We start from the raw sequence: 143825 nt of genomic DNA on the forward strand, positions 1-143825 counted from the left end.
TACAGTAGAGCTCACTTCTATACAAACACTTGCGTTAAGTGAGATGATTTTTATGTGTTTTCAAAAAAAACATTTAGGAGTCATTTGAATTTAAAATCCAACTCATCTCATCTTATCATTATAATTATTTCAAATTCTTATATAAAATATAATAAATAATTTAACTTTTTCAAATTTTAAAACAATTTTCTCAAATTTTTACATAAAATATAATAAATAATTCAATTTTTATTTTACTATTCACAAACTATCTAAACTAATATTTGAATCTAAACTACTAAGGCCATCCTCAGATGACTTTTGCTTTTAGAACATTTTCAGAAGCCCAAACCACTCTCCTCAAATTTTGATAATATATAAGGCGAAAAATTTTATTTTACTGTAGGTGTTGTGATAGATTACTTTTTTTTTTCAAATCTATACGCAAATTTCTTTTAATAAATTATTGCTTGATATGTAATTTTTATAATAATAAAAATATAAAATAAAGTGATTTTATAAATATTCCATAGTTATTTAAGAATGTTGTAAATAAAATATATTTTTATTTGATATTTTTTTTTTATAGAATTTGATTTTATAAAAATATTGCCATCTTATAATATGATTATGAATTACATTATAAAAAAAATGGATATTTAATTTAAAAATTTATTATTACTTATTTATAAATAAAAAAAATCATTACAAATACAATATAATCATTTGTGAGACTCACATCTATTCCCTCTCTAATAATTTAAGATTATTTCATCTCACTTTCAATTCAAACGCACCAAATTTTTAAAAATTATCTCAACTCATAACTCACAAATCTCATTATTTTTTATAAACTATCACAATTCATTTAATATCATCTCTCAATCTCAAAGAGCCTAAATACGTTATTGGGCTCGTTTAAATCCCAATGAGCCATATCATGAGGCCGAGTAAGTTCAACTTGCAAATAAATAGTTCTCGGCTTTTAAATAATTTATTTGGCTTAAATACTATTAAGGCTTGTTTGGAAACATAAACTATATCACCTCATTTAAAAAATTTTCATAATTTATGTTTCAAACATTATTTCAAAGTAACAAATGTAAACATTTTTAAATTTTAAATCTTTAATTTTTCATCTAATCATTATAATTTTTTTAAACTTAAAAAAAAACATAAAAAATAGAGAAACACTTTGCAACAACCAATTTCTATTGGATGAAAAACAACCCACCAACGAACTGGCTACACTAAAATAAAGGTTTTGTAAAACAATAGAATAAAAAGTAGCTGATTAATTTCTCTAATAGTAGAATAAAATACTGTTAAAATATTATTTTTTAATATTATTATTGTTTAAAATTTTAAAAAATTATATTGTTTATTATATTTTGTATATGAATGATGAGATGAATTGATATGAGTTTTGAATTTAAACCACCCTTGATCTTTTTCTATAAAACATGTGCGTGACATGTGCATGATATTAGTAAAAATTTGAATTTTAAAGTTTTGAAAGATGATTGATCATCTTTCTTTCACATGTGTATATTTTATTTAAAAATTTTGAAAAATAATTGATATTCCTTTTGACATATGCAAAAGATAGATGATTTTATTTAAAAAATTAAAAGTAAATAATGCTCATTTTGTCATATGCAAAAAGTAAAATATTAGGTTTGAAAAATTTTAAAAATGAATGATGTCGTCTTTGACAATTTAAAAAAAAAAAATTTATTTGAAAATTTTGAAAAGTGAGTGGAGCTTTTTTTTTACATGTAAATCAAAGTTAAAAATAAAGTCTACAAAGCCTGATTCATGGATGAGTGGGGAGTTTGGGTAAGGGATGAGATCTAGTATAGGCAAGTGCATAGTTAGTCACATAACATGCTGATGTGGCAGAATGAAATTGGAGGGCTGGTTATGGCCGGAGACCAGACTGTTTGGTCTCCAAGTTTTCTCCAAAAATAATATAATTTTTTTAAATTTCATAACAAAAAATTATATTATAAGAATATTTTAATTTTATAATATATTAGATGAGATGAGATGAGATGATATAATATATTTTGTTGAAAGTTAAATAAAATATTATTATAACATAATTTTTTACTATTATTTTTATTTTAAAATTAAAAAAAATTAAATTATTTATTATATTTTATGTGAGAGTTTGTAAAAATTATAATAATTATATGAGATGAGATAATTTAATTTTATGTAACCAAACTAATCCTAAATTCAATAACTATTCGCAAACTATTTTATTATTATTTACCCTCGTCTAATTTCATTGACCAAAGATCCCAATATGAACTCATTTTCTCACAAAAGATGCTGGCATAACAAGATGCCTATTAATTTTGGGTTCATGAAATATGACAGATGTTCCCGTGTTTTATTTCACTGCGGAGAAGAACCAGTGCTTCCTAATTAAAGATCCAATACCCGGCTCTTCTCGTCCTTATTCTTCATCGGCTACTGCTCAAAAATCAGCCCAAACGTCCACACGGGTATGACTAGTTTTGGGTATCATGGAGTTGTCGGTGTTGTTACTTCTTGTATCCATGGCAGGGTACTTGTTTAATGGGTTATGCTACGAAAGTCTTGCATGTCTACGATTGTGTTTGATTTTCCAAATTTTGTTCGATTAGCACTTGTTAAAATCTTGAATAGCATTGATGCTGTAAGCTCGGTTGGGGTGGTTCGGCTACAGTTTGATAAATGGTAAAGGCATCCATGCATGCATTGAGGGAGGCTGTATTTTGAATCGTTTTGCTCGTTGAGAAAATTAGACTTATTAAATTGTTTGTTAGAATATTGAGCCATATATACATTTTTTTGTCTATGTTACTTACAAAAAAAAAAAAACATTTTTTTGTTTATGTTTTGATCGGTGAAAAATGAAAAATTGTGAGAAAAAGATGGCGCAATTTGGATTGGTATTGATTCCGGATGGAAAGATCCTAGACTTTTTATTAGAATCTAGAGTAGGGATATCACGCAAGGTTGAGATGCTTTAACTTGTCAGGGTACAGTTTACGTTGAGTTGATTGGTCCCATGTAATACGAAGTTATAAAACTCTCAGTGGAACCTAACGGAAACTCGTTGAAGTTTCGAGAGTCATAAACTCAACAAAGGATTCATGATTATGAATCACTTGATTGTGGGTTAGGCGGTAATAGTTACTATTGAAACTGTTTGACAAGTTCTAGGAACAAAATTCTGGCTACATAACTGAAAGCATCTAGGTGAACGTGGATGCTATTTGAGAAGGGATTGCAACTAATAAAACTGAAGCATAATGTAGTGCATAAGAAGATTAGATTACATCATGCTAGAAGTAGAAATGATCTAGAATATGACTTTTGTTGTGAACATAAATAATGGTCTCTATTGGTTTGTATTCACTACGATAATCATTTGATGGCATCCTTCGAGGGTAAATCGGGGGGCTTCTGAAGGGATATTATATAATATATATTGACATAAGGAGCTCTATGATGGAGTTCTTCATTCTAACTAACATGGGGGAAACGTGGTAGAGAAACAAGGGAATTTAAGAAGGAAATTATTTTGTATTTAGTGCTTCTCTTTTCATAGATCCATGTTTTAGTTTCTATTTATCTGATATATTTTATTTTGATATTTACTAGCTCAATTTTAGAAATTGTAACATGTATAATTCTATGAGAAGTTAGATAAATGAATCTTATGTTGATCATGATTGTAGTCGGACAATGGTCTAGAGAGAGATATATCCAAGTCTGATAATCCAAGATAAGTTTAAAATTGAATTTCACGTTGGTTGTTAAGTTTGAGCTTTAAAGTGAGATTTTTAGACAGCCAGTATCATAAATAAGTATAAGATCAAAGGGAAAAGTTGTAGTTTTATCATGATTGTGAAGGAGGTAAAAGAGGAGGAACAAAAAAGTTCAAAAGCAAGTAATTATTACCTTGATTCATTTAGCGAATCCTCTCTCCTTATCTAGGATTTGCTACACGGGGTGTTGTCACTATTTATAAAAGGAATTTACTATGTATCATATCCATTATTGATATCCTTTAATTTTACCAGTGTAGGCCATCTGAATTGAGAAAAAAAAGATAAAAAGAATTACAAAGCAAGCACTGTGATCTTTAAACATGAGATAATAAGACATGTATTATTGTATCATAAAGTGTTCCAAAACATTACTAATTTAAACAAGTTTTTTGAGCCCCTAATTTCATATTTTCTTGGTGATCTGAGTATGTATAACATAAATTTATCATAAAAAGCTGACTTCAATCTGAACGTAGCTATGTCCTTGTCATGCATTGCCGGGTCTGGCCTTGGTATTAAGGTGATGGTTTGAGTAGTATTTTTTGTCAAGAAAAGGTGTGGACCCACGACAAACTAGTTTCTAGAGGGAACATTTCTCCTGAAAACTTATATTGCCTTTGTAATGAGGTAGTGCATCATGATTCATATGAAAGCATGAGACAACCATGAACTTTTCTTGTAAACTAAACAGTTGAGTAACTAATCTTTCATTGACCACCAAAATGGAGTATCACTAAAGGGTTTGTGAAGTTGTAGATCGATCAAAATTAGTATGCGGATTACAAAGATTTATGGTGGCAAACAACCCTGTACCCCCCCATGCCAATGAATCCTGCTTATATGATGTGGGTTCTAACTTCAAGGGAAAGAAATGATGCGTGCAGTTAATTATTCGAACTTACTGCATCAACTATATCTCTACCTCTAATCATTGGCACAAAGGTCTAAGACCTTTCCTTTTAGTGAATATTTTATTTGATTCTTTTATTTTTATGTTTATGAATAATAATGCTTGCTTTTGAATGTGGATTCATGACAATTGTTTTGTATTCTCTTGCCAGAAATTGAACTTGCATCCAGATGTCCAAATTCAAAGCAGCCTCTGCTCTGCTTTATTTTTTTTTTCTACATGCTCTTAGTAATAGTTATTTGTTCAATATTACTGAAAATTTCCTGCACTTGGTCCGACTAATTTTATCACAGGAAATGGACTTATGTTGGGAAACTTGTGTAAGAGCTTCAAAGCTGCTTCAGGTTAGGGAGTTATATGGTAATGTTATTCCATTCAAAAAAAGAAAGCGCAACTTCAAGGAGGAATTCCGAAAGATACAAGTATCACAACCTGTGGTATGTTCTTTGATGATAGGCTTGTATTTTTGAATGTATTGCTTTTCCAGTTCTTATTCTCCATGTTTAATTTTTTATTCTCACTTTGAAATCTTTTTTTCTGAGTTTTCTTCACTCGGTAACAAGTGGTACTTATCTATGTTTTTTCATGGACTAATTTGTGATGGTTAAAAGTATATCAAAGAAGAAGGCCTTGAGGTCTTTTTTACTGTTCCTTGTGACGTCTTCGAAACTTAAGCTATTGCTTTCTGTTCATATGCACAATGTCAAACAGAGTCAGTCATCTTCCACAATGTCACAACCTGTGGTATGTGACATTGTGGTATGTTCTTTGATGATAGGCTTGTATTTTTGAATGTATTGCTTTTCCAGTTTTTATTCTCCATGTTTAATTTTTATTCTCACTTTGAAATCCTTTTTTCTGAGTTTTCTTCGCTCGGTAACAAGTGGTACTTATCTATGTTTTGTCATGGACTAATTTATGATGGCTAAAAGTAATCAAAAAAGGCCTTGAGGTCTTTTTTAGTGTTCCTTGTGACGTCTTCGAAACTTAAGCTATTGCTTTCCGTCCATATGCACAACGTCAAACAGAGTCGGTCATCTTCCACAATGTCTTTAAAAGAATCATAAACATTGTCTTTTAAGTTTAGGACTCTTAAAAGAACCTTCTTTGTACTAGATGACAAGAGTTCCATTTTGTCCGGTCAACACCAAAGGATATGAGGTAACGTGATATGATTTTTTTACTTCCCTTGTGAACCCACTTTTGAGGTGACAATTTGTACATGATGTGGTGATCGTTGCAGTCCTTCATGGCCTTAGTGAAGTTGGAATCGTTAGGTCGTCTTAGCAACGATTATGTATTATGAGTTGTGGCTATCCTCTTCTTCTTAACTAGGTGTCTTCTCTTGTATGCATCATGTATATTTGGGCATTGCCTATATTTCTATTTATAAAATTTTTACTTATATATATATATATATTTATAAAGTTATTACTTGTGTGTGTGTGTGCACGCGCGCGCTAGTAATAGGGTAACGTCCAAGGGACGTTTACCTAATGTAGTTTTAATGTTTTAAAAATATTTAACAAAATTTCATCATTTATTTAATGATGAAATAGTAGTATTTTATAAATTAAATTTGATAGTTTATTTATGATATGATATTTATATTTTAATTATCTATTTTAAATTAGTTTAAATCAGTGTTTAAATTTCTACCATTGGATCAAATTTAAAGACTTATGATGAAGGGTTGGATTTAAATCCCCAAAACTTTCCTTTTCCCCTCACTTTCCCTTTCTCCCTCTCTCTCCTTCCGCTTCAACAGCCATGTCTTCCCTCTCTCTCACCCGATCTCCTCCCTCAAGCAGTCGTGCGCCACCGACCACGTCATTGGCTTCCTCTCACGCTGGTGACCAAACCCCACCGTCGAAGCCCCTTGGCAACTCCTCCCTTAGCTGCACTCGAGCAACCCGAAATGGGTCTCAACGCACGGATTCTCCACCCTTGAGCCACTGCGGCTCAACTCCAGCTCCACCAAGCACCACCACTGAGTTCCCCTCACGTTGTGGACCACTTCCATGGAACTTACCACCCCTAACTCCTCCCTAGCCCCACCATGCAGTGCCTCTACACGCACAGGTTTCTTCCCGTAGCGCCGCCATTAGCCAAACCCATGCCACCGCACCACCACGACGGCCTAGATCCGCCGCCTACAACCCATGACACCACCACCAGCCTTCCACAGCACCTCCCTTGCTCCTCCATGCCCAGCTGAGCCTCTACCTCTCCCATTTTGTGATTTTATAAATTTGTACATTTTGTGATTTTGTAGAATTAGGATGATTTATGGTGAGTTTGTGATCATCCTACGGTGATTTTGAGATGATTTACGGTGAGTTTGGTCTGTGTTTGTTGTATTTGCTGTGATTTTGTAATCTGTTGTGGTGATTTTGTGAAGAATATTGCTGTGAGGATGTAGCGAGGGACGAAGAAGAAAAACGTAAAATAAGAGTACTGTTCATTACTGTTCGTTGGGCGATAGACGCTTTTAAGAATAAGGATATATATATATATATATATATATATATAAAGAGTTGTGAGTCTTGTGACAAATGGCCTTAGTGACAATTTGCTCTAGAAGTTGGAAGATAAACATGGAAACCTTTTTAGGATGATATATAATGAGTTGTTTCTCATGAAGACGTCATCGCTACCTAATAAACTGAAAATAGACTATGCGATAAAAAAGTTTAGATTAGATGAGACATTGGTGTTAGATTTTTGGGTTAAGTATATAATCGGTCCCTGGATTTTAAACCTTATCTTTTTACTCCTTTGGTTTTCAGTTTTACCATTTCAATCCTAGAATTTGTAATTTTTTTTTAAATAAGAACCTTCTGCCAAATTCCCGTTAGAAAATCTGACATCTAGTGTGGCACACCATGTTGTTAAAAAATAATTAAAAACGAAATAATAATTTTAAAAAGCTAAAACTATTATAAAAACACGAAATCATTTAAAAATATAAAATTAAAAACAAATGAAAACCTGAAAAAGAAAATCTAGAAACCTGAAACAAATTAAAAATAAAACCACAAGTCATACAGTAGTTGTAAAAACTGAAAAAAATTAAAACAAAAAAAGATTCATACTATATTTTTAAGAAGAAAAACTTAAAAAAGAAAAAAAAAATTCAACTACAATTTTTTTTAAAAACCCAAGAATAAAAAATTATAATAATTAAAATTAAAAATGAAAAAGGAATTATAACTTTTGAAAAACAGAGAAATATTAAAATAAAAAATGAAAGCAAAGGGGTGACCGCATGGCCACCCTTGCTGAATGTAGGTGCACTGAGTTGGTCTACCTAGGCATGTGCCCGAGTTACCTTAATCCGGGCGCCACCTGAGTTGGCCAACCCAGGCAGCACGACCTAGGGAAACCCAGGAACTTATGTACTTAACTTGAAAAATTTTGTGCGATTCCTGGAGTTGTAATTAATGAGTTGTGTTAAAAACTTTACCATGTTTTAATCATTATTATCTTTTAAACATTGCAGGTTTGGAAGTATAGTGAAACAGATAAGATTGCCGATGGTGCTTTGGAAAAGATACATGTTGATGTACAAACACCTGAAGGCCTAACTGAAACAGATGCTTTATTAACGGGTGGTGCAAATGGATCCTTGAGGTATAATGAAAATGCAATGTGGTGCACTTATGCCTGTATGCCCTGACAATTATGCAATATTTATAGGACATTCCTTAACACTTGAGGTTCTGCAGTGAGCTATGGCCACTTGAATTAATAACTGGTCTTCTGGATTCTATGGTGCTATGATAGGAATACTTCTCAAAAGATTCTAGGAAGAGTATTAAGTCACACAAAAATTGAAAACCCATGCACTGTTTTTGTTTATGGAGCATTGGAAAATGAAACATGCTTTTTTAAGCAAATGAATATCATGACTTATGTGAGGCATGCGACGTGTGGTTGAGGTAACTTACTTATTTTTCTAGGCGGGAGAAAAAATGAAGTGTCTTTCTCCGGGCTGATATCGGTCCGGTCCGGTCCGGTCTTGGGCCATAATGTGGACCAGACCGGACCTATTCGGTCTACATTTTCTCCACCCTGGACCGGACCGACTCACATATAGGTCCGGTCCGGTCCGGTCCATTTCGGTCCGGTCCGGTCCAGGGTCGGTCCAGTCGGTCTGGACATGCCTAAAATGGGCTATTCAGCCCATCTAAATGTGATTTTTTTTTTGTTCAATTTCAATTATTTTCGGCCCATTTCAAATTTGGTATATTTTTTTAACTAAAACTATTTAAAAAACTTGATTTTGAAAAATACAATGATAAAAAAAAAGTTAAAAGTTAAAACTAATCTATATAAAATAAAAAAAACCAAAAAAAAAAAAAATAATAATACAGATTTTGCCAAGGATTGCTACCCACTGATTTTGTATGTTAATATATATGGAGTATCAACAAAAAATAATAATAATACAGATTTTGCCAAGGATTACTATACTAATACTATATATTATATAATAATACATTAGTAATTTAGTACTAGACTATTAGTATATTTTTTTCTAATACCATATTAGAGTCTATTACTATACTAATAGTATATATTATATAATAATACATTAGTAATTTAGTACTAGAAGTAGACTATTAGTATATTTTTTTCTAATACCATATTAGAGTCTATTACTATACTAATACTATATATTATATAATAATACATTAGTAATTTAGTACTAGACTATTAGTATATTTTTTTCTAATACCATATTAGAGTCTATTACTATACTAATACTATTATACTATATATTATATAATAATACATTAGTAATTTAGTACTAGACTATTAGTATATTTTTTTCTAATACCATATTAGAGTCTATTACTATACTAATACTATATATTATATAATAATACATTAATACTATAAACTTATAGTGATTAGTTATTATCAATCATGATCAATATAAGTTATAACTTATAACTATATAATAGATTAATAGTATTAGTATTGGACTATTAGTAATATAGTATAGGCTATAGCTATATGTTAGTAATATACTAATATTAGTTATAGTGATTTAGTATAAGTTATAACTATATTACTATAACTATAAGTCTATAAGTCTATAACTATTAACTATTGTCTTAGACTCTTACTCTATGTTAGACTATTACTAATTTACTAATATACTATTAGTATATATTTTTATTAATACCATATTAGACTTTAGAGTCTAGAAGTAGACTCTAGACTATTAATATAATACTTGTATTAGTATAAATATTAATAATTTAGTATTACTATAAAATTATAAATATTACTATTAGTATAAACTTATAAATGTGTATTAGTTAATAATTACTTAATGATGAATTAGTGATAGGATTAGGTTAATTAGTCAAATGAAAATTATATACTTAATATATATAAATTATTAAATTATATATATATATTTAATTCGGTCCGGTCCGGTCCGAAAACCAGCCGGACCGTGGACCGGACCGAATTAATTCGGTCCTCTTATTTTTGGACCGGACCGGACCGGAACAACTCTCGGTCCGGTCCGGTCCGGACCGAATTGGCCGGTCCGGTCGGTTTTCTCGGTCCGGACCGCCCGATTATCACCCCTAGTCTTTCTTGTTGGGAGTATTTCATATTAATGGAATAATGCATCTGTCTATTGCCTATTTTTTCTTCCATGTTAGGCTAGTAATATATTGTCCAAAGAGATAGAGTGACCTATTGGATACAATTTAAAGAAATTCAGATGCTAAATGCAGCCTATGATCTATTATCATGTATAGTATACGATTTTTTTTTTTTTTTGGCAAGTAATAAGATTTCATTAAAAGGCTCGAAAGGCACACTTTAGGTACACAGGAAGTATACAAGAACTGCACCTATCTAGAAGGGGAAAAAGTAACAAGAAAATCTTGAAAGTTAAGCCGTTAAGGTCTATCAAGGCTGTCCAAAGGAAGAGATTGTTGAAGAAGAGGGTTTTGAGCTACTCTAGCATTTGTTCGCGGTCTCTGAAGCCTCATTCCTTCCCTCTAGATACACCATGTGAAAGAAATATGAGGGTTGCCGCTAGCCTTCTCCAAGAGTAAAATAGGTGCACTAATCCTGAAAGCACAACCCGAGCCATTCCAACCCAACTGAAAAAGTCACTCCACAGTTCATAGCAATCTCACAATGAAATAAAAGATGATCCATGGACTCCTTGCTCCTCTTACACGTAGCACCAATTAACCACCACAATGTGTCTTCTCCTTAAGTTGTCAATGGTGAGTAGGCCTGCTACCTGCCCTCGGCCGGTGGACAGCCCACCACCCTGCCCCCTGAACTTGCATGGGTAGGCTGAGTTTGGTCCCAGTCCCCGTCCCGCATGGGTTGGTGACCCCACCTAGATGCCGGGTGGGCGGATTGGCCTAAGCACTGTCCACCTAACGTTATAGTGGTATGGGAGGGAGGGAGGGAGGGCAAGATGGAGAGCCCGAGAGACTGAGCGGCAATGACGAGAGAGGATGAGAGGAAAGAGAGAGGTGTGTGATGTCCCCCGGCGGGGGGGGGGGAGGTTATATGTAATGTAATATAATATATATAAACCAGGGCGGGTGGGTAACACTTGGGCGAGGCCAGTGCCCCACTCGGCACTTGCCCTTTGTTTTCCCAGGGGGCTAGCGCCAACCCACTGGATGTGGGAGGACTGTCCCGCCTACCTCAGGTTGGTCAAGCAAGAAATGCAACCTGTGGAGGGGCCTTAGTCCTCCAAATGCTTTTCCATGGAAAGGGATGGCGATTGTTATCATGAGAAGTAAGGACATTACAGGAGAGCAGACAAAGAACATCCCTCTCTTGTTAGGAGTCAATTAAAACTTGTCTACATCTCCCTGTCTTAAACTAGTAGAATATAGTAGATTAAAGAATGCATCTCTCTCCCAATCATAAGCCGCTCTGACAAAGTTGACATTCCACATAATAGAATCACTAGATATCTTTGTATAATCCATCACAAAAGTATCCTTAGCTCGTGCAATGCTGAACACCTACCTTAGGAAAAGCTTCCTTGAGAGCCCTATCAACGTACCACAAATTTTGCCAGAAACTAGTGCTAATGCCATCTCCAACCATCAATCTACTATGATAAGAAAACTTCCCCCATCCCTTGTGAATTTCTATGCTCCCAACTCCATGACACCCTCCTACCTCGTAAGAGCACCAATTGTTTTATAACTCAATGTAGAAGCGTGTGCTTAATCGCAAAGTACCCAGGCTGACGCACTTTGCATAGCGCTTCACTTTTGTTAGTGCTTCACTTACAAAAGTGAAGTGCTTTGGTTACCAAAAACAAATGATGTTTACATAAGTGTGCTTTTAGCTCTTTTTATGCGAGCTTAAAGAGTAGAAAATCACGCTCTTGTCTCCATTGGTTGATTGTAATTGATTTTAATGCATGACCTTTCCTGAATTTATTGTATCACTAAACTAGCATGCATAGGAATATGTCCCATATAATTGGGCTCTTGCCTATTCTTATGATCAATACAATTTTGTTTACCTATAAAAAAAAAGGTAAAACTCGCTTTTGTAATTTTTAGAACTATATATAAATTACTTAAGTCCCAAAAAATAATATTGAGAAATATTCTCAAGTATTTAGTTTATATTGAAGATCATTTACATATCATGGTGCCACATGTCATGTGATGTGTATATGCTTTGAGTTAATTGGCTAAATATGTTACCACCTTGCTTTTGAAACCTTTTTTTTATTGTGTTTGATGGATATATTATTATACGTCATCTTTAATAAGGTGTGATGTACTTCTATTAGGCACGCGCTTGTGCTTTATGCCTAGGCTTTAGATGATGTTTGCACTCAAGTGTGCCTAGCACTTTCACCAACACTGACTTAACTTCCACCATAGAACACCATAGGGCTTCCCTTTTCATGTAAAAACGCCATAGCCATTTTCCCAAAAGAGCACAGTTAAACGCTGACAAGTTCCTTGACTCCCAACCCTCTCGAGGGGACCAGGGTGCAAATCTTGGGGCAGCTGAAAAGATGAATCTTGGCTGCATCCTCCATAGCACTCTACAAGAAATCCCTTCGAAGCTTCTTTAAGCATTTTGCAGTGCTCACTGGGATAAGAAACAAAGATGAGTAATCTATTATCATGTATAGGGTAAGATTTTTAAGCATGTTGTTTACCAGCATCCTGTGTACTAGGGACCTTATGAATACTGAGTATTGGTTTGGGACCTTAAGCATACACATCCAGTAGAATTGGATTTCTCATGATGGTTCGATTGTCAGTTGTTGCAGATAATATCCCTTGATATAAGAAGTTGTAGGAACTTTATTTCTTATAAAAAAATAGTTGAAGGAATTTTGTTTTTCTTAATCCGGTCCCCTCCAAGCTTAGGTGCAAAAGCTATATCTGTGCTATCGATTAGTGCTTTGGAGATTCTTGTGGTATCATTTAGTGTTTGGAATAAATTTATTTGCAAGCCTCTTTATTGCTTTGGAGATTCCACTCTTTTGATGTGGAAGTCTATGACATCAACTTATATGAAAAAGGTATTAATAGTTTGACTCATTTTTATGAATATAAAGGGTCCTGTAGTAAGTAGTGTGCTACACTCCAGACTTTTAAATAGCATACTCTAGTGTTTAACTTATAGTGTATTAAGTGTGCCATATTTCTTTGAAGTTTGGGGAACCATCGTAAATCGTGGTAAAAGAAGTGTGAAATAATTACCCATCAAGATGTGTACTTAGGCTCTACCTTTTTGTCTCTTCTCTAAGGTACTTGAGTTGCGCCTCTTGCGCTTATCAATAAAGATTTATTACTTACAGAAGAAAAGAGTCTCTTCTCCAAGGTTCTCTTTGTATAAAGAAGTTTTCCATCAATGGCCTTATGGTACTCTAGTCCTGCAAATTGGTGTCTGATGCATGTTTTTTCTGCCAAAGTTTCAAGTTTTCATGGGTTTTTATCATCTTTATGTGAAATTTATACATAAAAAGTCCATTACATGTTATTGCACATGAAGTTTGGTACTCTTGCAGTTTTGTTGAAGTTGGAAAAGTTAGACCACATTTTGATTACGAGGTAAAATGCATGCCAGATCGTGCATGGCCTTTTATCAAAGAAAACCAAGCAGAGTATGGTACAATTCCTGGGCCAATTCGCAGATCTGCAAGAGGGTCACTTCGAATGGGATCAGATGTGTCTTGCATAAAATTGTTTGGAAAGCAATCTACCACAATAGAAAATGATTCAAGCATCCGGGATGCACTGTATCCTTCCATTGCTTTAGGCTTTGATAAGCTCTAATTATGTTGCTTCTTGTGTTGCTATCTTAGTGCAGCTTGTTTATTCCACTATCTATTAGGCCTCGTTTGGTTACATGGATGAGATAAGATAAGAAATCTGTGAATAGTAGTAAGATAATTTGTGAATAGTAGTGAAATAATTTGAGTTAAGATTTTATGGGGTTTTGGGAAAGGAGAGATAAAAAGTTGAAGAAAAAAATTATGAAGTTAGAATATAATTTTATAATATTATTTTTGTTTTGAGATTTGAAAAAGTTGATTTTTTTGTGTATTTTGTTTGGAAGTTTGTAAAAATTGTAATGATTGGGTAATGATTAGATAAAAAAGTTAAAAATTTGAAATTGAAAAATGATTGTGTTTGAATGGTTGTTTGGATGTTGAGATAGGATGAGATGATTTCAAAGGTTTGTGAAACCAAACTAGGCCTTAGTTTCTTGAAATTTGCTGTATTTGATAAACTCTTATTATGCTGTTGCTTATGTTGCTGTCTAGCTTGTTTATTCCAGATGTCAATCTTTTCAGTTTGATCCAAAATTTTTGTCAAATTTGATATCTATTGGGGGTGATGCTGCCACCCTTGGATTCAGAAATCTATTTCTGCACTTGTAGTTCCTTGACATAGGAAAACAGAGTAAGTAATTTGGGTTCAGAGACATCACGTGGATCTCTTTCTATTGTTAAACTCATTGAACCGTTAGATCTCGATTGGAGTTTTCCTGCCACACATCGAAGAATGCGTGATGTTGCTTCTTTCAATTGTACCATCTGGACTGCAGATTGCAATTTTAATTGGAGTCGAGCAGTAATTGGCAAGTGTTTTTTGTTCTCTCTCTGTGATCTCTCTCTCATATGGGATAATATTTTTTTAAATTTAACTTCATGTTTCTACTTTCCATTGTGCTTGTAGCATAAGTGTAATCAGTTAGTTTTTTATTCTTCACATAATTATATATACTTCATTTTATAATCTTCTATGAGGTAACAATTGCATCAACTTGCAATGTAAATTTTTCGTGTCCTGAAATGCGAACTGGAGGTGAAGGAAATTTAGTGAGGAAATGGAAAAGGTAATTTTTCACTAGCATTTTCTTTGTATAAGTGCTTAAAGTTTATTTATCTTGGTTGTCACAGGTACTAATCTAGGGGCTGCCTTGGTGGATTTGGAAACTGGAGATGCATCATGGGTGTGTCGAAGTAAAAGTGATGTTTTTGCACTACAATTTATTCACTCGGTAATTTGTGTCATTTGAGGTTCACAAGTATGCATTTGATTTACCTTATGATATACAATTTTACTTCAATGGATTAAGCCTTTGGATCATGCTGGTTTTATATTTCATTGTACTATGTGCAAATGTGAGAAATTGAATGGACACGATATTGTATATAAAGCTTTCACCATTTTCATAATAGTAGCACGTATGTCTAAGGAGGATATTTTGGCTTCTGTGATGATGTAATTTGGAAAGGTTCTTACAAGAACTGAACCAATGAAATAACTGGTGAATAGAGGGGGTCAAAGTTTTAACAGGGCTTCGACTTTGATTGTATGACAGATAATAAAATATGTTTTTGGTTATAAATACTGCTTAATTGGTAAAGTGAAAAATTTGATATTTGGAATGATGATTAAGTAGAATATTTTCTTTTGTCCATGTGCGATTATTATATTTTTAAATTTCTTGCAGGGAAATGCTCTCTTATGTGGACTCAGGGATGGAGCAATTGTGACAGTGGATGTTCGTGAAAAACGGGAAGGGAGTTCTGCTGCACTTATTAGTCATATACCTTACTCATCTTCGGATAAAACTCTTGGAAGTTCTAGTCGACAAGTGTTTGAGGTATCAAGGATTTTTATGGGTTGCTGAACTAATTGCATTGCCACACTAGTATATTCTTATTTGATCATTTTGAGAATCAAAATTTCTGTTACAAAAATTGTTTTTGAGTGTGAACATTTTGTGTGAAAAAATTGTGGATTTTAATTAGGTCTCTTTCCTATTACTAGGCTGCATTTGGATGTTGAGGCGATCTCAGATGATTTGAGTTGAAATGTGAATAGTAATATTTTGTGGGTCCCATTGAGATGTGTTTGAATGTTAATAGGTTGAGATATGTGTTTGAATGTATGAAGTAGGTTGAGAAGGACTTAACTTTTTTTTAGAAGTTGAAAAAGTAGTGGGTCCCATCAATGATTGGTTTGAGATGGATTGAGTTGATTTCAACAACCAAACATAGCCTTACTGTGTCTTGGAGTACGCATGAAGTTTTCTATAAGAAGTATTTCCTTCCTCGAGCACTCTCATTGGATTAGCTAAAGTTAAAGTACATTTTTGATGAATGTAAGATGAATTTAACATTTAACTATTACATTCAAATAAGTTTTTATATTGGAATAGTCATTTTTTTATTATATGACAATAAAATAATATAAGATGAATTTAACTGACTTCACATCAAATCTTCATATTGGATTATCCATTTATTCATTATATAGTAATGAGTAATTAATAATTTTAATAAAATTTTATTTTTTTTAATTATGAATTTATTTTATTTTATCATATTTTACTATTCATAATATTATATATTAATTAGTAATTATATTTTAATTATATTTTTTCAATTGTCATTTAAAATGGAAAGATAAATAATTGATATTAAGGGGAGAGAGAAAAAAAGAATATAAAATAGATTTGATGAATGAATAGTTCATTTCAAATTTGGAAATAATTTTAGATATTACTGTAGCTATATTCCAAATATTTAGAATATAGCTATTTCAATGTGAGCTATTTTATGACTTAATAGTTAAATTCTCATTGGATTTAGCTTTTAGCTAATCCAATAAGAATGCTCTTACTCTGAATTGAGTCCACTTTTTCCCTTCCCCAGTTTCTAGTTTAGTTTAATCTTTATTGTTCAAGTTTGAGAGGTCACTGGCAAAACTTTTGGGTGCTGCAGTGATTCTGTTTTCTGTGGCTGTTTACCTAGGTCTCCGTATATTTAATGAACTATCATCATGATGAGATTTCAGATATAATAGAATTGATATCTTGTTTTGCAGCTCTTTGGAAACATATATCCATCATATACCGTAAAAATGCCTTCATCTATTTCTTGGTTAGTGGGCTAAACACCTAATGGACATTTTTTCCCTTTCAGTTTATCTATTTGATTGTGATTGTGACTGTATTTAGTTTTGGAATAGTTTGGTATCACTTCAGTTCGATGACCATTACTTCTTGGCAAGCTCCATGGATGGATCGGTTAGTATTTGGTTTCCATTGTAATTACTTTTTAGGGTATGTATGCTTAACAAATTTCTGCTCGGAGCTTGCAACAAATATTGAATTGTTCTCGTATTACTCGAGTGCTTGCATTTAAGCATTTAATGCGTGTAGATCATATTGTCTGTTAATCAGTGTGTGAATATACAAAGTGAGACTACTGCTAATCTATAACTACAATTCCAAGTAAACTTAATTAAGCCTTGAACCCATCTAATTGTCTCAGCAGTATGAATCCTATCTCAGCTAGTTGGTTAAGCCATTTTTATTCCCTTCACTGTTATGTAAGGTCGAAAGCTCTAGTCTCCCAGCTTTTAAAAAGGAACTACGTTTGACAAAGAACATAAATTAAATGGAGAAAGGGAAAGAGGTTGATTGAAGGTTTAAATGTGTTTGACTATTCAAATAACGAACTAACAGACGGAAGGACTCATTTTCAATAACGAAAGGATGGATATATTTTCTTAGCCTCTATTTATATCCTCTTTCATTTTTGTGCTGTACTGTATTTGTTCCTCTGGTCACATGGACCATGATTTTGGTTATTCTGTGAAAAGATCATCATTTACCCATAACATTGTCAATGCTGTTGTCTAAGATAAACCTTTTCATACTTGCAACAGCCTTTAAAGATACATATATATATATTATAAGTATAGGCTTTCTGACAAGTTTTTTTTTTTTTTCCTTGAATCTCTTTTCATGTAAGTTGGATTATGTTTCTTGCATTGCTCTCTCTCATGTCTGATGACGAAGCAGTTATTGTGGCTGGTCTAAAATAATGTTGATCTTTTAGTTCAAACTGATTTCAATGTTCAGTCTAGAACTCTTGTTATGGTTGGTCATCAGAAAAGAGAGGGAGGGAGAAAGGGAGAGATTTTCATTCATAGGTTTCCATTCTTTTCCAGGTGAAATTATATGATCATCGGCTAATACAGAGAGGGGCTGTGCAATCTTATGAAGGTCATGTTAACTCCCGTACTCGTATACAGCTTGCAGTTGACCCATCCGATAAATTTGTTATGTCAGGTATTGGAGTGCTAGCTATTTAACTGGTGAGGGTCTTAGAAATACGAGCTTGTCTTACATTATATTCATTTTAGGTGGGGAGGACTGCAAATTACGGATCTGGAGTATCAAGACTGGAGAATTGCTCTTTGAGGATAAATTCTCCAATTCAGTCCCTTCAACCGTGTGCTGGCATAGAGCTGAAAGTATGTGGATTTCTTCTTTGTTTCTCATTCTATTAATTTTATCATTTTTAGATCCTTATCGTGGGTAATAGATATTTTGTAGGGGTAAAGGCTCGTTTGCTGTGACTTATCTAGACTTTCCAATTTATAAACTAATTGTATTAAACTCCTGTGCAGGATTGCTGGGTGTGCAAGATGAAACGCAATGGTATAAAGAGTGTATACATCAGCAGGGCTATGGTTTAAAAGCTTGGCTTGGATCTCATAAAGGACTGTTTTACATGGACTGGTCTGGAATTTATAGTGACGCACTAATGTAGTTTTTAAGTGTCTAACAGATAGATTCTGGTTCTGAAAAGCAGTTCCCCTCAAACATGCAAATCACCAATTGCCGGTGGATGGGCACAATAATGACAATACCAGCAGCAAAGGGGGCTGCTTTTTTTTTTAAATGTCGGGAACCTCTTCAAGGCAGGGCCCTTCGGACCCACCCTTGCAGAGTAAATCCCGGTCCCATGCACTGCACCCTTGAAAGTTTTTCTACATAGAACTGGTTAAATCGCTGGTTTTTCACCAGGAGGTGTGACTCCAAATAATTATTTGCACTCAAGAGGTGTTGAACCTTGGACATCGAAAGAAGTGATGTCTCAAGACCAATGCCTTCATCAAGAGGGCATCTTTGAGCAAAATCGCCAGGCAATGTTTTGGTGCCAAGAGAGAGCTATGAATGTAAGCAAGGGTGAAAGAGTAATGACTTGGCCCAATTCAACTGAGTTGTTCACTTAGGGTCTGGATTGTATTAACAGATAGCAATGGTTATAAATGGCTAAAAGTATCTTTCTAATCTCCAAATTTCCCACTTCTTTTCTTTTTTATATAAGAACAACTATACGATATCTTTCTTTTTAGGTGTTTGTTTGCTTTTTTGTGCTACTTCTGTGATATGTTTTCTTTAATTAAAGAGTTGCTTTGCCTTTTTCACCTAGCATATGATCTCATTAATTGGGCCCAATTTAAGTACGTCACAAATTTTGACCTGAATTTGATCAGATTTTACCCCAACCTTACAGTCCAAACATACTGTGAGCCTCGCAGACTGTGATGGTAATCACTAGTCACAAGTTTTTCGCTTTTAGTACAGAAAAGCTAAGGCGACCCTTTAATCACTTTTACCAGGAAGGGAGCTAGGCAGACAGTTCTTTTCATCTCTTTCCTGATGATTTTAGACTGCTGGTGTTTTCTAGGAGAGTTATTTATTTATTTATTATCTTAAATCTTAAGGCTATGTTTGAATGTTAAGATGATTTCAATTTATCTCAAATTAATTATTGATAGAATTTGTTTTTTGAATTTTTTATAAAAAGTTAAACTCATCTTAAACTATTTTATATATTCAAACACATATTTTAATCTATTTATATTTTAGTACATCTCAATGGAATATACAAAACACTACTATTTACAGATCAACTCAAATTATCTGAGATCACCTCAGTATTCAAATGCAGTGATCTAAGCCTACAGCTAACAGCAGTATCTCTCTCAAGTGGCAGGTCAAGTCATACACTGCTGTAGGATCGGTTGAGTGTTTGTTACAAAAGTTTCTTTTGTGTTAAGAACTGACTCAAAATCAAAAGTTAAGACAGAATGATGCTTTGATTAATGCCAAAAGCAAACCACCACCTTACCCTCCTCTTCTAGACATCTAAAACCGAGAAAGAGCGATGGAAAAAAGGCAAAGACTATCAAATTTTAGGTGTCTCTGTCTTGACTTAAAACATGCTTTTGGGAACGTTTTCAATAAGATGGAACTGGGTGGATCGAACATAATCTTGTCATTTGAAACTTTTTTCTTTTGCTTTTAGGCAATCCGCGGGGATGACGTATATAATTTGAGGAGTGCTTATGTAAAATTGAACTTACATAATATATAATTACGTAGTTTTTTTTTTCTTTTCTAAGCAAGCTTTAATCATTGAAGGAAACCAAATTACACGAGTACTTTAGTTATGGGCATACAAAACCAGCAAATTAAACTAATTGCACTAAACAGATCAGAGCCTACGTAGATCTTTTCCACTATGGAAATCCAGGAGACAAGGGGGTAGTTTAATAAGGGGTATCTACCAAACTCATTGTTTGATGCGGTCCATTGCGCTAAATTATGCGCCATCAGTTTTGATGTCGATAAATTTTCTATGATGTCTATTTTTGAAAGCCTTTAGCAATCTGAAATTATATTGAAGATGGACCATTCAGAGGAAGAAAAGGGGTTGTTGAGAGCTTCGGCCACCACTTGGCAGTCTCCTTCTATAACTATTTTATGAAGTCTGTTGTGAAGCGCCTCTTTTATGGCCAGCTTGGCAGCCATGGCCTCCCCAAACATTGGATTGGTGGAATTTATAAGCTGGTGGCAGTAAAGATCAGTTCTCTAGAGAAAGACCTACAGATTGCAGAGGCAGTGGAGGACTAGTTCCTGACTACTATGTCATATGATATGGAGAAATGATTAGGTGGAGGGGGAGTCCATTCGGGGAGTAAGATCTTTTCCTGTCTCTTAGTGCGCCTCTTCTTGTCATATAATTTCGTAATTTGATGTGTTATGTTATATATATTTTATAATTTAAATTATTTTACAATTTAACGTGTCACATCAATAAATGTTAGTTTGTAAGTTTGTTTTTATAAAATTTCTGTACAAATCAAGCATTTCTAATAGACAAAGAGGAAAGCTCATGTTGCCTTGTATCATCTATTCTCATTGTAATGATTATAAACTTGTTAATTTGTGTAATTTTTTAAAAATTGATTATTGAATTTCAATAACTTACAATTCGGTACTTTTTTAGTCTTTGGTTAAAAAATTAACAGAAGAATATGTGTCAATCAATTAAAGATTGACACGTGGCATCAATATGCCACATCACCCAATCAAAGGCTGATACATGTTGTAGTACTGATATCACATAAGAATTTTATTCCTATGGCTCTGTTTGGATTCGAAAAGTATTTTATCTTATCTCATCATTATAATTTTTTCAAATTTTTACACAAAAGATAGTAAACAATTCAAAATTTTCAAATCTTAAAACAATAATAATATTAAAAAATAATATTCTAACAATATTTTTTTAAACTTTCATCTAAAATTATATCATTTTATCTCTGAATTTGAACCAGTCATAATTTTCAAATTGGAGATTGACGAATTAGGTTCTTAATTAATTGAAAATTTCTTAAAATTCAAGTATCAATTTTATAAAAATTAAAAGTCGACATCTCGAGTACTTATAAAAATACAAAGAATTCAAGCAGTGAATTAACCCTTTTTTTTTTATAATTGAAAGTACACTACATAATTATAGGTGTAACAGGTGAAATAAAATTTGCACGAGGTTTAATTAGTACTTAATTCGTACAAAAATCATGTAAAGGAGCATGACTACGGCACGTACACCAAAAATCAAAGACACGTATCTTAGTACTTAAATTCTTTTTTTTTTTTTTGGCTTTCATTATGAATCGAAGTTGTAATATTCAATAAGTAATAATAGTTTTATCAGGGAATATTAATTGTATATTATAAATTGCGTTTGTATCAATATTAATTCAATTCCATAAATCCCCCAAAATGTACAACTAATTATTAATTCCTTTGATCATATATCTTACTATATATATGATTTTGGATGTGTAAATAATCTATATAACCCCATATATGCATTTAGAAACTCAAATTTCAGGCCCTTTATTTTATTTGCTTTGTCTTCTTTCTTGGCTTTCCTCCGATGATCTATATCCAAATTTTAAGAATATTCATGTAGTACCGATCAATACATTTGGCCGGATATATATATATATATAGATGAATTTATATAGAAAAAATATCATCTTCATCTTCCCTAAACAACAAAGGCCAAGTTGGATTGCTTGAGAAGGTAATTGGGACTTGGCAGTAGCTGCCAAAAGGGAAAAAAAATTAAAAAATAATAACACATAGCAAAGTGTGGGGTGTAGCATGCAATTTATTTTAAAGAGTAATATTATATATAATTGTGAATTGTTTAAGTATCATGTAATTATTTTTAAAAAAAATATAAATTTATTATTAAAAAATTAATTTTTTTATATAAATTTTATATTTATTTATTTTTTTAAAAATAATTATATAGCTTTTAAGCAGTCAATTTCTAGATTAATGGGAATGAAAATTAATAAGGTGGAAAATGAGAAAAGGATCAAAGAGACGCGACTTTCCTTTGCATGGATGCCAGCTCCGTCCGTATATATTGCTTTACACGCAAAACAATGCATCATGTGGTTCTCTTCCCCCAGCTTTCATAATTGCATGCAGTCTCGTCCTAAACAAAAAAGCTTAATGCCCACACATTTTCGAATCATTATGTCCCCCCGTTTTTTTTTTTTACTAGATTTCTCTCGATCCTTCAAACGAACACTATTTTTAAGTCTTATTTATATTTGTAATCTATTTCAATTCATTATAACTTATCTTATATTATTATTATAATTTTTTTTAATTTTTACATAAAATATAATAAATAATTTAACTTTTTTTAAATTTTAAAATAATTTTTTTAAATTTCTATATAAAATATAATAAATAATTTAATTTTTATTCTATTATTCACAAACTATCTCAATTTATTTCTAAATCTAAACTACTCCTTAATGGTTTTGCTAGCTAGTGAAAAATTAATGGTAATTTAAAAGCTTTTAAGTGTCATTTTTTATATATGTACTGAAATTAATTAATAATAGTTATTCATTAATCTCTGTTTAATTTCCACCTATTTTTCTTATTAAAAAAAGTATCTTGTTATAATTTGCATGTTATTGACATTCATCTAATTTTATCCTAGCTTGCCCGATCAATATCAGGCCGTACGTCATCGATATATCGATACTTGAATGGATTCAAGTCCACAATACGAAGTAAAATATATATTTGAAATATTAATGTAAAAGTATATATATATAGAACTCTTTAAAAAAAATACCCCAAAAGTGGTATAAAGAATCTTTGAGCATCAAACTCTTTATATCACTATAATATAATTGTTTTAACGACGATTGAGAAATTGTGACCGTCTTCAAACTGTCACTAATAAGTCTTTTTTTGTGACGGTTTTTGGAAATTGTCACTAAAGACAGATGATATTTTTTTTTAATTCCAACATATGAGAAATTTACGTTCGAACGTCACGTATACGTTTGAACATTGTGGCTATTTACGTGCGAATGTGAAATATTTTGGCGCCAACATTCGAACGTAAAATGTTTTGCTCCAACATTCGAACGTTAGTTGTAAATTTAAATTAAATATGACTCTAATTTAAAAATTATGTGATTTTTATTGTGTATAATTTGTGAACAAAAGTAAAAAATTGACTTGTATATATTTATATATACACAATTTATAATATATAAATATATATTTATGTTTATATATATTTGAATTGCAATGATTTAGTATTAAAGATGAAAAATATAACATTAAAGAAGATTGAGAATTGAAATTAAAAAATCATAGAAATATTAAATAATATTTTTCTTTACATATAATAAAAGTAAAATACAAAATATGATCAAATTTCTTAAACAACACTCAGATGATAGCGTTGTTCGTGAAATTTGAACTCCGTACCTCCTCAGTCAAAGTATCAACCTTGTTGTTGAGGTTACCTACACGATGCGCGATCTTGGAGACAGATGCCTTTATAGCCGCAAGCGATCGATCGATCTTACGATCGATATGCTCAGTCAGCTATGAGATCACTGCATCAACCCAAGCAGGCCGCGCATCTCCTGCAGATGTACTCGACTGCTGTTGACTACTACTCCCCACATGACTTGGCTCAGGCAGCGTAGGAGGAACTAGATCCTCTACAAGGGGGTCGTTGATGTCCCCTCGCTTGTCCAATGCTACGTTGATGCTTGGTCATGTCAAGGGGGCTCATCTGATCTTTGACCAGCTCCTCTGATTGGGTTGGCACTCCCCATGTAAGTAATAGCCGGCTGATCAGGATACCGTATGAGAGATTATTCGTGGAGATGATGCTTGCCTTGTAATGGATCCTCTTAAAGATGTGCAATGACAAATCTATGGAATCTTCACGTGCCACTTGTATTAAAAACTGTGCCCGAAGCTGACTAAATGTGGTCATTATCTCGAGCGTTGAGGCCAGTATCCTCGGCCTCTGACCGATTTGCATTTCTGGCTGATACTGCCCTAAATGGGCAGCTAGTAAATGATGCAGAAGTGCCTACATCCTCACAGGGTGTAGCGTGTGCAGATGTCTCAACTCCTCGACGAATCCCGATGTGCTTGGCCATAGGGGTGTAAACCGGTCGGTCCGGTCCAGTGATGGACCGAAAATAACCGGACCGGACCGAACACTCCATAGGACCAGACCGGACCGGTAGTTATCGGTCCGGTCTGGTCCAGTCGGTCCATTCGGTCCGGCATATTTTTTTTTTAAAATCAATTAATAAAAAAAAAATATTTAAAATACTAAATTAAATTAAGTGATTTATTAATATGGATTAGGTAACAAACTCAGTAAAAAAATATTTTATATGGTCAATGATAATAAATTAAATGAAAATTACATTATTAATTTATATAATTACTATATAATTAACTAATTGATATTATATATTAGTTAATTCATAGAATATTAACAAGTGTTAATAACATATTTAAAATTTTATATTATTAATAGTAAGAGGTTAGATTAAGATATATATAAAATATTGTTAATTTATAGAATATTAACAAGTATTAATAATATATTTAAAATTTTATATTGTTAATTGTATAATTATTATATAAATAATATATATATATTTTTTATTATTCGGTCGGTCCGGTCCGGTCCAAGAAATCTCCACCCCGGGACCGGACCGAAGACCGAAACTTTCAAATTCAATGGACCGAAACCGACCATGCATTTGGTCGGTCCGGTCCGGTCCGGACCGAACTGGTCGGTCAGGTCGGTTTCTCCGGTCCGGACCGACCGGTTTACACCCCTACTTGGCCATGACATCTGATGAAATCTCAATGGAAACACTGCGTACAGTCACGGTGTGAGAGGATGCGTCCTGAGGCATGTCACACATCCCCATATAGAACTCTTGAACCATTGAGGGGTATACCTTCCCCCTCAATGTGCAGATATTTTCCTAACCTCTACTGACGAAAACATCTCTCAGGTTCATCTGCTCCCATATGAGTTCGTCGAACTCATTAATCAGGACCTCTCGCTCTACCATAACAGTAAGAGCCCCGATACGAGCAGTGTCTTGAGTGACTCCTTCCCTCCCTCATTTAGAGACGCGTTTGCAGGACCAACAGAGAGATTAGGAGAAAAGAATACGCAGTGAAGTCCAATAGCAAATGCAACGAGAGATGATGGTGCAAATGGAGCGTGTTATGTCGTTGCAACAGAATCACGGTGGGCGAGAAAAAAAGAAGAAATAAATTTTATTAGTAGTAGTGGCTAGTTTTAATATCTAATTTTAAAATTTTATAAGACATTGTTATTTGTTAATTGATGATATTTAATATGATACAATTAGTATGTTTTTAAATTTTATGAAATTAGTATTTCTGATCTGTACGTTCGAATGTAAAGTAAAAATGTTCGAAAGTTGGTTCACATTGAACCAACGTTCGAACGTGAATACATAAAATTGTATAGTAACATTCGAACGTAGGCCTCTACGTTCGAACGTACTGACCCTCAAATGAACAAAACGTTCAAATGATTAAACGATTAACGTCCGAACAAACCTCTGAACGTACCACTTGCATTCGAACGCTCATTCGTTTACATTCGAAATAACGTCCGAACGTTAAACCTGTTACGTTTGAACATTGGTCCATTAACATTTGAACGAAAATTTAAACATTTATTATAATTAACGTTTGGACGCATAAACGTTCGAACGTAAATATGATAAGTTCGAACTATAATCAACAAACGTCAACTTCTCTCATTCGAATGCCAATCGGTTGGGTTGCCATTAGAACGTTCAATTGGACGTCCGAACATTACTTTCTGTGACAGTTCTCAACAGTCACAAAAAAAATGAAACGTTCGAACGTTCAACCAAACGGAACATCTCGAACCTTCACTAAAAATATTTTTTGTGACGGTTCAACAGTAAATCATCACTAATTATTTTTTGTGATGCACATTAGGTGTCAGTCGTGGTGACGGTTTCAAACCGTCACCAAATATCTTTAGTGACATTTTGACAATTTTTAGTAACAATTTTTTCTGTCATAAAAGATAAATTCTGTTGTAGTGTATATATATTTAGAAGAACACACCACCTGCACATACATGTACATATAATCTTGTTTGTTCGGCGGACACATTTTCAACATTCTAACTTGTCTAAACTTTGCTTGTGCATGCATGATTCCAAAGTTATTGATCAGAACCGATAGGTTAATTTGCACGTTTATGATCTTACACACAAAAAAAATCATAAACACAAAAAATCTCTACCTAGAGAACCAAAGTTCCACATACCTCAAAAAAGGAAGACTAGAGTGATGCCTGTCATGGAATCGTGACATGATGATCAGTACGTACGTACATGATTTGCCAAGATCATTAAAGTACAAAGAAAAGAAACTCTCAATATCATTATTCTATAGTCATGACCAGCTAGTCATGAGTTTCAAATCTCTCTTTTTGGGGTTTTGCCCTAATTGCCAGTTTATTTTTAATTTAATTTTGCATGTCTTTTCCTTTTGTACTAGTAAAGAACACCTGTCTTTTCTTCTTTCGGTCATCACGAAGTCGTAGACGAACGTATATAAATATATATATATATATATATATATATATATATATAAAAAGTAATGGAAACAGACCTTAATTGTCTTGTCGGCTAGCAGTCAAACAAGTGTTTCTCACAATCATATAATACTCAAAATCAAACAGTCCCAGAAATCAAGAAATACCATATACACATAATATTGCATATTATAATCATAAGTAGTAGTATATATAAATCCATTTCATATGCGACAGAGAGAAGGACAAGGAAACACATGATGGCCGAAGGAGGGCGGCGAGGCATAATGATGACTATTGCACAAATGAAGAAACCAAGGATCAATACTAGAATCTGATATACATATCCTCATGTTTAAATGATTGGTAGGTAGGTTCTGTTTGGAAAACAATAATAAAAATATACTGTAGAGATATTTCACTATTGTAGTAGCAAGCCTAGCTAAATGTATATAAACTGTAAAAACACGAACCACGAAGATGGAGGAAACCATTTTTTCTGTCTTTTTTTTTTTCTCTTTTTGGCTCTCTGTATCGATCGCTCTCTCTTCTTCTTTTACTTTGTTTTGCTTGCTTACCTATTCGAAATGGGATTTGGACCACTTGGAACTTCATGTTCACCGGCATAGAAGGTCTTTTCTTGCCACGGCAATGGCGATCTGCTAGCTTGGAATTGGAACCTACCCCTCCTTGGACCCGATGAACGGACATCATGGATGGCTGTCGATACACTTTCGCATGTCGAATCGGTCTTTGACTTGCCAACGCCATGTTTTCTTGAAGAAAATCCCATGGTGTTTCTCTTCATGGCTCCATCTCTAAAGGAGGTAAGAGGTGGGAAGCTATGTTTCATGTCAGCCACAGTGGTATCAGAGATAAGTAACAGAATGAAGAAGAGGCCGGCGAGAAAGTTAAGATAGGGAGAGACATTAATGTTATCAGTAGCCATGCAAAATGAAATCTATATATAAAATCATCCAAGAGGTTTTAAGTGATCAGCATCTAGCAAGGTATATATAACATGGGTTGGTTATGTGAAATCTCAGAGCTCAAGATGGCAAATATACCTCATCTCATCTTGAGACTAACGCCTTGTTCAGCTTATTATAAGCATTCAAATGAGAGAGAGAAGAGAGTTTCAAAAGTAAAAAGTGGAAAGCAAGGGGTGGTGAACTGCTTTAACAATACTTTTGAGGTGATGAGACGACATATTGCTTTATTATTAACTACATGAGAGAGACGACATATCGCTTTAACAATACTAGGGTGTAGTTTGGGTGGTGGAGTAGTATATTCTATTATTATTTATTATTTATTATTTTATTATTATCTTTTATCTACTAAATTTTATTACTATTAATTATTATTTAATATTTTATCAATACTTTTTTACTATTATTCACAAAATATTTAAGATCACTTCACCGTTCAAAAGCAATTTTAGTGACTCTGTGGAGGAACCAGGTGACTGAGGAAAAAAAAGTTTTGAGCGAGAGAGAGAGAGAGAGAGAGAGAGAGTTGATCTTTAGTTGACATTTCTGACAGAGAGCGCACCCTTGGAAGCAGCCCATATATAGTCCCCCAGGAGGAGGACCAAGTAGAGCCCACATTTATACAGAAAGGGTCCGTTTCTGCAGACACACATATGGAGTCCTATAAAATCAGCTTGTACCAGTCACACAGAGAGAGAGAGAGAGAGAGAGGAAAACAATTATCATGTTAATCTTAGGGATCATGTGTTCAAATGCTCAAGCATTTTAATATCAAAATTAGAAACCAGTGACAGCTTCTTGCTCAAGCTTTACATATAATTTGTCTATGGAATCTCAGGTAAAAAATAAAAAATCTACTCGATCGCCAATTCGTGATTTACATGTAGGATTGTATGTGTATACTGTCTAGGGTGCATATTAGAATAATAACTATAGAGATTGGGCATTAGGGGGTGAGATGAGATACAAAATTCCTATATCATCTCATCTTATCATTATACATTTTTTAAATCCTCATACAAAATATAATATACAATTCAACTTTTTCAAATTTCAACACAATAATAATATTAAAATATAATATTTTAAACTTTCAAACAAAACATAAAATTCTCATCTCACCCCCCAAACCTGTCATAGTTTATTCTCTTAAGACTTATGAAGAACAAATGATAATTTAACAATATTAGTCATGTTTTGACTAGTTTTAGATATAGTTTATATAGTTTTTCTTTTCAAGAAATGCTACAGCCACAAAAAATTTTTATAAAAATAAATTCATAAATTGACGTAGTTTTATATAATACGTTAGATATATTTTATAATAAAATTAGTTTTATAATCTTGCATAGCATAATATGGTGCGTACTTTTATAAAACATAAATGCTATGGACAACCGCCTATGTCTTCGTTTCGGCATCACGTCCTACGTGGGTAAAATGGAAACGACAACATTTCGTTTTGCTACATCTCAAAGATAGAAGGGCCTGTGTCTCCCTCCCCATTTCACCCCACATTTTCTCTTCCTCTTCTCCATCCCCACACCTCTTTTCATCTTCTACATGTTCATCGCTCTGTCTCACAAAAACAGACACAAACATCGCCGAATCCACAATGGTCTCTTCTCTTTGTTTCACACCTCATCCTTCTACCACTACTTGTGATCTTTTTCTTAGATGATACTTCGAAATCTGCCGATATAGTTTCCTCTGGTTTCGTGACTTCTTTTCCTTAAAGGATGGTTTGGAGCTTTGACATGAGGAGGACCGAATCTGGAGACAAAGAACCATCATCGAAGCTTTCTATGGAAACGCCCCCTTATGAAAACACGCATACACAGAGCAAGTCAAAGTTATAAACTGTTTGAGAAAAATCATGAATCTCTTTTCATTTACTTCTATATATTTTCTCTGCAACCAAAAAGATAATCACACAAAATTAGAGCTCAAATTGAGACCTGAAGTTATAAATTTTATTTCGCATTTATTTTCCTCTATTTTTCTCAACAACCAAACACCCAGAGAGAGAGAGAAATTGTGACGAGAGTCCATGGAGCCCGATGGAACTTGCGAGTGTGAGCAGGGGATAGGATGAAGAGAAGAGACCCAAAACCATCGTGGGTTCGACTGTGACGTGGAGAAGACGAAGAGAGGTCTACGAAAGGTAATCGTGGGGATGGAGAAGAAGAAGATGGAGAAAATAGAAAGAGAAAATGAGGGCAAAATGAAGACGAAGTGAGGTCTATAGCTTTCTTGAATTCAAAACGTAATCATGGGGATGGAGGAAGAAGAAGATGGAGAAAATGTAGATTGGAAATGGGGATGGAGACCAAAGCATCTTCTATCTTCGAAACGATGAGGGAAATTGAAATGGGGATGCGAAATGAGGATGGAGACCAGAGCCCTTTCTATTTTCAAATTTTGCAAAACGTTGCCGTTTCCATTTAAACTACGTTGAACGCGATGCCGCGACGATGATACATGCCGGTTGTCCATAGCATTTCTGATTATAAGATTTCTGTCTAGTTAAAATATTTCTCTTTCTCAATAATTAAGGAAAGCAAACCTAAAAGCCCAGAAGGGATTAATGGCTTCCTCAAGCCCAAGACCATTTTATGCCCAAAATGAAAAGTCCCTAAGAGGGTCCTTTTTCTACTCCTTAAAGAAAGCGTTCTCGTACAGATTGCTATCCTAGTTAAGACGTATATACCAGTTGTGGGGAAACACAAAGTCCTCAAGGGTAACTAGTAGTATTAGACAATTTCAGTAGTCAATTATACTTGTCTCAATTTTGGCTTGTACCTTGTCATGGAGTAAGGTCTCATACCAAAACTCATGCACATAGCAGCAACAAACAAGGTGCTCGATTAAGCAACAATTTGCATTTCTCAACTTAAAGACTCCAAAAAAAAAGAAGATGTTATCATTGAAAGCAATACGGCCAAGTGTATAGTTATTATTCTACAACATTTTGAAAATGATGCCTCTGAATCAATAGATTCTTATGTGACAATCCCACGCAGAGCATCAATAGCAATACAATCATGTAAAAGAACCAAGTTAACAAAAACAAAGCTTGATCATGATCTGCAGGCAGAAAAGAGATTATTGACGCGAGTTGACAAAACTGCACTTGGTTCGAATCTCGCCTTCATGTGGGCCTGTGAGGACTTGGACATTCCCAAGCTTGGCCATGGAAACCCCAAACTGGTAGAAGAAAAGAGAGGGTTGATCAGCCAATGCGCTAACAAGTGGTGCAGTCCTTGAATCAATATACAGCTTTGCATCTGTTGATAAGAGTCCCATATTCTTTGGAAGATTAGAATAGTACTGAACATCAAAGGTCCTTGGGGTTGTAGCATCGAGGTCAACGTACTCTGATGCCCATCTGCATTTTCTTTTTAAGAAGTTCAAATACCGCGCATTAATGGATGGATCTGGTTTTCCAGTCCCGCTGTAGTTAAAGATCCTGTTTTGTATTGAACCGCATGAAGCCCTTCCAATGGTGTGTGCCCCTGAAGACAAGCATGATTTTGTAAGTGATATATAATAATTTTCAATTGGAAAAAGAGAAATGATCAATCTGTTTATCTTTTATCAGTTTTATATGGGAGATCAGTTGGTTCACCTGAAAGAATAGCCAAATCAACAACATTGAGACCCTTGCACTGGAAAAACTCGATGAGAGAAGTAATGCTTTCGTGACCCATTGGAACCTCTTCAGCTTCTTTGGCAAGAGAAGCCAGCCCATCTTTCCTCCCGTATTGGACCATCCAATACGGGCCTCCAGCCAAAACAGTGGCATCCCTAGCAGCTGCTGTCAGAATATCAGCGCAAGACACTGTTTGTGGGCACTTCTTTTCTATCTCCGCTTTGATATCATCGATCACTTCGAATCCTCTTAATGTCTTGCTGACTTCGGCCCACCTTTCACTTCCCTCATGGTCTAGAAGTATGGAAGCGTCGCAACCCTACGTACGTAAGTTGCATATATGACAAAGAAAAATGAATGAATATTGCAGATCACATAGTATATACAGACATGATTAACTAGACACAAATATTCAACATAATTTTATAATATGCATATCTAACAAATTAAGATGAAGCATTAATATTCTCTCACCCTAACAGAGCAGTCATGAAAGTGCAGCCTAATGAGACTGGCAGCGAGGGAGGGATCCTTAGAAATCCATTCTTTTAATTTAGCATTGATAATGGCTTCAAGATCTGGACATTTCTGACGATAATAACCAAAGGAAAGGCAGTCGTCGGAAGGCAAGCTGGTCTCTGGCAACTTATGAATCTTCAATAAATAATCACGATGATCACCATCGTCGAGCTGGGCAGAGGACGATGAAAACAAGTACTGAAGACAAATTAGGAGGCCGAGTAAGACAAATGAAACTAATGAGGAATTCATGATATTCGTCGACGTTCACTACTACTTCAGGCCGTACTAATTAGCCCCAGGCCAGGAAGGAGATGATCAAGAGTACTGTACTAATTAATTATGTATGATCTAAGCAAATAAGTATATATAGCATATTTAAGGTAAAAGAAACATGTGCATGGGATTTGTGTATAATTTATATCAATCATTCAGTAGTAGATCAACGACGTGAGACGCACATATGCAGCTCGATCCCTTAAACAAACATGACATGCTAGCATGTACCTACGTAGCTAGGTTTGACAATATTAATTCCATTATTAACTAACGTTTGTTAACAAAATGACATTGACGTCGCATTTCTTTATGTCTTTATGTCGCATTTAAGAAATAAGATTAATGAGGCCGATGACCCTTTTTTTTTTGGTTCGTGGAATAATAGGCTAAAAAGGGATAAACTATTAATGTTTTATAAATGTCTGGCGTCTGCAGATCGAACTAATTTCTTTGTCACAATACATAACATGATATGTATTATGAGAAATGCAATTCGGGACCCAAAAAATGTCCCGAATGGGATTTTGTTTTTTTTTTTGTTTTTACCAAATGATTAAAAAAATATTTTTTAATGATGTTATGAATTTTTTATTTTTTTTAAAAATGTTTATGATGATAAAAAAAAAGAAGAAAAAAATTATACTATTCGGGACATTTTTTGGGTTCTGAATTCAGAACCCGTAGCAGTACTCATATATTATATATATGATCAGAGTGAGTTGGAAAGGAATAATTAATTAATTAAAAAAATAAGTGCATTAATTAATAGTATTCAAAATTTCAAATTATAAGGTTAAAGCTGGGCTGCATATATATATATATATATATATATACACACTAGTGCTCTATATATACACACTAGTGCAGAGCAACGTGCTAAGCACGTTTGCTTAGTTTAGTTAAATGAATATTTTTAAGAAATAATGTGGTTGTTATAGAAAAACAATATAGATTTCAATCAATAATTTAATGCATATATAAAAAATATAAGTTCTAACAAATATTTTTGTGTAATAATTGTTAAGTATTGGATAATAATTGCATGCCTGCATAGATTATAAGATTAAAACATTAGTTTAATCAATAACATAGTCCCATAGATAGTTATGATATTAATAATTTTAGTAAAGTTGTTTGTGATAAGTTTAATACAATTTCAACAAAAACATTAATTTAAACCGAACGATTGCCTTTACGATGAGTTCTATAAATGATTTTAAGAGTTTTTTGTTAAAACAAAACTCAACGGACTTAATGAAAAAATAAGAAAAGTTAACGGGAGAAAAAAATTATTATTTACAGTTAAATAGTTATTTATTATAATAGAGTAGATATATACGAAGCGAAAGAATATTTAAAAAGTAAGTAAACTTGAATTTTTGTTCTTCGACTCTTTTGCCAATTAAACTTCATTGATAATAAGTATTGGAGAGCTATATTCTGCATCAGTACAATTTGGAACTACTATTTTATCGGTTTGACTAATTATATTAACATTAAGGCTAGGATTGCACTTAATTGGTCGAATTGCATGGCAAGATGCCAATTAAAAACCCTGCCAACGTCATGTCATGGGAGAATAATCAGTGGTCAGCAATTAATGACACTTAATTATGGCAAATTGGGAATAATGTCAATTTTGGACGAACGACGTTAACTTAATTAACGGAAAAATAATAAAAATCGTTAAAATAAAATTTTTTTGTTAGATAGTCACTTTATATATATAAAAAGAAAAATATATATTTCTTTATATATATAAAGTGGTTATCTAACAAAAAATCTTGTTTTAACGATTTTTATTATTTTTCTGTTAAAGTTAACGCCGTTCGTCTAAATCTGTCCTTGTACTATAAATGTAACGAGCGTATGAAAGTTATTATGGATTGACCATCATATTTGATTAAATTTCATTAAATACAACATTTTGACCATCATATTTGATTAAATTTCATTAAATACAACATTTTGATTGATAATTTCAAAACAATAATTTATTGGCTGTTTTATGCCTATTTAAAAATAATTCATTGATTGTTAATTTTAAATGACAACATTTGTATTGATAACTTAAATTGTCCTCTAAATTTGAAAACAATAATTTATTGCCTTATTTATCAAAGAATTTTCACTCATTCAAATTATGAGAAATGAGAAAAATCCATTGAAATTGTTAATTCTAAATGACGCAATGTTGATGCCCTATTTTTATGACTCATGAAATAGTTGTATTTTCACTCATTGAAATTATCAGTTCACGGATTTATCTTTAATTCAAGTCGTATATATTCGATTTTAACAATAACCAAAACCAAGTATTTAAGTCCATCATACCTTTTATCTGTTATCAATTCCTGCCGATACATTTGCATGCACATGCATTCTGTCATTCATTGTATTTACTCTATTAGAAATTAATCTCGTCTAATTAATGTTACAATTCTCCAACTAACAATTACATATTAAAAAAACAAATACAAATAAATAAAATTTAAAGAATAACTCACACAAATGCATCAAGTACACCTTCACAAAAGAAGTAATCCTCTCTATTTTTTCTTGAGTTTGTATTCATGTTTGTGCTGTTGGAAGATACTAGGGGTTTACTCTGGTTGAAAATATTGATCTATATTAATTAGCATTTTTTAGTTCTTCAAATATATGGTTTATGTTTATCTTCTCTTCTAAATCCCAAAATCAAAATTCTCCTCTATTTTGATTTTAGATTGTATTGATCTTTTTGATGTTGGAAGATATTCAAATTTTGTTGGGTTTAACGTAATCATCCGTATCTTTATTAATTTATTTTATGTTAATCTATTTTATTAAATTATACACACAGAAATACAAGTATGTATGCATAGATAACAGATATGATTCAGCACTCATTATTATGTGTGGGCTGCATATTAGTTTTTTTTCGTAGTACTTAAATTATTTTCCTTTTATTTGAATATATATATATATATATATCTTCTTCTTCTTCTTCTTGCCACTTCCTTGTAGCTTGTAACAGCGGGTCAAAATTGTAACGTAGGTCACAATGCTCAACCATGTTAAAATTAATGGGACGTTAATGTCTATTTTACTTTATGCATATTAATTAGTTGGTGTGGCGATGGATGCGTCATCTAGTCTTGAAACTGATCATGTGGGACATGATGAAATCGGTAAAAATCTCCGAAGTCAATACTGATCTATCATGATCTATTTGCTGATCTTAGGAAGTTTCGTTGGTTTACTTTTCAACAAGAAGAAAGATGAGCCAGTCCTAGCCCTATCCGGGAACAGTACCCACCCCCAACCGATCCCAGGTCATATCATCATGTGAATGATGAGCATGGGAGTTTGAAGCAGATCGAGCTAGCCTAGTACTATTATTGCTAAAGCTGACAGCTTAATTGGACATTTTTGACTCTGGCAAACTGCATGCATATATGTATCTATATGTCACTTGATTCTCTGTGAGGGAATGCATCAAATCCAAACTTAGTACAAGTTGAATAGAGCCGGTTGTTGTTTCTACGGCCAGTTGGAAGTCTGGTCTGGTTTAAAATGGCGAATCCGTGGGGCTAGAGACTGAGAGTTTTCTTGTTTAGGCCTTTTGTTTTCTTGTCAAGGCCTTTTGAGTGTAAGTTCTTTAAAAATTTGTAACCTTAATTCTTTTATTAAAATCTATTTCTCAAAGATATTTCATACAACTTGAGTCCGGCCTAAACCTTAATACTGCTAATATATCTAGAAAATATTTCCATGATGTTTTCTCTTTCTACAAGTGTTTTCTCTTTCCCAAAACCGTAATCTGCAAGTGTAAATCATGATCATACAAGTGTTTCTTCTTTACCTAAAACACTTGGATATTAAAAGTGGTGTTATGAAACTTGTAGATTTAGCCTCTAAGACCCACCAAAGAAAGAGAAAACACTCGGAAGTTGGAAGAGATGAAATAAGATATTGCAAAAGAGAGAGGAGAAAGGAGAATAGAAAAAGGGAAGGGGATTTGAGTCATTGACTTCAAAGTGGTCGGGGGCAGTTTTGGCCCTTTTGGGTATTGGCCGGTAGGAAACTTTTTGGGAAGAAAGACAATTTTTTTTTTTTCAATAATTATGGTTTGCATTAAAATGAAACTAGAGGTAGAAGAGGAAGTAGTGAACCGCTCCAAATAAAAAACTCATTGCAGTATATGAGTAATGTTAGATATAATTGTGGAGTCTGTAAGTACTGTACAATTCTTTTGTAAAAGAGTGAGATATATTATTAAAAAATTAATTTTTTTTTCCTTCATGTGGATCGCATATTTACTCACTTTTTTCAAAGGAATTGTGCGGCATTTACACATTTTACGACTGTAAATATAATTTCTCATAGCATATATACGTTGTAGTTCTATAAAATAAAATAAAAAAAGCAAAAAACCAAAGGTTTAAGCTTTTTTCCATGAAAAAAATCAAGGAGAGAACTATATATAGAAAAAGGCAATTTGTTATGGTTCGATGGGTGGACTATGAAGGTTTTGATTGGAAGCTAGCCACAATCGATAAGAGGCATGTTAAGGATGTGTTTCGCACCCTTGCCGATGAACTCAATCAACCAACAATACAAGAAAAATGAGGGTTCGGTGATTAGGTGACATTTCTGATGCCTAAGTTAGTCTATCTCTTGGAGAAAGCTTTTATTTTATTTTTTTATGAACACTTGAGTATGATTTATACCTATATTTAGGCTGTTATATCCCCCTCTTCAGGTTGGGCTGATGTTTTCCTTGTGCCTAGAGTTTCTTCCGATTGTTCTGGGTGCATTTAATTAGACGGGTTCTGTCAGGTAATGCTGCCCACAGTAGGCGGTGAGGCACTGCCCTTCTTTGGGCGCCCTGTCAGGGACAAGATTTTTTGCGGGAATCACCTTCTTGTCATGACTCATATTGGGTCATTTAATGTGGCGTGATTCTCCATGAATTAGCTGGACAGTAACGTCATGTGTCTGTATGAATGTTGTCCCATCTTTCTACGCCAATCTGGGCGGCCTCCTCCTTCGTCATTTGCTGGCCGGCTAGTAATACTTGGTCTTTGGGCCTTTCAACGAGGTGGACCAGGCCCAGCCCGGTGGTGGATGATGAACATGCCCCTCGAGGGCATTACAATCGATTATTTTGGCACTTTCATGAACGAGTTTTACTTTCAATATAACTATGAATAATTGTTCCATCGGAGAAAGTGAGAACATATATAGAATAACTTAGTAAGATAGACGTACAGAATCAGATCACATTACAGATTTTCGATGGCTTCCTTGCCGCGTCTCTCGTGACTATCCCATTAATACACATATCACATGTGTAGATCATCACGAATATGTAGTATTACAGAAAATAAATCATAGAAAATGTAGGCTTGATTGGCATGCATGTAGCCTCAAGCTGGGTCCAGATCATCAGGATTTCAAACCGGAGAAACGGGGAAAGAAAAAGACAATACCGATTTCTTTGCCATAAAGGTTGATGATCACATGCATGCGCTAATTTACATGATCAAAACATGAAGCACATCTAGCAGTACCCGATCGAAGTATATATATATATAGTTATACTTTGACTATTTTGGAAGGAATGTGGCAAGTTCACGTGAGCTAGCTATATATATATATATACACATCATGAAAACCAGCCTGCATGCATATATATATATATATATATGCCAGTATCGTTAAAGAACAAAAACATTAATAATGCTTAAAAAATAATTAATAGGTAATATATTTTTCTTATCATCATTTCTGATAAGTTTTGTTAGAGCCAAATATATATTAAGATTTCCATAAAATAAGTATTCAGAATCGATTTTATTTACGGCCTGAGTACTGTTGCAACATTTTTCTTAATTATTAGCTTAGAAGACCCAAATCATTCTGATGAAGGTTTGACAACAACATTCCCTCACAAAGCTTGATCGCACCTAAATGATGATCAGCTTGATTTTCAATGCGCGCTATCACATCGATCATCGGCGCGCAGAAGGCTGCCGATACGAGAGAAGGTCAGGAATTTGTGCAGCACAGGTATAGTCAGATAAGACAATGGGGTGATGTATACGATTGGAAAAAGCCATAGCACTGGTCCCAGATAAGAGAAAATGGAGATTATCCATAAGGAAAGCTGTTTTCGCATCAATTATATATAAAAAATAAATAAAAATTGATATATATGATCTTATACGTACGTATTAATTTATAACTAATGTGACTTTATTAGAAATTTGGATGAAAAAGAATATTATCTTCTAATTGAGAATTTTTGTTGGTTGTATATATTGAGTTTCTTTTCGTAATTCGACAAAGCAAAATGAATTAACTTGATCGGCCGGGGACTATTAATTATTAATACTTCATGTCCCTCTTGTGCAAATCACTCTTATCTAATTGGAGTCATTCACTTAATCTCATATCAATCAATATCTGTCTAATTCCTGTGAAGGAATTTTTTGAGTTGATTGAGGGTTCAAAGTCTTTTAAATATCGTCATGATCTTTGTCTCATTCTCTTGGACAAAGCATCATCAATTCAAAGTTTAATATATAACTAATACCAATTAAGCCAAAGCAATAATTCCTCCAATTGCCCCAATATCTCATAAGATTCGATCCACTTCATTATTATTACATGCGAGCTAGCATATATACTTGTTTATATATGGATTAAATTAATTCTTCATGGGAATCTTGGTTGCTAGCAGCTGCTTGTTATATATTATCAATTAGATGAAATTATATGTATGTATATTGAACATTAATCTTTGGAAAAGAAACCTGCTACAGGAAATTAATTTTTGTTGCAATATCTTTAAAGTGTCACGGCAGAACTTTTTAATTTTACCATAATATGAACAGAAATTAATAGGGTCTTGATCAGATAAAAATGCTTTGTCATGATTTTGTCACTATATATATATAATCATGAAGCCAAGCCCAATGTGAACCTATTCTCATAGGTTGTGGCTAAGGAATCTCCAAGCAGACAATATTAGTCGATATATAGTGACAGAAGAGTGAAGTAAAATTTGAGTATTATTTCTCATAATTTCAGAATATAAAATGATATATACTAACTTAAGCCTTACTTCAAGACTGTATAGTACTTACTATGTGTTTATATGCCGAGAAATTATATTTATATTTATGAATGTATAAATATCACGTAGTTATTTTAAAAAAAATAAATAAATATAAGATTTATATAAAAAAATTAATTTTTTAATAATAAATCTTATTATTTTTTAAAATAATTATACGATATTTATATATTTTACGATTGTATATAATATTATTTTTATATTTTATTTTTATTTTATTGTATTAATTTAATATCCTAGCTATGAATAGGGGTTAGCTGTCAAATCGAATGCGGTACTTAATTGCATGTGGATTATTTTAGGTGGAAGGAGATAAGGGATGGGAACAGAGAAAGATGGTATATAGGAGTCAGACAAAGAAGGTCAGTAATTGTTGGCAAATTGGTATTTGTCAGCTTAATTGAGTCATCATTAGTTCTTAATTAAGCCGTAAATCCCAGGAATTAATGAATGGGCTGAGCACCCTTTTAAAAGGACGTTGGAAGGACAACAAATGACAGCTATACTTTATAATTAACGTACGTCTCAAGCAAGAAAATGTAAAAAACTAGGAAATAAAATTGAAAAATATTATTTTTGCCATTAGCCAAACACAGTACTCTTGATCATATATTAAAAAATGAGAAATATTCTAACCGTATGATAATTATATAAAATTAATCTTATAAATTTAGTTTGATGTAGTTTATCAGATTATAAAATTATTTTTATTATAAAACATATATAACAAATCATATCAAATTATGTTAATTTATGAGATTATTTTGATATAATTTATTTGTGACTGTAGCACTTATATTTTGAAAATATATGAGATGAGTACCATTCATGGCTAATAATTTTTCAATGAAACACTCGATCGACTGAGTTATCCTCGTCATTATCTGTTGAAGTAGGTTGGATTTGCTTGCACAAAGCAAGGAAAGAGTATAAGAAACATTAAGAACTTATTATTTATAAATAGCAGAGAAGTCGATAATTGAGTGGGCAAAACAGAAAGCTATTGCAATTTTGGAGTAGGCAATAGGGTTACATGCAACCAATCAAACAGTTTTAATGGCCACAAAACAACACCAGGATTTGGTAGCTTAACTTAACCCAATACTATACCCAAAAGACTGTACCTACAAAAAAGCTTGAAACAGCACTATTTAAAAGAGTAAGTTGGGAGTTTGGATGGTTTTGTGCATACGTGGGGAATGACAAAGGGTTTGTGGGGGACTCCATTGACTTTGTAAGAGCTCCATGCAAACTACAATATTTTCTAAACTGCAAAATGGAAACTCAACGGCTCACTTTTTCTTCCTTTCTTATCAAAGGGGGAGGGGGTCTCTGTTATTTTTGAGCAAACACACTATTCCAAGCAAACCCACAAATATCAACCCCTTGTCGGTCACCCAACCACTGTATCTTCCACAACGTAACCCCTATATCACCATTACTTCATTATCTAATGTGAAGGCTCTGATCTGTTTTCTCTCAGTTGTAGATATCTGATCATCTCGTTCATTGAAGATGTTATCATTTATTTTTATGTTCCATTTTGACCTTCACATATTTAAGTCTCTCTCTCTCTCTCTCTAAATAGCACAGGAGAAGTTGTGCGCTCATTAATGTCGATTGCTGCTGTTGACAGACAGACTTGTGCTCTCATTCATAGCTATGCTCTTCTTATCTCTTGTTATTTCACCCATTTTAAGGCCACTTAAAATACCCTGAGAATACCGCTTTCCACCGCATGCAGCTAGCCATCAATATACCTGTGTCCACAGTTCAAGAAACATAGAAATAGCCCCCATGCAGTCCCAGCTCACAACTCTCGATCCCTTCTTTTCAACGCGTCCTCTCTCTCAACCCAAGAACTACAATCCAATCCTGTTGCTCGTCTTTAATGGCTGGCAGACCAAATTAATTGAGCATTCCGGCCCACTCATGCAATAAGCCAACTTCAAACAAATAGGATCCAGCTTTCTTTATATATAGTCGTAAGCTATTTTCTTCTCCTTCAAAGCTCTTTGTTCTGAGCTTCTTTACTCCTCCAGACGGTTGATAGCTTGATATTCTCATTGAAATGGCTACGTTAGGACGATATTTGTCGGTTATTTTTGTTAATCTTTTCATGTGTTTTACATCTGGTTGGGTTGTCTTGTGCATGGAGAAGCTTGATAGCAGCTCAACTTTGGCGGTTCTTTTGGAGGTGAAGAAATCATTTGTGGAAGACCCAGATATAGTTTTGCATGATTGGGCTGAAAGCAACCCAAATTTTTGTACATGGAGAGGGGTTTCTTGTGGCTTGGACTCGGTGGATGGCTCAGTTCAAGTTGTGGGTCTAAACCTTACTAGTTCGTCACTCGCCGGTTCAATATCACCCTCCATCGGTCGTTTGCAAAACCTGCTCCAACTTGATCTTTCCTCTAACCGCCTCTCGGGTCCCATTCCACCTAATCTGTCTGACCTTACTTTCTTGGAACTTTTGCTTCTTTTCTCCAACCAGCTCACTGGCCCCATCCCAACTCAGCTCGGCTCACTGACGAGTCTCCGAGTCATTCGTCTCGGGGACAATGGACTCACTGGCCCGATTCCCTCCTCATTTGGCAAACTTGTCGATTTAGTCACTCTTGGCTTGGCTTCATGTGCTCTCTCGGGTCCAATACCCACAGAACTCGGACAACTCGGCCGAGTTGAGAATCTGATTCTCCAACAGAACCAACTCGAGGGTCCGATCCCTGCCGAGCTGGGAAACTGCTCGAGCCTCACGATCTTTACTGCTGCTCTCAACAGTCTCAATGGGTCAATTCCAAATGATTTGGGTCGTCTCAAGAATCTTCAGCTTCTTAACCTGGCCAACAATAGTCTCTCGGGTGAGATACCGAGCGAACTCGGTGAACTGGGCCAACTCGACTACATGAATCTCATGGGGAACAAGCTTGAGGGTCCAATTCCAAAGTCTCTAGTTCAGTTAGGCAATCTACGAACTCTCGACTTCTCAATGAACAAGCTCAGTGGAGGCATTCCGGAAGAATTAGGAAACATGGGTATGCTAACAAGCTTGGTTTTGTCAAATAACAATCTGTCTGGCTCGATACCAAGAAATATATGTTCCAACACAACCAATCTGGAGCTCTTGATGCTAGCAGAGACTCAAATTTTCGGTGAAATCCCATTGGAATTGAGCCAGTGTCCATCCCTTAAACAACTAGATTTGTCCAGCAACGCGCTCAATGGCACAATCCCAGATCAACTTTACGGTCTGCTTAGTCTAACTGATCTCTTGCTCCACAACAACAGCTTGGTGGGTTCAATTTCTCCATTCGTTGGGAATCTCAGTAACCTGGAGACACTGGCACTGTATCATAACAACTTGCATGGAGCTCTGCCTAAAGAGGTTGGTATGCTTGGGAAGCTTGAAATCTTGTATCTTTACGACAATCAGTTGTCTGGGGAGATACCTTTGGAGATTGGGAATTGTTCAAGCTTGCAAATGATTGATTTTTACGGAAACCGTTTCCGTGGAGAGATTCCCATCACTATTGGGAGGCTAAAGCAGCTGAATTTTCTTCATCTAAGGGAGAACGAACTTGTGGGTGAAATTCCCGCCACCTTGGGTAACTGTCATCAACTGACTATTTTGGACTTGGCAGACAACAATCTCACCGGTGGCATTCCTGTGACGTTTGGATTCCTTCGAGCACTTGAACAGCTCATGCTTTACAACAACTCACTTGAAGGTAATCTCCCTGTTACACTGATTAATGTAGCAAATCTGACCAGAGTGAATCTGTCGAAAAACAGATTGAATGGTAGCCTTGCTGCATTGTGTAGTTCACGTTCTTTTCTTTCTCTTGATGTCGCACATAATGAGTTCGACCATGAGATTCCTCCCCAACTGGGAAATTCACCCTTCCTTCAGAGGCTCGTACTAAGGAACAACCAGTTTACTGGGAAGATCCCACGGACGTTGGGAAAAATCCTCGAGCTCTCATTGTTAGACTTCTCTGGAAACTCACTAACTGCAGCAATACCAGCTGAGCTTTCGTTGTGCAAGAAGCTTGCATATATTGATATGAACAATAACCTTCTTTCTGGACCGATACCGCCATGGCTTGGAAGTTTGCCTCTGTTGGAGAAGCTGATCCTCTCTTCCAATTTATTTCTTGGGCCTCTTCCTCGAGAAGTTTTCAACTGCTCTAAACTGCTAGTTCTTTATCTGAATGGCAATTCGCTCAATGGAACTCTCCCTTCTGAAATTGGGAACCTGGAATCACTTACTAACTTCGACCTCGACGGGAACCAGTTTTCTGGGCCAATACCTCCGGCAATAGGTATGCTAGGCAAGCTGTATGAACTTCGGCTTTCACGCAACAGCTTTAGTGGTGAAATTCCAATTGAGCTTGCTCAGCTCCAGAATCTTCAAACCATTCTAAACCTCAGTTACAATAATCTCACTGGCCATATCCCACCTTCAATTGCAACACTTTCAAAACTCGAAGCACTCGATCTTTCTCACAATCAACTTGCTGGAGAAGTCCCTTCCAAAGTCGGGGACATGAGCAGCTTGGGAAAGCTCAATCTCTCTTATAACAATCTCCAGGGAAAATTGGACAAGCGATTCTCACACTGGCCAGCCGAGGTATTCCAAGGAAATGTACAACTTTGTGGAAGCCCTCTTGGTGTCTGCAGTGGTGATGTTAGCAACCCGCAGTCAGGCTTAAGTGAAGCATCAGTGGTGGTCATTTCTGCAATATCGACTCTGTCGGCAATTGGCCTATTGCTACTTGGGGTCTCCCTCTTTCTGAAACACAAACGAGAATTCAAAAAATCCAATGAAGTGAAATGTACATATTCATCAAGTTCTTCCCAAGTACAGCGAAGACTACTTCTCTTCCAAAATGGTGGAGGAAGGCGAGATTTCAGATGGGATGAAATCATGGAAGCCACAAACAATCTAAGCGAAGAGTTCGTCATCGGGTCTGGAGGTTCTGGAAAGATTTACAAAGCCGAATTGTCCTCGGGAGAAACAGTAGCAGTAAAGAAGATACTGAGGAAAGATGATCTTCTACTAAATAAAAGTTTCACAAGAGAGTTGAAGACGCTTGGGAGGATAAGGCACAGGCATCTAGTGAAGTTGATGGGTTGCTGCAGCAACGAAGGAGCAGGTTTGAATCTGCTGATATACGAGTACATGGCTAATGGAAGTGTATGGGATTGGCTGCATGGACAACCGCTGAATAGCAAGAAGAAAACTATCCTTGATTGGGAGGGAAGATTAAGGATTGCTGTGGGATTAGCTCAAGGGGTGGAATATCTTCACCATGATTGTGTACCAAAGATTATTCACAGGGACATCAAACCAAGCAATATCTTGCTAGATTCCAACATGGAGGCACATTTGGGCGACTTTGGGCTTGCGAAAGCACTAGTCGAGGATTATGATTCTAACACAGAATCAAATACATGGTTTGCTGGGTCCTTCGGCTACATAGCACCAGGTATATATATATATATATAAGAGAGTTCATGCTTTGAGTTAATGTTATATGATTCTGATTTTAACATTACTTGGTGATGATCCTAAAAAGAAACATTTGCTGTGTATTTCAGAGTATGCATATTCATTGAAGGCAACAGAAAAGAGTGACGTTTATAGCATGGGTATTGCGCTCATGGAGCTTGTCAGTGGAAAGATGCCTACAGATGGTGCTTTTGGTGTGGATATGGACATGGTGAGATGGGTGGAGACACAGATTGAGATGCTAGATTCTGCTCGTGAGGAATTGATCGATCCTGCATTGAAACCACTCCTGCCTGGTGAAGAATGTGCAGCCTTCCAAGTGCTTGAAATAGCCCTTCAGTGCACAAAAACTACCCCACAAGAAAGGCCATCTTCCCGGCAAGCATGCGATCTCCTTCTACATGTGTTCAACAATAGGATGGTCGACTTTGGAAAGAAGAATACAGATCCTTACATATAATTTTATTAGTGGATTGAGGAAATTAAACCAGCTTGTGCATGTACATTGCCTACATGAATATCAATTTAGCACTCTTTAAGATTGGTGGATCGAGAAAATTGGAAATATAAATGTAGAGGTCCAACATTCTTTATTGGCTTAACATAATTTCGTGACAATACATCCACTTTTAAGTAGTTGGTTGACATGGCAGACTTCCGCATGACTCATGAGTATGTCAATATACATTATTGCAAATATATTTTTTCTTTTAAAATTATTGCATCACATATTTGTCAAAGAAAAGCATCACAACCACAAAAAAATCCAGCAAAAATAAATCTACAAACTAACATGACTTTATATGATACATTAGATCTAATTTACAATAAAAGTAATTTTTACAATCTAATGTACCACATCAAATCACGCTAGTTTGTGGCTAAAGCAGTTCTCTTTGACAAATGCTATATAAAAATTATGAGTTCCACTCTGCCATATATATCTGAGAAGTGGTCAAACTGTTGCTAACATGAAAGAGTGTTGAGAACTCCATCTAATGTTCCGTTGGCAATGGTGAAACTAACCATTAGAGAAGAATCCTAATAGGTGAGCACCGTCCATTCGGCTCAGCGTCAAAACCAAAATTAGTGAATTGATAAATCAGAACAAAAAACAGATGATGCACTTTAGCTCTTGCTATCCGAACCATGCATGCAAGAAAAATCCATTCAACTTTCACTACCAATGTCCCCAGCTCATTGCGTCTCCCTAATTTAACAAGAGTTCATAAACTATCGCACTGCAATCACAAAAGCTTCATCATTGACTAGTAGATGCCTGGCATATGGCAACCCTGATGTATAACAATTTTATAAGAACTTCATAAAATCCCCAAAACTAATCATTCTTCACTCGCACTCTATGCCTGAGATTTTTAAATTCGAACTTTTCCATTGAAATCTTGAGCTTCAAAAATTATCTATAGTATGACCTCTCTTAAGTGGCATCACAAGACTTGGTTTACAAAACAGTTTTCCTTGAAAAAGTATAGCTTAAGTGTTGCCATTATTGATGAAGATTTTGCATTAGCCAGTCTGCAAGCATCTCAAAAGATTTTGCATAGCAAAAAGTAAATTGACTTGGAAGAGTTCTCTCAGCCTTAAAACAGACCACCATTGGAAAGTAAACAAACATCTACAACTTGAAGACCCTCAATTTCTGTGAACAAGAATGCCTTGTCTGAAGACACCACATCCATGGAAAGGCAAGCTAATCATCATCTTCATCTGAAATTGACAGCAAAAATACAAGATAAATAAAGAAGTTACAAAAGACAGAGAGGGGGAAGGGGTGCTACAGATTTACAAATACGCACTTTCATCTTTGTTTTCTGAACTAAAACATTTTATAAATCAAATTGTTGGACCATAAAATGTCCAGAATCCACACTATAGTAGGCGTACCCAACGAAACAGACAATAATTGAACTTCCAAGTAATTGAAACAGTTAGGTTTTATAGGGTGGACAGTAATTTCCAGAGGTATTTCAAGCTTCCAGAAGACGGCCTATTTTAGGCAATTAAGAGATGAAAGCATTTAAATGGTAGGACATAAAAGCAGTTATGAGTTTACACTCTGCTGCGATATCTCTCGTACTTGCCATGTTCTATTGGAATACACAAAAACAAGAAAACATCTAGGGCCTCTGTATGTTTACTAGGAAAACTTACCAGATGTAGGTTTGAGATCATGGGTTAGCACAATACATTCAAGACCTTTTGGCATCATATTGATTTACAAGTCTAAAATGAAAATCAAAACTACAAATTGTTTTAAGGCCACGGAAGAGTGTCAAAGGCAAAATGCATAATAATTATGGAGTATAATACGGGAAATTGAATACATAAGAATGTTGTGAGTTACCAGAAGAGCGCCAAAAGTAATATGCATTTCACTTTAAGAGTATAGTGTTAGACATGAATGCCATAACCTCACCCTCCACCTCTCACTCAAGGAGCAGGTGACACCATTTGGTCCAAGGACCACTGAAGCAGGTATAAACATCAATTGTATCTTTAGTCTTAATAATAAAAAATAAAAAATAAAAAAATAAAAACACAGCACACTCTAGTGATCGACATAAAGTATGTATAACTTTTAAAGAAACTCAGAAGTACCATCACCACTAACACCAGAAGAGATTCTGGAGTTGCTAAAAAACGTATATGATTTTGAAGATTACTTCAAAATACTTGAGAGCAGAACAAGAGTGAATTGTAACTTTCAAACACAGGTCTTCATTAACCTTCTATTAGCACAATGAATCAAAGACTGGTAGACACTAGTCCATTGGAAAGAATCTGAAACACGACCAAAATTTTATCAGCTAGAACAAACCATATCTACCTAAAAACTAATATTGATTTGAACTTGAGAACAAGCAAACAGCACCGGTAGTTGCTGAAACATAGGCATTCTATATAAAACTAGAACACCACTGAAACATAGGCATTCTATATAAAACTAGAACACCACCGAATCATAGTTATAACATTTCTCACGGTAGGGAATCAAAGTAGGACTAATTGGAATGCTGAAACTTGCAGCTATTATGACGGCATGATTCCCCCTATAAAACTCTTTTTTTTTTTTGCCAAATTCAAACACCATCTGAGCATGTTAAACGTGACAGAAACATTATCAGAGAACCCAGTAATAAAAAGGCGCTTTAGACGGTGGGGCTTCTAGCAAGACACTATGATGTGAGAACATATGACGGCAATTCAATTCTGTGATGTAAGAATATGCAGCATCGGGTTTAACCCATAGGAAATTAATTGAAAAGAAAATCTAAAATAGCAATAAAAAAAAGAAATTACCGAAGTAGCGGCGCTCGTTGGCGGCCTTGGCTTTGGCGAGCATCTTGTCGAGGTCCTCCTGTAGTTGAGCGTCCCATTTAACGAGCTGGTTCACGAACACGGCCCCAAGTCCCATACCCACCACGTGTTCCCATGGATCTAAAACACAAACATCAACGTTATCATCAGCCCCGGGATTACCGATAGAAACTGAAACAAACGGGGGAGAGAGAGAGAGAGAGAGAGAGAGAGAGGATGGCTAGCGGGAATCGGAGACTCACGGCGCATGTAAGGAAGTTTACGGAGAGCGTTGGAGTACATCTGGGTGCCCAGTCCCAGAAGCGCTCCGACCATCGTCGCACTCCAAGCCATTTCTCTCTCTTTCCTTTTCTTTTTCTCTCTCAGCAAACACTACGGGCTTCGTCTCCGCTCACCGCACCAGGCACCACACCCACTGCACGCCACTTGACTGGCCTCTATGTCCGCACCAGATCTGGACTTGGACTCGGATCCTCACCCGAGTCCGGGCCAATCAATCTATTTTTTGTTATAGAAAACAGAACTGTATTTACAATATAATTTGTACTTATAATTGTAAGTACATAACAATTGTATGCTAGCGTGTTAACGATTAAAATGGTAAATATTTAAAATTTAAATTAAAAAATAAAAAAAATGATAAAATGATCACTTAATATGTATAACATGTATAATATTGTAGGTAAATTTGGGCATATATGTAGCACTACTAATAATGTAACAACCCAATTCAATAATATTTCTCAAAAATATTTTACTGAGTCAATAATTGATTTTAAAATTCTAAAAATATTTATTGGATGAATTGGGCATATATCAAACACAAGACAAACTCGTTATAATTACTAAGGCCTTATTTGTCTTTAGAGATGAGATAAAAATTTTTAATATACGTGTAAATAATATTGAGATATGTTAAGTATAGATAAGATAAGATGATATATATTTATTTATAGAGATGAGGTGAGATTAATTTGACTTTTTTGTGAAGTATTTATGATTGTCTGATCCACCAGTACAAATGTTTTCAGAGTTACATTTCGGCGTTTTCCTGTGAGTTGTGCGGGGTTTTGCCTCTTTTTTTTTTTTTTTATTGTTTCCTGCATCTTTTTTAACATTGGTGGGACCCACTTTTAATTATATTATTTTGTTATAATAAAATATAAACAAAATGGTGGAAGGCCGTGCATGAACAGTAACACCAAATGAAAACCAGTTTCTGGCATTTTCCTGGACATTTCCGTATAAACTAACCGTATAAAACAGTAAACCAAGTCAAACAGCAGATCAGCTTTTTTGTACAAAATAGTAACTTCAAGTCAGTTTTTTTCCAGTACAGTACAGTTCATAAACAGTAAATAAATTGATGAAAGATGAAATGAAATAAAAAAAATAGATGTTTATTTTCAGAGATAGTCTATCCGTACAAAACTTAGAAAAGTTTTCAGAATTTTGTGTTTCATCCTTGTAAGCAAACGAGACCTAAATTGTTGGCCCATGAAATGAACTCAAACCCGTTAGGCCCAATGCCTTTTTCCACTTTCTACTAAGATTCATTCTCCAATAGAATTCTCTCACAAAACTGTTACAACTTTACGAGTCATCTTTACATTAAATTTCTTAAACCAACTCCTTATACATATACTCAGCCTCATGCATGGTATGTGTAATAATGTGTCAATACATTTATCTGTTGCCTTTCATTTTTGTCTAATATGTTTCTCTTACATGAATGAATGGATGAGAGACAAGTGGAAAAATCAGGACCCTTGAAGTTAATAAGGTTGAAGCTGCTTTCACATGAGATGCTCGTGCTTGAAGCTGTTGTATTAAGAATTTGATGCCACTGGATCAGTACACGTGTTGCCATCTGTTTTATCCTATATATTTATAACTATCGTGTTGTAAACCCTAGCTCATTTCTCATTTTTGGGCATTCTGTTGTTTTGAGAGGCTTCGATAGAGAGAGGGAGAACAGAGAGGGGGGAATCTAGGGTTTGTTAGGGTTTTCACTTGGAGGGAAAAATCACTGTGATTTTCTAAGAGGGAGTGAGGGCTTTGTATATACATGTGATTCTGAGGCTTCTCTGTGAAGGATATTGATCATCAATAAAGATCTGAGGCCATTCCTGTTGTGGATGTAGACCATTAGGGTTGAACCACGTAAATCAATTGTGTTGATTCTTTATTTCTTTTATTTTTTATTTCTTTGATTACTGTTCTCGTTATTGCTCTATTTCTTGATGTTTTTGGTTATGTAAATGGGGTTCTGTATTTGTTGGATCTTGTTTGGTTTTGTGTGAATATTTGTTATCATATTTCTTTATTTGAGTTCTATATAAAAGAACTCTTGAATAAATCTTTACAATATGTGCATCTTATACTTTTTCAAGCCCTAGTTTTAGTCCTCTATTTACCTTTAGCACACAACAGCCTCCAAGGGACCACATTTCATGCATATGTTATCTCCCTTAGCTAAGGTTGCTGCAGTGTATTTATATGGTGGGAAATGCTAGGGAGCCCAAATCGGGCTCCCGTTTCTAATTTTCCGTCTGACGTGGGAAGGCCAGTTGGCCTTTCCCACTTTAATTTTTTTTTTCTCCTCACGTACTTTGATTACCAACAACACCGAAACTCATAAAAGTAACCAAAACAAAGTCGAAACTATTTGAGAACCTCTCACTCACAGATGAAATAAAATTAACCGAAAAAAATCCACGAACTCAACAGCGCTGAAATTGAGATGAGATAAAATTTCAAAACTCAACAAAACACAAAACTAATATTTAAAAAAAAAAGCCCAACAATGGGTCTCAAATTGGTACAACAATTCCATCATCACTACTGGCATTATTGTAATAATTCATTCATATTCGGAATCACTATCTATGCTACTTCTTACATCATTGATTATTGTCTCTTCATTGTCTTCAACGCCTACTTACAAACCCGTCCAAAACCCTCACTGTCACTTAAACCATTGATTTATCCTAAATCCTCCATTTGCAAATCCAAACTCCAGAGACAACCAGCTCGCTTTACTCTTTGTCTTTAGAGATGTATCTATATGCTACTCGATTCGTCTCCATGGAACTTCTGGCTCTAAGTGTCCCAAATGTTGGTTTCACTCTTGTCACATTGTATTTATCTGTTGAGAAAAAAGTTGATGAAAAAGATTCGCAGTGCTTCAAGTGCAACCATTTCACAAGACTATTCGTTTTCTTCATTATTTGTGCAGGTTTGGAGCTCTTCTGGTTCATTTAGGTGGGTAGTCAAAGTACGTGCTGGACTCGGTTTGAGTTGGTACAACCAAAGCCAGAAAACAAAAAACAAAACTAAAGCATCTGAAATAAAATTTAAAAAAAAAAAAAAAAATCGGAGAGTAATCGGCATCTTACCTTGGAGAAGAACTAGGCAGTGACCGGAGATGGAGATGGAGATGGAGACGCGAGGGGGAGATGGAGACAGAGACGCGGTCTGTGATCTGGGTGAGGGAGAATGGGAGGGGAGACGCGAGTGAGAGAGGTGAGGGAGAATGGAAAGGAGGGATACGTGGGGCAGGAGAGAAGAGAATCACGTGAAAAGAAGAAGTAAAAAAAAAAATGTAAAGTGGGAAAGGCCAACTGGCCTTCCCACGTCAGACGGGAAATTAGAAACGGGAGCCCAAATCGGGCTCCCTAGCATTTTCCTTATATGGTCGTTCATCCTCACATTAATGCCACACATTTTCTGCACAAAAGGACCCGCACTCATTCACCATCAACCATGCCCAAGTGCAATCACAACACCACAAAAAAAAAACAAAAAAACCAACCATCACCTTCAACGTAGGACTGCTGTTGTCTCCACCAAAGCCCACATCGAGCCTCTCAACAACTACCATCAACCTCTGTTATTCAAGCCACACGTTGCACACCCAAACTGTAAGCCACTTTAATTTTCACCGAGAGCCAAAGCAGCCACTAAACCTGCTCACGCAATGCAGCTACACCGAAAGTCAACCACACTGAAAACCACCCTACCCCGTATGCGTGCAACCCTTCACCGAGATCCACCAAGCTTTGCACCGTCCAAAACTCAGCCCTTGTCCTCCACACATAACCGATGCAACCCATGTACGAACGCCCCCTGTTTTACAATACAAAAACAAAGCAACATTTCCCAAATCGAGAAAAGCCGATTGCACATCTCCCCCTACGCAAAAAGTGCTGACCACCGTGTGGGTGGCCTCCGTGTCTCAACAAGATGCTGTTGCACCATGGTTGCATTGAAGGATTAAACGACGCTACCACCTGCTTCTAAGACCCATGCCGTGAAGCCGAAAACGAGTTGCCCCGCCAGCCATGACACCCAACTCCACGGGCCACCAGTCATAGCACCTCCTTGCTGGAAGAACACGACCACAACTCCACCCATAGTCATGGCCAACCCTTCTCTCGGTGAACCTCTACACCTCCCTCCCTCTCTCTCTTGCTCTCTTTCTCTCTGTAACTCTGTCAGCATCGTAGCAGGCCTTGAACACCAAGACATCCTATCACTCTCTCTCTCCACCGTGAGTACAGTCGGACTCTGTACCACAACACCATTCACAGTAAGCCCAAATTTTGATTTTTACGTCATCTGCCACCTTACTACTCTCAGATTTTATTTTTTGTGTATTTTCAATATCACAGAACACCCTGAAGCGCTAATAGACAACGTAGTTACACCAACGAACCTCACCGATTACCGCTCCGAGAGTTGGTAAGGTACTCTCGAACTGTGGCCTCATTACCCTCATTAAATTCGTAGCTATTGTAATTGTGCTCATTGGAAGTTTGGGTTGCCCGTTGTATGTGTTTGATGTTGGGACTGGTAGTTGAATAATTCCATGATTTATTGGCATTTGGAGATTCCTGAATTATGATGGTTGTGGTTGGAGGAGGGAATGAATGTGTATTGTGACATGCGTTGGGTTGAAATTTTAACAATTTGAGGTTGTGCGAATTTATTTGTGGAGTAGTGCAATGGATGTTGTGATTGGGCCATAACAAAACCAAGGCACCATGATGGACTATTTTGGTTTTTGGTTGTTTACTAGGCTCGTATTGGACTATAGTATGGACATTAGGATTTTATTAGTAATATGGCTCTATGTTAAATTCAAATACTTATATATTAGTGATTTTGGATTAGGTCAGGACACGGATTATGTTCGAGTTCAAAGCTTAGACAGTATATTGCAGAAGTCAGGTAAGTGATGTTTCTATGCTAGACTTTGTCAAAAGCTGATTGAGGTCAATTTTGTGAAAACCTACGTATTTTTTTATAAAAACAGCCTCAGTTATTTTCTGCACTAGCCTATTCTAAACTTTGACATTTGACATTTGACATTTTATTATGACTAGTGTAAACATGTGTATATTTGTGCATTCTATTTCTCTACTACATAAATTGTGAATATGAAATCTAACATAGTTATCCGATTATATTATATTATCTTATCAGTATATTATTCCTATTATTGCATTGCATATGATATTATATGATGTTTGACCTTGTCACGGGAGTAAAATGGTGGCCTTCGATGTCTGACCTTGCCACGGGTGTAAAATTTGTGGCCTTTGATTTCCGAGTGCAATTATTTTGCTAGCTTAGTGATTTATGTTTTATTTGATTATCCACAAAATGCAAAACCCTACCATGCGGGTAAACATGGCCTTTGCGCTATCTCTGATGTTGTTCAGTATACTTGCACCGAATGTCTCTACCACATATATATGTATAATGATTATTGAAATAAGATGTTTTTGGAAATATCTCAAGTATTTTGATAATTGTCTGTCTTATACATTTTATAAATGGCTTATGTTTACACACTAGTACAGGCTCACTGCTTACTGAGTTGTTGATAATTCACCCAATTATCTTCATTATTTTTCAAATGATTTAGATGTTTCAGCCGAGAACCAAGATTAGAAATCATGAATGAAATTAGTTGAGCGTAATGGAATAAGTGACAAAGGTTACAAGAGTTTATAAATGGATTTTATTAAAGAAACTAGTCATTTTCTTTTGAGTGTTATTTCGGGATATTGATATTGTTACTGAAACTTGGTGGTGTTCCTAGTTAATTAGGTTTGAGTAGTTCATTAATGTTCTTGTAGAGGATCGTATATGTTGGATTGAATCAATTAGTGATACGTGTTATTGAGACTTTAAATCAGTTAATAACAATATTGTGAAAGGTAATCTTAAGTGACAGGAAGTAACTCCCTAATCTCAAGGTATTGGATGTTACAAATAATCTTTTTTGAGAAATTATTAATGCAATCCTAGAGTGTATGAGTCCCACTTATTCCTTTTAAAAAATTAGAAAAAATTTGGAACTCACATGAAAAAAATCAACTTTTTCATAATGGATCCCACTTTTTAAAAGAAAATGCTAGAGTATTACACACATTATGATTGTATCTAGTATTACTATACTTTTTTTATGTTACTTTCTCAAATTAAAAATTTCATCCCTCCCTATTTTACCCCTAACTCCAGCCTCCACAAAAATATTTATTTGTTTATCGTTTATTTATTTAAGTACATCTGTTTCGCCCTTGCATGCTAAATTATTTCTCGAGATTTTGCGTCTAGCTCTAACCATGCTGTCAAGTTTTCAACGCCCAGAAGACACAAGACATGCAAAATTAAAGTATTTAACTGTAGGAGTTGGAGCATTTCAAAGAGGGCGGCCTTTTGTTTTTTGTTTCTTTGTCTTTTTTAGCAAGAACGATTATATAAATGATCACGAGGGAAAATGAATTTAATTTATATTACATTATATTAAGATAATTTATCATGATCTAACTAATTTTTTGTTCTGTGTTGTTTAATTTAGTTGGGAGATAAAATTGAGATGATTTTGGTACGATCACACCGATGCTACAAAAGATCAAATTAATTTGATCAGATAGTACATCGATGTACTATATCATATCAAAAGATAACTTTTTCTACGAAGATATGTCATGGATAAAAAGTTTTTGGCACAACTACTTTTCATGAAAAATGATGTTATTTTTCACTATATTATACCAAATGAGACCTTATTTGTCACGAAGAAAAAAAATTTTAACCGTCACAAATGTCGTGGAAAAAAAAAAGTTTTTCCCATTGAACTTATGGTCTGGTGGAAAAATATTCTTTTTCCACCTATTATATGCCACGAGTCTCTCAAAGAACAAATTGGTGGGAATTTTTTTTTTTCACGAAGGATTTATTTTTTTTCACTACTCTCACTCTTAAAAAAAATAGTATTTATTGTAGTGATTCATGTCGTAATTTTTTTTTTTTTTTTTACCATCGTGTTAATTTATCTAATACGGATCATCTCCATTTCACTTAAACTCCGCCAATTATAATTAGTTGACATTGTTTTATATGTTTTTGGCCTAAAATTCTGCTTATTTGTATGCAACTTGGGATGATTTCCTGTAGTTTACTCTCAAAGATACATCTTCTTTTAGTGTTAATTGGATGTTATTGAGTTGGCCGATGGCACTGTGTGGAAGTTTGCAAAGCGGAGAAAACTAGCATTGAAATTTTGGAGATGGACTAAGGGGGAGGCTCTGCTTTGGACAAAATTCAAAAAACTATGGTACTAGATTCATGCATGGGAATCACGCGTGTTCCACACTGACCCTCTCGCGTCATTCGGCAGGAGTCTGCATGAAACTCGTAACGGATTGATTTGAATTGTGAGATGAGATTAAATAAAATTAAAAGATTTTAGATGAATTGAATAAAATATTATTAGAATATTATAATTTTTTAATATTATTATTGTTTTAAGATTTAAAAAATTAAATTTTTTATTATATATATTTTATGTAAAAATTTTAAAAAATTATAATTATAAAATAAATTGAGAGTGTTTCTATATCCAAACATGTCCTCGAGACTCTATCATAATTCATAAAAAGACCTTACAATTTATAACAAATAATGATGTCTTCTCGCATTTAATAAAAGTATAACTATTAATCTTTCTTAACGTGTAGAATTATATTAAGATATTGGAATTTAATGGAGAATATTATGATAATAACCCTTTATCCTTTTCCTTTTTCTGACATTAAAAAATCGAACTTTTCAGTTTAGAAAAGTTAAAATCCTTTTTTTTTATTGACACCTTTAGCTCATTCTTTCGTCCGTATTTGTTTGGGAAAATGAAAGACATGTTTTTTTATAATGTCGTGTGCTGTATTTAAAAAATTAAAAAGTAAAACTAAAATACAATATACATCAAATTAACTTTTTTTTAACAAAGCAAAATTTAAAAACGAAGAAGAAAAAGGATTGAAAACCATTTACTACCACGTCCTACCCCAAACAGCCCACGACACAATGGGATCCATCCTCACGTACTATGGAGCCCCTCCCATATAATGAGAATGTTTTCGGGTTCATGTTGAAAGGTTACTAACCTAGAATGAGAAAGATAGCTATATGGAGTGATTATATATTATTCATTAGTAATGCTAATTTTATGTGTTCATCTCTCACTCATTTTAGGCATAAATTTAGATAATAATATTCTCGTTTATTTTCATAATTATTCACATTTTGTCTCATCTAATCTTTATAATTTTTCTATATTCACACACGAGATAAATTAAATAAATAATTTAATTTTTTTAAATTTCAAAACAAAAATAATATTAAAAATATATATTTTAACGATATTTTATTCAATTTTTAACTTTTATCTCAGTTCATCTTATCTCATCTGTAAAAATAAACGAGGTCAAATCTAAACTTAGCCTTCCTAATTTGCTAAGAGAACATATACTCGCATATTAGACATGAAATAATTAGGATCAAGTCTAGAGTTAGACAAGCGGATATATTTGCCTAAATATATGAAAATATTTGTTAGTATAAGATCCTTTATAGTTTTCTGTCCAAACTCTCCTTTAAGTTTCAAAACAAGGTAGACACAATACGTGGACCTTACATCATCCCTAATATTGTCGATCAAGTAGAAAACTTTAGATGATTTCCATTTTCATCATTCTAAATTGTGCTTCTCCTTTTTCATCAAGTAGTTTAAACTTAAAGCGGTATATGTCAAAATTAATAGTTTGTTAGTGGTTGTAAATTAGATGGTATTTTGAGGAGAGTTTTTGTGGTTTTTCCCTATTTTCCTCCATAGGCTTGATGGTTGAAGTGTGATTAGGAGCCTTAATAAGGTCTGGTTTGGATAGTAAGGGCCTTTCGACTCATCTCAATATTCAAACACTATAAATATAAATATTTTTTAATTTTAAATTTTCAACTTTTTTATCTAATGATCATTACCTATCATTATAGCTTGAGTTTTGCTACTCATCATCCACACACACCAAACACTACATTTATTTTTAAATTTATTTATTTTATTCTTCTTAAACTAATTAATTTATTTTGCTCATCATCCATACCCCACACATTTAATAAGAAAAAAAATAAAAAAATTATGTATAGTGTGTGGTGTAAAGATGGTGAGTAGAGTTTTTCTTACAGATTTATCAAACTTTCAAACAAAATACAAAAAATAGTTGTAAATTAGATGATATTTTGAGAATAAGTTTTGTAGTTTTTCCCTATTTTCCTCCATAGGCTTGATGGTTGAAGTGTGATTAGGAGCCTTATTAGGCCTGGTTTGGATAGTAAGAACATTCTATCTCATCTCATCTCATTTTAATATTTAAATACTACAAACATAAACATTTTTCAATTTCAAATCTTCAAATTTTTCATCTAATCTTACCTAATCATTACAAATTTCTCAAACTTTCAAACAAATACAAAAGACAATTCAATTTTTTCAAATCTCAAAATAAAAATAATATTATAAAATTATATTCTAATAATATTTTAACTTTATAATTTTTTTATTCAACTTTTTCTTTCTCCTTTTCCAAAATACCATAAAACATCTCAACTCAAATAATTTAACTACTATTCATAAATTATTTCACTATTATTCACAGATTATTTCATCTTATCTCACTATCCAAATCAGGCCTCCATCACAAGTCATTCTTTAACAAACTAAGATCCATTATTCCTTAAATTTATATTGGAAAAGAAACCTACCATTGTAGTTTGCTCATGTGAATATAAGTGCAAATACAGAAGAGGTTGAGAGCAAAAAAAGGGGGATGGATAAGAATGAAAATGGGTTAGAAATATGGAAACCGCTTGGAATTATCCCTAAGGTGATATAATCACTATCTAATTAAACAAAAGAACATATGCAATTGAGTGTGTGCATATAGACTACTTTTTTTTTTTTTTTTGAAATGATATTTGCAATGTTAGTTGTGCAAATTTAGTACATTTCTTTTAAAAAAATGAATAAATTTAAGATTTATATGAAAATATATATATATAGATATATATTTAATGATATTAATTTTTGAAAAAAATCTGTAAAACTTGCATAATTTGAGGCTACATCTAGCGTTACGCTTTTCTTTTTGGCATTTTCTTGCATTTTTAGTTTTCTGCTACAAACTATGGATTGTGCCTGTGACCCCACATTCCCAACCGCTCATACCCAACGTCTCTCCCCAAAACTCTTTCACTACTTCATTAACAAGACCTTCTCCGTTTTTGCCCACTCCAATAGATCCACGTGTACAGCGACAATTTCTCGAGGCTGATAATTTGGTTTATTTCGTTGAAACAAACCGTCAAACTCCAATTTAGGCCTCAATCCTTGCAACGATCTCTCTCTCTCTCTCTCTCTCTCTCTCTCTCTCTGTGGGGGGGTTTGTTTCTCTCTCTACTCGTTTGCATGGAGTTCTAAATATAGGTATATGCAATTGAGTATGAGCTATTCTTAAGTGGTTTATATTTATATTTGCCTTGGACAGCTCCTCTGTTTTTGTGCAAGAGCGATTGGTTCTCCACTTCTCCTGCTCATTTCTGCTTTCTCTCTGTCTATCCATCTCTCTGTGCTTCTTTGGGATTTTCCAATTCTGAAAAGAGTGATCTTGCGGTAGCGTGAGCCTGAGTTTGTTTCCAATCTGCCCATTCATTCTCTTATGTCTTCTTTTGGATTTATATGTGCTAAAAAGGATTTTCTTGATTTTGAGAATCTGGATTCCAAGGAAAATGGCGTCCTCGCAAGTCGACGTTTCTTCCTCTCCTCCATTTGGTTGTGTTCTAAAGGATCACAATAGGCATGACAGACGTAGAGAAAGCAATGCCCATGCGACTTTCCAAAAAAGCCTCAAGAGCTTGGTTAGAGGTCACCTCCATTCCTGCATATCAATCACTTCTGGTTGCTCTGAGTTCGACGAGAACTTGAGGAATCAAAACAATCATATTGATTCTTGGGTCGGCAATGGAGATAGCAAGAATCACCAAAGCCTTCGATTCATGAGTAATAATCTTAAGAACAATGATAGTCTGAGGAGTTCGCGAATTCTTGATCGATGGGCTGCCCAAAAAGCACGAGAAATGGTATCGACAATTGAAAAACAAAGCGAGGAGGCTGAGCTCTTGTCACCATCGAATTCACCCACTGCTAGATCATCAAGCACATCAAGTTCTAGGAGGGACGATTCTCCAGCTCCATCGGATAGTTCTGTAGGATCCTTGAATCTTGGCGCATCTTCCCTCGTTCGGATATGGGAGAAGAGGCTAAACCAATCCAACAGGACAAAATCTGGTTCTTCAGCCTCATCTACAGGGTCGAATTCTGGTTTCATCTCTAATGACAATGGTTCTTCTATAGATGATGAAAGATATGATGTTCCACGTAATCAAGAATCGTTTGCAGATTGGGAGTCGGATAGAACAACTCCTAGTGACCCATCTTCTTCAACACAAGGCCAAAACTCAGATGTAGGAGAGAGTGAGGGGGTCAAAGTTGCGGATATAATTCAGAAATTGATATCTTCAAATCAAACACAGATTTCATTACATTCTTCTTGGAGCAGCGGAGAATATGATCACGGGCTTTCTAGCTTGCATGGATCGCCGCATTCAGAGCATGAGCGTCTTCCATTATGGGATAAAGTGGAGCATAGAGTTCTCCATAAGGTTATGATTTCACCTCGGATCAGAGGACGACAAGCATTCAAGGATTTGCTCATGCAATTACAGCGCGACAGGCATAGGGAACTAGACACATTGGTTGAGCGTCGAGCAGTTTCAGGATTCACACAAAGAGGCCGCATTCAAGTAATATATCCATACAAAACTTCATTGTGATAAACATAATCTAGTAATAATTTCTTGCTTACCCTTTGGAAACACATTTCTTCTGCTTAATATAATGCTTGTTTGCAGTCATTGATTCGGCTTAGAGTACTGCAACGCCAAGCGGCAATTCAAGATAAACGTTCCTCGCCTCCAGCATCATCTGAAATCAACAGGCTACCACAAGGATCTTCCATCATTCAACTAAGGTATGCTGCTTTTCCATTGTTGGATTAACATATGCAACTGATGAAAGTTTTTTGAGAAACATTGCTCAGTATTGATTAAGGATGGTAATATCTATTTGTTTGAGGGTTTGAAGCATATTTTCTATGGTATGTTGAAAACAATAAGAATGTTGTTTGCTATTTCATTGAAAATTATTACTTTAAAGAAGGTGGGGCAGCTCATTCAATTGCTTAAGATTGGATAGAATTGGATAAATTTGATAATATTCAAAGTACGTTAATGGAATAAAATTACTTTGGTTGGCTTATGATGACATGGAACCCAAATCAAATGTAGGGACAGATTTAGAACAGAAGCAGCGCAGCTTGCAACAACCCAAGTAACTAATACAAAAAGTCCTCGTCAGGAGATAGTGAACAACGCTGCTGATTTGGACATTTCTTTGACCCCTACTCAGCCTAGTGACCACACTAATAATCAGGAAGTTAGTATCACTGAGGAGCACAATATTCCACTCGAGATACAAAACTCATTGCCACACACAAGGGAAGATGTCCATGAAGAATCGAGTCGAGATTCAAATGAGACATCTCAAGGAACAAGCTCAGAGGCTAGAAACATTGACTTGGAAGAAAGTGCAGATCCAACTACTCCCTTGAGTTTTTGGGATGAGAATGAGATAGCAGAAGACCTAGAGGGCAGCAGCCACGAGTATGTAGAAACCAATTATGACTGGATTGGTGACATCTCTCGGCCACAAAGCTACTGGGAAAGCTGTAGAAAAGCACGGTACCAGGAGGTGCTTAGCACAGACAATGGAGATATGCGTCAGCTACTTGAAAGGTATACAAGCTTGTTTGTTTTCCTTCTTTATGTTTTCATCCACTGCTTTATCTTGAAAGGAAAATGGTAAATATGCATGTTAGGTACCATTAATCAAGACCTATAGGGATGTCTTTGTGATTAAGAAAACCCTTTTTCTCTGCGTTTAGAAAGTTCAACTTATAGACTACATTTTCATGTTTCACAAATTTTAATTTTGAATTTTAACTATGCAGAAGAACAGTATCAAATTTTCTTGCTAGCGACTTAAGAGAGAGAATTGACAAATTGATGGTAGCTCGTATAGAAATACAAACTCACGCAGAGGAAGAAGATGAGGATGGCAGCCAAGAGAGAATGGAACAATTAATGTCCTTCTTACAACGACACACATATCCATCCAACAGTCATCGAGAAGAAGACGGAGAAGAAGAAGAAGAAGAAGAAGAAGAAGAAGAAATAGACGAAGAAGAAGATCAAGATGATGAAGAAGAAGAGGGTGGAGAAGAGGAGGAGGTGGCGGAGGAAGACAGAGATGAGACAGAGGAAGAAGAGGAGGAAAGTGTCATTAGTAGAGATCATTATCGTGAAGGCGGCGGTTATTTTGATCAATCCTCATCATCGCTTCAAGAGCCTTCGCCATCTCCACAATGGGCATGGACTTATCGGGATAATGAAGTTGGTGATAATTTTGAACGCATTACAACAATATCTCCATCCGAACATTTGTCATCTCAAACTCACTCTCAGAATACTCAGCAAAACCCATCCTCCATAGATCGTAATTCAACAGTGAGTTATACTATATTTTCCTATGAGTTATCTAAAGTTATTCCTTTTAGAGCAATAAAGTAATACTCATGATGAACTTATTACAGGAAATGGACCTCATATACAATTTGAGAGGCCATATGGAACAACTCTATCAAGAGATGTCTGAGCTAAGAAAATCAATAAAGAGTTGCATGGACATGCAAATGATAATGCAAAAATCCATGAAGCAGGAGGTTCATTCAGGTTTGTGCTCAATATTCCTCTAAAAATATACAAGTTTTGGATAAATCCCTCGTTTTCCTCGTGATGTAAGAGCAAAAAAAACAATGATGATAGTCTATGAAATTGTTGTGACAGTTCGAGGGGAGGGAGCACCAAAGACAGGCAATTGTTGTATTTGCTATGAAATGCAAGTCGACTCACTGCTGTATAGGTATATCATATCCTTTTCGTTTAGGATTTTGTCAATCATGTTAGTAATATTCATCATCTAATATTCTATATATATATATATATATATATATATATCTTGCAGATGCGGACACATGTGTACCTGTCTCAAGTGTGCTCATGAACTGCAATGGAGTAATGGAAAATGTCCAATATGTCGAGCTCCAATAATGGATGTCGTTAGGGCATACGTGGGTTCGTAGAGTACTTCTGGTAAACCATTTTTTGCTCCATAGGACCTTCCTTAGTCCTACAATTCAACTTAGTAAAGCAAGAATTGGGAAGTCGAAATTCTTTTGTTTTATTTGATTTCGCTTTTTCAGTAGGTTATCTCATTCCAACATTATATTCAAGGTTTCTCTTTTTCAAAATGTACTGTGTATGTTTTTTTTTTTTTAAGGGAAATCAGATTTGTGAGTCTTTGTAATGTACAAATTACAGGATTATATATACGTTTCTTCCTATATTGTTATGAAAAATAAATGTCACTAGTCACTACCTCCATTCGTGCTTCTTTCTTTCTCCCTAATAAGACTGAGCAAAAATTCAAAAATCTAATTCTGACTCCGAGTCAATAAGTTGGAGATGGAGTCAGAGTTTTTTTCTCCCAAAAAGTCGAAGTCAGAGGTGGATTCCGACCGACTCTGACTTTGCTCCGATCTGACTCCGACTTCGACTCCAACTCCGACTCCGACTTTGTTCTCCGACTCCGACTCCGACTCCGATATTATATATATTTTATAAAACTATGTATTTTTTTTATATATTAATCATATATTTTATATAACTATAACTTATATAGTTAGTTAAATTCAATAATGTACTAGTATGAGTTAATTATTATAAATTAATATACTTTTACTATAATATAAATAGACTATATTGACTAATAATATTTTAGTATATATAAACACCATACTATTCCTACCATGTAACACTAATATATAATAACATATAATACTAATGTATAATAACATGTAATACTAATGCATAATAAGTAAAGTATAATAACATGTAATAGTAATGTATAATAATAAATATATAATAACATGTAATATTAATGTTTAATAACACGTGTACTTATGTATAATAGCACTAGTATAATAATATTTAGAGAGAGACTCCAGGCCGGTCGGGTCCTCCCCATCACTCGTTGATCTCTCTCTCTCCATGCTATCTCTTTCACTAAAATACTCTCTCACTAAAAAGCAGAATACAATTAAGGACCTTCTTGATGGATAAGATATTGCCAAGAAAGTTGAGAGGAAAAAGTGAGAAAGACGCCAACTGCAGGGAGAGATTTCTGCTCTTTAAGACTACTTTTTCTATTTCTTTTTTAATTCTCTCTCTCACCCTCTGAAAGGAGTAGCTGTACTCTTTATGTACTCTTTATGTGACTATGAAGGAATAATCATCTTTAGATTATTGTGGTTTGCTTCTCCCTTTTTTTTTTTTATCCGATTTCTTTCTTTTTTCTGGTTCTATTTTTACATTTATAATTCCGAATTTAATGTTTTTTGTAATTTGTGTTCTCTTTCTTAATTTTACTTTTTAATGGAGAATGCTATCTGAGTTTTATAGATCATACCCAGATCTAAATTCTAATCAAAATTTATATTTGGATGCTGAGAAAATATATTTTTGTTTGGATGATAAGAAAATGTAATGTTGTTTGGATGCTGAGAAAATGTGGGATCTATTTCTCTTTGGCTACTAAGAAAAGATCTTGAGTTTGATTTTTGCTTTCTTATTTCCACCAGCCCTTATATTCGACAATTGCCACTCTAATTTATCAACTGTCGAGAGATGTTGATGAGAAACTGGGTTCAAGGGAGGGCTTTGGGGGGAAGAGGAAAGAGAGAAGGGAGAATAAAAAAGGAAAAAGAGAGATGGGAGAATGGATGTGCACCTACCGTAACTTCAATAAGTCCACCACGTGTTGTATTTTTATTGCTTGCTGTAAAAGAGAAAGGAACACCCGACCTGTTTTAAGTTTTTCTCTAACATTTAATACTAAGTCTAGCTAGTATATAATTAAATTAGAAATAAGTTAGAAACCAATATAATAACTTGTAATTAAACTCTATAGTATAAGTTTATAATAGAAATAAGCTAAAAATTAGTATAAAATATTATAAAGTGTTAATATTTAATAACATGTAATATTAATTTATGATATAATAACATGTAATTAGACACTAGTTAAAAAGTAATTGTTAATAATCAATACAAACATTTAAATTTAGTGATAAAAAGATTATAAAAACCATAAATTAAAAAATTTATAACTAAAACAAAGATTAAAATTGGTTTAGGATTTGATTTAGGGTTTAGGAAAAAAAAGTTCAAATGGGTTTAGGAGCCCAATAGGGCCAATACACTGTAGCGGTGCAGCCCAACCCACCCAAAATGGCCAAAACGATATGCTTGTACATTTCATAACTGTATATAGCAATATTACTCTTCTTGTTATAATGACGATACACAGAAGAAGAAAATAATTATTATTATATCATATTTTAATTTAGTTTATGACTAATTGATTATGTAAACTTGTTTTAACACGGTCATAGTCAATTATTACTATAGTGATATATATATATATATATATATATGAAGAAAACGAAATATTATAGATGAAAGAAGACGACAGTAGTTACAAATAAAACAATAATTAATAAGCGTTTTCAACTTTTAAAATTCTATAACCTTTCAAACTATTTCAATTTATAGTCATTTAATACATGAATAGATGACGTGATTCAATCGAAAACTCCATGCCCTTTAGAATTATTTAAATTCATGATCAGTTATTTTAAAAAATAGAAAATGAAGAGTATTTTGAGAATATAATAGTCATTTAATCAAATAATAGGAATTAAAGAGTTTTTTATATATTAAAAGGTCATTCAAATATCAGTTAAATGAAAAATAAAAAATGCTGGCAAGAAATTAAAACTATTTGAATAATTATAATAAAATTAATAAGAACCATGTTGATATGAAACGATAGAAACTAAAGATATTGCTTTGAGAATTATACAGGAAATATATATATAGAGAGAGAGAGAGAGAGAGAGAGAGAATGCGTGTGTGAGTGAGACATATAGAATAGAAAAATTCTAGTTATAACTATAGAGAGAATCGCGGCATCCCACGTGAACAAAAAATGAAAACGGTGTGTTTCAATTTCCCTTGTTATAATAGCAACTCCTCTGTTGTGAAGATTTTGCCATATTATTTAGAATTATTCAACTGGAATATTTGGAGAAACTTGTATCTAAAAATGAGTATAAATTCGAATGCAAATATCCAGATCTGAGTATAGATCAAGATGCATATATATGGATCCACGTATGTTTTCACATCCAAGTAAATATGCGGGTATTTACTTGGCTGTCTTGAATTTTTTATGCTTTTTTTTTTAAAAAAAAAAATTGGATTTTCAAAACTTGCAAAAAAAAAACAAAAAAAAAAAAAGTAAAAATAGAATTTAAGCTTAAAACTAAAACAAGAACAGAAAAAAGCCACCCATGAGGTGTGGCCGTTGTGGTGGCCACCTCGTTGGACGGCCTGATCCAAGGAGTAGCCTCCGTCGACCACTCGAGAGTCGAGATGGCCCTATGCAGGCTGCCCATGGGGTGGCCAACTTTGGCCACCACGCGTGGCTAGACTAGGCCCTAAGGGGTGGCCGATGGTGCCATTCAACTGGATGGCCACCGTCGGCCAGCCTTTTTTTTTTCTTTAATAAGATTTAAAATATATATTTTTTATATTTTATTTATTTCTTTAAATTTTTATAGGAAAAAAAAAGGCGGGTCATATACTTGCTTTCCGGTTCACCAATCCACTATATATCTGCCCAAAAGTAGATTGGGCTAGGTATCCATCCGGATTTTGGGTATGGACCTGGTAAATTCAGCCCCCGTGCATGGGCTTCATATTAATGGTAGAGAAGATTTTGAGATCCTCCATGGTATTGAATCTTGATGGAAAAACATTTTTGGGATTGCAAACGAAAAAGAATCGATTGGTGAATCTGGAAGAGATTATTTGTTACATGTACTGCACATGGTAGAGGTAGCACCAAGCAGCATAAACAAACCATAAAATGAGGAGTATTATTATAATATATCATATAAAAGTAACATCATTTTATAAAAATATCCTCATTTTATATCATATATTGTGAAAAGTGTTGTGCGTATCATTTCTCTTTGCTAACATTCCCACTCTAAAAAGGAAAAAAATGGTACAAAAGGCCTTGGCCATAAAAAAAAATTACAATAAAAAAAAAAAAAGTTGTAATTTTTTTAATCTCACTATAAAAGCATTAATGGGTTTTCAATTCTAAGCTGGACCTTGTATACTTATTGTGGGCCTTTTATGTAGTCACTAGAAAGACATTCCTAAGCTGGATATACCCTTGCTATCTATGTGGTGACTCAGTAACTGCTTAAGTTAGGATTACCATTTCCATGGGGGTAAAAAACACTTTGAATGGATGTATCGGTGGTACAGATTGCTAGCTGTAATGGATGCCAGCAGCGAGGTCCACTTGTTAGGGACAATAAGCTCAATACATAGAGACAGTGACAAGGGTAGCACGCCCCTTTTTCTTTTCAATGTCATTAAGAATGCCCCCTTGCTAACAGCTCACAGTGAAGGTCCAGCAATATTAATACCAATTTATTATATGAGAGATACCAATATATATATAATTATGTTGATTAAGTGAAAACTTTAGCTGCTTTTATTGCAATTAATCACCTCAAAATTAGCAGGAGAGCTTAATTCGGAAGTTCCAAACTCCAGCAAATGTAATGGCACTTGCTGACAATGATTTAATGCCTAAAAATTCAGTAGAGTAACCAAGGTTTTGGATCTGCAACTCATAATTGAGGCATTATCCAGGCAAGCTCTGTGGATTGTAGCATGAAAATGAATGAATCAACTAGCTTGTCCCATCACAGATGGGGTAGCTTACTTAGCTTGTGCGACCAAAAGGTGTTTCATCATTTTGGGTTTCTCGTGACTGCCTGTTTGAACATTAATTTTGATTATTTTTTGTAAATAATACAAGAGAAGTTCAGCATTTTGTACGTACAATGATGCATTTCTTTGAGAGGCTCCTTTGTGTAGAAGATGTCAAGGAGAAGTGGCCATCAGTAGCTAAAATAACAAGATCATGTCCCTAGCTCATGTTTATACACTGTATGGTTTATATGAATAACTCATGTACAACGACGACCTATTTGTTATTGGAGAGAAATGATTTGTATAAGTTTTAAATAAATAAGCCTCATATAAATCTTTGTAAAAAAATAGATTTCATCTTAAAAAAATATAAAAAAAAAAAAATTTTATTAATGGAATTCACTTTTTTACAAATGACTAGGGGTGATAATCGGGCGGTCCGGACCGGGAAAACCGACCGGACCGGCCAATTCGGTCCGAACCGGACCGGACCGAGAGTTGTTCCGGTCCGGTCCGGTCCAAAAATAAGAGGACCGAATTAATTCGGTCCGGTCCACGGTCCGGCTGGTTTTCGGACCGGACCGGACCGAATTAAATATATATATAATTTAATAATTTATATATATTAAGTATATAATTTTCATTTGACTAATTAACCTAATCCTATCACTAATTCATCATTAAGTAATTATTAACTAATACACATTTATAAGTTTATACTAATAGTAATATTTATAATTTTATAGTAATACTAAATTATTAATATTTATACTAATACAAGTATTATATTAATAGTCTAGAGTCTACTTCTAGACTCTAAAGTCTAATATGGTATTAATAAAAATATATACTAATAGTATATTAGTAAATTAGTAATAGTCTAAGAGCACTCTCATTGGAATAGCTAAATTAAAGTATATTTTTGATGAATGTAAGATGAATTTAACTTTTAGCTATTCCATTTATATAAATCTCCACATTGGAATAGTCATTTTTTCATTATATGACAATAAAATAATATAAGATGAATTTAATTTTGACTATTCACATCAAATCTCCAAATTGAATTATCTATTTATTCATTATATAGTAATGAGTAATTAATAATTTTGAAAATTTTTAAATTTTTTTAATTATGAATTTATTTTATTTTATCATATTTTACTATTTATAATATTATATATTAATTTGTAATTGTATTCTAATTATATTTTTTCAATTGTCATTTAAAATGGAGAGAGAAATAATTAATATTAAAAGGAGAGAGAAAGAAATAATATAAAAAGGATTTGATGAATGAATAGTGTGTTCCAAATTTAAAAATTAGTTTGAATATTACTGTAGCTATATTCTAAATATTTGGAATATAGCTAATTCAATGTGAGCAATTTATTGACCTAATAGCTAAATTCTCATTAAATTTAATTTTTAGCTAATTCAATGAGAATGCTCTAACATAGAGTAAGAGTCTAAGACAATAGTTAATAGTTATAGACTTATAGACTTATAGTTATAGTAATATAGTTATAACTTATACTAAATCACTATAACTAATATTAGTATATTACTAACATATAGCTATAGCCTATACTATATTACTAATAGTCCAATACTAATACTATTAATCTATTATATAGTTATAAGTTATAACTTATATTGATCATGATTGATAATAACTAATCACTATAAGTTTATAGTATTAATGTATTATTATATAATATATAGTATTAGTATAGTAATAGACTCTAATATGGTATTAGAAAAAAATATACTAATAGTCTAGTACTAAATTACTAATGTATTATTATATAATATATAGTATTAGTATAGTAATAGACTCTAATATGGTATTAGAAAAAAATATACTAATAGTCTACTTCTAGTACTAAATTACTAATGTATTATTATATAATATATACTATTAGTATAGTAATAGACTCTAATATGGTATTAGAAAAAAATATACTAATAGTCTAGTACTAAATTACTAATGTATTATTATATAATATATAGTATTAGTATAGTAATCCTTGGCAAAATCTGTATTATTATTATTTTTTGTTGATACTCCATATATATTAACATACAAAATCAGTGGGTAGCAATCCTTGGCAAAATCTGTATTATTATTTTTTTTTTTTTGGGTTTTTTTTATTTTATATAGATTAGTTTTAACTTTTAACTTTTTTTTTATCATTGTATTTTTCAAAATCAAGTTTTTTAAATAGTTTTAGTTAAAAAAATATACCAAATTTGAAATGGGCCGAAAATAATTGAAATTGGACAAAAAAAAATCACATTTAGATGGGCTGAATGGCCCATTTTAGGCATGTCCAGACCGACTGGACCGACCCTGGACCGGACCGGACCGAAATGGACCGGACCGGACCTATATGTGAGTCGGTCCGGTCCAGGGTGGAGAAAATGTAGACCGAATAGGTCCGGTCCGGTCCACATTATGGCCCAAGACCGGACCGGACCGGACCGATATCAGCCCTACAAATGACCCGTTATTGTAAGTGTATCCATAGTACCATTCTTTACTATTGCTTTAAAGTAAGCATGTGAAGTGTAACGTCAAATGTCATAAAAGATTTGAGTTTTTCTTCTCTAATACCAATTAATTTTAGGTAAAAGTCATAGCCCACGAATAGATAAGTGGTATCAAAATTAGAGATGATCATTGGATACATGCAATATACACAAGTTCGAACATCGTCAATTTTACTCATTGAGTAGTTTATCGGGAGATGGAGTTCAACAGGATGACATGACCTTTTTTTTTTCTCTCTATCAAATCAAATGAATAGGAAACTTGAGTTATCACTCCCAAACATCTCATTAATTTGCTCAAGTTTGTCTTAGAAATGACTCTCATAATTGACGCAAAAATGTTGGAGAAACACATGGTTTGCTTTTCGTGGAATCAAGATTCTAGCTAGGATGGCGTCTGGAGTTGGCATGGATGGACTAATTCGCCGTTGGACATTGAGATGTCATTGTCACCTCTAATTTCTTGCTACTACTATTATTATAATATGCTCATCCACGTGTGCATGTCTATTATTATTATAAGTAATTCTATATACAATCGTAAAGTGCGTAAACGTCACGTAATCTTTTTGAAAAAAAGTGGGATTCACTATTAAAAAATTAATTTTTTTTTATGTGGGTATCATATTTTATTTACTTTTTTCAAAATAATTACGCGACGGTTGCACAATTCATAGTTGTAAATATCTTTTTTCTATTATTATATTACTTTTTGTACTGTTTAGAGCACATGAATTTGCTTGAACTATATCCTTCTTATGAATTGTCTTCTTCTAGTGTTAGAAGTCTTAAAAAATGATGCATGTCGACGATATAGGTTAATTAGCTGATTAGAGGCCTTAACGATAGAATAATAGGTCATACCAAACAGACCATGTTTCATCTTGACATTTAGATTTGATATGTTTTGGGGTTATCTCTCATGATCAACTATAGATGACATGCATATTTAGAGCCTTCTTCTATACTTTATCAACAAAATCAGCTGTAGATGACTTAAAATATATGTTTCTTATTGTCAACATTAATCCTAACTGTATCATTATTCCATCCATGTATATGTTTGATTGCAAATTGATTGAGCCTTGCCAAGCAAGATGGTTTGTGAACATAAAATAAATGGATAGGCATGACTGCATAGTTCATTGCAATTTAAGGGACCCAAAACAGTGTGGATCCACAATCTTGTGCAACTTCCTCAGGTCCTGATGTTTCTTATTTTTGGTACAGTTACGAGGGATTGTCTTTGTCTACCAGTTGTGCATGTTGCCTCTGGCAAATCATGCTGGGGGCTCCGGATACCCCTTTTTCATTTATATTCTTTCCCATTAATGTTGGCCACTGGAGATTTTCATAATCCAATTCCCTTTTACCCAAATACTTTCAAACAGCAACGTTTGGCTACCAAATTTATCTCAACTTATCATTACAATTTTTTTAAATTTCAATACAAAATATAATAAACAATTCAACTTTTTCAAATCTCAAAATAATAATAATATTAAAAAATAATACTCTAATAATATTTTATCATCTCAACTCAACATCCAAACGCAGCGTTACTGTTGAATTTATTTTGGAGCTTTCAGTTTGAGATTAGAATTAGGTAAAATAAAATGTTTCTGTGAGTGCTTTCTCTGTCAGGGAATAAACACCAAAGATTTCTCACATCTCATGCTAAGGTACTGAAGAGATTACCCCGTTTAGATTCTAAACTCACCTCAATTCATCTCATCTCATCATTACAACTTTTCTAAATTCTCACACAAAATTTAATAAACAATTCAACTTTTTTTAATCTTAAAACAATAATAATATTAAAAATAATATTCTAACAATATATTATTCAACTCATCTAAAATCTCAACTCATCTCTGAATCCAAACGGAGTACATCAACATTATTATTTGGATGGCCCTTTTCATGATAATATTTGGGAAACCAATTTCAGGGGTGCAAGAGGTGTGATACAGCTCAATTAAGCTCTGTGTATCCCTAGTAAAATTGAGAATAATTTGACATCAGTAGGCTTACAAATATATGTTAGTTCATAGAGTTTACAGATTAAATAAGATCAGATTTTCTTACCTAATAAATTGACCCATTTAGAAAAAGAACAGAAAAGAAAATAGAGGTATGTGCTCTGATTGAATAGGTGTCAATAGAGTCTCCAATCTCCATAAAGGCCTTTGGAGACTTTAAACACTATTATGTGATTAGTTCAACAACTTATAAACTGGAGCTAATACCTAGCAAACAACTTAGGTTGGCATGATCTTGAGATTTTCATTGAGCTGTAAAGAGAAGCAATGATTGGTATCTGTCCTTGTCCCCTGTCCAGCTTGGGATTAGAGAGGATCATGGACACTTGGGCAGTAAATACACAAAAGATAGTGAAAGAAGGGTCCATGAGAGGGCTGGCAATGGCACCACCACCATCCCTACACTTTGTTTTTGCTTCACAAAAAAGTGATAAATTCTATCTATCTTGACCTAGTTTGGAGGGATGGTGTCCTTGTCATCCATGCCCCTCACATTAGATAAAAAGCAATAGCCCCTCATGAGAGGGGTGTATGGCAGACCTCAACCCCCCCATGTTACAAACTTCCCCAACCCTTGTCCCCTGTCCCCACTTTCCAACTTTATAAAACCCCACATCATTCCTCAAATCCTCATTAAGTCCAACTTCACCACCTTCATTGGCTCCTCATGCCTTGCTTTCAAACACATCCTTTCTTCTCTCGTTTCTCCCAATAATTTGTTTCGCCCCAAATCATTCATTTCTTCCAATACCCAAAAAAAAAAAAGGAGCAAATAAGATGTGTTCCTCTAATAAGTTGAAATTGCACCGGGGGACTAATGTTACCCCAACTATAGCTCAAATCAATGGCCGTCCTGTCCTTCAGCCAACTTGCAACCAGGTTTTTAGCTTAGAAAGACGCAATTCGGTTAAGAAGAGTTCCCCCACAAATGCTCCTTCTCCAAAATCTACACCTTCAACCCCGCCAACTGACACCGCTAATGCTAGAGCGAAGCCTTCATTGTCACCACCAATCTCTCCCAAGTTAAAATCGCCAAGACTGCCAGCGCTTAAGAGAATCAACGGTCCTAATGGGCTGAATTCTAGAGCTGACATCGTCTTGGCACCACCATGCTCAACCAAACCGGCGACTCCAATAAAAAGGCCTAAAAAAGCTGGTGGTGCTGGAGCTGCACCTCCTGTTGACACCTTCACATTGAAATATCGTTCCTCTATGATAGTTGAGGCCCCAGGAAGCATAGCAGCTGCGAGGAGGGAACAAATGGCAATGATGCAAGAACAACGAAAGATACGAACTGCCCATTATGGAAGAACAACCTTTGCCAAGTATGAAGGGAAGGTAGCTCCTCTTGATTCATCGAGTGGTCAGGAGGAAAAAAGATGTACTTTTATCACACCAAACTCAGGTATGGAAGCTTTTACCTTTCCTGCACACGTTTGATGTGAATTAGTTACAAAACTTCATGATTTTTTGTTTATTATGAGTGCAGATCCCATCTATGTTGCTTACCATGATGAAGAATGGGGAGTTCCAGTCCACGATGATAAGTGAGCTCTCTCTCTCTCTCTCTCTCTCTCTCTCTCTCTCTCTCTCTCTCTCTCTCTGTGACACACTCTCTCGAACAGAGTTTCAAAATTAACTTCTCTGAATTATCTATGCAGGCTGTTGTTGGAATTGCTAGTGTTGACTGCCGCACAAGTTGGATCAGATTGGACTTCAATCTTGAAGAAACGGCAATTGTTTAGGTTGGTGTGATTTAGAAGCCAATGATTTTCCCTTCTTTGATTTTAGAAGTAAATGAAGTTACTAAGCTGATCATGCTTTCCAGTTATTCTGCTTTTCACCGATCAAGTGTAATTGAATGGTCCTGGGAATTTCTTTTTCAGGGATGCCTTTTCCGGGTTTGATGCAGAAATCATCTCCAGATTAACTGAAAAGAAGATAATGTCGATCAGTGCCGATTATGGAATAAACTTGAGCCAAGTTCGAGGAGTTGTGGACAACTCTAACTGTATTCTTGAGGTAATAAAACAAACTGTAATATGGACTGAGCCCACTATGAAAACTCACAACCTATCTTTTTTTATGTCAGACTTATCATAAGCTGCAAACTGTAATATTTTCTTATCATTGTTTGCAGATTAAGAGAGAATTTGGATCCTTTGAAAAGTATTTGTGGGGATTTGTGAATCACAAGCCAATTTCCACACAATACAAATCATGCCACAAGATCCCTGTGAAGACCTCCAAATCAGAAACCATAAGCAAAGACATGGTGAAGAGGGGTTTTAGGTTTGTTGGCCCCACTGTCATTCACTCATTTATGCAAGCCGCTGGCCTGACCAATGACCACCTCATCACTTGTCAGCGACACCTGCAATGCATGGCCTTGGCAACCCATCTTCCAACAGCAGCTCCAGCTTTATGGAATCACATGGCAAAAAATGACTAAATCAATAATAAACCATATGCAGTATTATATGTGTCTCAACAAGAAAAAATAGTTTAGGTGATATCAAACTATAGGTTTGGCTTTGTAATATAGTTGTATAGTGATCAGGATATGCAGTAAGAGCTTTGATGGCACAGATGGGATATTGAGTTCATTAGAGAGATGATGAATAATGGCAAGTTTGAAAGGAGCATCAGAGGAGCAGACAGCATGTGCAGAAGGGCAGACAATTGCATGTGCAGAAGGGCAGGCAATTGCATGTGTGGGGGGTGGTGTCAAATTGTCAATGGCTATCATTATTTATGACCACCACCACACCCACACCTTTATTTGTTTCCCTTATCTTCTCCTTTTCCTTGGACTGAACTATTCTTATCCGAGGTTAGACTACTTCCACATTTCTATATACACAGATGACAGAACTCCCATCCTTTTGAGACCAAGAGGGTAGCATGCCACCATTTCTACTCGATTTCACCAAGGCTCCAGGCCAACAAGTTCTGAGTCATGATACCCTTTTCTTGTTTTTAATTAATTTCTAACCTGTGGGGATAAACAAAGTTTGTTGTATTAACTTATTTCCAGTTTGAATGTTCTTTCCCTTTCCTTATACTAAATAAATGATATCAGCGTTTGCAAAGCTTATTCTACTTGCATTTTTTTTTTCATTTTGAGAAAATCCCCCTTCACCTTTTATTAAGATATAAAATAAATAATAAAATTTACCTATTCCCATCAGTTTCAACTTTCGGGACAAGAGTATGGTGATTTTACAAAATATCAGAGCAGAAGTCTTGAAGTCGAATCCTAATTCTACATTTCATCCCTATTAATCAAGTATTCCACGTTCTGGATCCACTCATTGAAGAGGAGTTTGACCTACATGAAAAAAAGTGTTAAGATATAAAATAAACAAGAGTTTAACACCCTCTCAAACTCTCATTTTATTATTTGATCACCAAACCAAAAAAGTTTCACAAATTCACTTCTTTTTTAAGATCAAACCGTTAAAGAAAGATTCTATCGCAGCATCCCCTCCTTTCAGTTTCTTCTCAACGATGAGATTTTAAGAAGAAAGTAAATTACAACTCATGTTTCAACTTTTGGTAGTTTGGTGTTCGAATATATACAATAAAATCTCGATCATTCTTTTACGCGCTTACATGTTAGTTGTCAAGCATATTCTGCATGTGCTAAAAAGGGATTTCTTTACCACATATATATCCCTTTTCTCTTTCTATTTCCAAGTAGATGTATGATGACAGTTAAATCTTGCCTTTAGCTCCATGTAAAGTGACCTTGGGGAGGGGATTCTTAGCCATGGGGCTGAGGAAACTTAACTAGATGACCTTCCCAAGGCTTGTTATCGTATAAACCAGCAATAATATCACTGGATTTCCACAATATTCCCTGTGAATGCAATCATACGGGTCAGCTCTGTTCTTTTGCTTTAGGTGGGGCATAGGCAAGAGGTTTGCTTGCTGGCATTGAAATAACATTTTTATTTCATAGTGGGGAAAATTCTTAAGCCTTTGTTGAACAAAGAATCGATGGAAATATTAATCCAATTCATGATATCCCAAGCACAAGAATTAGGCCATTTTTAAAAAAAAATCAAAGATGTATTAAATAAAGATTAATGCTAGATACAATTCTAAGAGTGTGCAAATCTCTAACACTCTCTTTGAAAAAAAGTAGAATCCACCATTAAAAAAATAATTTTTTATTTGAGTTCTAGATTTATTCAATTTTTTCAAAATAAGTGTATTGAACTTGTACATTCTAAAATTGTAAATATTATTTTATCATAATAATAGTATAAGGGGAGGGAGCGGGGACTGCTTTTTATAGGCGATTAGTGAATCTTAGATGGTAACAATTCTTGGCCTAGCGTTTGTGGTGGTGAGTGGCTTAAAAATAGGAGTGGCAATATGTGACACGATTCGTGAATTAAACACGAATACGACACGAAATTAGTGAGTCTAAATTTGATATAAATGGATTTGGGTCAAAATTATAATTTTGAAATTAAATTTAAACGGATTATTGTGGATTGACCTATTGCCCATTATCAAAGAAATCTACCTTGTCATTAAATCTCACCTTCCTTAAGACAGCTTCCAAGTAAGCCCACTCCACTTGATAATAGGCTTTAGACATATCTAACTTAAGTCATGCTGCAAGTTCTTCCTTTTTCTCTAGCCTTCATTGTGTGGATAGGCCACCATTACGTTGTCAGTAATAAGCCTTCTAGGGATGAAGACACTTTGATTTAATGAGATTATAGCATCAAGCAGTCCCTTAAGCCTGCTTGCAAGCACTTTTGAAACAATTTTATACAAGACATTATATAAGCTAATTGATCTAAGTTCACTAAGGCCTCATTTGTTTCTAGAGAACATCTCATCTCATCTCATCTAATCTAACCATTACAATTTTTTCAACTTCCAATACAAAATAAAATAAACAATTCAACTTTTTCAAATTTCAAAACAAAAATAATATTAAAAAATATATTCTAACAATACTGTATTCAACTTTTTAACTTTAATTTCAATTCATCTCATCTGCGAAAACAAACGAGCCCTAACATGCTCAGGGGTTTGAACTTTTGGAATTAAAGCAATGTAAGTGTGATTCAAAGAATGAGGGAGAATATCACCATTTAAGACACTCAAAGAAGCTTGATAGACCTCTTCTCCCACAATGCTCCAATGACTGGTAAAAACATGCCCCATATCCATCTGGGCTAGGTGACTTTAGTGGAGCCATCTGATTAAGTGTTGCCTCTACTTTTGATCTTGTGAAGGGTTTTGAGATCATATCATTCATTTTTGCAGTGGTTTTATCTACGTCTCAAACACTTTTCTATATCTTCTTTGGAAGGTTTTGTTGAAGTGAATAGCTCTTCAAAAAAAGCCTTAAAAGTTTCCTCTATCTCCTCTAGCCTTGTTTTGTTAAGATTCTGCTATGGGAGTCACTAATCTATTGAATGGTGTTTTTCCTCCTCCTCTGGTTGACACATGCATGAAAATTTCTATTTCCATGTTGTACCAATTCTTCTTTGTCTTCTGTCTCTATTTTAAATCTTCATTTTGCAATAGTTGGCCCAACTCCCCTTGGATCCTTCCAATCTCCTCAATGTTATGGCACCCTTATTCTATTTGCAACTTATGGATACTTGTTGTTTTATATTTGATTTCTTTTTCCCTATCCATTTCAAACTTTCTGCTCCACCTAGTCAAGGCACCACTGCAATAGATTAGAAGATCTTGCACTTTAGAGATTAGATCCAACATAACTGAACTTCTGCTCAATTTTTCTCCAATTAATCTTTCACACTCATCTTCAAGTGCCCGACTTGCATCATATTTGAAACCTTTCTTCCCATGTATTACTCTTTGCTCGAACATACTCAAATATAACATAATAGGATTGTGGTAAGAACTTCTAGCAGTCAAAACGTCCAGACTTATATCTTTGTATATATCAGACTATTGTGTATTAGCCATTACCCTATCCAGGCGTTCTTTAGTGAAACTTTCATCACCATGTTTGTTGCTCCAAGTGAATTTATCCCTACTTCATCCAATATCATGTAAGTCACCTTCCTCCAAAGCTTCTCTGAAATTTGACATCAGATTTTCCCTTCTCAGCCTCCCCCCTTCGTTTCATCATTTGAGACTATCTTATTAAAATCTATCATTACACACCAGCCATGAAGAATGGTAGGTTTGAAAGAGGACAACAAACACCAAGCCTCCTTCCTTTTATTAACATCTGGTTGTCCATAGAAACATGTTAACAACCATCTAATATAAAGTTTCACCTTCAACTCCTATTTCCATAAAAGTGCTAAGCCTCCCCCTTCCTATTGGATCCACCACAAAAGAAATTTCATATCACATCCTTCTGTTCAAGTAATCAAATCTTCCAACTTGAATTTAGACTCCATGATAAAGACTAAATTGGACATCTTATCATTCACTAAAGAGCAAAGATCTTAAACTATCTCAGGATTTCCAAGACCTTGGCAGTTCCAGCTTAAGATTTTTATTGTGATTGGTGGAGCTAATTAACAACCACCGCCAATTCTTTGTCCAGATTTTCATAGTCTCTACTATTGCCTGATTTGGCTTTTTCCACCTCCACCATCTTTGAATCATCATTATCTTCATTAGAGAGCTTACCTTTTCCCTAACTATTCTCTTCCATGTCCCAATTCTTTAATCATTCCTCTTGAATTCTCTTCATTCTTTTTAAGTTGCCTTCTAAGCAGGCCATATTGGAATCATGAGAGCCCAGCCCACTACCTTTTCTAATTTAACCTCAATTTTTATCTCTGCACTTCTGAGCCCAACCTAACTTCTCTTTGTTCCTTGGCTATCCTTCTAGTCTCCTTATCCACAAAATTCTCCTCATAAATTTTCTCCCCCATCAATTAGATGTGTCTGGTGTCAGCTAATTCAGACTTGTTGATTACCTAAATTTTCATTAACTACATCATAGTTTAGGGTTTCCTTTCCTTCTCCTCCCATCCCTTTATCCTTTTATTTTTATCCCTCCCCCACATGAGTCACCTTCCACATTTATAACTTGCATTGAATCTAAACTAGTATCAAACAGACCTTCCCCTTCTCTACTAACCTCATTGCCCTCCTTTGTTGAGTCACAAAATATATTTGCTTCCTTATACTTAGTTCTTGTTCCTCCCACCCTTCTCAAATTGGTATTTGCACAAAGCCAAGATCCAAATTGATTATTATCGTTGGATTGTCCTCCATTTGTTTTCCACTACCTGTACAACCTTGAGGTCCATGGATGAATCTACCACATGTAAAACAGATACATGGCAACTTTTCATACTTTAGAGGAATCTATTGTCGATGTCCTTGCAGCATAATTGTTCTACCTCTCGCAATTGTCCTTGTCAAATTAAGGACAATCTAAACCCCAAGGAAATTTCCCCGGCCACATCCATCCTCTTGAACATCCACATTTGTCACCCTTCCAATGGAGTAACCAATCTGTTCCCCACAATCTCGCATCATACAAGCCAATGGTAAGTTGTACATTTGAACCCAAAAGATCTCCAACTTAAAATTCAGCTTTTGTAGTTGAGTAAAACCATCAAATAGGTTAAGGAAAAATAAACTACTATAAAACAACTTTGGTTTCCTGTCTCATACTCTTTGTTTATCGGCTTGGTTTGCAAAGGTAATCACAACTATATTTCATCTCACCTCCTGACATGATGTTGGCTCGCTTACTCTCTATACCTTTGTCATAGTAGATTCAATAATCTCCATTTCAATTTTCCTCTCAGTTAGCATCTTCCATACCAGGCTCCTATCACCCTTATGTTTCACCTCATTCGAAATGCCTTCATCCACCTGGATGATCGAATATTGCTCTTCTACCATCAATTATAAATTGTCCCACTTATCTTCTAGTTCCTCTAACCTGCCACCACGATCAGCTGTAATGATTGATGACGGCAACTCTCCTTCACCCAAATGGAATAAGGAATAACCATTTTACTCCATCTCTACCTTCTCTAAAGAGACAATAGAGAGAAGACTTTGCAGTGGTAAAAAGTTTGTTTTCACTTTCGAACGTTATTATTGCTGGATTGTAATATTAGTAATTCTCAATATGATTGTTTTTATTGTTAGGATTGCAATTCTAGACATATGATTATATTTATGATCTAGTAGTTCATTCTAGACATATGCTTATAGTATGTTTACGTTATGATGTGTTTCTTATTGAGTCATCGACTCATTTTAATTTATTTTTATGTTTTTAAGCCACCTTAAGTCTGAATATTTATGAAAGTAGAGTTGTAAAACGAGACTTAGTCCAAGGATTCGTGATAGTGACCTAGATCATGTACATAAATTTTAACTATGGCACGAATTTTGATAAATTTTAATAAATGCTTCCGCGTACTCTCTCATTTATGATTTTAGTATTTTAATACAAAAATAATTTTATTTATTATAAAGAATATTTGTACTAGGCGCTTCTATAAGAAAATTAAATATTTTTTTAAGTTAGGTTCAGTAATAGCACTAGGGGTGAAAACCGACCCCTTCGGTTCGGTTTTTGGGCAAAACCGACGCCGACCGACAGGTAATTTGCGGGGAGAAACACCGGCCGAAACCGATCGACGGGGAGGAGAAACACCGGCCGAAACCGTTGCTTCCTTTCTCTATCGGTTCCCGGACCGAGCTTCCTCTGAGAGAGTAGAGAGAGAGATTGTTGCAGAGGAGAGAGAGAGAGAGAGAGAGAGAGAGAGAGAGAGAGAGAGAGAGAGAGAGAGAGAGAGAGAGAGAGAGGATGAGAGCTGGTAAGAACGCGAGGAAGAGGACGCGAGGAAGAAGATGAAGCTATTTTGAAACGACGCCGTTTGGTTTAAGCGAAACGGCGTCGTTCTACTTAATTTTTTTTTTAAATCGTTATAAATTAAACGAAGCTGTTTGGTTTAATACCAAACGGCGTCGTTCTACTTGTGTTTAAAACACAACTAAGGCTTAAAACGACGCCGTTCCACTTAAACTTAAGTAGAACGGCGTCGTTTTAAGTTTAAAATATATATAAAAGGAAATAGTTTATTTAGTCGGCCGGTTCAGCGGTTTTAATCTGGTTCGAACCGACTCCGAACCGGCCGATATCGGTTTTCTCTATTTTCTGCCGCACGCCGACCGGTTCTCCACCGGTTTCGACCGGTTCTGAGCTCCGGCGGCCGGTCTGAGTCGGTCTAGGTCGGTTTTTCAGTTTTTTGTACAGCCCTAAATAGCACTATGGCTTTCCCAAGAATTTCTAAAAGTGCCTTTATTATTAACCGTAGAGAGTGGGGTATTACAGTTGGTATAAAAGATCAGTCGAAAGATTCTGTAGACTTTTCAAAATTGAAGAAAGGAAAAGATTTTACAAAAAAAATAAATAAATAAAGAAACTTTTTGTTAGAAAAAAAATCTAGGTCAAGGTCTCCCCAAGGCATGTTTAGTATTTTGAATTGTTACTGTTTTCTTGTTTTAATTAAATTTCAAATATATTTTTAGATGCATGCACCTACTATGTGAAAGAGCTTTAGCGCATGAGATATTGAAGTTTCTAAATGTGAGGTTAGGAAGTTTTGCTTTTAAGATTAATGGTGCATATGTTCATGAGGAAATAGTCTTATATTTTGTAGAGTTTTATTTGAATAAATAAGGAATGAATTAAGTGGGTTTTTGAAGTTATGATATAGATTTATGTATGGTGTATGGTATTTTATGATGATTGGTGGTACTCTTATGTTCTATAGGTAAAGCGATTCTATCACCAAGTACGAGTTGTAAGATTTAGGACCCGAACTTTGGATAGTCTTATATTACAATTTATTGAGGTTATTATTTTAGATGAAGAATTTTATTATTATTATTTCATGTGGAGAGTTTTATTTATGTGAACATCGTTAGTTACTATTGTATGTGGAGTTAAGATGATTGTTGGGTGAATTTATTATTAGGCTTTTAAATCAATCGCATTGTTAAGGTTGATATTTGTTTAGACTTAAATTGAATTTGAAGTATACGATAGTTGATGCGTAGCATGCCAATGTGTACACTTAAAGAATTACTGAGGCATCAGACCAAAATATGAGACAATCAGAATTGTTTTGAATATTAGGTTTGACAAAATGATTGAGGAGTAAAGAAACATGAAAATCATGTGGCAGATAAGTATGTAAGTTATTTGAGATGTAGCAAATTTCGAGTACGAAATTTTTATAAGGAGGTGATTTTGTAACGACCTGACCCAATAATTTCAAGACTGGAATATTGATAATTTTTATTGAGTCTAAATTATATTTAATGGGTCATATTGGATAAATCAACGAGTAATAAATTACTGAAGTTGATTAGGAGTTTTAATTAAGCTCAATAACTAGGTTAAATCACATTTACTATTTATTGAAGGAGTTAGACTCATTTTATAATTTAAAGATCGGCCATTAGAAATTTATTTCAAATTAAAATCATCACTGATTGAAGTCCCCTACGCAATCTCAGTCATTGTCAATCTTTGATTGAATGAACTACTAGATTATATTTTTATTCAAACTCTCTTATTAGATGATCACGACTGAGTGTTCAACAGATTAGTATCAATACATGTATTAACCGAATCCAACTCAAACTGGTTGTCACTCTCTCCCAAATCTCTCGATAAATATCTCCATTCCATATGTTATTTGAAAAAAATAAATAAATAAAAATAACCCTCCCAATCCAATACGTGATCGATTTTGTATCGAAAATTTTAGGAAGCAATACTACAAGATAGATAGCTTGATCATAAATTAATATTAGCATACGTTAACTAGATATATATATTATTATTAAAGCTAATTATTTAGAAGCCACTATATACGTACTACGCATGTCATGATATTTGCAAGAAAGTTATTTTTCGTATTTCATTCTGCATATTATATTTATTTATGTATTATGCATCTCATGCATCTAATGTTGAATAAAATACATAAGTTTTCATAAGATGAAGTGCAAGATAAGTTCAGAACAGTTAATCAAATGGTCATTCATATGCATGGTACCAATGTGAATTTATGGGTGGACGTGCAAGCAATGTTTTGAATACCGTATCGGAAGCCGTACTGGTCAAGGCACTGAAACGAAATATTTCGGTACCGGTACCGTTTCGTGTACTGTTTTGTGATAGTCGATATATGAATAAATTATATATATAAATATATATAAATTATATTCCAAAATAATAGTCTATATATGATAAATTATATATAAATTATAAATAGCCTAGTTTGAATTAAGGGTAAAAAAATAAGCTTGTAGTTTGAAAAAATGAAAAAAAAAATGGAAGGCCGAAATATCGACCGGTACAGGCCGAAATTAAGGCTGGTACAACCGGTATCGGCCAGTATTTGAACTAAAACGTATGGGGTACCTGTATTGGCCCAGCGGCCGGTATGGAAAATTTCGATCGCACCAACCGGTATGTTACGAAATTTAAAACAGTGCGTGCAAGCCACAGACCTAACCATGGTCCACCATAGTATGCTAGAATACTATTAACAGCTCCCCTTGTAGCCGCAGGATGTAGGGCTAGTGCATAACTTTACACACATGGTTAAGTGTGTGGGCCAGTATAATAAGTAAGATAAATCCAATAAACCAAGAGATGTCATACATGCATGTCACATAGCAATGATAGCATACGTATGAACAATCATAATTTTAAGTTCTCAGCATGAAATATTTTATGAAAAACCTTATGTTAAGTATATTTACGTTATGATGTGTTCCTTATTGAGTCATCGACTCATTTTAGTTTATTTTTATGTTTTTAAACCACCTCAAGTCAGAATATTTATGAAAGTAAAGCTGTAGGATAGGACTTAGTCCAGGGATTCATGACAGTGACCTAAATCATGTACAGAGGTTTTAATTATGGCACGAATTTTGATAAATTTTAATAAATACTTCTACGTACTCTCTCATTTATGATTTTAGTATTTTAATACAAAACAACTTTATTTACTATAAAGAATATTTGTACTTGTTGCTTCTGTAAGAAAAATATTTTTTTTTCAAGTCAGATTTAGTAATAGCACTTTGGCTTCCTTAAGAATTTAAAAAAATAATTTTATTATTAACCGTGGGAAGCGGGATGTTACAGATGATGGATCATTTTTTGAAACTAAGAGATTTTGAAAATTTTCTCAAAGTATATTTTAATTTTGTGAAAATTGTTTTGATCTTTATTTATTACCAAAATTGAGGTAAGATGTTGGAACATTTGGGATTGTTTTGGTGTAAAAGTATTTGGATTGAAAACATATCCCACAAAACTATCTCCCTAAACATATTATTAATGGGCTACGTCACCTTTTCAATCCCTAATAATAATATCTCTAAACAAGTTTTTAAATAGAAAAGTAATTTAATAAGACTTACCACTTTTATAAAAACCTATAAAAGTCATAAAAATTTTCTCAACAATTTCATAAAATTTTAAGAAAATATTTTCAAGATTTTTAGAACTCTTGAAATTTTCAAAACTTATCATAATTTCATTTCCAGACAATGCAGACATCACTCAAATGCAAAATAATTTTTCAATTTCAAAATTATCAACTTTTTCATCTAATCATTACTCATTCATTACTCAAATATAAAATTAATACAATTTTTACAAACTTGAAAACAAATCTTAGAAATTAATACAACTTTTACAAACTTTAAAATAAAAATAATATTCAATTTTTTATTCAATTTTTCCTCGCTCCTTTTTCAAAACTTAATAAAATATCTTCACTCAAATTATTTAACTACTATTTACAAAATTTTGAAATATTCCAAATGTCAAACATTCCCTAAACATCCCTCTTCTAGTTCTTTACAAGAGTATATTTGGCTTTAAGAAATATTTTAGCCACAAAAAGATTCATAAAAGTAAGCACATAAACTGATGCGGCTTAATGCAGTACGTCAGATTGTAAAATTATTTTTATTATGGAGTATATCTAACGAATCACATGAAGTCATGTTAATTTGTAGGTTTACTTTTATATAATCATTTTGTGTCTGTAGCACTTCTATTTGAGTTTTAGTGTTTTCGAGAGAAGATGGTTTCCTTCTCAGCTAGCTTATTATTATTATTTTTTTTCCTTTTTGAATCAAGCATATATATCATTAACATAAGGAAAATGAGATACATGACGAGGGGGTGGGGTTCCCCAACAAACACCCCATTGTAACAACCATAGTGCAAAAGTGAGAAAAAGATCGGGTTTTGGGACAAAAAGCTTGATCTCCACCCATACCTTGCAAAGAAGGCTGCGTCTTAAATGATTGCTTCTACAGTTCACACAACTATGCGAACTGTGATGCTACCGTTGGAGTAGATGGATGTTAAAGGTGCACTATAGATAATTGTCCTAAAATATTTTCTGAAAACGAAAATATTGTAAGAAGATTGGCATCAAACGGCCTGGATTGCAGCTCATCAAGTTCGCTTATGACGGCACGTGGAAACCATGCTCCGATGATTGTGAGATGGGGTGAGTCAAATCTAGAAGATCTGGAGGTGGAGAAACTACTGGTATGACATGTGTAGCCATTGGACTCGTTTGGCGAGGCTGCGCTTGGCAATCACACATGGAACAAGGCATGCGTGAGGATCACACGCTGAGATTTTAGCTAAGGTTTTGCTTCATCCTGGTAGATCGACGGCTAGGGGATTGCGTGGTGGGGCGTGTGCAGATAGTCGATCGTTGTAATGCGGTAGATCTTGCCAAAATCAAGTCAGTGTAAAGGAAGGATTAAAAATAATAGCAAAAAAACTTATGAACATATATAGGTACTGGAAAAGAAATGGAGTGGAGGAACTTTTATAGAGAGAAGCGGTAGTTTATCTTTCTAGAAAGGAAAGCAATCCATCAACTAGCCGATTTTTCTTATTCTCACAGTCGATCATTTCTGGAAAAAGTGGACATTTTTCAATTCCAAATTATCATATATTTTCATTTTGCACCCTAAACTATTGATATTTCAGTTTACAACCTAAATTATTTATATTTCTTAGTTTGTGCCCTCGGTTAAAATCGTATCATTAAGACAGAATGAAAATTTGATCAATACATAATAATCTAAAGACTTTTGTTATATATAATCATTTTTATGTATTTTTTATACACTCTACTGATGTGATTGGTCAAAATAATTATTTTATATTAAAAAAATAATACAGTCAATCACATTAATGAAATATATAAAAAATATACAAAAGAGACTGCAGAATAATTTTTGTAATCTTAATAGTCAAATCGTAATCAAGTCGTGCACATGTTGTAAAATATGATAGTTGAGGGTGAAAATTAGAACTCATAAAAATTTAGAGCGTGGACCAAACAACAAGCGACGGTTTGTAGATGAAAAATGCGATTCCTAGTTCTTTTTTCATATGCTATTTTCCTTTTAGAACATGAAAATATCACTATAACTACCTTATTAAAACAAATAATAAATATTTAAAATATTTAATAATATAAGGAATATTTAAACAAAAAACTAAAGAGAAATTATAAACATCATTAAAAAAATTTAAATAATTCAGCAAATATTGTTTTTTAATAAACGACTAATTTTGATTTTCACCCTTTTTCTTCCTTTAACAATCCATAAAAAAGCAATAAAGTTTATGAAAGTCCTTTTATTATATTAAATAAGAGAACATTTTTATTCACATGTACAGTACACAGATGCAAGTCCACTGAATAGCACATTGAGTGGGCCTGCTTGGGTAGGCCCAACCCGAACGCCATGATCCAAACACTTTCCATTAGGTTAGGGTTTCCTCACAATAACTCTTATATGCGGCTATACCTCTTTCTTAATTCAAGGTTGGCTTTGCAGTGACGGAGAGCATAGAGAGAGAGAGAGCAGTGGAGGCGGCGGATTTGCTACTACTTCCCCCACAAAATGGTTTGCAAATCACTCTTCGTCTTTTTCTTCTTCTTCTTCTTCTTCATGTTGCTGTAGTTTGTGGTTTGTGGCCATTCGAAATGGACCAAGCTATCTTTTTTTCTCCCTCGGTCTCAATAACTTCATATGGAATACCCTGTTCTTGTGCTAGTTACAATAAAATCAGGCACTGGCATGTACTTGAAAAACTTTGATGCGCAAGTAGCACCTGCTAGATCATCTGCATTGAATCTAAGAAAGATTTGTTTTAGCTATATTCAATTGGATTGATTAAAGATAACAGTTCATTTTTTTTATAGGTTCTCATGTTTGTTAGATTTCTTACATCTTGACCCCCCGTCTCTAATTTTAGTTGATCCGAACTTACTGTTTGCGGAATGTGTGAATCCCAAAAATTTAAACCCACAAATGGGCAGTGTTGTGGCTAAAATGTGAACTTTCTACCTGTTTGCGAAATTTCAAAAGATTTATAATTAAGTTTGAGCAACTATGAAAATAGAGTACGTTATCAAATGGCCCAAACACCATTATTGAAAAGATTGGAACCTGTCTACAGCTAGAAGTTAAAATTTTATCAACTATATTTCTGTTTTTGATAGGTGAAATACATCAACTATCTAAATCTCTAGACAACATCACTTAATTTCCACAACTCACTAATTGCAGACCTCAAGTTATTTTTATGGGAACAAATAAAAATTGTTTAATGTTGATTGTGAACGCATTTGATAATAGATTTACTTTTCCTTTACCTGGGGATTTTTCTGTTTTATTATACTTAAATCTTTAGAAGTCACTTAACTTGTTGGGTCTGGGAGAAAGCATAGACAAAGAATGGAGCATTTGATATATGATTGTGTCTTGTAAGCGGGTATCGTTATTTGCCTATATGGCTGTGCGTGTTGCCCAACCATAAATTCAGAAAAAATAGTGTGGCCTTGTAGTGAGACATGTAAGCATATTGGGTGGATTGCCTTGCTGAAATATGCTGCATTTATTTGGTTGTCTAACTTAATCCATTTTTCTCTGTGCGTGTGTCTACAACAGGCTAGAGGTTTGAAGAAGCATTTGAAGAGGCTCAATGCCCCTAAGCATTGGATGCTGGACAAACTTGGTGGTGCATTTGTAAGTAAAACTTTGTACCTGGTTTCCCCTGGAATGATTTTTTTCCCTTTGTCCTATCTCTCATTTGCATATTTTTGGCATTGGTCATTTTTAATCATTATATTCTTTCTTTTCTAGGCTCCAAAGCCTTCATCTGGACCTCACAAATCCAGGGAATGCCTGCCTTTGATCCTTATCTTGCGTAACCGTTTGAAATATGCTCTCACATACCGTGAGGTCATTTCCATATTGATGCAACGACATGTTCTGGTTGATGGCAAGGTTAGGACAGATAAGACATATCCTGCAGGTTTCATGGGTATGCGCATCATAACCTTATCTGAACTATTATATTCATTTTTCTATCAATTTAGCACATTAATTTTTCATGTACTTATTGAAAATTAATTTTTCATGGGCGGAATAGTCACAAGCACAGAAGTTGGTATGATGTAAATGTCTATGTTCATATTCTCTTGCGATTTGTAGTTATATTTATCAGTAGATGCTATTGCCACTAGGCCAAAGGCATCTACATCATGCAGTTACTAATTGGTAGATGCTGTGTAAGAGAATGTTCAAAATATATTTATATATAGAAACACATTTTGCAATAGCATTTTATTTGGGTTTTCAGTCTCGTGTGTACTATGTGTTATGCCACTCTTGGGAAACCAAAAGGTATAACCTTATCACGCAAATTTTCCATGACTTGACCAATCTGATTGGTGAGTGGCTGAATTTATGTTCAGAAAAGGGGGAAAAGTGGCTTGATTCACAATTTGGTATTGAGGGTTATCAATGTTTCATTTCAACTTTAGTTGTTCAATATTTCTTTGTTTTTAGAATTATCTTCTCTGATGTAATTATTTTTCTTACATTCTGTCTTTCTCTGACAGATGTTGTTTCAATCCCTAAAACCAATGAGAATTTCCGCCTCCTCTATGACACTAAGGGCCGTTTCCGTCTGCACTCAATCAGAGATGATGAGGCAAAGGTTATTTTCTTCAGTCACTCAAATAAATTCTCGAGATTATCTTTTGCCGCTGAGGAAATTAATCTAGATCTATAACAGATATAACAACAAATGGAAGTTGCATGATTCAGTGGGAATAAATATCACTGTTGTATGTAATAGATGAAAGTAATGTGTGAAACATCATCTGCCCAGCTATTTTGCATCCCAAAATTGTTGATAACTGTACATCATTTAACTTTGCATGGGTACAGGATATCAGGAATTTGTGTGAGATATTTTCGGAGATCACATGGTATTTGTGAAATAATAACCAGTCTTTTGGTTGCTAAAAAATAATCAGTCTTTTGGGGACGATCAACATGTTTCTACTTTTTGTTCAATTTATTTTTGGGGTGAAGATGGGGTTCAAACGTTTCCTGTTAGGTTTATTCTGATCTGAAAGCATCTACTCTGCAGTTTAAGCTCTGCAAAGTCAGGTCTGTGCAGTTTGGGCAAAAAGGCATCCCATATCTGAACACCTATGATGGGCGAACCATCCGCTACCCAGACCCTCTCATCAAGGCCAATGACACCATCAAGCTTGATTTGGAGAGCAACAAGATTGCTGACTTCATCAAGTTTGATGTGGGGAATGTGGTCATGGTGACTGGTGGAAGGAACAGGGGCCGTGTTGGTGTAATAAAGAGCAGAGAGAAGCAGAAGGGAAGCTTCGAGACAATTCACGTCCAGGATGCCACAGGTCATGAATTTGCAACTCGTTTGAGCAATGTGTATACCATTGGCAAGGGGACGAAGCCGTGGGTATCCCTTCCCAAGGGTAAGGGAATCAAGCTGTCCATCATTGAAGAAGCCAGGAAGAGGCTTGCTGCCCAAGGTGCAACCACAGCTTAAATTCGATATGGTTGAAAATAACATTGAGATTGTTATTTTCATGGTAGTCCGGACCACTTAGCTTCATATTTCATGCTCTAATTATGTTCCCCCGTTTATCATGTTTGATACCTATAATTTAGTTTCTAAGATTTCTATCTTGAACATTATTTGACACACTTCTTTATGCTTGTCTGCGGTGGTTTTGGTTTTCTATAAAAGCTCTAAATTGGGTGTTCATTTGATTTTGGTAATGTAAAAAGTTAAATTTGATATTTGGATGATCCAAGTCATGAAGCTTTGCAGGTTTTCCATCTCCTGCAGAAGTATGGTCTGGCCTTGCAGTTAGAAAAAGTAGGAATTGCTCTGACAATCTACATTCTACACCCAAATTCACTTTGTGCCTGGTGTATTTTAGCCTCAGCTCTACTTGCATGCATGTTGATGCAGATCACAATTAACTCATAATTATATTTTTACTGGAGTGTTAATCCTATCCAATTTTATTTAAATAATTACGATATCTGCACTGTAACAATAAGCTACTTAAACAATGCTGTAATTGTCTTTCATGGGTTCTCACTAGGGGTGACAAATTGTGTTTTCGGGTGGTGATTGTGTCGTGTTAAGTCATGAATATTCAATTATATAGGTCAATCTAAACCAAACCTGTTAAGTTAAACATGTCAATATTTTGAATCTTAATTCATCTCATTTAGATAACATGTGTCGTGTTATTCATTTTAACCCGTTTAATAATTAATTAGAAATATGTTAACTCGATACAATTCATTTAAAAACTCGTTTATTTTATGTAAATGAGATGAACTAAAACAAGTAACTCATTTTACTTAATTAATATAATTTTACATAAAAGTTAAAATAAATATTTATTAATAATCACAATATCTTAAAAAATATATATCAATATTTTTCAAATTTTAACATATAATAAAATTAATATTATAAACTATACAATAACAAATATGAATATAGGTATAAAACTATAATATGAACAATAAAAATATCAATATACTGATAAATATCAATATGAAAATATTATAACTTAATAATAATAAAATTTTAATTTTAAAATAAATTCTAAACGAGTTAAAATAGATTGATTTCGGATTAAGGAAGTTATCATATTATTGATTTATTTATAAATCATGTCTTAACTAGTCAATTCATTTTGACCTCAAATCAATAACAATAAATTTAAATCCATTAATTTCATATTATAAGTTTAGAGATCGTATCATATTATTAAGCTTAGTTTCCACCACAGAAATTAAAATTACAAAACCTAGTTAGCACACGCGGGGGCAGCTGCACCGTTTATGCTGCCTCCTCCACAGTGTGCAGTATCACCACACAGAAAAGAACAAAAGGTCAAAGTAATTGCGACAAACATAGCGGAATAGACGTTGTTCGAATTACAAGAAGCAAGTGTCACTTCATACGTGATTATACAATCTTAACTCTTACGCACGATTGGGGTTGTGGGTGAATCATTGATGAATTCGATTCGATTGAAAATAATTGAAATTAACTGAAGATATAAATCAGTTTGAATTAAAATGAGTTGATTTAACAAGACGCGAATCAACTCCAATAAGTTTTATTTTTAAATTTTATTACTTTTTTGTTGTTGAGATTTTTTTTTTTTTAGTGATGTGTTGATCTCCTATTGGATGGTGTCAAAATCTTAGTGTTTCATTTGTTAGCCAATGCAGATGAAAATATCTTATCTAGAGTTGTACCGTACAATAATTTTGACTATCCAACCACAATATTTCATCTCTTAAAGCACTCTCATTGGATTAATCAAAGTTAAAGGACAGTTTTGATGAATGTAAGAGAAATTTAACTTTTGACTATTCTATTTACATAAATCTCTGCATTGGAATATCTATTTTTTCATTATATATTAATAAAATAATATAAGATAAATTTAATTTTAATTATTCACATCAAATCTCCACATTAGATTATATATTTATTCATTATATGGTAATGAATAACTAATAATTTCAAAAATATTTAATTTTTTTAATTATTAATTTATTTAATTTTATCATATTTTACTATTCTACTTATTATATGTTAATTAATAATTATGTTCTTATTAAATTAATATATTACTAAGTCAAATTAATATATTAATTGTAATAAAATATGTGATAGAAAGAAAGAGAGAGAGAAATAATTAATAAAATATGTATTTGATGTATGTATAGTAACCTTCAAATTTGAAAAAACTTTTGAAAGTCACTGTAGTTAAATTTCAAATATTTGGAATTTGACTAATCCAATATGAGCATATTTTACTCTTTAATAGCTAAATACTCATTGAATTTAACTTTAAACTAATCCAATGAGAGTACTCTAAAGTCTTGAAAATATTGACTTAAATAACCAATAAATAAATAGTATAAAACAGTGAAAATTGAAATGAACAGTGCGTGAACAATGTCAAACTGACGTAACAGTATGTGAACAGTACATTAACAGTGCACGATTCATGTACTCATAAAACAGTGGGATTCACATTTTTTTCAAATCCCAAAAATTAAAAACTACATCATCTCATCTCACTATCCAAACATACATTTTTTTACAAACTATCTTATCACATCTTAACTCAAAAGATCTCACTACTATTTAGCCCCTTTTGGATCGAGAAATGATTTCAAGTCATTTCATCTCATCATTATAATTTTTCTAAATTTTCACATAAAATATAATAAACAATTCTAATTTTTCAAATCTCATAATAATAATAATATTAAAAAAAATATTATAACAATATTTTATTCAACTTTCATCTCAACTCATCTCATCTCATTTCAACTCTCAATTCAAACAGGATTTTAAAATATCTCATCTCATTTCATCTGAACTGTCTATCCAAATTGTGTCTTATTTACACCATATCCATTTTTAAGATTTTCTCTTACTACTTAATATATCAAACTTTTAAACTATTTTGTTAATATCTAATTTTATTATATAAAAATATTAATTTTCTTATATATTATTAGTTTGGATATTGATAATATTTGATCATGAATTTAGTTGTAATTATGAATGATTTATATAATTATTTTTGTATTATATATAAAATTTATATTAATTGGATTAAAAAATAAATATACATGTTAGCTCAAATCATTTATATTAAAGGGGGTTAAAGATGTTGAAACGGGTTTAAATAGGTTAAATAAATCGTGTCCAGATTAATCCAATAGAAGTTAATTACTAAATGAGTTAAGGGGGTTATTTCTTGTCACTCGTTATTTATATAGGTCGTGTTTGAATTTTAGAGTAGGTCTGCAACCCTACCTGGTAAAGCCAGGTTTGCACCCGACCCGACCTATAACCCTCATCATAAAGCCCCAACCCGAACCGACTCGACCCAAATAAAGCAAACCGGGTCGAACCCGTATGACCCGACCTTTAAAAAAAAGTTGTTCTCCTTCTCCATACTTTCAGAAACAAAAACTTACATTTTTTTCAAAAAAAACAAGAGAAACGAAAACTGATTCAGTTTAAGGCATCGAAGGAGAATTCGTCTTGGGATCGAAAGAGAAGATCTCACTGAGAAGGTGAGGCATCACTAAGCCTTGACCTGCCCAACACTAGCAGCAACGGCGGTGGCAGTAGATCTGTAAACGGCGGCGTCTAGCTCGAGTAACGCTACGCTGAAGGCAAAGAAGCAAATTTGTAAATAGCAGTGTCTAATGGCATCTTCTAGACTCTTCTCTTCTCTTCTCTGCATAGCAAGCTCAAAAAAATTCATCATTTTTTGCTTCTCTCTCCACTCGGGGGCTCCAAGACAATTGCTAAGGAATTTAATTTATGGTGGACGAGAAGAGGGCATGGGGTATTGGGTAGAAGGAAAGAGATGGTCTGCAAGAAAAAAGAGCGAGAGAGAGAGTTGACAAAGATGAGCTTGGACTGACCATGGCGCAGGAGTACGGAGACAGTACGAGCGTCGAGACGAGTGTTGATGCTATTGAGGATGGCACCTGACATGGGGACATCTAAACAAAATTGGTCAAAGGTTAAGTACTAAATTGTATCTCCATGCAAGTCATCTTCTTAGGAATTGAGTGTATTTACGTCTTTCTCAATGTGACAAATCGAGGGTATCTTCAGCACCTTGCTGCATCAAGATTGAGCATAGTTAGCGAGATTTTGCTACATTGTTGGCTTTTGGTTGCGAGTTTTAACTTTTTCCATTTCATCCTCTATGTTGATTTCAAGTTCTATTTTTTTACTCTTGATTTTTCTGTAATATTTTTGTTGCTGAATTCTGATATGGTGGTGAAGGTAAGATTGATAAGATGAATGCGGAAGCTTCGCAGCGGGGACCAAGTCCAAGGACTAAGTAAGCAACTGGTTAGGGTTTGAGGAACTCTCAGACGAGTTGTTACCAATTAATAAACCCATTAATTTAGTCATGTTGGAGATCCGCTCAAGTAATACCCGATAAAAATACGGTTCGGTTCGGGTTAGCACAATCAGATTCAGTGGGTGCTTGGGTTACATGCACACCTTTGTTTTAGGGTCTAATCATTTAATTAAACAAATCATATTCGGATTGACTCATATAATTTAATACTCATGACTTGACACAAGATGAGCACGATCCACGAATACAAATTACCATCCCTAATACTCATGACTTGACAAAACTGGTAATGTCATACTTGCATTTTCACTTCTAACCGATTGATATTTATCCGAGGAAGCTTAACTGCATCCCAATTCTCAAAAAATGTCTTGTAATTTTCATAGGGTGAATTATAAGGATTGTTCTTTAAAAAGCAGACACTTTTTCCTTGTTTCTTGTGTCGGTCCCATTCAATTATGGCAGTAGCATGGATACATGGTATAGCATGAGCTGGACCTAAACATCATTATTTCAATAATAAATACTAGTATCACCATTCTTTTTGTAAATGCTAGCATAAAGTTGTTGAGGCATACTTAAACTTTAGTTTAGGGACAGCCTATATTAATCAGCAGCGTCCTTACATCTTATCCCATTCTCACTTATGTGTCCAAAATATTGTACATTTTTGTCCAAATTAAATGCTGATCTTTGACATTAAACTAAAACTTGAAATTGAAAATGTCATTTCCTGCTAAGAACCTGATAGCTTGATGGTATAGTTTTTTTTTAGTAACGTTTAAACTTATAAATTAATATAATTTAATGTAGTATGTCAGATTATAATTTTTTTTATTATAAAAATATATCTATCATCTCGTATGAAAATACATCAGTTGCATTTACTTTTATAAGATTCTTTTGTAGATGTTGTACTTTTATATCTTTCTTTTTTCTCATTTTGAGGTTCTAAAGTTTCACGAAGAATTTCTAAGCCATCTATTTTTTAAAATAAAAGAAAAAAAATAAAATGCCTTACATATAGGTATACATAGAAAATGAATAATTATAAAAAATTACAAATTTTTGTTTTTTTGTTTTTTAATCTAGATTAGCATGTCGTTTGATATTTGTTTGGTAAATATATTTCGGTGCATTTAAAAATGTACAGAATGGGTGGTCAATTCAATTCCGCTTGATTGAAACATGCGAGTCTAGCAGGGGTCCAGGTGGCACAACTGAACACGCGTCGCACCGATATTGAATATAATTGTTTTTTAATAAAAAGAAGGGTTCCACTGGCGTTGTCGTTTTACTTTGTTTGTGGGCAAAGACAGACCGGGCGGTTGGACAGACAGGCAGACGTCCCTACTTAGGCCACGTATCACCGCTATTTCTATTTGCATTCAGCGCCCAAATCTTTTATCGAAAATTCCCAAACGGACCTGATATTCTCAGTTCTGGCCCCTCTTTAATTTAAAAATTCAGATAATGAGATGGGATATTTTGGCCGTCGGCTTAAGATGCTTTCCAAAACATACCCGAAGGCCGATGGTAGAATGTTGAAAAATATTGAACAATGTAAGGGGCATCTTAGCAATGAATTGTTTGAAAACAGGAGACTCGGACAACTTCTTTTGGCGTGAATTTTGACACGGCTTTTTTTTGTCTAAATGCAGTCACTTTTGACATTATTGTAATCAGTAATTCATGCTAATTATGCCCTTCCCCTGTTAATCTCTCTTTAATTCATTTTTTTTTTATGTTTTACTTATTTATTTTTTATAAGTTGAGTTTTAAATTCAGATTTTTTATTTGAAAGATGTGATCATATGCTATGAGATTATCAGACTCTTAACTTATATTTTACTTATTTCAACGATAATTCTGTCCAACCTCACTGCTCATAATTTTATTTGAGGAATTGTTATATCACAAGAAAGTTCCCAAAGACATAAAGACATGGTATCAATCACATTCATAAAATCATTTAAAAATATATACCTTTTTAAAATATCTTTGCTTAAAATGTAAACAAGTCACTTGCTTTTAGTACGAGATCAGAATATATATATAAATGAAAAAATAAAAATATTTTCTTTTTATATAAATTTTTTTTATCTCAATAAACTATTTGTAAAGCTTCAATTATATAAATTTTGCATAAATTATTTAAAAAATGTACATTATATAAAACTATTATATTGTTTTAATAAAATTTATTTCTTTAAAAATACTTTATGCTATTTTGTTTTTTTTTGTTTTTACATAAAAATATAATCCCAAACTAAAAATATAAAACACATGGTAAGTTAAGGGTAGAGAATTTGACAAATCACAATGCACCACGACAGGGATTAGGATTTACTTTGTCCCGTACGTCCCCAATCACAACACAAAATACGATAATTAAACCGCAGAAATAGAATGTTTCAGACACTGGAGAGGAAGAGTCAGACCGACAGACACAGTCAGAAAGAGCGAGCGGAAGAAGAGGATTCCTTCTCCGACTCTTCTTCATCGGCTTCTTCTTCTTGTTGTTGTTATTCTTCTTCTTCCTCCTGATCATCTTCTTCACTGACTGAAATACATATCATGAGTAAAAAACTGGGGAAAGAGAAAGACCAGAAAGAGAAGAAGATGTTTGTAGTTGGAGTCTGGAGCTTTGCTAAAGAGGTTAAACTGTTGTTAACTGCACTTTTGATCCTCTGTACTTTTGCCACGGTTCTTCAGTTCCTTCCTTCTCGTTTCACCATTTCCACCTCCGATCTCGGCGTCTGTATCTCCAGGGTCATCTCCCCCACCACCACCACCACCACCCAACTTGCCCCACCACCCATTGCTACTTCCTCATCAGCACTTGCTTCCCTACTGGCCCCACTTCCTTCTTCTCCACCACCACCACCTTCTATGGCTCCGCCTCCTCTTCTCCAAGAAGATCGGACGCTCGAAAATGGCGTCATCAACCGGGGCTTCAATCCTTACGGTGCGGCCGCCTACAGTTTCGTCACCATGGGGGCTTACAGAGGAGGCCTCAACACCTTCGCCATTATCGGCTTAGCTTCCAAGCCCCTCCACCTCTACGCCAAGCCGACATATCAGTGCCAGTGGATCCCCCACCTTAACTCCTCCGAGCCCATCTCCGCTGTCGGCTACAAGATCCTCCCTGACTGGGGCTACGGCCACGTCTACTCCGTCGTCGTCGTCAACTGTACCTTCTCACAACCCATCAACACCGAGAACTCCGGCGGAACATTGCTCATCCACGCCTCCACCTCCGGCGGCGGTGACCGCAACTTCAACGTGACGGACACCATCCAGGCCTTGACAGAGTCTCCCGGATCCTTGAGTCTTTCTCTGTTTACTTCAAAGCCCAAGTACGATTATCTGTATTGCGGGTCGCCCTTGTACGGGAATCTGAGTCCCCAGAGAGTGAGGGAGTGGATAGCGTACCATGTGAGATTGTTCGGGGAGAGATCGCATTTTGTGATTTACGACGCGGGTGGGGTTCACGAGGAGGTTTTGGAGGTGTTGAGGCCGTGGATGGAGAAGGGCTTCGTGACGTTGCAAGATATAAAGGAGCAGGAGAGGTTCGACGGATATTATCACAACCAGTTCATGGTGGTGAATGATTGCTTGCACAGGTACAAGTTTATGACTAAGTGGATGTTCTTCTTTGATGTGGATGAATATATCTATGTGCCTCCCAAAAGCACCATCAAGACGGTGCTCGATTCGTTTTCCGGATACACCCAGTTCACCATTGAGCAGATGCCCATGAGCAGTAAGCTCTGCCTCTCCGAACCTGCCGGCAGAACCTACAGGTACATGCCATGCATCATGCTCTGTATTCTTGAGAATTGTTTCTTTTAGATCTCTTAGCATGATTTTAGCTGAGAAATAACAGAAATTTCTTGGATTAATTAATAGAAAATCTTTGAAATTTGGATACTGGAATTTTGATGATTGAATCGACCTGATATATATCTGCAGATGAGAATTTTTTTTCTAGATATTAAATTAGTTTTGTTGAATTGGCGTGACCATGTAATAGCTCAATTGAAAGAAATTTACACGTATGAGAGTTTAGATTGTAGTTTATAATTTATTAATTTGTCGTATGATCAATTGACTGTTTTCCAGTGTTATCAGTTTTTAGGAATTAATTTAATCTTACTTTGTTTCACATTATAATTATCTTATATATGGTGGTTGAGTGGTAGGAACAGTACTTTTGCATTGATGTTGAACATATTCAGGGACCAAGTTGTTTCTTTTTCCCCTTATTTATTTCGAAATATGGACACTTTCGTTTAGTCTCAGAATAGATTCTTCCTTCGCTTCATTGGTTTAGGGAAGGTGGAAATGGGGTGGATTTGAACTTTGTTCTAAAGTGATTGCATCTTTTGATATATGGGCTACTGTTAAATCCTATTATAGTATATTTATTACACATCTTTGTACAAGGCTCCTTTTATTTTTGGGAAGGAGCCGTCAATCAAGGGTGTTCTCTTCACACTTCAGAAAATTAAGATACACGAAAGAGTCTTTAAATGGTCAAATACGACATGATTAGAGTCTTGCCAGGTGTAATGAAAAGGAAACTTATTTTAATGCTTATTAACAGCCACAGGTAATTGAGAGGTAGTACTGGGTCTTAGGATAAACCTTCCCATATTGTATACTGTTACCGTTGGAGTGATATTGATGTATGATTTTAGCTGGATGGTTGATTGTTTGGTTCCATATGAGATATATATACAGATCCAGTACGCAGTATCCTTAGTAGCCGTTGGCTAATGGAAACAACAGATAAGCCAAGAAGATGGGTTTTCAGAAACAATCTGAGTTATCAATTGTCTGCAATGTCATAACTGTTTTGTCAACTGCATTTGGCATTTGAAATAAAGCATCTTGTTCACATCCTTTTTTGTCTTGTAATTTTGGAAGATGGCCGAATTTCAGGAGATGGGGTTTTGAGAAGCTTGTGTATAGAGATGTGAAGAAAGGGATTAGGAGGGACCGCAAATACGCCATTCAACCGCGCAATGTGTATGCCACGGGGGTTCACATGTCGCAAAACTTTGCTGGTAAAACAACCTACAAAACGAATGGACGGATCAAATACTTTCATTACCATGGAACCATCGCGGTAAGACGTGAACCATGCAGGAACCTCATCAACTCGACAGGGATCACTTTCGACAAAACCCCTTATGTTATGGACACCACAATGAGAGATGCTGCTGGGTTTGTGAAGAAGTTCGAGCTAAAAATGATTGGATCCAGGTTACAGAGGACAAGACAGTGACACCATTCTTTTTTCTTTTCCCTTCAAACTTTTGTACTATTCTCTCCGTTTTTTTTTTTTTTTTTTTTTGAGGTTACATTAACAGAAACTGATTAGGTGGTTTATTTTTTGTAAGATAGCTTATGAAATGGTACAGATACGGGTATAAATGAGCTAGCATGTATGAGGGACAGAAGAAAAGAGCATATATATTAGAGGTACTGATCATGTACTTGCATTCTTTATATATGTAAAGCTTGATATTCATTGTTTTATACAGAAGCATTTGAATAAGTTGTATGATTAATTTGATTTGATCATCGGGCTTGTCGGCAAGGGAGAATGGTCACTGTTCATCCAACAAAGTAAAAAGGGACCACACACATCCAGCCTCTGAAGGTGGCCAATGAGCTGTGCTGTGCTGTGCTTGCGCGCCTGCTACCTCACTTTATCATTTTTTTTCCAGAACTTGTGGTTTCTTTTGTTCATAGGTACCGAAGAAAAAGTGAGGGAGAAAGGGTGGAAAATGATGCTTTGTCGATGAGAAAGGATTTCGGTGTGTTGGGAATAATATGCAAAGGGAAGAAAGTCAAAAACGGCATGTGGGTGACACCACAGCCCTCTTTCTAATGTCTTGTCATCTAAATTCTAACTAACACGAGGAAAAAAGTGAGGAAAGGATGAGTACGAAAGAAGGAATCATGATTTTTGTGTGAAATTGCTGTGGTTCTTGAAGGCTTGTATCCATGTTTTTTTTTCTTTGGTTTGAATTTCTCCTCTTACTTACTTGGTGATCTGCTACATTACAATCAGAAAGAAAGGATTTTTTTTTTTTTTTTTTTATACGATATCTATTTTTTTAGAATATTTTATTTTTTCTGTGTATTTTAAGTGTCCCAAATTTATATATTTGTATAAAAGGCCATAGGTAGAAAGCTAAAGCCATAACATTCTTTATATGCTTTTTGAACTTTGGGTCTTCTATCTTTATTTCTTTAAAAGAAAGTAACAAAACATTTTTTGAGGGATCTTACATTCTTACTTGGGGTAGGGGCTTTAGGTAGCTGCTACCCAATTGAGCCGCCTTTGTTCTCTCTTCCTTTCTTCCTTCATCTCTTATAATTTTTTCAATTTAATTTTTTTTCTTATTTATTTTATTAAATTTTAATTTCTTTTATGATATCAGAGCGATTAATTGAGTCGGCCTGATTCTAATTAAATTGTAGAATATTAATTTTTGTTAGTCGATTCCCTCCTCGGATGATGCCTTCCTCGGGAGATTTTCAACGTCGTTCAACCCTATTTTATTTCGAATCCATATTTATTTTAACATGATTTCACTCTTTTGACTTCATCAATATCAAGTCCATTTGTCGTTTATGAAAATCTCATGCCACACGTACCGTGTTGATATAATCCTTCGACATCTTAATAATCTATCTAAATGACGCGTATTTATTTTTCCATTATATTGACCTCTAAACTATAGGTCGTTTAGCTTCTTGAAAAAACTTCCTGAAAAAATATTAAGAAAAAGAAAAAAGGAAGGATCTAAGGAGCTTGTTTAAAAAAAAAATAAATAAATAGAAAGAAATGGATTGGCCCATATAAATAAATCAACATGGCTCGTTATTTTCAAAACCAAGGTTTTAGAATTTTTTTTATTTAAAAAAGTACCTTAATCAAATTAGTATATAGATCACACATAATAAAATTCAATTTCAATACAAAGTAATGCTCGAAGTTGTGTTTACTTTCATTCTCTCTATTAATTTCCGTCTTTCCCTTTCAATTTTTATTGTATTTCAAGTTCTTTGAGTTTATACAATCTCATCCTCAATTGTTATTCTAGCTGTGTTTGAATGCTAACGTGATCTCAGATAATTTAAATTGATAGGTGAATAGTAGTATTTTGTAGATTCTCTTGAAATGTATTTGAATGTAAATAGGTTGAGATATGTATTTGAAGGGTTTTGTTACTCATCATCTTCACACACCACACTTAATTTTAATTTTTTTAATTTTAATTTTAATTTTTGGTTTTATTCTTTCTAAACTAATTGAATTATTCTACTCATCATTTATATACTACATATTTTGTAAGAGAAAAAAAAAATTATGTTTAACGTGTGGGATGATGGGTAAAATTTTTCGTATTTGAATGTATTAGGTTAAAGATTCAAGAGATGTTGAATATTAATTTGGTTAAGCCTTTTAATCCTTAAAGTTATAACATTCTACCACACTTCTCAATCCAACGTCCATAGTCTATTGATTATTTCCTTTTGACTCGAACTCATAACATAATCTCTGCACTGATACCAATTATTAATGAGATTCAAAAACCCTAAAACGATTGGACATTAATCTTTAGGATCATAACATCACAATATTGGGCATTTTAATCCAAAATAAAAATAAAAAATAAAAAACAAATCTGTGTTTTGGTCTTCTATGGCTATCTAACATATTCACAAGGACCGTTTATTTCTTGGTTCCAAGTAAAGACCATCAGGTTCATGACGATGGAAACAGCTTTCTGGGTCAAAATTTATCTCAAATTTGAAGATGAGTTACCATGTAATTTTTCGTATGATATTAAGAAGAAAAAAGTCCTTAATTTTGATTGTTCCTTAAATTTGTGTTTTGTTGTTTGCTTTTGGTATTGATCTTATGACCAGAGTGTGAGGTGTCCGATTGACAAATAATGTATTTGTTTTCATGTGTGTTTCATCCATCAGTTGTAGGGATTCCGTGATGATCAGATCAGACGACAATAACATTAATAATAACGTACAGATGGTGACAATAATATATAGCTGCGAGGCAGCTTCCTTCCTTATGTACGTTCATTGAAAGAAACCCCCAGCTTTGGATTAGCCTCCAGCATGCATGGATTTGATTGAACTTTGAACTTTGAATTGGCTTTTTCTCCACATTTTGGTTATGCAGAAATTTATGGCTCTCTAGGCTATAGCCACACCATTTCACATGAAGAAAAGTTGAATATATATAGGAATGAAGATGATACATGCATGGTTCGACTTCTCTCGTATTCCAGAAAGTTTGAATAACTAATTTCTCCTGTCATCTTTGATGTGCATGATAAGTGATTTTATATTTCAACTACTTCAATTAAAATTATTTAAAACGTGAGATTAGGAACGGCTAAGGTTTTCAAAAATTTTTAAGAGAAATAATAGTTGTAGTTGTGAACTTGTGAGTATGCAAGTGTTGTACAATCACTTTAAAAAAAATAAATAAATACGGGATTTACATAAAAATTAATTAATTTTTTAATAATAAATCTCATTTTTTTTCAAAATAATTACATAATACTTATACATTTCATGACTGTATAGAACATTACTTAATTTTAAAATAAACAAAATACTGAGCTATTGATAGAGGGAAAAAACAGAAGTTTTTCATTCTTTTAGATGGGCCGTGTGAAAGATAAACGTAAAATTTATATGGGCCCTTTGTAGGCGAAAGATATAGGAAACAAAGTGAGTGAGAATGATTTTATATGGGCTTCTAAGGAACTGTTCTCCACTTCTTCTCCATGGTTCTGCTAGAGGCCCCGCCCCATTCAAAGTGGCATAAAACGGATTTTATTTTATTATTTTTTAAAAAAGAAAGCACTAACAGCACAAAGCTATATGATATTTAATCCACATATGGGGTTTAATTCTTTTCATACACTATCACATCAACTTTTGCTAGATCATGACTTCGTTATAACAGAAGAAAATAATTTGTATAAATTTCGTTTGATTTTACAGATGAAATGAGATGAGATTAAAGTTAAAAGTTAAATAAAATATTGTTAAAATGAGATGAGATTAAAATTAAAAGTTAAATAAAATATTGTTAAAATATAATTGTTTAATATAATTTTTATTTTAAGATTTAAAAAAGTTAAATTGTTTATTTTATTTTGTGTGAGAATTCGAAAAAATTATAATAATTAGATTAAATGAGATGAAATAAGTTGTGAAAAATTGTGAAAATAAACGAGGCCTTAGACGTGCAAAGTTTATGCATGTATTCATATTCTTGAAAAGAAGTGGGATCTATTCAAAAAAATTTATTGTTTTTTTAAATCCTTCTAAACTCTTCTTCTTGCCTTCGACCCTTTACATAATAATGCCATCTACTTCAGAAAATTGACATTGGAGCCTCTGGAATAAACGAGAAAGATGCTTACCTTTTCTCGTGGACAGTGACAATTATACACACATTCCATGGTTGCAGTGTTGAGTCATACATCCAGTTGTTATCTCTACGCTCTTATATACAAAATTAATGGAATGGATAAAGGATATTGTAGGGTTTTTGTTCCTGTTTATGCCCTATCAGTTCTCAACCAAGCCATTTGGGAAAGTTCAGAACAATGAGTTCGATCAAGCGAATGTGATTCTACTGTCTCTTCCATCTTTTGACAAAATCCAATAATCCCTTAGGTTAAGAACATGTTGGACTAGTTTATAAAAGTTTTGAAGAAATTGTTGTCTTAAGAACAATTAATCTGGTTGCTGGAAATTTGACATGTCTTGGAGCATGTTTCAATTGCATTGATCTATGCACTGTTTCAATGAGAAACCAAGTTAGAAGGCTAGATTCCCATTCCCATAAATGCAACTGATTGTTCTAATTCTCCACTCATTTTAACATGCCCCTGACTGCATGAACATGGAATGTAATAGCATAGATCTTATATTGGTCTTGGGTTCCTAATGAGATGGACCAAAATATTAGACCATTAAGAAGTCCATTCTCTCACCCTATGTATAATAGAGTTAATCTATTGGATTCTATTATCTGTTGTTGTTAGGGTTAGAGAGAACTTGTTCCTCTCTCAAGATTCAGCTGCCACTACAGTGAAGTGGAGATGTGGTTCTTTACCTCGTTGAGATAATTTCTCAACCCTTTACTATAACTTCCATAAATTAGTATCAAGGTTTCGATTTTAGATCGTTCTGGAAATGGAGTTTTATGTTTGTAAAATATTGTTTTGTATTTTTGAGTTTTTCACCATTCAAACCCTTTTTTCATTCGGTTTTGTGTGTTTTGGGGTGATCGGAAACTCTTTCTCGGTCTATTATGGTGGTCATTGTTGTGTGGTTCGTCGAATGTCTCCAAAACCACCGCTAATGGTCTCTTTTAGATCTACCGAAAAATGGTGTCTGGTTAGTCAAAATAGTAACGACCAATGTTTTGAATACCGCACCGGAAGCCGTATCGGTCAAGACACTAGAATGAAATATTTTGGTACCGATACTGTTTCGGGATAGTCGATATATGAATAAATTATATATATAAATATATATAAATTATATTACAAAATAATAGTCTATATATGAATAAATTATATATAAATACATATATATATAAAATTATAAATAGCCTAGTCTGAATTGAGGGTCAAAAAATAAGCTTGTAGTTTGAAAAAAAAAATTTTTTTGAAGGCCAAAATTGAGGCTGATAGGTCGGTACAAGCCGGTATTTGGGCCGATACAAAATGTATATGGTACATGTACCGACCCAGCGGCCGGTACGGCAAATATCGGCCAGTACGTTACGAGATCCAAAACAATGATAACGACGATAACAACTACTTATGCTACAACATTATAGAAACTAAAGATTCTATTATAAAGTCGGTATGTAGAGCACACATACTAAAATGCTTATATGACATGATTTGATTTGGAAGATTAATTTTAAAATTAGAATCTTACAAATCAAATATTACCATATAAGTTATGTAGATAGTATGTTTTACACACGACTTAAAAATAGAATAACTTGATAGAAATTGGGTCGTCAGTCCTTTTAACTCAGGTAGGATTTCTTCCTAATTAATGAGAATTGGACTTAATTAGGGCTGTAAAAATAAACTAAAATATCGGTCCGGACCGGCCTGGACTGGTTGGTTCGATTTGGTTTTGGACCGGTTCCTCCATTTTAAAAACGGTCATAATCGGTCCGGTCTGGGTTTTATATTTTCTAGGACCGGACCAGTTCGCATATTTATATATTTTTAATTAATTTTAATATTATATATAATATTTTTTATATTATATATAATTTTTATAAATTATAATTATATATGAAATAATATTATATTATAATTTATATTATAAAATTTTAATCTTAAACATGAATATATATTTGATCATATGTTTTAAATATTTAATTACTATATTATCACTAACGTATAGTAATATTACTATACCAATAGTATTACTACATACTAATAGTATTAGTGTATTAATAATATTTATATATATATTAATATATATATATAAATATAAGAGATTAGAGATTAGAGATTTAATATATATTAAAAATCAGAAAACCAGATTGAATTGGACCAGAATTGATAAAACCGAAAATATCAGTTTAGAAGGATAACCGGTGCGGTATCGGTTCTTGAAAATGAAAAATTGGTATATATCGATTTGGTCCTAAAATTTTTTCAAAACTAGACTGGTTACATCCGTAGACTTTTAGCTTTGCTTGGTCTTGCTGTTTTGTGGATGACCCAATTTTGGGTCTAGCCTTTTAATAAGGAATTAAATTGACTTGGGTTATTTGATTTTTGGGCTTAGGGCTTGTAGATATGATCGGGCCCATTGTTGGGCTAGCATTTAACCTTTTTGGGTTTAAGTTCGTTGGGCTTAATCGAGTCTTATACTTGTGCCCACAACTCATGGGTTGACCTTGACCTTGACCTATTTGACGGCTAACTTGGCCCGATTGATTGTTGACCTGGCCTAACCGATTGTTGACCTGACCCATTTGATCGACCCAGTTGATCGGGTCGTCCAGCTGAACTGGATCTAGATCCCGATTCGGATTCGAGAAAATATAATAATATTATTTATTATTTTAATAATTTCTTTTGAAAAGAAAAAAAAAATTCTTATTTTGTTGTCATCCTTATTTCCTAATAAATAATTAAATAAAATGCATATGGTCATGTATTTATAAATATAGAATAATATAGGCTTACTTGCAATATGGTGCATACTTGCATGTATTTTTTTAAGACTCGTACATTGTTTGCATGCATAAACAATGATTCTGATTGGTTATTTGTTTACCTGTCATGAAACAAATCATAATGAATAATTGAATTTTGTTATTATTTATAATTGGTTATTAAAAGAAGGAAATTTTGTTATTATGCATACTTTTTTGTGTATCCATAATAAATCTTTGTGCTATTCTCCACTTTTGGGAATCATGTTTGAAATGAAAATCATCTTTCCATTATGAGGATATTTATGAGTGCATACTTCTTGCGTATGCATAATAAATTTTTGTGTTATTCTCAGCTTTTGGGAATCCTAGATTGTCTCATTCAAATTCTAGCACATGTTTGAGATGAAAGTCAATGAAAATCATACTTTCATTATGAAGATATCTATGGGTGCATATCTTTTGTCTATGCATAATAAATTTTTGTGCTATCCTCAGCTTTTGGCGATCTTGCTTTACCTCTATAATTGTCTGTCATCTAGATGCCGACTAGAACCAATTAGAAAGACTGGTATGAGTCTCTTACTATTAATTTATTTATCATGAGCTTGGATTTATTTTTTAGGGTGGATGTGCCTGTTCAACTCACCGAAGAAAGCTCTACTGTGGAGAAATCTTTGTACGAGCGTTGAAAACATTCTAATAGAACTTGCATTATGATCTTGAGATATACCCTTTGACTTTCAAATGAATAATAAGGAACATATGGTGTGCAAACTGAAAAAATTAATTTATAGGCTTAAACAAACATCAAGGCAGCAGTATTTGAAGTTTGATGAGATTATCATATGTTGTGTTTTTTTAAAAAGATGTTGTTGATCAAAGTATATATTTGAACCTCAATGGAAGTAAACATGCTTTTTCTTGCGACAAATGACACTGAGCACTTGTTTGAGACAAAACATATGTTGTTTTCTCACTTTGACATGAAGGGTCTTGGTGAAGCCTTTTATATACTAGGTATACAGAAGGTTCGTGAGAGATCTAGTGGCACTCTTGGATCATCTTTGAAACAGATTTAAAACACCTATTGTGAAATGTGATAGGTTGTTTATATTTCAATATCCCCAAAATGATAGTGAGAGAAATATGTTATTGTGACTAATATGAGTTTGTTTGAACCTTCTATTGTATTTAGTTAGTGGGAGTTCTCTACATATGTGTGAATTGTGAATGTTGACTATGTTGCCATATGTTATTGTGCATTTTGTTTATGGCATTAATATAATTGTAACACAAGACATTTATATTTGGTCTTATTGGGCTTCTTATGAAAGTGAGTGTTGACCACTATTTCATATTATTTCTCCATCATACTTGCATCTTACCTATCTAAGTCACGTAATTATGAGTTCTTGTTAAGCTTCACAAATCTTGTAGGTGTATGGTTACTGTTTAGCATGACTAAATACGTACAAACACATTTTGGAGTTGGTACTTTGTGAAGATGCTTGGTTGGTTTTCACTTTGTGATTGAATGATTTATGATGTCCAAGTGAGAGATTGTTTTATTTATTATGGACTAGCATAAATCTTATATTGGGTCTTGGTCTCATGATGGGATGAGCCAAAATATTAACACATGAGGAAACCCATTTTCACCATATATTTATATATAATAGAGTTAGCCCATCGGATTATATACATTATCTGTAGTTGTATGACCAAAAGGAATTAAAAAAATCTTTTATTTTCTTGCGTACGTTATCATGTGTTCTTTTCTAGTAGGGTGTTTTGTGTAGCTTGTGTAAGTTATTTATTCTTTTCTAATTAATAGTAGAACATTAATAGTTTCCTCTAGCTCTTAATTTATAAAAAAGATTGATAGAAAAAAAATTTAGAAAAAAATATATTATTAATTAATAAGATTTTTTATTTTAGTTTCACAAGTTTTTTAGGGCTATAATATTATTAGATACTAATTAGCATATAATTAGTAGAATGGTAAATATGAAAAAATTAAATAAAATTAAAAAATTAAAAAGTAAATAAAATAAAATGAATATTATTTTATTATTAGATAAAGAATAAATGAATAATTGGAATTGGATGTGAATAAGGTAGACAAAGACAAATTTATGTTGTATTAATTAAAACTTGATCAGTTTAACTTTTACTATTCCACGAGAGAGCTCTAACAAAATCAAATGGCACACTGGCATTCTGGACACTAAAATGTATAACGTAAATGACCAAAAAACGAATGTATCAATAAATAAAAAATAAAAAAAATAAAAAGTGGGTGCGATTACATGCTGAGAATAGTGGCTGATACCTTAATTACTCTGTGCTTCTAGGAAAGCGGCGAAGTCCTGATCCCTTGCCTTGAACAATCAAGGCGAAATGCATAAAGCCGTGGAATCAGGGCACGATGTGGAAAAACGAATATGTCGACCCGATGATGCATCTGGTTTTGTGGCCGTTGCGGTTGATCTTGTGGATCCATTCTTCTTGAGAATTCCTTTGCAATCCTTCTCGAAGACATAAGCTGCTGTAACTGGTGCATTTGCATCGTCAGTCACGCTGCTTCGGATTAACTCCATAGGCAGATCGAAATATAGACGTTTGGAGTCTCCGCCCTCTTCACTGCCACGACATATGGCGCCGATGATGCATGCCCACGACCCACATTCGAATTTTTCTAAGGAAACTGTCCTCAATATCACTTTTGTGATGGAAACTTCTTCCTTTCCGGCCTTGACTTTCTTTCTCGTAAGAAAGAGTTGCAAGAACAAGTACAGAATACCGCATTTAAATCCCTTTCGGTCAGGAAGTTGCATGCAGTTATCATCTTCAATAACAGCATTTGGTTTAGGTAGCCTGAATGTAACTCATCCGGAGGTGCCCTTGCTCTTCCTTCAACACATGGGAGCTGTATTGTTGCTGATCATCGATCATAATCGCCAGGATCACTGACCTGACCAGGATTCACTTTGCTTTCGTTTCCCCTAATCTTCTGCCACATAATCTTCTGCAGCTATAACAACATGGGCTTTGGGGCTGTAGTATGAGGTAGCAAGATGATTATTAAGCTCCTCTTCCCATGGATGAACATATTTTTAATCGACATGCATGGAAACCTCACATGATTTTTCTAAGGGGCGCTCCTCCAATTAATATTACATTTTTCTACTACAAATTCCAAAGTATTGATAATTAATGTTTCTCAATTCTCGCTTCTGATATCTTTGTTTTTGTTGCCTCAGGAATCTCCACACTTATGATCAGTCATTTATTTCATAGTAGAAGATATCATACTCGATCTAGTTCAAGGCGTATAGTTTTTGTTTTTTTGTTTTTATAAGAAATTAGAAGATTCTTTTAAGAAAAAAAAAAAACAAAACCAAACTCACTTGCATGCACGATATGTGTTGGGGAGACTGAGTTGTGAAACTCTCTCTCTATATATAATATTATTGGAGATAAGGAGATGCATGGTTCCCACTATTTCACTTGGGGTCGTCGTAAGTAATCTAAAGAACTTAAATCTAAGTATGTTAAGGGAGTACTGCTTCTCCACTTTCTCCTTGTGCCTGATACCCACATATATATATATATAATAATTCCAAATCTAAGTGCTAATCAGCAATCAATGCGAATATATGTTAGAAAAACTTCTATATAAGATCCTAAAGAAGATGGTTTAATTTAAGTATCCCAAGTTCCGTTTTTGGGAATTCTAAGGTACTGTGCCCATAATGTCCATGCAGCACTGTCTACCTCAACAACCATCTCCAGGTTCGACCATCCATGATACTGCACTGCATGTACCAACAAAACTCCTGTTACTTAATTATGGGTCCCTGTCAAACTCATATAATGGTTAGATTCATACATTAATTAAGAGGGGCATGATATATGATCTGTGTGTGTAAAAGCCCAGAAAAGTACTAACAGTACATGCTAAATGACATATACATCAAGCAAATGTAGTTATTTTTGGTGTGAAGTCGATAAATTTATCAGCACAAGTAGTTGGTACGGATTTCCTCACCAAATATACACAAATAGGAGATATATCTCGTTAGCTAATCTACTCTCCTCCGAAGTGGAGCTAGCCTAAAAGGAACTTTGAATTAGCTTGGATTTTCCCCTCTTAGTCTTAGAGATTTAATTGCATAGATTCTATTGCATGTGCCTCATCCATCAGTTTCCCTACTTTGGAAATCGAGAAAATGCAAGTTTATTTCGTATCATCCAACAGGAGAATTCATGGGTTTGGATGGTCAGATCAGATGGTTCAATAAATTCCTCATGATGAAGCTCTTTTAGTTGGTTTTTTGCTTAAAATCTAGGCTATGGAACAAACATTTAGGATAAAATCTCAGCTTTAAAAATTGGGTTACTCCTGTGCTATCAGTCGCAAATTACTGATCATCGAGCTCATGATTGTTAAGCGATTCAGTGCTAATTGTTCATTGGTTCAATAACCATATATGCTCATCCTCCTTGCAAATATATTCAGCTCTTGTATGATGCCAGCCATTTGATATTCCTCATACTAGCTTGTAGAGAAGGTAACTGCATGCCGAGCTGATGGATAATTAGCAAAATTGGGAGACTCAGGGGTGTGGACAAGTTCTTTTCATCTGTTTCTCAATTGCGTAACCAGCTTATTGGAGTTTATGCACTTGACAGATCGGGGTTGCCTCACTTTCAACATCAGAATAATACTTTTAAGGATTTATGCTTCCTATATTTTTTGAACATTACTCAAATTCCTATATAATCCATTTAAAATGAGTAAACCTAAATATAGTTTGAGTGTGCAAGCAATCCTTTTAAAAATAGCGTGGAGCAAGCTTTGTACTAATTTGTATATTCTAAAACTGTATAAATAATTTTCTTTAAAATAGACGCGTTTAAATAAATACTATCTATTTCAAGTGAAATGTTGAGGATGCTATTTCCTCGAGGCCTCCCTACAAGGCTACAAGTGAACAACTGTTGATATAGTTGTTCTTTTGGAAGCCACAACAAAGACAAAAGTATAAAATACACTACAAAGGAAAGAAAAAGAAAATCGGGGCCTCCTATGTATTAACTTCTGACAGTCATGGGCTAACGAAAAAAATGGGCGCCTGATACTTTCGTATGCACAAACAGCGTAGATAATGATGATTCAAGACATTTCAAGCACCCTGTGCTTCCAAGAAGGCATTGAATTCCTCCCTGGCCTTGCGCAAACGAGGTGTAATGCAAGAAGCTGGTGAGGTTGGGTGTGATTTAGGGGATGACGTAGAAAAACGAACATGGCGCGGTGATTCATCTGATTTCTTGGCTGCTGCTCTTGTCGAACTATTCTTGAGAATCCCTTTCTGATCTTTATCAAATATGAATGCTGCTGTAACTGGTGAATGTGCATCATTGACGTTAGCTCGGATTAACTCCAATGGCAGATCAAAGTAGAGATTCTTGGAGTCATCATCAGGGTCGTGTGTTACTGCTGATGAAGCCCAAGACCCACATTCGAATTTTTCCAAGGAAACTGTCCTGGATATCACATTTTCATTCTCTGTTTCTACCTTTCTTGCTCTTACTGGCTTTACCTTGCTAAAGCCTGGCAAGAACAGGCACATGGCACCACATTTAAACTCCTTATCACCAGCATCCATGCACCTCACCTTCATCTTCATGTTAATATCTTTGCTAGATTCAGTAGTCTTGGAAATGCTGGCGTAGTACCTGTTATCATATTCAGAAACATCTGGTTTTATAAGCCAAAAATCCAAATCGTCTGATGGGGTGTGTGTTCTTCCATCCGCGCAGGATTTGCTCCGTCGTAAATTCACCTCTCTTTGCAGCGTCAGATGATTGTCCGCTGCAGAGTGCTGGCGAGCCAGATTACTGACTTTTCGAGGATTTTCTTTGGTTTCATTCCTTAATTTCTTCTTAAAAATTGAGCTGAATCGAGGAGAGGAGTTGGCTGAGTTTGGGAGGCTGAAGCTTAAGAACTTGGATTTTGCAGGTGGTAGAGGTGGCGGAAGCGACATCATATTAAAGCTCGCCTTTTTAAACGATGATCCTTTCAAGGAAATAGGATCCACCAAAATCTGCTTTTCCTTCTGCATGCTCTCCTTTTCAACCAAAAGTTTGGGTTTCTCCACAGGCAAGAACTCGAACTCATAGGGAAGATCAGGATGAAAATCCGAGTACTCTACCTGAACTTCCTTGTAGAATTCCTCACGTTCAGCTGTCACATGGACATGGACGTCAACTTCAACTTCAACTCCAACTCCATTGTAAATGTCACGTGCTTGTTGGGAGCAGTGTTTTGAGATGGGAAGAACTGCATCTGAAGTTGGAAGCGCCATGGTGAAAGATGCAGATTGTGAAGCAGAATTGACGGACTGGACTACTTAAAGGAGGAAGAAGACTCGTGGGTAAGTTAGGACGTGCTCAGCATATTCATCAACTTCTTGATAGTGATTTCCACGTTCTCCTGCCTTCTTTGTTTAGTTAGATAAGCCTTAAGGTACATATAAATATAATGCCAAATTTTCTTTGGGGTAACTTCAGCAATAATTCACCTGAGAACGTGCCTTCTAAAAAAAAATTATAAGAGCTGACTTTTGTACGAACAGAACATGGGGCAAAATAGGCTTTGCATCAACAGCATCTAAGGACTAAGGATCAAACTTAAACCAAACCAAGCCAATGACAGTTTTGCCATATTTATAAAACGCGATATAAACATATTGCAGGGACAATTGACTCCAATGGAAAATGTACAGATACATAATATGCTCTCTGTCTCATAATGTACAGATTTCTTCTTCTTTTTTTTCAGAACACAAGGTAACCTTAACATAGAAAATACAAACAAAAAAATAAATGAAGAAAAGAACCTTTTGTTTTTCGAAAAATGGGCGTGTATTATGGAAAAAGAATAATAAGATATTTCACTTGGGGCCGAAGGAGAGATAGATTTACAGCATGCATGGTATTGCTCTCCATTTGGAGAAAAAGGGGATGAAGAGGGAAAACAAAACATATTATTACAGCAATGACATGATTACCAGAAATTTACATTTAATCTCATGATTCTGATGTACGTGCTCGTGCAAGGACCTCTAGCAAGAATCATAGACTATACAAAATGGCAATACAATATCTACTGGAGAGAATTAAAAAACAAAATCAAGACCACTGAGATACCAATGATGACTGGAAAAGCGGTGACCAGGTAAAGTGCTCCATAACCCTGCAAGAAACACAGCTTTCTCGGTAAATGTTTCCAGGATTAGCTAACACAAAGTCACTATCAAAGCTTCTCAACTTCATATTTCACGAGGCAATTCCCCGAGCTCAGTGCACTCCTCATAAGAATAAGATGATTGTGAAGCTACGTTTTAACATGTTACTGGTGTTGCCAGTTAGTTACTGTCATATAGTATAATGTGCTTTTTAATAGATGCATATTGGATTTTAAAAGATAAATCAATGTCAGTGTAAGGCAAAACACCATGCAGTAGAAGCTTTTTGCAGTTTAAGAGCCAATTAACATTCCCAGATATCATAACTTGACAATGGTGATGCTTGCTACATTAACCAGGACTGGAGCAACAAGCCCAAAATATGTTGGACCAAAAGCTGTGTCAATAGCCTAAGAATACTGCTATTTTTCAAGAGAAGGTTAAAGAAACAAACCACAGCTGGAGGCACTTCGGTCTCATCTTTGGCATCACTCTCTTCTATCTCAGCAGCTGAATCCCAATCAAGGTTCAGTCTTTTAGCAGCCTCCTTAGGATCGATACCAGTGTCAGTGGCTTTTGCATACAAGGATTTCCTAGGCTTTGTCTTTGATGCTTCAACCTATACAAAAACACAATAGATGGAATCATGGAAACACAATTGTTCCAGGAAATTGGTAGTAGAGTCAGTAAAATAAGCATGATACACCAGTGGTGACAGGTGAGCCATCTGGAAAATATCTGCATGATCATTTAATCTGTATGATGATCACATCAGAGGTGCTCCAACAAATAAATGCTTCCAGATGGTTCTCAGGCTTACATTTGGAACACTCTCATTAGTTGTGAGGAAAGTTAAAACAAAAAATGTGTATCAAAATAATAAACAATAATGTATTTTGGAAATTCAGGTGGCACCATGTTTTGGACCTTAAAAAAGAGCAGCATAATTCTGAAGAATTCCTTCAGATTAGGGTGGTTAACATCTTGAATTAGATTAAAAACTGAATGCAAGCCTTTTGGAAAGTTTATCTGACTTTGGTCATCACATTAAATGTGTGTATGGTGCTGTTGATATGCATCGTCTGCCAACTTCCTCAAAGTCTGAGCTTTTGTGACTGATATTTTCTGACAGAATTTTCCTTTTTTCTTTACAAAAACCAGCTTCAGTGGCAATTCTAATATTGCTCTTGGAGGGACCAGTTGACATCACCATGGGTACCTAAAATTCTAATGTCTAGAGAAGGATTGAGGTATTACACTTCACATCTTGAACAGTAGCCCATTGTAATCTCGACCCAAAACCATAAATTAGTTGCAATGTACACCCTCCAATGAATTCTTTGATCCTTATTGGTTATGAAGTATACATTGAGGTTCAATATTTTTATCAAATAAAATATATCTCCTATCCCTGTGAAATAGCGGGATACATATATCAGTCTGCCTTTAAGGGGTCAATATTTTGCAAAAACAGAGATTCAAACATAAACCTAATCTTACAACTACTAGAGCCTGCTTCTTGAAACAGTATCAACATTCAGGTTCAAATTTCTTCTACAGACCCCCCAACTCAGAAAATTTTAGCATTTTAGCCGCACGCACTAAATGATGGAGCCTGGAAGTGAGTGAAAATTATGTAAATGTCATTTAATATCAAAGAAAAAGCGCACAGCATTCTTGCAAGAAGCTTTCAAACAATTTTCATCTCTAATAACAAGAATGTCATACGCTCAAGTTACAATAGTACCTCTAAGTTAGGCCATTGAGCCATTTCCTCGGCTAACATCTTAAGAGCAACACGATCTTTTGGTACTTTTCCTTCATTCACCTGGTACATTAAACAATTGCACCATGAGTTGTACCAATAAATTGAATAAGTTTCAAACTCTGTCAGCACTTCACATGTGTCAAAGAAAAACCATCTCTTCTCGTTCTATGGTAGTGAGAAGGTGAAAATGTCAATGCAGAGAGATCAATAACACTTCAACAACACAAATACATTGGAGAAAATATGATATATACAAAGGATGGTAAAGAGTAACATCAATGAATATAGCACTAGATATAACTACATGTCTTGGAATATATATGACTGAAAACAAGTGACCACGTGACATGCTTTTCCTCTTGCAACAAAACTGTCCTGACTTGTCAAATTGTGAAGCTTGTAAAATGAAGTATAGTGCCCTTTGATTCTGTGCTCTAACTGCATCCGAAATGATGCCAATAAGGGATCTGATCAATCTTAAAAAGTTCACCCTTCAAGTCTAAACTCTTTTCTTTCCCCTTCTCATCATTATATATTTTGCAAGAAAATAAGTTCAATAATATACTGCTTATGAGTAAGGAACTAAAGAAATCCATCAAAGCAATTATGATTTAAACCAGAGAATTTACAAACAAAAACCCATTTCATTATTTATAGGTGCAAATATTTCAGACCCTAACAATCCTAATTTAAACTATATAGTTGCTTTGGATCCTGCAGCTTGCAAATTTAGTCAACAATAAATAAAGGAAAATACTTTAGTCACAAAGGGATTACACAAAAGTAAACCCACAAACTTTGAATAAATAAAAGAAATCATGCATTCATGGCTAGCGAACTACAAATAAAAGAAATGGCTAGAGAACCATAAATGACCATCAAGCATATGATTCTGGCTTCAGACTGGGAAAAAAAAAAAAAACCAATAAAATGAGAGAGCAATAAAATATGGGAATGATGAACTGTTACATTAATTTGAAAAGAGTATCATATATTACTTAAATTAATGCTTTGCTATCAAACTTCCACAACCTAATTCAATTTAAAAAGTTTTCAAACACAATCATGGAACTATTACAATTGTAGTACGCCTAGTTCAGTTTTTGTAAAATATGAAAAAAACAAAAACAAAACAGAAGCAAGGCTTACTTCTTCCAAAGCAGTAACTAAGTCATCCCTAGTTGGGGCATCAGGATCCTCGATCCCGAGTAATCTCCTGCGCTCAACTTCTCTTGGGTCCTCAATCATTACGGTCAACTTAACCTACATATTTAGCAACACAAAAATGAACTGAGTCAGCTCCACGCGCATGGGAAATTTAGTAGTGGGAATTCCCAAAAAAAAGCCCCAAAATTTACTACAACATTGAAGTGTAAAGAATTAATCAAATGGTGAGAAGGAAATAAAATATAGAGTAATAGAAGAACAAGAGTAATTGAAGTAGAAAGCTGAGTGTAATTGAAGTAAAAGAAGACTGACCTCACTGAAAAGCATGTCTCTATTTTTCTTGAGAAGCTCCAACACCTAGGGGAGACAGATGAAGTTACTATACTAAATTCTCTTCGGTACACAGAAAAATATTGTGAGAGAGAAAGAAAAACAAGAACAGACATTTTTTATTTGGCGAACGTATTCGAGGTCTAAAGGTTCTGGTGGTTCCTCAAAGTCATCTTGCTGCTCGTCCTCTTGGGTAGATGTTGTCTCTTCCTTACTCACAAGTACAACAACTCCACTCCTCCTCGGACGACGGCCGCACAGATAATGGAGTGGGAGGGCATCGCGGTGCAGCTGGTGGTGGAAATATAAGGTGGGTACCGTTGGAATACGAGAAGAGGATGATGCAACAGCAAGTGGGAGTTGAAACAGTGGCAAAGCCATCCCTTCCATAATTCCAACTGAACCACTGGCCACGGCTTACGATTTTGATTTTCTTGCCTTTCTTGTTTGTTTTTCCCCTTCACCAAACAGATATTCCGCATAGTCTTGGCCCATCCCAACTCCACCCATGGGCTGAATTGAATAAACTTCTTCGCAAGCATATGAAAGCCCAGAAAGCTTGGATCTTAAGCTCACTCAACTTTTTAACCGGTCCAGTTCTCCTGCTACTTGAAGTGGACTCGAGGCTGCATGGACCTTTTAAATAGAAAAGCTAAAAGCTAAAAGCTAAAATCTCCTCGGCTGTCGAGTTCATATTGTCAAATCCCATTAAAGCTACATGGGAGTTTTAGGTCTCATTTGAATTCATAAATTATTTTATATTATCTCATCATAATGATTACATCATTATAATTTTATTAAATTTTTATATAAAATATAATTAGGAGGGTAATCAGCCTGATTCGGTCCGGTCAGATTTTGGATATAATTTAAGACCGAATCAGTATGCACCAGTTTTGTATTTTTAAAAATCGATTACGCACCGGTTACCCTCCTAAACCAATACTTCTGGTTTTACTGGTTCCGGTCTAGTTCGATCCGATTTTCCAGTTTAAATAGTATTAGTATTAGGGTATAAAATGTAATTAATATACTAATATATATTAGTATTATTAATGTATTATGTATTTATCAAACGGACTATGTTGATAACTTATTAGGCTATAAAATGTTATTAATATATATATATTATGTTTAAAACATAATATCAAATAAATTTTCATGTTTAAGATTAAAATTTTATATTATAAATTATAATGACATTATCTTATATATCATTATAATTTATATTATTATATAAAAAATTTATATATAATATAAAAAATATTATATATAATATTAAAAAAATTAATTTAAAATATATACTATAGTGAATCTGTCCGATCTGGTCCTAAAAAGTATAGAACCAGAATCGGACTGGTAAAGGCCAGTTTTAAAATTAAGGGAACCGGTCCCGAACCGAACCGGTTCAACCAGTCTAGGCCGATGTTTTGGTTCCCGGTTAATTTTTATACCTGTAAATATAATAAATAATTCAACTTTTTAAAATGTTAAAACAATAATATTATTAAAAAATAATATTATAATAATATTTTTTCAACTTTCAACTTTTATTTTTCATCTAAAACCATCACATCTCATCTTTTTATCTAAACGGGCCTTACTCTCCGAGTAATTTAGTAAAAATAAATCATGAGTTCAAAATTTCAAGGAAGTTGGGATTTATGCTCATAATCTATCCCTTGATTTAGTATTATTATGTTCTTGATGAAGTTGGGACAAGACTATCACTTAGATTTATTTTAAAATGTGTCTTAGAGACTGGTTTAATATGATTAAAAATGTCTCAAAAAAGTATAGGTTGTGAGGTGGTAAATAGTGATTGATGAGAAAAATTTTTCATTACTAACTTATCTCATTTAAAAAAAAAAAATTACTAACTTATCTAAATAGGTAATAAATTAAAAATATTCATCAATTCTTGAGTAGATCTCTTCTCCAATTACTTTCATATAAATTTCAATCATTGTTTTTAAATTCAATGGAGGGATTTTACCTCATGAGCATTTTTTTTATTATTTTCAAATTCAAGTTCAATGCGTTGTTTTTGGGTGAGAAGGTCATTTGTGGGCTTATCAGTTAGAGGCTGGACACTAAATTTTAATGGGCTTTGAACTTTGGAGTCTGGCCCACAAAGCAATCGGGTTATCGTATTGGTTTTTTAGCGGGAAACCGCTTCTTTTCCCGCCACAGAGAGAGAGAGAGAGAGAGAGAGAGAGAGCTCTTTACCAGTTGGATCAGAGATACAGAGCTAAGGCTTGGTTTTGCCCCATCTGATTCAGAGGAGGAGGAAGAAGAAGAAGAAGAATATGGACGGGTTTGGTGGTTACTTCGAGGATGAGAAAGCTGTTCGGGTGGAGACCATTTTCCTAGACTTCCTCAAGAGGTTTGTTCTTCTTCTCCTGAGATATTTTTGTTTAATAACGATAATGATGATGATGGTGGCTAATACGAATTGAGTCCTTTTGTTTCTGTGTATGGAATCGAATGGATCATGGATAAATGAATCAGCTTTAGACTTGGGAATTCGGTTGAGCCTTATTACGAGGCGGAGATCGAAGCAATGAAAGCCAGCGAATCCACCACCATGTTCATCGACTTCCATCACGTCATGCTCTTCAACAATCTCCTCCAAAAGGCCATTTCTGAAGAATACTTGAGGTTTTTTTTCTTTTCTATTTTCGAATCTTTTATACATTCGAAGACCTAATTCCCTAAGATAAATATCCTTGATTAATAGGTTTGAGCCGTATTTGAAGAACGCCTGCAAGAGGTTTGTGATGGAACAGAAGCCTACTTTCATAGCCGACGATAACCCTAACAAGGATATCAATGTTGCCTTCTTCAACCTCCCTCTCTGTAAGAGGTACAGCTATCTTTTGATTATTTTCAGGAAAAACAACCATTTCCAGTTTAATCTAGTTGTATATAATAATAAATAAACGATTTACATCCTAATACTTTCAACTTTGAGATACAGAAAAAAGCCCATTCATTAAATAGTCTAGATAGGCTAGATAAAACTCATGTAAACTTATATTGAGCAGTTGAGTTTTCTTTAATTTTTTGTAAATGCAATATGTATGTGAGCTTTGTCTTTTAAGTTTTTAAGTTGTACTTTCCTAGGCAACCTGTTTTGATAGGAGCTGGTTGTTGTCGAAAGTTTACATGATCTTTAGGAAAAGGAGAACAATTGAAAAATAAGTATTTTTTTTTTCCTTTTTCTGGGTGAGTTCTACACCTGAAAATTTCACCACAACCAATAAAGGTCAAGGTGTAATGCCCTAATAAATCTCACACTGAGTGCAAAAAGCATGATAGAGGTGAAAGGGTATGACAAGGATGCATTGAGTGTTAGGGCCCACATTGGTTCCTTACTAGGTAGAACTCTAGAACTCAGCTGTATAATTATTTCAAAAATAAATATTTCAAGGAGCTCCGATTATAAACTTGATTAGTCTTTTTGGAATAATATAAGTCCATATTTTGCGCAGACTTTTTATTGGGTCGTTACAAATGATATTAGAGATGACTTAGCAACATCAGGTGGTGCACTGTTGGGGCATTCAGTACATGAGTATAATATGGGCCCTGACAAGGACATCAAGGATATGAGTGGCAGATATTTTAAGCCCCATTTGGTTTCACATATGGTCTCATTCCATCTCATCTTATCTCAATTCAACATCCAAATATCATTCAAATACAAATAATTTTCAATTTCAAAATTTCAAAATTTTCATCTAATCATTATCTAATCATTACAACTTTTCCAAATTTCTAAACAAAACACAAAAAATAATACAACTTTTTCAAATTGCAAAACAAAAATTATATTAAAAAATTATATTCTAACAATATTTTAATTTTATAATATTTTTATTCAACTTATTTTTCTCTCTCCTTTCCCAAAAATCCATAAAACATCTTAACTCAAACCGCTTCACAAACTATTCACAAATTATCTTACTACTATTCACATATTTCTTATCTCATTTGTGTAACCAAACAAGGCCTTAATGCCCCTTAAGTCCCATGTTGAGTGGGAGAAGTATGATACAGGTGAACAAATATGATGAAAGTGCATTGAGTGTCATGTCCTACATTGATTCCTTACTAGGTGGAATTGAGCTTTATAATGATTTCAAGGAGCTCTAATTGTAACCCTTGACTAGTCCTTTAAGAGTAGAAGTCTAAAAATGACTTGTTTTTTCTTTGGGTTGTTGCAAATGATTTTTTACTTGATTGGTTTGGGGGACTACATTAAAATATTACACGAAATAAAAAAGATTATTTTTATGATAATATTGTTATATAGCTACAATGGAGTACAAAGAAGACTAAGAAATAGAGCTTATAAGTCCCAGGTACCGATACATACTTCCAAAAAATCTTCCATTCTTTCCTCCCACTGCGTATTATGGTGATGCCAGTCAAATCAACAATAACAATGACTCACCAAACCTTCAAATCCAAGCTGTTACTTGTACTTTGCCAATATTTGACAATGTGGGCTCCATTTTGCAGCATGGGAATAAGAAATATCATATGTATTAGTAGCAGCAACCTCATTATCATATTCCCCAACTCATTGCAACAAGGGAAACCTATCCTATGCTAAGTTGTGTAGCACTAATTTTGGCAGCAGTTAGGGTGGAGTCGGTACTGAGCCTTAAATAGGAATCCTAGTCGGGTATATTATTGTAAGATATGCTGTTTCTGACTGAAAGTAGATAAACCCAAAGTAGTTTCTACTTCAAGGAGTATAACTGTAACGAGTTGATATGATTGAGCGTTCAATTGTAATCCAAAATTTGATCTGGGAGAAGTGATAAAAAGCCCAGCTACATTTGTTCTCCCTTCCCCTCAGGCTCTGCCATAGACCAAAGACTGCTGCAAGTTCAATGTATTCTTTTAGTTCTTTTGACCTTGATAACATCATACAAAAGGCTATTATTTTTGTTCAATTTCTTGGTTACTAAAACTGACAAATGTGCATCTATTTGAATTTCTTAATCCCAATTAGATTAGCTAAAAATTGTTTACAATTTTTTAATCCTTTATATATTCCATCGGTAGATTGAGGGAGTTAACTACAGCAGAAATTGGAAAACTAGTATCAGTGACAGGAGTGGTGACTCGCACGAGCGAGGTTCGACCAGAGCTTCTTCAAGGGACTTTCAAGTGCTTGGTTTGCGGGAACATCATAAAAAATGTTGAGCAACAATTTAAGTACACTGAGGTAGGTTATTTGTTGCTTCTTAGAACTAAATATTATGATTTGGTGTTATCTGCTGACCACAATGGTGGATTTTAAGCCTAATATTATTGTGGTTTGGTGTTGATTGTGGACTTGCAGCCAACGATATGTGTCAATGCACTTTGTTTAAATAGAACAAGGTGGGCATTGCTTCAGCAAGAAAGCAAATTTGCAGATTGGCAGAGGATAAGAATGCAAGAGACTTCTAAAGAGATACCTGCTGGCTCCCTTCCTAGATCACTGGATGTTATTCTTCGCCATGAAATTGTGGAACAGGCCAGGGCTGGTGACACGTAAGATAAATTCATTTTCCTGGATCCATGTTGGGTCACTGAGTTGTTTAAATGTCTTTATCTGGTTAATTCAATCATCTAAGTCGTAATTTTGCTTCATCTTCTATGCACCAATAGGGTCATTTTCACTGGCACTGTGGTTGTCATACCGGACATATTGGCATTGGCATCCCCTGGCGAGAGAGCAGAATGTCGTCGTGAAGCTCCTCAGCGCAAAGATTCTGCAGTTGGAAATGGAGGTGTGAGGGGCCTTCGAGCATTGGGAGTGAGAGACCTCTCTTATCGCCTTGCCTTTATTGCCAATTCAGTTCAGGTAGGTCATTGAGATGTCTTTATTAGATGAGATGTCAGTAACCCTGTTACTTAATTAAATGAGATGTCTTTCTATGGTCTGTGTTTCATAAATGCCTCTTTTATGCAGATTTCTGATGGTAGAAGGAATACTGACATCAGGAATAGAAAGAAGGATGCTGAAGAAGATGACAACCAGCAGTTCACAGTTAGTTCATCATCCACAGTTTACTGTTTCTTATGGGTCCCTGTTTACCTGAGATGTAGTAATTTTTATACATAATTGGCTCGTGTTGTATTATGTCTCATTAATAGAGTTCCTTTGTTGACTTTGTGATGATAAATTATGCTTCTCTTCTTTATTTTGATGTTTTATGATTTGGTTCTTTGAGAAGAAAATTACTTTGTTTATTAGGTAATGTGAACAGTGAAACCAATATACTGTATGCATCCCAAGAGGATATCTTTCAGCTGTTGTAATTCTCAGAATGTCTTTGTATGTTTGATCAGTCATTTGTCCCTGGCTCTCATCTGGTTTATACAAGTTGTTCTACTTCAATACGATGCTTGAGATTTCCTACATATATTTGGGAACCTAATCCCCAATCGTGTTTATTTCTTATTCTGCAGGCAGAAGATCTAGATGACATTCAAAGAATGAGAAATACTCCTGATTTCTTCAATAAACTTGTTGATAGCATTGCCCCAACTGTGTTTGGTCACCAAGATATCAAGCGAGCAATCCTGCTTATGCTCCTGGGTGGCGTCCATAAGTTTACACATGAAGGGATCAATCTGAGAGGGGACCTCAATGTCTGTATTGTTGGAGATCCCAGCTGCGCTAAGTCTCAGTTCCTCAAGTATGCCACTATTTCTGCATTTATCATTTCAATATTGTGATTTATAGAAATTCAACCACTCACATATGTTGTTCTATGAATTCAAGGTATACTGCAGGCATAGTTCCAAGATCTGTTTACACATCTGGAAAATCCTCATCTGCAGCTGGGTTGACTGCAACTGTGGCCAAAGAACCAGAAACTGGTGAATTCTGTATTGAGGTAACATTTAGTTTATGTTGCTCCTTTTGAAAATCCATGAATTTTTAATACACTCAGAGCCTGCATTGGGACGACCAGAATTTAGAGACAACTTCTACAAAATGCCAAAAGTGATCATTTCTATGATTGGGTCAATAGTACTTCATTAGTTCTACTTGTTACTAGGGTTAAGAAACAAGGAGAGTCTCAGATACGACCAACACAGATCGATGGTTATTAAGCTGCTTTGAATCAGTAAATTAAGCCTATAAGCCGTATTTCGAAATCAAGTGATAAGACTTCTTAGCATAATTCCAGCAGTAAGTTTGTAGACCAAAGAATATTCTACTCGTAATTTTTTTAGTCATGACTCCCAATGCAAAAAACTTGCACTCGTTCTGTGACTGTACTCTACTAAAAGTTAGGGAATCATATACAAGTAGTCCTGGCAAGGACTTGAATTTTGTTTTGCCCATTAGCATGGTTGTGGCGATGCTTGTCAATCATCAAGCTTGCAAGTCTTGTCTCAATTATACTGTCTCGAGTATCAAGCTTTGTAGGGAAAAATAATATTTTCTTATCTAAGAAATCTAGATCAAAGCACTATTTGTACAATGGGAAAGTGCCGATTTCCAGCTCTTCAAAGGACGTGGAAAGGACTTTCAACTAAAATCACATGAACAGGATGAGTATACTAGTTTAGTTATAACACAGAAAAGCTATTGGCAGTCTTAATCTGAACTTGATATTTTCTTGCTTGGATGTGCGATATTTTTCTCAGTTTTGGGATATATAAATTCCTAGTGTAAGTCATCCTTAAATTTTTCTTACTTTTTCCTTGTATATAATCTCTTTGCATAGACGCCCCAAACCCCAATTTTTAGATTGCCTAATATATCTCATCTGATTTTATCCAGGCTGGTGCACTGATGCTTGCTGACAATGGCATTTGTTGTATTGATGAATTTGACAAGATGGACATCAGAGATCAGGTGCTTTATCTTTGTGGTTTATTTAAATCAGCTTGGGATACTATGCATAGACAATTTCACATGTCTGATTTGTTAATGAACTTGAAGGTGGCAATTCACGAAGCCATGGAACAACAGACGATAAGCATTACAAAAGCAGGAATACAAGCAACACTAAACGCTCGGACATCAATTCTTGCTGCTGCCAATCCCACAGGGGGGCGTTATGACAAATCTAAACCACTCAAGGTGAGAAGATTGTTGCAACTGATGAGTGTTTCCAACAGTACATGGGTTGTTGTCCTAGTCTTTCACCCCAGTCCACTGTTAATGCTTGAGGAAAATGACATGTTTGCCTTACAGTGGTGTGACCAATTAATGTTGATGTATTTATTAATGAGGATTAATCTCATTATATGTTTTCTTTCCAGTATAATGTGGCTCTTCCTCCTGCTATTCTCTCAAGATTCGATTTGGTATACGTTATGATTGATGACCCAGATGACCAAACTGACTATCATGTTGCTCATCACATTGTAAGAGTACATCAAAAGCGTGAAGAGGCACTCAGCCCTGCCTTCACAACGGCAGAGCTAAAACGTTATATTGCATATGCAAAGACTCTGAAACCCAAGGTCTGGTATATATTTTTTATAATCAGCAGGCAGTTATTTTGTCTTGAGAAGCTTTTTTGTCAATGTAGTTTTCCTCCTAACAGAGTCTAGAATAATGCAGCTAAACTCAGAAGCCAGGAAACTGTTGGTGGACTCTTATGTTGCTCTCCGAAGAGGTGATACAGCTCCTGGTAGTAGAGTTGCTTATCGCATGACAGTTAGGCAGCTGGAGGCACTGATAAGGCTGTCAGAAGCGATTGCCCGATGTTATTTGGAAACTCAGGTACTTAAACTTTTTGGCTACTTATCCATCTGCATTGACATTGTTACGCATTTCCGTGTTAGACTTCACAGATTTTGCTTTGTAGGTACAACCACGTCATGTTCGTTTGGCAGTGAGATTGCTAAAAACATCCATAATCAGGCAAGAGAATAATGAAAATGTGTCAATGGTCCTCTTTATCAATCTCTCATAGTAATTGTAATGGCCATAATGTTAATTACTTTGCCATGCAGTGTGGAGTCTAGTGAGATTGATCTGTCAGAGTTTCAAGAAGTTCATGATGATGGTAATGGTGGTGATGGAAATGATGGCACTGGCCAAGATGATGCTCAACCAAGCAACTCTGCAGCTGAGCCAGCTTCTGGGAACACCGGTGAGATCATATTGCCAGTGCTGCTTTTTTAGATCATTTTTTGTTTGAACTCTTATGTAAGTGACCAATCTGTTCATTTTAATTGGTTTATGATGGCCCAGAAAGTGGAGAAGGTACTGGAAATCGCCAAGGGAAGAAGCTTGTGATTACTGACGAGTATTTTCAGAGGGTTACCCAAGCTCTAGTCATGCGCCTTAGACAGCATGAAGAAGCTGTAACACAAGAAGGTAGACCGCATGCTCCCTTTGCCATTAATTGTTTTAATATATCAAGTTTTGATCTGAAAATTGTACCATAAGAGTTTTGCTGGATATTGTTACTTTAAGTTCAATATATAAGATTTTAGTATGTATCATGTATGTATGTGCCCGCATGCATTGTGTTGAAAATCTTAATTGCAACACATTTTGAGATTGGACCTGAGATGCAGATTTGGAAGCTCTGGTTGATAAGAACCATGCTGCTACAGAAGTAATTCATGATTTGTTCTTTGTCATTTTAGTTCATTGCTTTGAAACATGCTGTGGACTTTGCTTTTGCAGGGACTGGATTGGCTGGAATGAGGCAAAGGGACTTGATCCAATGGTATGTTGCACAGCAGAATGAAAAGAATAACTACAGCTCTATGGAGGAAGCAGCAAATGAAGTATCCAAGATTAAAGCTATCATCGAGGTAACTAATAATCTTGCATCCTGCCAAGTATTTTTTGGATCATTTTAATCATCAAATGCTTTTGGTACAGAGTTTGATACGAAGGGAAGGCCATTTGATAGTGGTAGATGACGGTAGGCAAGCTGCAGAGGGCGAAGCTGCAGAGCAGCCATCATCTGTATCTAGAAATGACAGAATTTTAGTTGTTGCTCCAAATTATGTCATAGACTGAGTCAGCAAATTTTTTAAAAGCAGTAACCAGCTCATCTAGTACTCAAAAGTTAGCCTTCTGTACTGCAGCAAATTCACCTTTCCGTTACGATCGGTGGATCCATTACTGCTTAGGTTCCATCAACAGCCCAGCACGGGTCTCGGCCAGCCATTATACTAACGAAGGGAAGAATGGTTGCCTGAGCGAGTGCTTGGTGTACAATGTTAGATGTATGTTATTCAAAATACTGGTGTTTCAACGGTTTGTTGCTGCTACTGGTGCAATAGTTGAATTTTATTTTCCTTTAATCTGCTGTAACTTGGTGTGTAATAAAATATTCTTGAAGCCTAATTTAATTCTGAGTTGCTACTTGAATTTGAACTCCATGACCATGAGATGTGGGTGTTGAGTTCATTAATTTGCTACTACTGTGTCTATATATCATTTAGTTTGAACTGGAGAGTGTTCAGATTATGGAGCTTGAAATTGCACCTCAATTTCTTTGAACAGACTAAATTACATTATATAGGATGGCATGCATTCATATCCAACACCAAATCATATATATTGACTGACAGGCACATAGTAAATATATATATATTTAGATACTTTGTGACAAAGTCGATCGAGGTTATCTTTGAATTGTCTTCTGTTAATTTAGACATGCTGATTATTCAAATTTATATTGCATATTCACGATTTCACTCTTTCTTTTTTTCCTCTAGAAACTTTTATTTTTTCCTTTTTTTTCACTTTAATAATAATCCATATTTTCTATGCCCCTGCCGACTTTTTCTTCTCATGTCCAATACATTATATGAAACTCAAGATCCAGAATTGTACCGCCTAGATTTTGTCTGTAGGATGGAAAGAGCACTGTTATAAACATAAATAATATATATATATATAAAAGTAAATTTATAAATTAACGTGCTTTTATAGAATTTGATAGATCTATTTTATAATAAAAGTAATTTTATAATTTGACGTATCACGGCAAGTTACATCAAATTATAATTTACTTTTGTGGAATATTTGTAGGGTTAAAGTATTTTCCGGATGAAAAATATTGGGTTTGGTAGCGAGTAATCAGCTAAACATAATATTCAAGCAATTTTTCTGTGGTTGAGAGTTTATATCACTTTTGAAAACTACAGACAACGACAAATATTAGGATGAATGGTGAATATTAGCTAGGTTGGTAAATTTTCTTTTTTCTTTTTTCTTTTCTTTTTTAAAAAAAAAATACCAAATACTAATCATGTGATTAATCATAATCATCTAATCTGATATGATTTTAAAAATTCCAACGCCGCAAATATTTCAAAATTGGATAAGAATAGGAAAGAAAATTGAAATAGAAGGCTTTTATCACAATAATTACTATCATTTTCAGGATGACACAGAATCCATTAACATGTCATTGTCGGAAGAGTTCTCCACTCAAACGCTAAACTACGTCATCCTTGTTTCATTCGCCTTTTTCCTAAACAACAAGAACAACAAATAGGATTAATCTATGAGTTTTCTAAAATGACGCAGACTTTTCATATTTTATATACGAGTATTGCTGAAGCTTGTTAAAAAATAAAATTTCACAAAAAAAAAATTTATAAATTGACATGATTTTACATGATATGTTATATTTACTTTATAATAAAAATAATTTTATAATCTAATGTATTATATCAAGATTCGTCGTTTTGTGAATAATAACATTGCTGCTCCACCATATTTATATCTTGGAATAACTTATATACACGCACAACTGGCCAGTTTAATTTTATCTTCTTTTGTGATGTAAGCCGTATTATATTAATTAAAAATGAATCAAGAAATACAACACCCATGCATATGATGAAGTTGGAAAACTGAATTATTATACAAGTTCATGATTAACGACCTTCTTAAATTAATCTCAAGACACGATTGATATGATGATCAAGATCATCATAAAGTTAGTAGCTAGGTTGGTTAAATTAATGCCAGTAATTAATTAATTAAAAGATAGATTAAGTTAATTAATTAAAAGTGGGCCTACCTATATATATGTGTTAGGTTTTATGAGCTTTGAGTACTTTGATCAAGGTCGGTTAAATCTCACCAGATAGATTACCCCAGTACTTTGATCAAGGAAGCAAATTAAAGATGATGATAAGTATTCTTTGTACGTAATCGCGGATTGCGTTAGCGTCGGATAATCATTTAAAAATAAAATACAAGATTTATATAAAAAAAATTAATATTTTAATAATAAATAAAGTTAAAACAACTACAACCGGTAGATTTATTTGAAAGAGAAGGATATAATAAAGTTACAATTAAATTTATTAAATGACACTATATTCGCACATTAACAATAATGATAAATACAATAAATGGAATGGATATTTATAAAATTCAAAGTTAAATACAATATAATACTGCAGAAAATTACCTGAATTTTTTTTTAGGTCTGAAAATTTTTTCTTTGTCTTTATATATTGTTTCGTATATTAATCAACATGAATAATTGTTTTTTAAATTATTAAACTTGTTTATCAATAAATCATATTATATCTAACACAATAAGTAATTTAATAGATATGTGAGTTTATCTAAATTTTTAATAAAATATACTTTGAAAATAGGTTACTTAAGCTTTTAGAAAAAATATCTCCTTATTTTATGGAAATTTATAATCATAGTAATAAAACAATTTGTTATTTTAATTATAAATGATGTTACCAATAACAACATTAACACTGTTATTAATATTAAATTTATTACTAATATATAAATTAATATTTATCAATTGATATGAAATGTTGGACGAAAATTTATAATCATAATAATAAAACTATTAATTTTTTTAATTATAAGTAATCTTACTAATAACAACATTAACATTGTTATTAATATCAAATTTATTATTAATATATAAATTAATATTTATTAATTGATATGATATGTCCAAAATAATTTCTTTATTATTAAACTATATTTAATAACATCACATCAAACATATTAAGTGATTTTTTTCCAGTAAATGTTTTCTTTTTACTCCTTCAACTGAATAGTATATCAATTTTTCTTTACGACTTTTTTTAGATTCTTAAAATGTTTTTTATAGGAAAATTTATATAAGTTTTAATAAGAACGATATTTGTAAAATTTAAATATAATTTTTTTTCTGTTAATAATATCATTTCATCAGTTGTCATTTCTTATGGTAAATTATTGACGTTGCACGAATTTAACAGACGAATCTAAGAATTAAACAACAATTTACAAACATACATATATACATGCATACATACAAAAATATAAACATAGACGATATAGTAATTATTTATATTTAAAGCAAGAAAAAGAAACATTTATTTCAAAAAAAAAAAAACTCTAAACGGGCATTAAACTAATTATTCTAAATAGGGCATATGAATAAACAGAATGAATATTAGAAAATAAATATAAAAAAATACTTTATAAATGAGCAGGCAGTGAAATGCTCTCGAGTAAGATAAGAACAGAACCAGTTAATCCATAACAAAGAACATATAAAGAAACAAAACAAAATAAAATTAGGATTTTATTTATTGAATGATGCTATAATAAAATATTAAGAATGACAACATACATAGGCCCATTTAGATTGAGAAAGTATTTTATCTCATTTATTATTATAATTTTTTTAGATTTTTATATAAAATATAATAAACAATTCAATTTTTTTAAATCTCGATTAAATTTTTTTAAATTACAAAACAATAATAATATTAAAAAATATTATTCTAAAAATATTGTTCAATTTTTATTTTTTATTTAAAATGAATCTAATATACAAACAAATATATATATTACAACCTCTTCACTCTCTCACAATCCCAACCTTCCAGAGTCTTCTTCTCACCTGTCTTTATTCCTTTTCATCTTCTTTCTCTATCTCTGTGTTTTGCTTTTCTTTTCCTCTCAGTGAACCTTTTTTCTTTTTTTCTTTTTTATTATTATTATTTCTTGTTTGATTCAACATGCATGTTTTTCTATTTCCCTCTTAGTTATAATTTTTTAAATAAAATTTCTTATTTATTGTTCTTCATTTTCTAAATTTTTTTTTTCTATAAATATTGAAATAAATGACAATAGTTTTTTTCTCCTTCAGATGTAAGCATTAGCAAGAACCGTTTATATGTGCTGAGGCAAATACAAATGGGAGAGAAATTTGGGAGAAACGCTAACAAAAGTAAGGGCAAAATCGTAAATGTGCGATTAAAACACAAGGTTAAAAAGGGAAGTGATGGATAAAAACAATAAAAAGGAAAACATAAGGGTAAAACCGTAATAAAGCAAACAAAACGTAACAGAGCTTAAGGACAGAAGGGGAAAACAAAAACAAAGGTAGGGGCAAAAACATCAGAACAAACATTGAGAGACAAAACTGGTAGAAAAGAGTTATACGACATTTGCTTGATTATCGGTAGTTATTATATATAGATAAGAGATAATATTTCAATTAATATATAGTTTCGAGAATTAATAATATTATATATAGCTGCGCATGCATGCAAAATTATGATCTGATCCGTAATTAAATTGGCCGGCGGCCGCTAGGGGCTGCATGTACGTACTACGTACGACGTAGTTTTTCCGATCGATGATGGATCGATCATTCCCATGTATTCATTGTGATGATAACACGTACGTACGTATATTTTGTTTCATCTTTGAGACCTGATAATTCATTTTATTAAATTAAGTAATTTCTTTTTATTCATTTTCTATATATCACATTTTTAATAAGAAAAAAATTAAAAAATTATGTGACATGTTTGATGTGAGGATGATTATTAAAATTTTTCCTTTTTTTTTTTTTAACCCAACTACCATGTGATGCAGCTGGGACATGATATAAAGGATCATATATCATAGTACCATGATTGATCTATATTATATGCGCGCATATACTATATATATATATATATATATATATATACACTAGCGGTTGGGCAATGTGCGAGGCACATTTACTCGGTTGAAAAATAATTTATTTTGTAAAATATAAATATTTTTTTTTTAACCCAACTACCATGTGATGCAGCTGGGACATGATATAAAGAATCATATATCATAGTACTCATGATTGATCTATATTATATGCGCGCGCATATACTATATATATATATACTAGCGGTTGGGCAATGTGCGAGGCACATTTGCCCGGTTGAAAAATAATTTATTTTGTAAAATATAAATATGTTTTGAGTTAAAAAAAAAACGTAATCATAAGTAAAATAAGTAGTATATAGAGAATTTTTTATAAACTCAATTTCTGCACCTAACAAGTGAAAAGAGATGTGGAGAAATTTACTTCACTGCATAAATCGAAGCAATCCAACCGAAGAAAAAAAAATGAGAAATGATAAAATGAAGGGTTGGATTTAAATCTTAAAAATTTTAATGTACCAGCAGCAGCCTCGTCCTTCAAAAAACAACACACGTAGACATCATATCTTTAGATATGATTTGAATCGATGTATTAATAGTAGTGATATGGTTTGTGAATAGTAATATATAAAATTATTTGGATTAAGATATTTTATTTGATTTTAGAAAATGAGAGAAAAAAAGTTAAAATAAAAATATTTTAAAAGTTAAAATATTATTGGAATATAATTTTTTAATGTAGTTTTTGTTTTAAAATTTAAAAAATTTATATTTAAGAAAATTGTAATGATTAGATTAACAAATTAAAAAATATTTTATATTTAAATAATATTTTAAAAAATATATAAAAGTTTCTGAAAACCTAAGAATCTATTAATCTCTTCCTTGAATTCAATAATTTTCTTTGGGAAGAAATAGATTGTCAATTCCCTCCTAACCCAATGATGTTGTAAATTTTTTATTTTTTTTAAAATGTTTATTATGATTAAAAAAATACATGAAAAAAAGAAAAGAAAAATAAAAAAATGAAATACATATTCATGACATATTTTCAAGTTACTTTTTTATTAGTTGTAGCAGTTCTCTTTAGTTAATTAAGAATATTATCATATTTAAATTATGTTAAAACTCTAATTATTTATATAATTATAATTTTTTAAAAATATTTAACAAAATTTCATTATTTATTTAATGATGAAATATTAGTATTTTATAAATGACTTGGTTATTTTGAAATTAGTGGTACTTGTGTAAAATCCTGTATGGCGTAAAATTTTCTAATTGATAAAAAAAAGCACGTTTGTCATATCTGTCAAATTGAAGAAAAAAATAAAGTGTAATTTCAAATATTAAAATAGTCTAATGTATAAGAATAAAATTATTATTTATTTATGTTCATCATTTATTATGAAATTTAAATTATATTAAAAATTCAAATTAATTAGATAGTTTTTTTCTCTTAAAAATGTGCAGTAAAATTTCATTATTTATTTAATGATAAAAAATTAGTATTTTATAAATTAAAGTTGATTTTTAGTGTATGATATAATAAACAGTAATAGGATATGCGAAAAAAATATGTGAAGAAAAAAAATAGCTTCTTTATTGATCATTTAAAACTCAAAAATTAATATTTTTTTCACTTTTTCTTTCTTCCTCTCTCTCATTCCCTATGCACGATTGCAGTATTATGTTGCACATTGACATTCACACGGATAAAAAAAAATTAAAAAAAAAAAATTACTGTTCATTACTGTTCATCATACTGTCGATAAACAGTAACAAGATATTGAAAAAAAAAACGAGTGATTTAAATTTACTGTTCATGATGAACAGTAACAGTTATATGCTCTTTTTAAGTATTAGGCAGATAATATCTATGTGCGTGTGCAGGATGATTGGTCCAGCCGACGGTCCAGGTTTGAAATTAGAATCATGCATATATAATATCTCAAACTCCAACAATGAATTATAAGGAGTCTGAGAAATATTATATGGCCATATATATATATATATATTACTAAAATTTTAAAGTATTTATAACTAATTCATGAAAAGTATAGCGACCACAAAAAAAAATTATATAAAAGTAAATTTATAATTAATTAATATGATTTCATGTATTATATCTATTATATAATAAAAATAATTTTATAATTTAACATACCACATCAAATAATATATTCAATTCTTCAATTTTCTTTTATAAGATTTTTTACGACTAAAATATTTCTATAACTAATTAATATATTTAGGTTGACACGTAGAGCTCTAGCTAGGCATGCAACCACGAGAGATCTTCAGCTAATTCTCCCAACTGCTTTAGATTTAGCAAGCATTATTAAAAGTTCAATCCGATCATCATTTCACTAACTATATAAAAAAAATTAATCACCAATCTTGCATTTAATAATTGTAACTATATATATTAGCGCATCATGAAATTAAATACATGCATGATTGCAGGAGCCGGTTATAAATAGGTCGAGAGCTTTGAGTTTTTTCTTTCTTATTTTTAAGAGCAATGCTACGTGCATCGTGCAATCTTTAAATAGAGACTATATTATAAGTTTAGTGAATTTTATCTTTAAATTATTTTAAAATTATAATAATATTCTTATCAAAATGATATTTTTTTCTATTTAATGAAGGGTTTGCATATACAATTCTCAAATGGAGACTGTAAATAAAATTTCTCTATTTTTAATAATACTTAAAACCTTAACTAATTTTATCTATTTCTTAAATTAGCCTTAAATATATAGATTAATATATATGAAACGCAGTACGTACCTATTTATCTTATATATATTGAGATAAGATGATTTACAAATAAAAAATAATATTTGTAGTTGTGGAGAGCATAAGCACCGTTCAACTACTTTGAAAAAATAAGTAAATACGAGACCCACATAAAAAAATTAATTTTTTAATAATGGACCTCACTCTTTTTCAAAACGATTGCACGACGCTTATGTATTTCACGATTATATGTAGTATTAATATTTGTGAATAATAGTGAAATGATTTGAGAATAGTAGTTGAATAGTTTAAGTTAATATGTTTTATGAGATTTTGAAAAATGAGAGAGGAAAAGCTGAATAAAAATATTATAAAATTAAAATATTATTAGATTATAATTCTAGTTTTAGAATTTGAAAAATCATTTTTTTTGTATTTTGTTTAAAAATTTAGAAAAGTTATAATGATTAAGTAATGATTCGGAGGACTTTGCTATCCAAACCAAGGGTGAGTACTGACTTAGTCGAACTTCAAATTTGATCTGCGACTTGTCGGAGCTAGCAGAGTCAGATTTGGGCTTTCAGCTTTAGTTTTTTTTTTTTTTTCATATTTAACCATTTAAAAAAATGTGGGCTTTTAAATTTGAATTTGTCCAAAAAATTAAAAATTAAATCATTTACTGCTAATTTACTTCTATACTAATATCTAACTTATTTTTATACTAGATGTATACTATAATGTTTAATTACATGTTATCATACTATAATATTATATATATTTTTAGTATCTAATTACATATTATTATACTTTAGTAAATTAGTATTATGTGTTGTTATACTAGACTTATTAGTTATTTCTATACTAGTGTCTAATTTATTTCTATAAGACTTATACTATAGTGTCTAATTACGTACATGTTATTATACATTAGTACTGTTTGTTATTATACTGATGTCTAACTTATTTATAACTTAATTATATACTAAATTTTCTAGTATCTAATTACATGTTATTATACTTTAGTAAATTAGTATATATGTGTTATTAACTTATTATACTAGACTTATTTAAATATTAGTGTCTAACTTATTTCTATACTTGATTATTTATGATAGTAATACTATATATGATGTTTACATATACTAAACTATCATTAATCTATTATATCATTGAATAAATATATTATTTTATAATAATTAACTCATATTAAATTACTAGTACTATATTATTGAATTTAACTATATAAGTTCTAGTTATATAACTAAATAACTATATTAGTTATTTATGATGTTTGAAGCCGCCAACGGCATTGATATTATCCAGAGTGATATTCGATCTAGAAATTATTATTTTTTTGACAGCCGATCTAGAATTAATTAAGCACGTACGTTAGTACTCATGACATATTATATATAATATAGATGATCGATATCTTTATATCTATCTAAAGATATATAGATAGGCATGCATTAATTTGTGCAAGAGTACTCAACTGGGTGCATAAGGGACCCCGTGCTTTAAATTGACAAATACCAAGCATAATTTATATATATATATATATATATATATATATTCACATGCATATATAAAGGATGGATAGATGGATGAATGGATGGATGATAATTATTATGCATACATACAAATCTACGTGGAAAGGATATATATTATTACAATGTTTTTGTATTATTAGAATTTTTTTGTACTGTCGTGATATTTGAAAATAAAAATAAAATATAAAAAGAGATGAAGAAAGGAGATCAAGAGGGAGAAAATTATTGCCGGAAAAAATCAATTTTTTTGTAGTGAAACTAGAGAAATAATGATAATATAATAAACCAATGATACTAATTGATACCGATTAATTTACATGTACAATAAATTTAATATGGTAGATAATAAGTCGTATTACTATACATATTAGAATATTAATATTTTTCTTAATAAGTTAGAATATTATGAATATATTCCATAGTAAATATATGGTAATATTCTAACATCCTCCTCAAACACAAGAAGACATCATCTTGAGTACTTTGTAAATAAGATTATGTTACCGGCCGCGTGGATGACACTTGGGGATCTGACTGACGACCTCACAAAAGTTGTCTATGTAGCGCGTGGTGCAAGTGGATGGCAGACAAAAACAAACCAATGTACAAGATTGATGATGAAAAAGAGGTCAGCGATTTGTTAAGTGTATAGGAAGCCTATAAAAAAAGTGCGGTGAATGAAAAAATACCAAATAACACGTTGAATATGAGAGTTATCACAAACGGTGATCTATTAAATGCGTGGGAAGCCTATGAAGAATGTGTGGTGAACAAAAAGAACACCAAAGCATATGTTGAATATGAGACTTATGAAGAATGGTGGTCCCGTGGTTTGTTAAGTGTATAAGAAGCATTTGGAGAACGTATGGTGAACGAAAAAGAACACCAAATAACATGTTGAATATGAGACTTATCACGAATGAAAAACGTTGCGAGAGACACTATGAAATCGATTTCTCTTATGCCAAAATGCCAACAACAACTCTGTATAGTCGATTAGTGGCCTGATATGAGGAAAACCAAATTAAAAAAGGGACGTAACTGATATGTAAAGAATTGTAAATATCAAGTACTAAAAGACTATTAAACTGGACTTGGTGTGTTATGTAAATAGCAAAGTGAAGGAACAAGCTTGCTAACAAAAAAAGACGGAGCATGGACACAAACGATTTTATGAGATATACTAGGATTGGGTATGTTCTGATACATGATATGTATTCAAGAACAATTAATAATAGTAAAGATGTAGCCTTTAAAGTCTTTCTCCCTCATTCTCCATCTCATTTTCTATTTTATTTTCTCTATTTATAGGTGAACATGGCTAGAGAAATAATAGAAATACAATAAATCAATAATACTAATTGATTTAAATAATAAACTAAATATGATAGAAAAGAAGTCATATTATCATACATATTAAAATATTATAAACATATTCGATAAAAAGTATAGTAGTATTCTAACAATGTCTAATTATAATAAAAATGCATATTTTTAATGGAAAATATTTCAAAGCCCCCAAACAAGAAAAGATTTGGAAGTTTCTGCCTTCTGGTCTTAACACCTCATTTTTGTACAACTTTTAATTTTTAATAAATTTGAACAGCGTGTGTTCTCAAAAAACAGAAAAACAGAGAGAGAGAGAGAGAGAGAGAGAGAGAGGCTCTCCATTTCATAAATTTATCTTGGAAAAAAGAAATTTGGTAGAAGGTTTTGAAAATTAAAAGCGAAGAAACTGATCAGGTAATATATAATTTCTCGTTCTAAAACCTGGGTCTAGAAATCTAAAAATGCCAAATCATATAGAACACGTAACTTGAGAAAAGAAGAGTGGAATACAAGATCAGTTGGTGGTATTGAGTTAGAGAGATACATCATACACACAACTCTAAGGTCTAGAATAAGACAAATATAGTCCATACATGAAATGAATTATACAACATTTATTAATAACTCAATTTTACCTAAAAAATTTGCTTGAACAAATTATAAATGTGATGTGTTTATATCTTTCCCACTCAAGTCGAAGAAAAACTTCAGAAATTTAAGTTCGAAATTGTGTGTAGATCATCTTGAACTTTCTAGTAAACTGACATTAATATCTTATATATATGAGTCATGACCATCTGAATATCATTGAATTAGTATGTCCGTAAAATGATGATATTATAGTAGTTGAAAACTTGAAATCTGATCGTAAGGTACTATATATATATATATATAAATGAAAATACTTGCCAAAGAAAACCTGTCTTGTACCCCACCTCCTCTAGCTAGCTAATCCATGTTTCATGTCCCCAAGTCGTTTGTTTTTTAGCCCAAAAACATAGAATTATAAACAAACAAATCCACATGTGAATCCAAGCAAGCTTGGCTATACATGATTCATGCATGCATGTTGCATGAATGAACAACACATGATTACATTACATTTCCTTTCAAATGGCTTGATCAAGTTTTGTCAACATTTTTATCGCATGGGGTGTGGGTATATGCTTCTACATTTTTTAAAGACCTTTTCTTTTGGCAGTACCAGCGAAGCCACGTGAGCAAGTCTATGTAAAAGATAAGAAACTTGTAAATTTGGTACACAGATCCATATCAAAGAGTTTAGAACCTCTATTACTGGCCCCCACACATGATCTTTGCCACCTCTGCATGAGGTGACTGCCAGCTGTTCCATGACCCACCACCACTTTTCTTCCCCCATTATACCCCCAGGTTCCTCCCTCATTTACTTAGACCAACCTTAGACGAGCCATATCCAGTATCAGAAAGTCGGTTATGCCCCTCCTCCACAATTCATTGTGCTTGTGCATGCTTGTGCAGCCGTCCGACCGGAGGGTAATGAGGGTCATTGAATTGGAGGTGGGTGGAGATAACGAAAAACAAGGGTGGTTTTCTTGGTAATTAAAAGGAAAGCAGGGGGGTTTTTACACAGAAAGTACGCCTATATGTTGAAGGAGCTGGGTCTTGGAGCTCTATCTATGTGCCTTAATTTGGAAGGGACAGTTGGGCGGAACAGTTGCATTGAGTTGGACTTCAACTGGTGACCACAGTTTGCCACGACAGAGACGGAGCAATTGTTACAAAGTAACCGAGGGAGCGAGCCACAGAGAGAGAGAGAGAGAGAGAGTCTGCATCTTCTTCTTCTGGTTTGTTCTTGGTATGTTTGGATCTTTTCAAAATTTACTATGATTTTTTGCAGGTTTTTTTTTTAGTTTTAGAGAGAGACAGAAAAGAAAGAATGATATTATAAGATACCCAGATACTTAACTTTTTGTCTGTTTTGTTTTGTAAAGAGATTCTTATGGAATCCTTCTTTAATTTGTGTGTGGTTTTTTTTTTTTCCTCTACTTTTGTTAGGGCTAGTAATAGCTAATTGAATAGACAAACAAGATGGGTTACTGGAAAGAAAAGGTTCTTCCAAAGATCAAGAAGGTTTTCGACAAGACTGCTCCCAAGAAGGCTGCTGCTGCTGAGGCCTGCAAGTCTTTCGACGAGTCTAAGGTATTTGTTCTTTGAATGAATTCTGTTTTCTCCAAAAGAAATGAAACCAATTAAAAACTTGCGGATACACCATCATACAGGCATATATATATATATATATATATAAAGCATAGCAGAACAAAACGGAAAAAAAACTCACTTCTCTGTATTTGGTTTAGGATCAAATCCACAAGGAGTTTGAAGAGAAGAAGACTGAGCTCCAGCCTAAAGTCATTGAAATATATGAGGCTTCGTCAGCAGAAATCAAGGTGAGATTGTATCTCGAGAACTAGGGGCAGTTAAAAAGAATATCTAGATAGAAAGAACTTAAAAAAAAAAAGAGATCAAGGGCATGAAGAGTACTAGACTAACATCATATTTCAACCTGCTATGTACAGACCTTTGTCAAGGAACCCAAGGAGGCAGGATTGAAGAAGAACTCTGTTGCAGTTCACAAGTTCATAGAAGAACTCGTGAAAATCGGTACGTATGATCATGTTTTCTGTTATATATTCATCCCTATATGTGTATATATATATATATGTAATACATATTTCCATTCTCTCATAGCCTCTTTGTCGTTTGGATGTTCTATATTTATGCTCACCGCTTTATATATATATTTACAGAGTTTCCGGGATCAAAACCAGTATGTGAAGCATCTTCAAAGTTTGGGCCAGCGTTGGTTCCCGGTCCGGTTATCTTTGTCTTTGAAAAGGTCTCGACGTTTATAGTCACAGAAGAGAAAGTCGAGCCACCGCCAGAAGCAGCAAAAACTGAAGAAGAAGCAGCAGGTGGCAAAGAAAAGGAGATCGTCGTCGTTGAAGAAGAGAAGAAAGAAGAAAAGAAGGAAGAGGAAGGGAAGAAAGAAGAGGTGGTGGAGAAAATAGAAGAAGAGAAGATAGAAGTTGTGGCAGTGGAGGCTGAGAAAGCGGAAGCAGCAGCAGCACCACCAGCTTCAACCGAGCCTGCAGCAGCCAAGGTGGAGGAAGCAGAACCCCCAAAGCCTTGACAAATTCGAGTACATGAGCATGAGCAGCAACTTCCTTGAAAGTAAAATTCGTGGGAAAGTTTATCAAAAAAAAAAAAAAAAAGTGATTTGTTATTCTTTGTTCTCCATCCTTTTCTTGTAATATTTCTCTGATTTGCCCAGAAAAAAAAAACAAACAAAAAAAAAAAAATCTGTATTTATTTTTATGGATTATGCAATTCATGTGTGAACGGATAATCATTGTGAATTAATCTGTATTATTTCCAATATAGTGGATTGATGGGAAACTCTCGGCCTCTTGTCAGTATTTACAAATGGATTAATTAAAAGGGTAATATTTATTGATTTGGATCTTATTTGGATATTATCTGGATCTCTCTCTCCCTATGATATATAAGGATTCATATAATTAGGTAGGTACGTAAGAGCCATGAATAACTATTTTTTTTTTATCAGATATTTAATTTCTCTAAAGTTTTGGGAGCTAAATTAATTGAGTAGTACTTAGATCTATATACCTTCATCAAATATAATTTTGTCATCATAATCCCATAGTGTAAATTTGTATACTAATTAATTAAAGATAATATATTTATTTAAATTAATTAGTCTCGGTATTTTTTTTTTATCTCATTTTAAGAATTTAGCTATAGTACTGTACTTTGTATGACAAGATAACTATTTGGGTAGAGGGAATAAGTATTAACAGTATTTTTTTTTTTAATTTCAGGAAAATATTACCATAATATACTTAATTTTCTATGTTTTTGGGGGTAACTCACACCCGTTTATAATAACCCATAAAACAGATTTTTAATTGGAAGTGAGTAAATAAATATATTAATATATCTGTAGGATTGCTTTTATTAGAAAATGTTATCACGTTATAAATAATTAAATGCTTAACTAAATTAGTAGACAACAGTTTTAAAATTTTGGAATGGTTGAGCTTTTAATAGAAAATCTCTGATTCCATATCGAAAATAACAAGATTTATTTGGAATTAATAACAGAAATTTATCTAACTTATTTATGTTAATCCTAATACATACAAATTCTAAAGAAAAAATCTAAATCACACTCTACTGTTTGTAAAGTCCCCATCACACTCAACGTGCTGGGGTGAAAAAAAAAAAAAAATTCTTCACAGTGTGCTGCGGCTTCCGGCTGCTCCCAAACATTTCTCAATTCCAAAATGGGCTAAAATTTTGCAAACACTGGTCTAGAACAAAACTATAATCTCCTGAATTTTCAAGAACCTAGATCAATGCACAGGATTAGTACATGACATTAATTCAGTCTATTGAAGATCCATAAAAGTAAAATATGTAAAGGCTGATGCTGGTGGAGGATGGCGGAGGCGGCGGCGGCGGCAGCAGTCGTGATGGTTGTAGAAAAAGATCAGGGTATGTAGGGAAGTCCTTCTCCCTACAACAAAGCAAACACAAAAAGAGAAACAATAAATTTGGTTTGATCTAGGAAATGAATGATATTGGATTTTACGAATTAGAAAAAAAAAAAAAAAAAAACAGTATAATATAAAGTTGTCTGTCCCATGTCAAGGCATGATCAGTAATCATGCAATCGAGGAGTCATTTTTGTAGGGTAAGTAAGAAAGAAATGGAAGGAAAAAGACAATCCTTAGTAATTAAAGAGCTAGCTTGTATTAATTAGTAATTAAGAGAGCAATTGGCGTTGAAGGTGGGGACAAAAGAGAAGCCAGCCTGCCCTCCCCCACCAAAATAGTTCTTATTCCAACACCTAAAGTTGAAGTGCTGAGCAATCAACCTTCTCATGAAAAAACTCATTTCTATATTCATATCATCAATCTGTATTATGTGAATAACCACGTAAATAATTTCATTTTAAGGCCTCTACATCGCATACTATTTATATTATATAATTTGATTTAGAATATAAATTTTAAAATTTAAATCTCATAAATAAAATTATGTTACGTATATAGTGTATAGTGTAAAAGTCTTAAAAATAACATTTTTCATTCAAAATATATGTATATATATATATATGCTTGTGTATACGGAGCCAATTAATGAAAAATAATAAAAAAACACTTTTTGTTCTTATGTCTCATGCTACATACAAGCATTGCTCTTTAAGAAAATTAAGGTCTCGTTTACATTTAAAACTTAACTCAATTTATTTTAATTTATTTTTTCTTATTATTATAATTTTTTTAAATTTTTATACAAAATATAATAAAAAAT

At 33.7% G+C, this 143825-nt stretch overlaps 14 protein-coding genes across 18 annotated transcripts; 8 read left to right on the forward strand and 6 right to left on the reverse strand.

Annotated features, from left to right (window-relative positions):
* Positions 1-2342: 2342 nt before the first annotated feature.
* Positions 2343-19390, forward strand: LOC108993889. Of its 3 annotated transcripts, none has more exons than XM_018968941.2 (12): positions 2343-2492; positions 5010-5153; positions 8219-8349; positions 13766-13996; positions 14663-14841; positions 15164-15264; positions 15721-15873; positions 17100-17155; positions 17244-17301; positions 18231-18351; positions 18426-18536; positions 18693-19390. In XM_018968941.2, exons 1-12 carry the CDS (start codon positions 2358-2360, stop codon positions 18833-18835), a joined length of 1563 nt encoding a protein of 520 aa, XP_018824486.2. In that variant the 5' UTR covers positions 2343-2357; the 3' UTR covers positions 18836-19390. The 3 variants fall into 3 exon arrangements, with proteins under 3 accessions (XP_018824486.2, XP_018824487.2, XP_018824488.2); XM_018968942.2 differs by having other exon boundaries at positions 2470-2554; XM_018968943.2 differs by lacking the exon at positions 2343-2492 and adding an exon at positions 2615-2706.
* Positions 19391-27920: 8530 nt separating this feature from the next.
* LOC108993894 (CLAVATA3/ESR (CLE)-related protein TDIF-like) lies at positions 27921-28295 on the reverse strand. Its single transcript, XM_018968949.2, has one exon. The coding sequence runs from the start codon at positions 28293-28295 to the stop codon at positions 27921-27923; it is 375 nt and encodes a 124-aa protein (XP_018824494.2).
* Positions 28296-31443: 3148 nt separating this feature from the next.
* Positions 31444-32761, reverse strand: LOC108993893 (peroxidase 7-like). Its single transcript, XM_018968947.1, has 3 exons — positions 32465-32761; positions 31967-32309; positions 31444-31853 (listed from the first exon to the last, which is right to left on the reverse strand). Exons 1-3 carry the CDS (start codon positions 32759-32761, stop codon positions 31444-31446), a joined length of 1050 nt encoding a protein of 349 aa, XP_018824492.1.
* An 8771-nt stretch (positions 32762-41532) lies between these two features.
* Positions 41533-46077, forward strand: LOC108993886 (LRR receptor-like serine/threonine-protein kinase GSO1). The gene is made up of 2 exons (XM_018968937.2): positions 41533-45400; positions 45513-46077. The coding sequence occupies exons 1-2, from the start codon at positions 41983-41985 to the stop codon at positions 45881-45883; spliced, it is 3789 nt and encodes a 1262-aa protein (XP_018824482.2). The 5' UTR covers positions 41533-41982; the 3' UTR covers positions 45884-46077.
* Positions 46078-46787: 710 nt separating this feature from the next.
* Positions 46788-49281, reverse strand: LOC108993932. The gene is made up of 3 exons (XM_018968988.2): positions 49005-49281; positions 48745-48882; positions 46788-47151 (listed from the first exon to the last, which is right to left on the reverse strand). The coding sequence occupies exons 1-3, from the start codon at positions 49093-49095 to the stop codon at positions 47135-47137; spliced, it is 246 nt and encodes an 81-aa protein (XP_018824533.1). The 5' UTR covers positions 49096-49281; the 3' UTR covers positions 46788-47134.
* Positions 49282-59670: 10389 nt separating this feature from the next.
* On the forward strand, positions 59671-63708 carry LOC108993931 (altered inheritance of mitochondria protein 44). The gene is made up of 7 exons (XM_018968986.2): positions 59671-60972; positions 61081-61199; positions 61516-62022; positions 62238-62793; positions 62880-63018; positions 63133-63208; positions 63311-63708. Exons 1-7 carry the CDS (start codon positions 59899-59901, stop codon positions 63426-63428), a joined length of 2589 nt encoding a protein of 862 aa, XP_018824531.1. The 5' UTR covers positions 59671-59898; the 3' UTR covers positions 63429-63708.
* Positions 63709-73410: 9702 nt separating this feature from the next.
* On the forward strand, positions 73411-75894 carry LOC108993927. The gene is made up of 5 exons (XM_018968982.2): positions 73411-74202; positions 74287-74344; positions 74459-74542; positions 74684-74819; positions 74938-75894. Exons 1-5 carry the CDS (start codon positions 73575-73577, stop codon positions 75247-75249), a joined length of 1218 nt encoding a protein of 405 aa, XP_018824527.2. The 5' UTR covers positions 73411-73574; the 3' UTR covers positions 75250-75894.
* Positions 75895-87633: 11739 nt separating this feature from the next.
* Positions 87634-90959, forward strand: LOC108993916 (40S ribosomal protein S4-1-like). Its single transcript, XM_018968970.2, has 5 exons — positions 87634-87761; positions 88809-88886; positions 89004-89184; positions 89765-89862; positions 90301-90959. Exons 1-5 carry the CDS (start codon positions 87759-87761, stop codon positions 90733-90735), a joined length of 795 nt encoding a protein of 264 aa, XP_018824515.1. The 5' UTR covers positions 87634-87758; the 3' UTR covers positions 90736-90959.
* A 6573-nt stretch (positions 90960-97532) lies between these two features.
* On the forward strand, positions 97533-101207 carry LOC108993928 (galactan beta-1,4-galactosyltransferase GALS3). Of its 3 annotated transcripts, XR_004801102.1 has the most exons (3): positions 97533-98937; positions 100064-100621; positions 100741-101207. XR_004801102.1 is itself a non-coding variant. In XM_035688136.1 (2 exons), the coding sequence occupies exons 1-2, from the start codon at positions 97709-97711 to the stop codon at positions 100422-100424; spliced, it is 1590 nt and encodes a 529-aa protein (XP_035544029.1). In that variant the 5' UTR covers positions 97533-97708; the 3' UTR covers positions 100425-100675. The 3 variants fall into 3 exon arrangements, 2 of the variants coding, with proteins under 2 accessions (XP_035544029.1, XP_018824528.2); XM_035688136.1 differs by lacking the exon at positions 100741-101207 and having other exon boundaries at positions 100064-100675; XM_018968983.2 differs by lacking the exon at positions 100741-101207 and having other exon boundaries at positions 97534-98937; positions 100079-100675.
* Positions 101208-109786: 8579 nt separating this feature from the next.
* LOC108993892 lies at positions 109787-110233 on the reverse strand. The gene has a single exon (XM_018968946.1). It carries the CDS (start codon positions 110231-110233, stop codon positions 109787-109789), a length of 447 nt encoding a protein of 148 aa, XP_018824491.1.
* A 2192-nt stretch (positions 110234-112425) lies between these two features.
* LOC108993913 lies at positions 112426-113894 on the reverse strand. The gene has a single exon (XM_018968967.2). It carries the CDS (start codon positions 113765-113767, stop codon positions 112586-112588), a length of 1182 nt encoding a protein of 393 aa, XP_018824512.1. The 5' UTR covers positions 113768-113894; the 3' UTR covers positions 112426-112585.
* Positions 113895-114372: 478 nt separating this feature from the next.
* Positions 114373-118359, reverse strand: LOC108993940 (ycf3-interacting protein 1, chloroplastic). The gene is made up of 6 exons (XM_018969004.2): positions 118029-118359; positions 117897-117941; positions 117567-117680; positions 116397-116477; positions 115104-115268; positions 114373-114657 (listed from the first exon to the last, which is right to left on the reverse strand). The coding sequence occupies exons 1-6, from the start codon at positions 118302-118304 to the stop codon at positions 114568-114570; spliced, it is 771 nt and encodes a 256-aa protein (XP_018824549.2). The 5' UTR covers positions 118305-118359; the 3' UTR covers positions 114373-114567.
* A 1743-nt stretch (positions 118360-120102) lies between these two features.
* LOC108993888 (DNA replication licensing factor MCM6) lies at positions 120103-128186 on the forward strand. The gene is made up of 18 exons (XM_018968940.2): positions 120103-120300; positions 120426-120575; positions 120655-120780; positions 122994-123156; positions 123274-123467; positions 123585-123780; positions 123889-123966; positions 124389-124618; positions 124705-124819; positions 125716-125790; positions 125878-126018; positions 126201-126404; positions 126505-126666; positions 126752-126807; positions 126900-127039; positions 127141-127266; positions 127582-127712; positions 127783-128186. The coding sequence occupies exons 1-18, from the start codon at positions 120224-120226 to the stop codon at positions 127921-127923; spliced, it is 2505 nt and encodes an 834-aa protein (XP_018824485.1). The 5' UTR covers positions 120103-120223; the 3' UTR covers positions 127924-128186.
* An 11875-nt stretch (positions 128187-140061) lies between these two features.
* Positions 140062-141951, forward strand: LOC108993939 (plasma membrane-associated cation-binding protein 1-like). The gene is made up of 5 exons (XM_018969003.2): positions 140062-140283; positions 140484-140627; positions 140786-140875; positions 141005-141089; positions 141236-141951. Exons 2-5 carry the CDS (start codon positions 140517-140519, stop codon positions 141616-141618), a joined length of 669 nt encoding a protein of 222 aa, XP_018824548.1. The 5' UTR covers positions 140062-140283; positions 140484-140516; the 3' UTR covers positions 141619-141951.
* Positions 141952-143825: the final 1874 nt, after the last annotated feature.

This window comes from Juglans regia, chromosome 3 (genome assembly GCF_001411555.2).
Source record: "Juglans regia cultivar Chandler chromosome 3, Walnut 2.0, whole genome shotgun sequence".
Classification (NCBI taxonomy): domain Eukaryota; kingdom Viridiplantae; phylum Streptophyta; class Magnoliopsida; order Fagales; family Juglandaceae; genus Juglans; species Juglans regia.

What these genes read in the sequence shown, in the direction of transcription:
- LOC108993892 (XM_018968946.1), bottom strand. Translation starts at nt 110,233, where the DNA reads ATGCAACTTCCTGACCGAAAGGGATTTAAATGCGGTATTCTGTACTTG.
- LOC108993886 (XM_018968937.2), top strand. Translation starts at nt 41,983, where the DNA reads ATGGCTACGTTAGGACGATATTTGTCGGTTATTTTTGTTAATCTTTTC. An exon ending in CTTCGGCTACATAGCACCAG is followed by an intron (nt 45,401 to 45,512) that starts GTATATATATAT and finishes TGTGTATTTCAG; the next exon opens with AGTATGCATATTCATTGAAG.
- LOC108993888 (XM_018968940.2), top strand. Translation starts at nt 120,224, where the DNA reads ATGGACGGGTTTGGTGGTTACTTCGAGGATGAGAAAGCTGTTCGGGTG. An exon ending in AACAATTTAAGTACACTGAG is followed by an intron (nt 123,157 to 123,273) that starts GTAGGTTATTTG and finishes GTGGACTTGCAG; the next exon opens with CCAACGATATGTGTCAATGC. An exon ending in TTATTGCCAATTCAGTTCAG is followed by an intron (nt 123,781 to 123,888) that starts GTAGGTCATTGA and finishes TCTTTTATGCAG; the next exon opens with ATTTCTGATGGTAGAAGGAA.
- LOC108993932 (XM_018968988.2), bottom strand. Translation starts at nt 49,095, where the DNA reads ATGGCTTGGAGTGCGACGATGGTCGGAGCGCTTCTGGGACTGGGCACC. An exon ending in TAAACTTCCTTACATGCGCC is followed by an intron (nt 48,883 to 49,004) that starts GTGAGTCTCCGA and finishes TTTGTGTTTTAG; the next exon opens with ATCCATGGGAACACGTGGTG.
- LOC108993939 (XM_018969003.2), top strand. Translation starts at nt 140,517, where the DNA reads ATGGGTTACTGGAAAGAAAAGGTTCTTCCAAAGATCAAGAAGGTTTTC. An exon ending in AGTCTTTCGACGAGTCTAAG is followed by an intron (nt 140,628 to 140,785) that starts GTATTTGTTCTT and finishes TATTTGGTTTAG; the next exon opens with GATCAAATCCACAAGGAGTT. An exon ending in CTTCGTCAGCAGAAATCAAG is followed by an intron (nt 140,876 to 141,004) that starts GTGAGATTGTAT and finishes TGCTATGTACAG; the next exon opens with ACCTTTGTCAAGGAACCCAA.
- LOC108993927 (XM_018968982.2), top strand. Translation starts at nt 73,575, where the DNA reads ATGTGTTCCTCTAATAAGTTGAAATTGCACCGGGGGACTAATGTTACC. An exon ending in TTTTATCACACCAAACTCAG is followed by an intron (nt 74,203 to 74,286) that starts GTATGGAAGCTT and finishes TTATGAGTGCAG; the next exon opens with ATCCCATCTATGTTGCTTAC. An exon ending in ACTCTAACTGTATTCTTGAG is followed by an intron (nt 74,820 to 74,937) that starts GTAATAAAACAA and finishes CATTGTTTGCAG; the next exon opens with ATTAAGAGAGAATTTGGATC.
- LOC108993894 (XM_018968949.2), bottom strand. Translation starts at nt 28,295, where the DNA reads ATGGCTACTGATAACATTAATGTCTCTCCCTATCTTAACTTTCTCGCC.
- LOC108993940 (XM_018969004.2), bottom strand. Translation starts at nt 118,304, where the DNA reads ATGGAAGGGATGGCTTTGCCACTGTTTCAACTCCCACTTGCTGTTGCA. An exon ending in ACGTTCGCCAAATAAAAAAT is followed by an intron (nt 117,942 to 118,028) that starts GTCTGTTCTTGT and finishes TGTCTCCCCTAG; the next exon opens with GTGTTGGAGCTTCTCAAGAA. An exon ending in CTCAATGGCCTAACTTAGAG is followed by an intron (nt 115,269 to 116,396) that starts GTACTATTGTAA and finishes GTTTTTGTATAG; the next exon opens with GTTGAAGCATCAAAGACAAA.
- LOC108993913 (XM_018968967.2), bottom strand. Translation starts at nt 113,767, where the DNA reads ATGGCGCTTCCAACTTCAGATGCAGTTCTTCCCATCTCAAAACACTGC.
- LOC108993931 (XM_018968986.2), top strand. Translation starts at nt 59,899, where the DNA reads ATGGCGTCCTCGCAAGTCGACGTTTCTTCCTCTCCTCCATTTGGTTGT. An exon ending in CCATAGATCGTAATTCAACA is followed by an intron (nt 62,794 to 62,879) that starts GTGAGTTATACT and finishes AACTTATTACAG; the next exon opens with GAAATGGACCTCATATACAA. An exon ending in GTCGACTCACTGCTGTATAG is followed by an intron (nt 63,209 to 63,310) that starts GTATATCATATC and finishes TATATCTTGCAG; the next exon opens with ATGCGGACACATGTGTACCT.
- LOC108993916 (XM_018968970.2), top strand. An exon ending in ACAAACTTGGTGGTGCATTT is followed by an intron (nt 88,887 to 89,003) that starts GTAAGTAAAACT and finishes TTTCTTTTCTAG; the next exon opens with GCTCCAAAGCCTTCATCTGG. An exon ending in ATATCCTGCAGGTTTCATGG is followed by an intron (nt 89,185 to 89,764) that starts GTATGCGCATCA and finishes TTTCTCTGACAG; the next exon opens with ATGTTGTTTCAATCCCTAAA.
- LOC108993893 (XM_018968947.1), bottom strand. Translation starts at nt 32,761, where the DNA reads ATGAATTCCTCATTAGTTTCATTTGTCTTACTCGGCCTCCTAATTTGT. An exon ending in TTCATGACTGCTCTGTTAGG is followed by an intron (nt 32,310 to 32,464) that starts GTGAGAGAATAT and finishes TTACGTACGTAG; the next exon opens with GGTTGCGACGCTTCCATACT. An exon ending in TGATTTGGCTATTCTTTCAG is followed by an intron (nt 31,854 to 31,966) that starts GTGAACCAACTG and finishes GCTTGTCTTCAG; the next exon opens with GGGCACACACCATTGGAAGG.
- LOC108993928 (XM_035688136.1), top strand. Translation starts at nt 97,709, where the DNA reads ATGAGTAAAAAACTGGGGAAAGAGAAAGACCAGAAAGAGAAGAAGATG. An exon ending in CCTGCCGGCAGAACCTACAG is followed by an intron (nt 98,938 to 100,063) that starts GTACATGCCATG and finishes TAATTTTGGAAG; the next exon opens with ATGGCCGAATTTCAGGAGAT.
- LOC108993889 (XM_018968941.2), top strand. Translation starts at nt 2,358, where the DNA reads ATGACAGATGTTCCCGTGTTTTATTTCACTGCGGAGAAGAACCAGTGC. An exon ending in CAAGCTCCATGGATGGATCG is followed by an intron (nt 17,302 to 18,230) that starts GTTAGTATTTGG and finishes ATTCTTTTCCAG; the next exon opens with GTGAAATTATATGATCATCG. An exon ending in CGATAAATTTGTTATGTCAG is followed by an intron (nt 18,352 to 18,425) that starts GTATTGGAGTGC and finishes TATTCATTTTAG; the next exon opens with GTGGGGAGGACTGCAAATTA.